The sequence below is a fragment of the Xiphophorus hellerii genome, chromosome 18 (assembly GCF_003331165.1).
Source record: "Xiphophorus hellerii strain 12219 chromosome 18, Xiphophorus_hellerii-4.1, whole genome shotgun sequence".
Lineage (NCBI taxonomy): Eukaryota > Metazoa > Chordata > Actinopteri > Cyprinodontiformes > Poeciliidae > Xiphophorus > Xiphophorus hellerii.
In genome coordinates this window covers 19575678-19703127 of record NC_045689.1, presented here as the reverse complement: position 1 = coordinate 19703127, position 127450 = coordinate 19575678, and the positions used below count along the sequence as shown (strand labels likewise).

General features: G+C 36.8%; 1 protein-coding gene across 2 annotated transcripts; it reads left to right on the top strand.

Annotated features, from left to right (window-relative positions):
* The first annotated feature begins 47234 nt into the window (after positions 1–47234).
* On the top strand, positions 47235–118094 carry pdgfd (platelet derived growth factor d). Of its 2 annotated transcripts, none has more exons than XM_032546076.1 (7): positions 47235–47355; positions 87855–88044; positions 92012–92189; positions 99029–99067; positions 100974–101181; positions 109100–109317; positions 113831–118094. In XM_032546076.1, exons 1-7 carry the CDS (start codon positions 47250–47252, stop codon positions 113963–113965), a joined length of 1074 nt encoding a protein of 357 aa, XP_032401967.1. In that variant the 5' UTR covers positions 47235–47249; the 3' UTR covers positions 113966–118094. The 2 variants fall into 2 exon arrangements, with proteins under 2 accessions (XP_032401967.1, XP_032401965.1); XM_032546074.1 differs by lacking the exon at positions 47235–47355 and adding an exon at positions 50799–51394.
* The last annotated feature ends 9356 nt before the right edge of the window (positions 118095–127450 follow it).

Here is a 127450-nt window from a genome sequence, read left to right as displayed (position 1 = left end):
GAAAACATCTGGGCACTGATGGGGGGACAAAATGGGAGAGAGCTCCACATGAAAAATCACACAATCATTTAATGAAAGCATGAAATAATGAGATGTTCTGAACATCCACAAATAAGCAATAAAAGGACCTAGCCAGCTGTATGTTGTTACAGCACATTATGTTACAGCCATGTCCCATTCAGGGTTGTTTTAATCTAGTCTGTTGGTAACAGGTTGGTAAAGCTGACAGACGGTCTGAGATCGAGTAGTTACACGGTGGAGAGCACAGTTTCATTCTTCCAGATGGCAAGACGAAAGGGATGCTTCACGGATTGTCCCGGTGAAAGATGCGGTCTGTGCTTCTCTGAAGGGTTTCCCCAGCCGGCGGCAGAGCAGACGAGTATATCAACAAAGCTCCAAAAATCGCCAATTTAACATTTTGCCACGCTATTCTTAGAGTCCTGACTTATTGAAAAGATACATTTTTTCAGACCATTCTTAGTTGAAAAATGATGGCTCCTAATTAACAGTGTCATTTCTTAATGCTACATGGGGCTTCGTGTGTTGCATAAACATGACATGAATTATACAATAAATGCATGCTCTAAATTAGCATAAACTCAAAATGTGTATAGAGAGCACAGCATCAAGTACCCCCAATTAGCAATGAGACTCTGTCCATGGTGCTGAAGTCAGGCTGCAGACTCAGAGATGTAATGGTAACATATGGTAATATGTATACCCACTGCAAGAATTAGGTTTACATTTTAAAAAGTGTTTATTCTGCCTGAATGAACACTTTTGTAATTGAATTTTGTATTTTGTAATTGTGTTTTTTACTTGTATTTGTTTTCATCTTGTTCTTCAAAACAAATGTATGATGACCATCAGTAAAATATTAAATTAGATGTTCTATCCTGTTTTCCTCTAGTTTTACTTGAGCAATTTATTGGATGGCTACGTTTTTGCTTTTACTGGAAAATAAATGAGTTGGAGTGGTGCTACTCTTACTTGAGGACAATTGTTTGGGTACTCTACCAATTTCTGTCTGGCAGTACTCAGGTCAAAAAGGTGGAATGAAAATGAACTCATCTTTTCAAAAACAGATGATTATCCTATTATTATAGGATAATTTAGGACTTAAGGGATTTTTTTTTTTTACACAAAGCCAGGTTGGTTTGGATAACTTCTTTCATCCTAATAGATTATATCATGATTGGAAAGCTTTTTGTAACTTTTGCAATGGTTGAATAATATTAAAATTAGTCTGTTGATCTGAAACTTCATTGTGTGACAAAATAGCAAAAACAGAGGAAAACTGTGAAGAACTAATAAAGCAGTGCATGCTGACAACGGTATATCCCCTACAAGAAACACTAAACACTTTTGAGAGTATACTTCATCTCATATTTAATATACAGAATCCTAAATATATGTCTCAAATACAGATTTTATTAAATAGTTGCTTCTTCACTGGGAAAACATGCAGCACTATCATGAGTAGATTATTCATGATTTTTTTTCATAAAGTTGGAAACTCACCTCAAGTATAGCATGTAAGTAGTAGTGAGACCTGTGGCATACTTACACACTGTCCGTTCATTTTCCTGGTAGATTAAATGAGGATAATGAATAAGACCAGCAGTGTAAGTACATCTTTACTTACAGTCTGTTTGCATAATGAGATTCACACATGTAGTCACACATATCCAGACACTTGCATTAAGCTTTCCCATGAGCCAATAGTTCTCATGGAAATACATTTATGTTATTGTTGGCAGACTCATAGGGAGTGTAAAGATGGTTTTGGAGAATGTGTCTCCCATCCTCCAGAAATTCTTAAACCAGACAATATAGTAACTGCAATGATTAAGCTCCCTTGAGCTCCCTTTAGCAATGATCCTTTAGAAAAAAAAAAAAAACTTTTTTATTTTAAGAACAGCAACCTGCAGTAAGCAAAGAGTTACAATGGGGCATTGAAGAGCTGACTGTAGAAGTCAAGTTAAGTTTATTTGTATATACAGGCAGTTTATGTGATTATTGTGATTATAATTCAACAGACTATAAAAAACTCTAGAGGCTAGAAATGAATTACAGAACAATAGATTAATGTAAAACAGAAATGAACTCTCTTAATGTGCTTATCAGTTAAAAAAATAATAATAAAAACATGTTCATGTTTTCAAACTTGAACACAAACAAAATGAACTTGGGGTTCATTCAGATACACCTTTGCAAACATCATGCTGCCACATTCTTTTTCAGTTTACTTGGGTTTTTGCAATTTCTGTAGAACAGCCTAAGCCTAGAAGGCTGGCAACCATTTTCAATGTTGTTAATTTAATTTTTTGGAAGTTGACTTTGGAAGTCATCTATAAAACCTAAATGAAGAGGTTGGAATAATTGCCTTTGTAAAATTGTTGCTCATGTCTTTCTTTGTTTGATATTGTGCTACCGATTAATAAAATTTGGTTAGCAACACCTAGCAACTACTGTAGTTTTCCTCTTAGGCCCCATGGACACAGCAAAGCATACCTAGTTTTATTTGGTCTTACTCTATTTAAAATCACCGAGGGATCTTTTCGTGGTGATTTCTTTTTTATTTCAATAGACTTGAAGGACCAAAAGCCAAAATATTTTCACAAAAAAATAAGAATAAAGATTATGCTCTATGAAGTTTACAAAAACATTGTTTGCTAAAAGTCTTAACCTAGATATATCCTTAAACTCAGAACTTAGAAAAATATGAAGAAATTCTGAATGTACTTCACATTTAAGATACACTTGAAGGGCAGCAGACATCAAAATGCTGCAGGGCTGAAGACTACAGACAATTAGCATGTAGACATAGGTGAAGATTTATTGTGTTATTGGAATCAACGTAAACATAATTGTTTAACTTTATATTATATTGCCTTCATTTATAGAATAATATGGAAGGCAGCAATCTAAAGATGCTTATTAAGGGCTTATTTGCAGAAGTGAAGAACTCTGTTTCTGTAAATCTATTTAACTTTGAAAAGTTTTTATTTCTTCAAATTAAAATGGTGATGCAACAAAATAAGAAAACCAAATTCAAGTAATCAGTTATACAACCGCAAACCAAATACTCACTGTTTAAAAATCCAACATCATGAGTCAGAGTTTATGCACTTTAAATAAAGTGATTGTATTTTTTTAACCCTAGCTGAAATTTTGCGTCTTTAATATTAATCATTCTGTACCTCAAACATTTTTCTACTCTATAAATACAGTGACGGATCAGATTACGTCTCTGTAGAACCTCATCTCTTTTTTCTTTTTTATAAACAAACAGAATATGAAAGTGTTGGCTAATCCTTAAGGCATTTTAGTGACAAATAAATAGTTTCAATGATTCAAGGAGAAAATCAGTTTGCAATGCTGCAAAAAAACAATCATACGGATGATATTTTATTGTGCTTTCAAATAGCATTTAAATATAGTATTTGATACCCTGCACTAAAACCAAAATCTCGAATCAAAGCAGCATTTAGTTTAATAAACCCTTTCGATACAGAAAGATAGCTCTTTTGCTCTATGTGGTAAGGTTGTCATAACAGAAAATATGTCCCAGCCTCCCACATCTAGCAACATTTATAATCTAGATATTTATGCCAGTATTGAAATCTGCTGCCCTCAGGGCAATCTCTTTTGTCTGATGAATTAGTTACTTAGTTAACAGTCAATACACCATCTTTGTAATAAAGACCTATTAAGAGTAGGTCCCACTGGCGTGATGAACAATGGGAACTATAATTAGAGATAATTTTTTTCTGTAACAATAACAAGAGCCCTTTTTATCTAGTGTTTTATCTATTTTTATATCAAGTGTGTAGCTGTAAAGTTAAAAGGAAAAGGATATGGTTGAAATCTAAAAAAATAAAAGGCTTTGATTTAAATGGTTCCACTGCAGTTCTGGCTGTTTTGTCCTAAAGGGAAATTTCAGCCTCCTGGTGATGGTCAGAGAATGGCAGCCTTGTTTCTGTCATACTGGAGCAGTCTGACAGAAGTTGATAAGCTTTTACATTATAGTACCACATACTGCATTGGAGTAGCTTACCACCACCAGTGAATGACTGAATGTGGAGCAAAGTGCTTTAAGCATGACTTTGTACAATAATTAAACTATGAATGGTTTGAGCTCATTACAGTACTAGGTGTCGTTTGCATCTAATCACAGATCTTGGGCAATTGGTTACTCGAGATATTATTTAGAGGACTAAATGCATATGCACACACTGTTCAGATTAATCATTTATCAGTTTTTCCTGCATTTTATAATTATGTGTTCCTTCCCATTGGTCTATCACATAAAATCCTAATAAAATAAACAGATTTGTATGGTTGTACTGTGACAAAAGTGGAAAAAAAATCTATGTGTGGGTGTTGTGGTGTTGCAGGGGTAACGCGTGTGACTACTATATTGGTCCTTGGTCCTCGACGCGGCCGCCATGGGTTCAAGTCCCAGACTGATGACCTTTGCCACATGTCTTTCCTCTCTCTCATAACCCATTTTCCTGCCTGACTATTCAAAACAGACCTATAGAGCTGGGAAAAAAATGCATGTTCCTGACTTTCTATTGATCTAACTTATATTTGTTGCTGCACGTTTTTTTTATCCATCTTTCTAATTATATTTTTTCTCCATACTGAGCATGTGTCATCAATCTACAAGTCCTCTTCCTCATCACCTCTTCTTTCCTGAATGCTCTTTAACTCTTTTTTCTCTCTGCTCTTCCTTCTTATCCTCCACATTCACTGTGTGGCCTATAATTTATCCTCTTAGCTATATTCCTTCACTTTTTCCACCTTCCATTGACCCTAGCACATTTTATTGCAACCAGTCATTAGGGTTTTATCAGAACCTACTGGCTCTCTCAGCAGTCTCGCTGTATTATTGCAAATCTTCACATAATGCTTTTGCACTCAAATCTCTTTCCCTCTAATGTGCCATATGGCACTAGGTCAGGTCATCTCATTTCTGCTTGTTTTGCTAAGAACAATCTATTTTTGACATATCTAGCCACTCCCACCAAACAGCTTGTATCCTATTAAAAACTGACAAATGATGCTTCCCTCCACTGAGTCCAGCTCCTCTGATTTCAGACAATATACTACGTTGAAAACATGAAAGTTCAAAATGAACAACAGCAGGAAATGTTGGCTTACTCTTCAGCCCACAATCACACGCACTTCAGCTTTTTTTAAGTACATAAACACAATGGTACAAATGTGCAACCATTACTAACATTATCCATAAACATAAACAACCTCACTGCAGTGAAGTGGGATCTTACATTTTTGAAAGTGAAAGATTAAAAGCAGTTTTAGACAAAAATTTAAAGATGCATTCATGGCTCCAGGTTCAGCTGTCTGAATCAAGATCCCACACAACATTTCACAGACATTTGAGGGTCTGTGAAGGTCTTTTTTCAGAATAGTGAAGATTGACTAAAGTAACAAGCTCATTCTGTTTACAGAGTGTACTCAGTCTCTCTTAGAGCTGTGAAATTAGGTTTCTCTGTGCCAGTATACAGTGACTTGGATACAAGTGTTGTCATGGTTTGATTTAGTAACAGAGAGGCAATGTGTGGTGTCAATGTGATTGACACTGCGCTCTCCTCACATGTGGTTTGGATTTTTGTTTACATTAAGAGATTTATAAGTATTGAATGACCTAAATGAAGAATAATATTGGATGTGGTCAGTAATCACATATTACTGTGATTACTGACAACTGATGTGGACAGTAATTATTATTTTATATATATATATATATATAGAAAAGAACAGCTGCTGAGCTTTTGCATAAAACTCTTCTCAATGCATACAGTGATCACATCATATATTGCTGCCCTTGTTGATATGTATTTTAAAAAAGCCTTGAAATATATTCAGTTTTCTTGTAGTGACATTTAAATTCATGTTAGGTGATTTCTTTCTGTCAAATTGCTGATGTCACAATTATTAGTGTGTTTCAGACAGGAACATGCCTGCCTGAAACAGGTAGGTATGTTGGCCTGAAACAGCCAACACTCTTACAAAACAGTGACTTTTGTAAGAGTCACTCTTTTGGAAGAGTACAAAAGAGTACAAAAGTCGTTCACAGCCAACACTCTTACAAAAGAGTGTTGGCTGTGGACGACCCAAGTGAAGGCAAAGGAAAGCAAAAGTGAAGCAAAAATAAAGGTGTTTATTAAAATAAAAGACACCTTACAGAAACAAAATCCAAAGTTCAAAATCCAAAAATGTGAACTGGAAGGTAATGCAACTGAGAAAGTCCAAAACCAACCTAAGAGCGGTAACAGTATGAAGTGTTTTCTTAATATAATTATCATTCATGTAATGACAAAGTAACCCAAAGTGTTTGCTGCTAAAAAGCTCAACTTACATTTCATCTGACCAACCCACATGGTTATTTTAATAGACCACCCACATTTATGTTTGTGATGGTCAGAACAAAGCCATTTTCCTCACCAATAGACACTGCTAGTGTCTAAAATGTATGTAAGCTTGGTTTAGTGCCACTAAGTCCTAAAGTGAAGTTTGAATTTAACTTTCATTCCTTTCTATCTTAGTGACTTTATCTTGGTGGGTAGAGGGTAACTTAGACCCTCATGGAGGTAATCACTTCATAGTCCATTTTCTACACAGCTTACTACATTAGTTGACATCTGACAGAAAGTTGATGATTCACTTTTGTTTTTTTGTTGCTATTCAATATATTGTCTTCAAGATATTGTGTTGTCTCTCACTGTATTCGAAATTTAAATTAACAAATCCCACCAAGGTACTTGGGAATATGTGCATTTGCCACTCTTGAATCTGCATGCTTGTTAAGTTGCCCTCATCACCTCATTTTGGAGAATCCTATTCAAGTTAGAGGGGAGCTGGTGAGGCAAATGACTTAGTCGGGCCAGTTGCCAACACCATTAAATGCCATCCCTGGGTGCCTGTCAGAAAATGATTACTCTCTTGTGTGATGGTCCTGAACCTTGTCTAAATGCTCTGCCTGGGTTCTGGCAAGGTAGGATAAACTCAAACTGTTTGACAGACCGTAGACAGCAGTGTCCCAAAGGCTGGCAGGTCGTTCAATCTACAAATCTGTACTAGCACGTGACTGAGTGGTGTTACTTTCTGTGCACAAAAATGCAAACCCAGTCATATTCCTACGAATTGGAACATACAGAAAGAAGAATGATAATGAATAGATTTTTGGCATATTTTGTCGAGGCTATACATAAATCTTTTCTAACACAGTTTTTACTGAATGGCTACACACAAAATTCCCCACTGTATTTCACAGTTAGTTCTTCTTTTCAAATCTGTGCCAACTCTTTTCTACTCCTATAATCCTGCCATGGGCCAACATAAAACATCTGGGAGTTCACACTGTGTGCGACTATGTTCAGTTCACTCACTTCACTGCAGCCCATGTGTCTCAGTGTGTGTTGGCTTCTCAACAAGCCTGCCAGGCTAAGAGACCAACATCTGTGAGTTCAGATGTTTTCTAATGATATGCTAATGGTGCTGGAGGGAGACAAGCATAGAGGCTAATGTAGCGGTCACAAACCTCTGCTTTCATCTCTATACCTGCTTGTATGACGTGCCCAGCTTTATTTGTCTTTTCTCCAGCAGATTCTTTAAATTCTACACGTTATATCAGTGTATATACTGAATTAAAATGACCATTAACTAAAAATATGAAGGCATTCTCAAAAATAATTTACCTTTTGTGTGACTTCTTTTTGTCTGATGTGTAATGCAAGATTCTAGCAAAGAGTTTTGGTTCAACTGAAAGTAAAATTAGCTATTTTGAAATAAAAAGTGATTGAAAATGGAGGAATGGGTGATAATTACGTCATCCTTATATAGTCAACTTTATGTATTCACATTGAGTGTTTTAAGTGTAACAAAAATAAATAAGTGGTGTACAGAATGTAAAGGGTATAGCCAACTAATATCTTGGTTGGTATTTTTAGTGAGCATGAACACTAAAAGTACCAAGATGACCTTTCATTTACTCCAGCCGCATTCTACGTCACTTCAAAATATTATTATTGGACATCACATAATCACTTATCCATGCTGATGCTATTGAAATGTCCAAAAACATAGTAAATGAACTCAGGATTGTTATCCTCTAAACTGAATGTTGCAGTTCCTTGTAAATGGCATTAGTTTACGTTATGTTGAGTTGGTTTATTTGTTTAGGGTGTATTCACACCTGATTAGTGATGGTTATTTCAGCTCTTTTCAGGGAACCGCCTCTTATGGCTTGGCTCCCAAAAGGTGCAAATCAGGTGTTGCTCTGTCTGGCTGTTCACAGATTTTTGTACTGACTTCAGGGGTAATAAAATCCGTACTGAGCAGGGTATGCCACCAAAGTGATCTGATTGACTGCTGATCATATTCATTCATTGGCTCGTGCATACATTACTGAAAACTACAAACAACATTATAGTTTAGCTGTGGACTGAAGACATGCGTTCTTCTATCAGAGAGCTGCTCAGTACAGACTAATCATGAGCAGCACCAGGAACACATGCGGCAAGTTTTGCATTGCAATTTAGCAGAGCTGCTAGTAGCAGCCTGTCGCTTGGAAGAACAGACAGCTATAAAGAAAAGAGAAACGGTTCAGCTGTGGTCAGCTTTCTGATTGGTCTGTCGATCTGCCCTGACAGTGTGACACATCGGAATTAAATAATATTAACTTGTGATGTGAATTTTATTTTTTCTCTAGTCCTCTTTAAGCAGACCAAAGTTCATTTCCGCTGTTGGCGAAGGTGTGAACTCAAGCAAACTCTAGTTCAGACCAAATAACCGGACTGAGACCAAGATTTTTTAGGTCAGCTTCCAAATGAACTCTGGTGCAGTTCACTTCTGGAGTGGACACAGACCGGCCATAGAGTTCATGAGACCATTGCGGAGGTTATAGCTCACAACCTTCAAGTGGTCCAGGTCATTGTTCTTGATCATGCCACTGGTCTCTGCCTCTAAAAATGACCAGTGGCTGTCATTTTCTGCTCCCTGCCTACACTGTGAGTTACTTTGAATCTTGGTTCACGTACCTGGACCCTGATTACTGCCTCATAGATTCTGAATCTGTTCCGACAGTTCTGCTTGCCCTATTGCTGTCCTAACCAGTTTCCCCAACCTCAGAGAATTGGACTGAGGACAATGAAACTCCTACCTTTTCCATGGTGAGCTATGAGAAGTGGATCATTACTAGAGTTCCCTCTAGTGATGTCATCATTTCTGGTTTCCAGTGTATAGTCATCCCCTTTGTACGGTCCTGCTAGTAATAATTACATTACTAGTTTATTAACACCAACGTCAGTATTTATTCTTTTTTCAAAACTGAAAAAGCCAACTAAAGTCTAAGACAGTCTGTTTCATTGTGTTGGTGTCTTAGCTGTTCCAGCTACAGTTAAAAATAAAAAGGAAAATCCACCTCTCTTCTGGCATTTCATTTGTAAGCACGGTTGGCTTCAGCATGGAAAACATGGTTTAGCCAGAATTGTTTACAGCCATTGCAACAATGCAGGGAAGGGGTTTCTTTGTGCCTGTAATACTGCATTCATTCAAACACAAAGGTTATTTTTTTCACTGTTTGGAATCAGACAGGTTCTATTTAAACTTCACAGTAACTTAGGGTGAGCATTTTGATTTCCAAAAAATAAGGACATTTGGCCCAGTCTTGAAACTGACTGACGGATGCACAAACTTTAATATGACCTGGAAAATAACTTTTCAACAACTGTGATCTGCCACTGTTAATGTCAAACAAGTCGGCAGAAACGGAGAACATTTATTAAAAAAAACACAAATTTCTGAAAAAATAGTATTTTTCATATTTTGCAAAAATATGCTATTTTAAATCATGAAGAAACCAATCCATGCTTTAAATAGCAGTTTTGGAGGTTTTTAAATGGCAAGTTTTGTGTTCGAAATCAGCTCATTTACAAAGTAAGTCTGAGGTTTGGGCCAATAAGTTGAAGGTTGAAGTAAACACATGGCTTATTAACATCTCCAACACATCACTCAAGTCATGCCAGTAATGGGCATTAGAAACAGATACTTCAGAGATGACAACATCCACCAGAGAGCGGTCATGAACTCAGGATTCCCTCACTCATGCTTACCCACAGACGTCATCACAGTCACTGTTGCACAACCTGCTGCATTACAGCCCAAGGTTAAAGATATCTACCTGCACACACAAGTTTCTGTTGGGAAACTGAAGTCGCCTGCCTCTGTTTGTTCCCTGCAGCGGCGCGTTTAATGGGACAGAATCTGATCCCATTTCATTATCCTCCTTCATTAAAAACACTTATTGTGTTTTTACACTTCTGTGTTGATGCTGAACGTCTGGGTCCTCTCAGTGGGTCGTTACAGTTCATACTTAATGTAGAGTAGAGCTGAGAATAATTTGAGTTCAGAAATTTCAATTGGGTAGTTGTACAGCATGTTTTTCACTTGTTTCCTGTCTTTTCTCTGTCCAATGTGGTGGTCAGGTTTGAGAAAATGATGAAAAAAGATTGCTTCCTATTTAGTATGGTTTCCTGACATGATGCAAAATGAAAGTCTATTATAAAATAAAACTTTACACCATGAGTTGAGACATCTTAATGGCCATATTTCAGTTTTCCAAAGTAAGAGTGCTATAAATGACTGGATGAATGCCAAATATTTAATGACATCTCACATTTTTGTAGATGACTGCTTAATTGTATTAATCAATTTAAACCTGCAGACATCATCTAAAGTATTACTAAATAAGTTTTACAAGAATCTCACACCAGTCTCCTTCCATTAAACAAATTAAATGACATTAGACCTCACTCCTTTTAAGTGTACATATACACCGTGTTCCAAATTATTATGCAAATTGGATTTAAGTGTCATAAAGATTACATTTTTTGTCGTGCTATTAAACTCATAGATGGTATTGTGTGTCAGGGCTCTTCAAATCACTATAATTAATTTCAGAGAGCTGGGTTGATTAGTTTGTCTGCTGAGCTCAATTAAAGGAAATCTACTTAAGAAGGATGTTCCACATTATTAAGCAGGCCACAGGTTTCAAGCAATATGGAAACGAGAAAGGATCTTTGCAGACGAAAGTCATCAGATAATGTAGTGCCGTATGACAAGGTATGAAAACATTAGATATTTAACGAAAACTGAAGCGTTATCATCGTACTGTGAAGAGATTTGTGGCTGATTCAGAACAAAGATGGGTTTGTATAGATAAAGGCAAAATGAGGAAGGTTTCTGTTAGACAAATTCATCAGATTAAGAGAGCATCTGATAAAATGCCCTTAAAAAGCAGCAAATAGTTATTTGTAGCTGCTGGTGCCTCTGGAACCTCAAGGTGGAGGATCCTCCAGAGGCTTGCGATGCATGAACCTACTATTCGGCCACCCCTAACCACCCCCTAACCATGAAGGTCCACCTAACTTTGCCAGCGTCCTTGCTGTCTTTTTTGGGTCATATTCTGTCTTCAATCTGGAGTATCAGGAGTCAGCATCCACCACGCTGGAGATGATACAATGGCAAGTACTCTACACCAAGCCATTTATGAATTAAATTTAATGACAGTTTGACTGATGATGAAGAACCATAGCTGATTGCTGTATTGTACGTCTTCATTAAAAATTACAATTAATATATTTTATTTCTGTTAAAAGATTCTTTGTGAGGATCAATCCAGATGTTGGTACCAAATGCACAGCCAAAGTCGGTACAAGCCGCAAGACGGGAAGTCTTGTCAAGAAGAAAGTAGTCAGTGTCAACTCCCAGATCACCACCTTCTTCCAACAACTTGCTGAATTTGAATGGAGGACTTCCAACTAGGTAAGTATTTTACCAAATGTAAATGTTTATTATTTTGTTGTCTTTTCCTCCTATCTTGCATGCTCTGACTTTACTTTAGCCTTTTTAATATGATTTTAATGATTATTTATAAATGCCATGTGATTCCTACACAATAGCCCTTTAGAGTAGCCTACATCTTTTCTGTGTCCGTGGTAAAAAGTGGATGTCGCTGCATCTCTTAATAAATCACAGAAATGTATAAGTGTGTAGTCGTTTAAGTGTGGTGTATTTTTATACTATGCAGTTTTCAGTTTATTAGGCACACCTTTGCAGTAATCCGTCAGCACCAACAAAATGACTAAAAAGATTGTTGTACTTCATCGTCCCCTTGGGGACATTTGTAGTACGTAATCTTTTGAATTACTGAAGACTGACTGACTGACTGCTTTTGCCATAAACAATCCCAAAACCTGAAGTGAAGCCAGTCCTGCTCATTCTTTATGCAGCTTCTATTATCACTTCAGTCCAATTGATTTTTTTTTAAAACAAATTATCAACTTAATGCTGCTTTATGACAAAGATTTTATGCATGTGAACATTGTCACTTCAGCTTAATTTGTCAACTTCCTGTCGATTTGAAAATGTAGATAACTTCCTGACCATCTCATGACCTCCCACATTGTCTGTCTTATTCTTTACAGTTCAGCTTCCACAAGATGGATCCCACTGATTTTGTTTGACGAATGGAATAAAAGTTCTTCTGATGTAGGAAATGTGTTCTATGGTTTTGTTGTTTTACAGCACATTATATTGTATTGTGACATTGTTTTTTATGACATTGCGAATATGTAAATGGATTTTATTTCTACAAATCTGCTGAAAATAAATACCTGTTATTCACAGTACTTGGACTAAAATTTCTTTTATGAAATTTTTCGGTTTATGGTAAAATATTCTTATCTTAAAGAAATGTAAACTTTAATTTACAGTAAAACTCTGACATTATGTTGTGAAACAAGTTTACAGTAGACCAGCTTTACTATAAAATACAATTACTGTATTATACTAGAAACTACATTTACAGTAATGCAGTTATAACTGTAAAGCACACTCACAGTAAAAATTAACTGTGAAATATCATAACAGTAAAGGTACTGTAGAATGGTAATTACAGTAACTTACTGGCAACACTGTTGCCAGTAAGGGTACTGTTGCCTTACTGGCAACAGTGTTGCCAGTAAGAGTACTGTAGAATGGTAATTACAGTAACTTACTGGCAACAGTGTTGCCAGTAAGAGTACTGTAGAATGGTAATTACAGTAACTTACTGGCAACACTGTTGCCAGTAAAGGTACTGTAGAATGGTAATTACAGTAACTTGCTGGCAACAGTGTTGCCAGTAAGTTACTGTAAAATTACAATAAAAGGTCTAACAGTGTATGTTAACATGTAACTCGGTCTGTTAACATGTTTTTGACTGAAATAGCTTTTGATTTTAGTACATGTGACCACTTAATGCTGCACATTCATAGAATGACCGTTTGTAGTTCTTTATAATCCATAAAATGTTTAGAAAATCTGCTGTGTATAATAATTTGGAACAGTGCATTTTGAGTTTTTTTATTTTTGAAAAAAATACTGTTCTCATGGGGAGATTTGTTCAGTCAAATTTGATTTATACTGTAATAGTTCATGACTTGAAAATTATACTGACCATCATTTGAATTGACCATTTAAGAAAATCTGAGAAAATATCACTTTAATAATAATTTGAAACACAGTGTAGAGCTGTACTAGAAACACGGTGAACAGTCCAGTTATAGCCAACCAAATTTAAGTGTGGCGTATAACTTGTAAATGTGATGTCTTCACACATCAGATAAAATCATTTATTCTCCCTTCACGCTTCCCGGATGTCCTCAAGCAGAAGCACATCTGCCCACACAGACACACTCACTCTCACATCAGGCCATGTTTAATGAGGTATTTCCGTTGGTAGTGGGGAGCTAAATGCCAACCATCCGTCAGTGGCCTGCCATGTGTGACTTACTCTTTGCCATCTCTAAACATCACACTGATACTATCCTCACACTCCTAAGCTCCTATCTTTGATTGCCTTACTTCCTTTTGTATTTTTTTAATTTGGTCTATGCTCCTGCTTTTCTCTTCTATCATCAATTCTCTCTCACTTACATCATCAAACCCCTTTGGTGTATCTATCTGAGAACTGAACTCTTGCTGTTAGCAGTAGGAGAAGACACTAACCTTTTATGACCTTTATCTGCAGTGCAATCAACGTTCTCTCTCTAGGAAGATATTTTTTTGTGTGTTGAATAAATAATACCACTTTTTAATCTGAAAGATAAACAGGATTTAGATTTTTAAATCTCAATTAGGTCTTACTGCAAATAAGAAAGAAATGACAAATGATGCTATTGCTATAACTTTCAACTGCAGTATTTGATCCTGATCATTGCACATTTAGTCCAAAACTGAAACACAGACATGTGACAAAGTAAAAAAGAAAGAAAGAAAAAAACAGAGAACCATAGAAAATGCAGCCCACTGCAGATAAATAACAATGGTAATCAGAAATGTATAGGACATTCTTAGACTTTGTGATGAAATAGTTTTATACTGTATAGATTATTCATTTCTATCCCGTCTCTTGATATGGATTTCATACACAAGGATCTCATCAGCTGTGTATCAGGAAACGTGCATGAGAAATCTGTAAGGATATATTCACACCAGACACACTTGGTCCACTTTAAACGGAGCAGAGTTTGTTTCTGAAACAAGAAAAATGACAAGTAGAAAAATGACAAGTAGATAAAGGAGAGGAGGCAAAGACAAAACAAAATATCTACTTTTCCCCATGTTTATGGGAAATGAAAAAGAAAATATATACATTTCTTGATGGAAACTTATGTGTAACGACAAGAAAAAACTAAATATATATTTATGCTTTTATTTCTTATTATGTCAGTTTTGGACCTTCATACACCTCACCTTCACAACATCAACGGCCAAAAAGACTTTATGACATTAACTTATCTTCACGTGGTTGTTGCAGAGATGGAGCTCAGGGACACTAAGTGAGTTCAAATCCCCACAGTGGGAAGATCAAAAGTAGCTCAGGGCTTAGTGGAGTCATGCTTAAGAAAATCAACTTTATTCAAATACTCACTGGATGTTACAAAAAGGCTGAATGCATGGTGAGTGAATTTTATGATGACACTTGGGCACTAGAGTGCATGATGAAACATGTTTCATTGAAATACCTACTCACATAAAACTGAACATAAAGCTACTTCTCATATTTTAATTATTTTTACTGTCCTTGCGGTGAGAAATTATTGTATAAAAGTACTTTTCCTGAACTGCTGATATCTTTCTTTACACAGGAATTTATAGCAGTGCTTTCACAAAGTGTTTCCAACAACAGGGGCATGTTTAAAGCGCCTGTCTTTTCCTCCTTTAGGTAAATCCTGTGCTCCCTGCCACTTCACAATACCTGAAAGAGAACTTATATCATTTTCTCCCATCAGATGCCTGTTCACACCACAGTGCAGCCTCTAGGTCCTTACCTCACTTCAAACTTTATGTCTGAAAATGCCAGATATTCTTTTAGATTCAGGGCAATTCCTTTTCAATTCACACCAAGTAGAGCTAAAAGACACTACCTTACTTGTGTGACATACATAAATGTAGTGCCTTTTCCCCTGAACTCCAGTAAAGAGTTTATGCATGTGTTACCTATGTGTTATGTGGAGCTGTGGTGCTTTAAGAAATACAGGTCAAAAGAACACTTTAACATAGTACTATGGTCATACCTGGGTTAGTATGACCTGGTAACCAATAATTTGTGAAAATAAGGGTTTTTCTGTATTGTTCCCTGCCACAGCAACTAAGCCCACTCCAAGAAAGGGGAAATGTGCAGAATGCAGTCAAAGAGATAAATGATTTTTATTCTTTAAAGGAGTCAAGCCTATCGCATCACATTCCTTTGCTATTTTTTGTCTAGTTTAATTAAGAAAGCAATCCCTCCTTCCCCTGAGCTGCTGCGCTTTAAGTCTCACTTGTTTAGGGAGAAACAACAATTAATAAATTATCATGATGCTAATGGTTAATGCTATAATGCTACAGCCATTTTTTTCCCCTAACCACAAACGCTTTGTGGTGCCCCCATACCCTGAAAAATTACAGTAATTCTGAATTTGTGAGTGCATTTCTCTTTAATTGATTATGGAACATTAAGGCTCAGAAAGAGGGCAAACTTTAAGTGAGATTAAAATGAGGACACAAAGTCCAGTGATTGAAACGTAACAACGGGGAGCGTGAAACAGAACTACTCCTTCTATAAAGTGATAGATAGATATGAGTGTATGTGTGCGTTATGCAATTGGATATTTACCTAAAAACACTTGATAAAAAAGCATTTAAAAGTTATTCTCTTCCCAGTACATGGTCCAGAAATATAGTTAGTATGGCATGTTAAACTGCATACAACAGTCAAATACTTAGAACGTGTCACATATACGATATTTAGTACATCATTTTAGTTTTTATACCCTTTTATACCCTTGTTGCTATTTTGTTTGTTTTGAAGGGTATTAAGTTAAACATATTTTTAAGCCAAAAAGAAAGACGTGTGTGAACATCAGGAAGTGCATATTTGATAAAATCCAAAATGCATCGCACCTTCAGCATAGCAAAATAGTTTGTTCTATTTGTCTGTCATGCCTGTGTCAGTTATGCAAGCCTATTTCATGGTGGAAACTGCTTGGGTGAGATTAAAACTAAACAACAGAACAGACAAGAACTGCAGATGGGAACATCAGGTACTCAAAGACAAGAAACAAAACTGTCACAGGACCACATTTTACTTCATGGCAGGGTGTCAGAATTAGTGTTTGAGGATGTTCAGAAGTGTGTTTGAGCATTAGCATTCATACCAGCTGCGTAGTGAGACGGATGTTTCCCCTGCTCTCGCCCCTCTTTCGCCCGGTGATGCTGACGTTGCAACGCCGTGATCTAGCCTCCAGATCCTCGCACCGGGACCAGGGTAAGTTCTTTTTTTCATCCCAAACAAGTCACACTCCACTGCCTCAATAGAGCTGGCGTTAGCAGTCACTCCATTTTCCAACTCAGACGTGTGACTCTTAAGTTTGTCCAGTCTTTTATCGAGTTTATCAGTGCCGTTGCGCAGCGTCTGTAGACTTTTCGTCCATTTTCTTCAACAATTCTTGCCTCATTGGCTGTAATTCCTCCATAATGGCATTCTGGTTGCTCGTTGCAGTTTGTAATTGTTGCGTTTGAGCAAGCTAGGTTAGCTTAGCTGGCTCCCGCTTCAGAGGCCCTTGTGTCCTTTCCCAACTTGTTGGCTTGAGATTTTTTTAGGCATGGTTGTTTGTTGTCTAATATGTACACAAGAGCCCGTGTGGGTCTACATGGCATAATTTTTATACGAGAAGTAACATAAATGTAATGGTTCGTGAGCTCACAAACCCATGGCATTGCCTCAACCGGAAGTCTTGTTAATAAACATATGAGAAAAGTTGATTATTCCAGACACATGTGTACCATCTTGTTCAGATATTGCCAGTGTGGGACTTATTCCTTCATCTGTTATATTACAACCAAGGCATTTTCAGCTATTTATAAATAACTGAGACTGAACTATTTGACTATTTTCTTGACAATCAAGAAGTGCCCTAACTTAGTCATTTTTATCTAAATTACTAGTTTTCTTAATTACCCTGAGCAGTCATTGTATTTGTACATAACCAAAACTAAACAAACTTCTAGCACAACAAAAGCAAACGTACTGCAAAGTGCTTTTACACTGCAAGCCACCTTCACCCATCTCCAGACACATACTAGGTTGACCATAAATGTCCAACAAAGTGATTTTGACGATTTTGCATATTGTCTATAAAGCTTCACTTGTGCTTTTAGATCTTGTAAACATCAGCAGCAGTGCTGCATTGCAGCCAGTTGTCTGTTTCGTCTATGAACGGATCAGAACCACCAATTAGGAAGCAGCTCAGGGAAGACATCACATAAAAAAAGACTGCTGTATTCCATGAATTGCACAGTCAATTTAAGTATGCCTATTGGTCCCCTGATAATCAATGAAAACTGAGATATTTCATCAGTCAATGAATGCCCCCTGGATGGCCTGAACAGAATGTGAAAAGCGGACATGTCCAGGGAAAAAGAGGACATTTGTTCACTCTGCCATATGTATTGGATGGCAGGTAGAGATTTACAGTCATGTGTGGAGACACTTAGCCATGTAGCTAGGGGGAAACTTGAATCATATACACAAACTCTTGATTGTTAGACTAAAACTCTTTCTATTGAGCCACAGGCACATCACACAACACTTGTGTTTTTGAAATTGAGTGGTGCATTTTATTAGCTTATTTTTTCTGTGCTTGAAATATGGAGATATATATGGAGAAGGTGCCTTAATGTGCATTTGTATGCAGTCAGTTGCTTTAGCAATGTTCAACCACCCGTTCAGTCCATTCTCCAGATTGGTATTGAGCTTTGCAGCAGTGGTATTATTCACACACACCCACAGAACTCCTGAAGCTTGCACCTTTAGTGATTAAAGGAAAAGACAACAAGAGTAAAAACAATGGCGAAAAACTGTCAGTAACAAATTATCATTTAAAAAGCATGCTGTTACACTAAAAACATGTTAGAAATCAAAGGATATGAATTATATTTTTCCGTTAGAGCCTGAGGGACAAAACCACTGAGAATAATAAGGTCACCCACTACAGAATGGTCAAGAGTTTTGCTCATTACATGCCATTTCAGTTCTTGACTGAATTGTTGTTGCAGTCACATATTGCATTGCTCTTCTTTTTGTCAAATCTGGATAAAAAAGCCAATTATTTCTGGAATTAATTGTGGAATTGTGACATTGCAAAGAAAGACAAGTTAATTCAATCAATTAAGTTCAATGAAACCTTATTTGTCCCCAAGGGGCAATTTAAGAGGACAGTACAGCAATACCAACATAAGATATATACAAAAACATAAACATGCTTTATGTTACATAAAGCATATGTTATATAAAAACTGTTATATGAGAAAAATAAAAATGTTTCTTGAAATTAAAAGATACATGCATTTATACATGATGGACAAAGGAGGATTAGTTAAGAGTTGAGAAATGTGCAGCCTTTAAAACAAAGGTATGGGAGGCAAGAATGCACAATATAGTGGATGTGAGGAGTTTTTAATTTCACGTGCTAAGCTGCTTGTTTACTTGTCACATAAAGAAAAGTTCCTTAAAGGTAGTCCAATGATCCTAGAGCTCACAGTGACAATTCTCTTTAGGTGGTTTCTGTGCTGAAGCTGGTGGAATGGAATCAGCACATAATGGAGAATGTGATGATACAGAACACCATTAAGATGCTTTTTCTGACTCCAAAAGAAATTAACTTGATAAAGGCGGTACTAGCTTTGCTGCCATTTCCTTCCGATAAGCTTTGTGTTGGAAGAGAACTTCAATAATGGTCGACAATTGTCTCCAGAACATTTTCCACATGCTCTTTCACTGACGGTGGAAATGACGGTAACTTGGTTTCTTTATTTTCAACATTCTGTTGCAGACATAAAGTGTTGCACCCGTTCACAAACTCCTGTAGGACCTGACAGAGAAAAAAAAAATTGTGTCACTCAGCAGACTTCACCAGTTGACCATTGGGCTAAGTAGTTATGCAGTAACCAGTACATATAATTAATAGTAAAGGCGATAGCGTTGGGTAAAGCCAGTGCAACGGATGTTGGAAATGATATTGGCTGCCACTTTCTGTAATCTGTTTGTTAAAAAGTCCAATATCCACAAGATAATCTTGTCATCCAAGTGAAAAAGGGAGGAACGTTTGGTGGGCAGTATGTGAGGCTGCATGGTGTTAAATGCTGAGGAGAAATCAGTAAACAGAAGTATGGCTGAAGAGTTGGAATCTCCCAGATGTTTATGGGTAGTATTCATGATGTATGTTTTGCATTGCCAACACCTCTCTCAACTCAATATGCCAGCTGAAGTGGGTCCATTTGAGAGTGTGTGACATCATTAATGACATAAGAGCCACAGGACAAAGGTCTCTGAAAGCTTTGACTGGGTTTCTTGGAGGAATGGAGACAACTGTGAGATGTTTCCAATGTGGGACTGTACATGTCAATAGAGTTCTGGAAAAGGTATTGAAACACAAAATCCCTGTTGTTATGCACAGGTTTTGAGGACCCTGCCACTGATGTGATCTGGGCCAGGTGAGCTAATCGCGTTAGTCCTTTGAAGTGTTTTCACTACATCCTGAATGCTGAAGGGTAAATGCAGAGTTGCCAGTGTGGATCTTATACTCTAAAGATGGGCAGTATTATCTGATTTAAACCCGATTAGAGAAGACGCACACAGAATACAGTGAATGAGGAGATGACTTTGTAAAAACAGGGCAAACAAAATGCTAACTTTTCTTCTGTTTTTAACATTCTCTCACTGAGATCAAATCCAAAAATGTAATGGACTGTATCGCGTTGTTTTAGAGGGCAAAGTGCAGGAAGGATAGTTTGAACACGAGAAATGTCTTACAAGACGGAAGCTGTGAGAAACCTTTGAATATGTGAAGTTTGTTTATCAGTGATAGAATTTCAATTAATACCAAATTTATTCTGATGTTTTAACCTTAAACCATTATCTCACCTGCCTCTTGTTGAAAACTAAATATCTCAATATACTGAAGAGCCAATGTAAAGGATTAACTGTCTTGTACTGGGATGTAAATTCATGCAGTATTCCAATGACTCAGAAGAGATGACGTAGATTTTTTTCGGCCAGTGAACACACAGCTGTGCACTGTGCTCAGAGCCACTTGATCCAAAAAAAAAGACTTGCTCAATTACTTACAAAAACAACTGAACCGAAATGAAAGATTCTCTCATTTCACTGAAAGAGCTTGAAAGAACCATTTCCCTAGAGGCAAACCAATCACCCCGCAGACTCTTGGCAACTATTTACTGACCAACATTAGGGCCAATGTGGCAGAGGAGGACAACAGACTGTCTGTGAAACAGAGACTGGAGTAAAATTTGCTTTTAATTGAATTTATCAGTCAACTACGTGGAAACTGAGGATGAACAAGGGTTGTGGGTTTAGGGCTTTAGTTCGAATGAGGCCAAGTGTCATATTTGGCAGCAGTTTAGTGGTAATGGGGCCTCTGAAGCAGTCCAGTAAATGTATATCAGTCTGTCATTACTCTTACTTTTCTTTGCTTATTAGTGGCTATGTAAACAGGTAAAGAAAAGAATATAAGTGTACCAGTTGCAAACTGAAAATTAACCTCAAGAAGCTTAAAGCAATCCATAACTCAAGTGAATAATTCAAGCCTCTGGTGATGTCTATGTCCCCACCTCTCTCCCTGACTGTGGCACAATGGTGCCCTGTGGGTTTCCTGTGCTGACAGGAAGAGAGCGGCCTTTCACAGCCGGCCAAGACACACAGCTGAGCGGAAGAGGGGCCCCCTTTCTGTGCTTATCTCTGCCTGCTGTGCCCCCCCACCAGTACTTTCTGGATCACACTTTTGCTCAGACTTTTTTCTCCCTCCTCTCCTTTGACCATCTTCTCTATCTTTAATTTTCTTCAAAATAATTTTTCCTATTTCCTCTTTTCCCTTTTACCCTTCTCTCTCTTAAAGCTATAGACACATTTCATGTTATTGTTTACGTTTGGAAATTTTGCGCATGCACCCCATGTTGGAAAGCAAAAAGATTATTCTTTTACCAGCCATCCATGGCCATGCTGCTGCGGTAGAACAATTTCCTTGATAAAATGAAACCTCGAGATGTAGATATTAGTAATTTAGTCAGTGCGCCACAACAAAGGGAAAATCATTTAGAAAAAACCACTCAAAAACCACTCATTGTTTTTTTTTCGCTTTCTGTTTCAGCTATGCTTCACACAGACTTGTTGCCAGCAACTGACAACAATGCTACCAATGTATGAGGATTCAACCTCAAAAAACACACAAACATTTGCCACACGAAAATCAGAACATTCAGTCCATTACGATTTTGAAGTTTATTTTGCAATTATTAAGTGACTGCTATGGTAGCTAATCTGTGGCAGGAATAGCTAATTTACCACAGATGTGGTATATTATTTCATTTAAACACCTGCACTTCTGTGCCAAAGTTGGTGTGTAGGTTCCCTTTATTTTCTTTTAACTGGACTGAAACACACCAAATTTGGGTGCACATGTTCACATTAAGGTTGTCGAATTCAAGCTATTATCTAATTCCCTGTGCCTCACTATTTGTTTTTAATTAAAACTTTTTAACTTTTTCCTGACTTTGTTATGTCGAAGTATTGAGAATTAGTAGCAAAGCACTCTGTCCTTTTTCTTTTATACATCACACATACGTTTAAGATTTAGCGCATAATGTTGACATCTTGACAGCTAAAACCAATGACAGTAAGTCAGTGAGCCGTTTTTTGCCCTCCAGCAAAAGAGATTCATAGCGGGGTCATGCGCGCATGCCGTCACGCTGCAACGTGTTTACAGTTTTCCAACAATATTTTTCCAGACTTCTTTTCTTTTCTTCTTTATTGAAACTCCAAGGTGCTATTTCCCGGACTTTCATTACATTTTCCAAGCTACTTCTTTGCAATGATTTCCTTTAGACTTGTTCATCTTTCTGATCTCCGTCTTGTTGGCTGTCATCTTCCTCTTTTTGTCCTTCTCTTTTTTATATCTTTCCATGTTCCTTTTGCTTTATATGTACACTCAACTCTTTATCATCACAAGCAATTTTATTTCCTTACCACACAGTCCAGCTTCCATTGTCCACATGCAGCAGTGATAATGTTGGTTCACTATTGTTTCTTTGTTGGACCTATTTGTTTGATACTGACTACTGTAGACTGGGAAAACCCCTCAAGAGCTGCAGTTTTGGAGATGCTCGGAAATGTCTGTCAAATTCTTCTTTTTTGTTTCTAACTCATCAACTTTGAGAGCACAATGTTCATCTGATTCCAAATATATATTACATTCACTAATAGGTACCTTCACACCCATCAATGATTATAATACTGTATTATGTCTGATCAGTGTAAAAGTGCAATTTTTTTTCCTCTAACTGTAACATTACATTTTACAAAATGTTTTGTGTTTTTGGTCAGTGAGAATTACCATAATTATTTATTTTGCTAAATACTAGAATAACAAAATATATCTGTATTTATTATATTAGTTAAAAAGAATAAACAAAGCTCCAAAACTCACATGAAATTTGAATCCATTCTCAAATATTTGAAGATTTCAGCTATTTGCAGTGTACTTTTATCGCCAGTTGTTTATGGGGTTAGAAGCCTAATACCTCCAGCACTGGATTCATACTGAGTATGACTCACTCAGCCATAAGTGATTCATACTAACACTAAAGAATAACTACACCTAGAAACCTAATTGAACTAGAGTAACAAAGAATAACTAGACACAAGAAATAAACACAGTAAAGTAGAATCACAAAGGAAAGACTGAACTAAAGAGAAACAAGATTGATCTAATGAAAAGAGACTAAGATCCTAACAACATCAAATGGATTTTTTCAATTTTAAATCTTCCAACAGTCACAAAGATTTTATTTCATATGAGGTATCACATCCTAAATAGTGTTATGGTGGTACTGCAGTGGATTTCAGTCTGATTTTGTCATTTCATCTAGATCCCATTTAGTAGTCATTCAGGTTGCTTTCGTTGTAAGCCTCCTCGCAGAAGTGTTAGTTGACATACTGTTGGTGGTAAAATCTTGCCTTGCCAAGTGGATGAATTTCTCCCAAGGCTAAAATAAGTTTTTTTTGTTTTTCCTCCCTATGTTCAGACCCACTGCAGCCCGAAGAGCCGCACATGACAAAGTTTTGTCATGTGGTTTAACCACACCTGAGTAAACAAAACCTCCTTGCGCTCAGCAATCAGACCGCAGCCATTGGGCACCGTTCTCCTTCAGCTACATCATGCAAACCACATGTTTTTTCTATAACAAGAACTTTCTGGTTGATTCAACACTTTAAAATATTTGCTAGCTAATTGGAGACCAAATACAGCAACCAGATTGGCCTCAGAAAATATTGTTATACAATTTAAAAGGACCTTAAATATACACTTTAAGTATTTTGCATGCAGTACCAGTGATGCCAGTTTTTCCCTTGTAGAAAGGGCTAGGATTAATCTTTGCTGTTTTCTTATACAGGACAAATAATGGTCATACACTCCCATGAAATAGAATAGTCTAGCTTTATGAAATATTAATACAGTGTGATGTGAAATTTCCCTTTCAAGCTTTTTCTCAGGTTTATTTTGTTGTTTCTCCCCCTTCATTCTACAATGTGGCTTTGAAGTCACTTTAGATTAACTACAGCTCAGTTCAGGTAGTCGAGCAGTAACCTTACGTTCACACTTTCAAGAGACATTGAGCGAGCCTAAAAATAAAGTTGCTAGAGATGGGAGGCAGCAGGTGCTCTGCATAACAACTAACCCAACATAAGTGTGAAACATATATGAAACCTGCCATATTTTCCTGTTCAAGTATCTAGGCAGCTGCCTAGCTCATTGGCTTACTATGTTACAGACTAGACCAGTTAGTGAAAAAAATCTGTTTAATCAGCTGTGTGTTCAAACAGAAGAAAATAGTTAAAATTTTCACAATGGCAATGGGTTCTCATCATGTAGATAACTACTTAGGCCGTTGCACCATCTCCCCTCAAAACATGCAAGTCTTTCCTCCTTTTATATTTAATCTTGTTATCTGTTTAGTTGGTTTGGTGTCTGTATGGAAACTTTATCATGGCACATGTGAAATTTATTTCTCTATAACCTAATAAGTTGCCCCACAAAACCATCGGAAAACAAATGGGACTTACATAGAACATCAAATTTGCATCACAACTGTGGTAGAATAAATCATTGAATAAACCCACTAGTGTGTGCAGGCTTCTGTGGTTTAGTTTACTTTTTAGTTAACCTAATATTCTTTAGTCTTATATCCATATTCAAGCATTTCTTTTAAATGTTGTGCTATTTTTATGGCCGATTTCTTCTCAGCTTTCATCTCTGTTTTTCTATATTTTATTCATGTCCTAAGTGACTTGTGTGCCCTATGTGCTTTGTACGTTCCCTTCGCCAGATGTGTTCCATGCATGTCATTTATTTGAAATTATTACAGATTTAGATCGTGGAGCTTCTAGTTTTTCATATATAAACTCTCATTTGACTCTTTTTCCACAAACACACACACACATAAACAAACTACATAACCCCAACATCAATATGTCAACAGTTGTGCTGACTGATTGTCAAGATCAATAGACACCTTGTGTATTATGCTAGGACATCGCTCAATATAAGCTGATCAGCACTTTCGGCAGAGCTGTTTTGATGCACCTGTGCCATTCTGGGAAATTGTGCTTCCCTGGCCCTGTCTTTCTTGAAGTATAACATGTCACAATGTTAAACTGAGTTTAATAGGTGACACAAGAAGTTAATATAACAACTCAACAGCAATAGAGTCAAGCTTTTGAATCTATTTGCTTCAAGATTGTATTTTATCCCAGTACATGCATGTTTTTTTCTGGGTGCATTGGATTTTTCCTAAAGTTGAAAACCATGTATGCGTTCATACACCTGCATCCATCCAGAAAATATTATTGAACTTCAGGTTTACTTGTGAAAGGAAGGAACATTGAGTTACCCTGCAGTTTTCAACTTCTCATTACATGATGGGGATTAATTGAATTAATTTAATTTGAAAAAGACAGAAATCAAGAACCTCCAGAATGAAACATTTACTTTATGGGTTACAATGGGATTTATTATAAGGAATTAATATCATGAATTATATATTAATCCCAATGACTTTCTCATTGTGTCATGAAATTATTTTGTTTAATGTAAGTCATTTTTGGAGTCAGTTCTGGTGGCGATGGGAGTGGTGGTAATATACCAGCTGCAAAGTTTTGCATATACTAAAGCCTCTGCAGGCTCTTGCACTAAGACAGTTCAGTCTGCAGGACTGGACTATGTCTGACGTTATTGGAGTAAAACTATGACTATACCTCTGTATGGGACTTTGAATATTGTTGTGTTTTATTAAAGACCATGCGGGAGAATTGTTGGGGCAGAGCTTTTTATTTTTTTATTTATTGACACCGCCAGTCAGTTCTGACATTTCAACAATGTCAGAACTGACATTTAGCCACAGTAAATTGACATTTATTATAAAGCGGGTGAATTTCATCTGCTGTTTGCAGGTGAATCTGAGACAATAAACAGCTGCCAGTTGGTTAATTATATTGTTTGACAGTCAACATGTAACTGCACAGTCTCATGGTTCAGAGTCCTGGATTAAACTTCAGGTAATGCTTCAAGCTGTATCAAGTAATTACACTGCTCATACATATCTATTGCTCTATTTCTAACAATATAAACTAGTGTAGCTGTATGCAAGTAGTAAGAAGTGCCTAGAGATTTTTATTAAATATTAATAAAGATCTTCAAGTCTAAGGATGAAATCTGCCTTTAGTGTGTGTTGGTCTAATCAGTTGCATCTTTAAAATGATTAAAACAGTGTGATGTAAAATCAGTTATGCTAAACCTAATAAACATGGATGTCTATTGTCCACCATTTGATTTGTGATATGCACAGTTGCCAATGGTTACCTTAATGTAAGCATGTGTATACAGTATAGAATATACCGTTATATTAAATGAATCAGAATATTATTGAATGTGACTCCTTGTGACAAAAACTGCAATTTGGAATCCTAAAATAATGGGAGAATTCATCCTGACATTCCAATTTCTGTTCCGGTTCTGACCATCTTTGTTACTCTAAAACGCACAGTTATGTCAGCCCTAATATTTCTCCAAGGAAGTCTGTCATTAGAGTAGTCTGTGTTAAGGAGTCATGTGATGTTCGAAGTCTCACTTTCCATCACATAATCAGTATGTTTTGCTTATGAGGTTTAACCAACATACAATATATTGCCAAACACATTCCCTCCAGCATCTCCTGGAATATTATTTCCAAGGATTAACCAGATTTGTGGAGCTCCACAATTCTCTTTCTGATATACTGGTTGATTTCTTTTGTCTTTCCCATCATGTCAAACAAGGAAGCAGTGAGTTTGAGCTTTGAAGTTAAATACATCCCCAAGTGTGCCTCCAATTAACTCAAATGTGTCAGTTAACCTATCAGAAATTTCCAAAGCCATAACATCATCGTCATCTTGGCTTTCCCTTGTTCAAAGAGGTATTTATCATTCTTTTTATAAACTTTTGATTTTGAATAAATTAATAAATCAATCTCTTACATATACTGTTTCAATGTTGTGTGATTTAGCAGTAGGTTATTTTAACTGACCTTAAACAAGAGCGATTTGGTTGGAGTTAACTTCAGACAATGAAAAAAGGGTGTTCTGTTTCTTTTCAGCATATGTAAATTTCTGGCTTCAGTTGTATAAAAGACGGGTCTTTTGTGGCACAAAAATACTTTAAGCCTTTTATAAAAACATCTCTGTACTTCTAAACATAGACATTGCCAGGACTCCCACACAAACTCCCACTAATGCATTAACCATGTCCTTTTTATCTGAAGGTAATTCTTGTATATTTGACTCAGAATTGTTGACAGATGAAACATTTTCCACTGAAAGATTGTCTTTCAGAGACAGCCATCTAAATGCATTTTGAATGAGATCATAGGTGGATGTGACAAGAGAGAATAGCCCTTTTTACTCGCAATATGCTTGATATTAACTACTGTGTCATTCTCTTACAGCACGAGCACACAAACATTTAAACCTTGCACCTTTTGGTACAAAGGTTTCTTGTTGCTTCTTTTAGAATGTTAATATATGGTCAAGAGGATGTGTGTACTGTAGGTGCATTGTTAATTTTGGCAGTAGATGTGAAAAAAGGGGCTCTCAGGCTATATCCACCTTATTCCTAGCCTCTATAAGGCTTTGTGTGATTTAAGAGGTGCAACTTCCACTGCCAACTGGAACAGGCATTTGTTTACATGCTCGCAATGTGCTAACCGTCTTTTATCAGAGGTTTTAGGCTATAAAATATGTGGGAACACCAGGTATCACAGCTCAAATGTGGCAGTATTGTTTTACCGCCACATAACCTTTGATGCATCCCTACAATTTTAACCTTCCCTTCTCCATCCTCCTTTCCAGACTCCATCCTTCCATCAGTCAAGACCCATCTTATGAACTGTCACCAGATTTGGAAACAGACCAGAGCTGTTCTCAACCGCACATCCACCCAAAAATGAAAAGATGGTTGATTGCAAATGGATCCCTGCTCCCATTTACTCTGCCAGCCAACAAGTTTGGCTTTCTTCCAGGAATTTTCCTCTTAAAGGATACTCAAGAAAACTTTCACCCACATTCTTGGAACCTTTTACCATTCGATCAGTTATCAGTCTCTACACCATCTGTCTCAAAGTTAAACCTGTTCTTTCTAGCACTTTGTGCCCTCCAGCCAAAGGGTGGAGAGCATCTTATACCAGATGCTCTCTAACAGTGAATCTCACTTCCCAAGCTGCAGACAGGACCGCACCCGGTCACGCTGCCTTCACAGTCCTTTGGATCGTAGAGATCTGTCCCCTGGCTCTTGGACACCAGTTCTTGTTGGACTGGGAGGGATGAGGTCCAGAGGAGCGGCACAGGGTTACACGTTCCTTCATCCTGGTTCCCTTTCTCAATTCGGACATTGATAGACTCTGAACTTCTTTTTCATCTGGCGGTGTCCATTGAGGGGGGTACTGTTTTTTCCCCAGGGTTGTGTACTGGACTGTGAGCATGTGAGTGTCTTTATTTTCTTACCTTCTTTCATATGCAGGGTCTGACTGGCAGGTGCAGCTTTCAAATGGTGTTCATCAGCAGCAATCATGGCAGCAGTATTTAGATTAGCAGCTTCCCTGAAATAGATGTCAGATGGTTAACCTAGGCCCAGTGGTAACTGGTCTTTAAGTTGTTCTGATCCTCAAGTTCAAATTGCTATTTCTTGAAACTGCATGTGTTCTCCTCAGCCAGTCTTCTGCTGAAGATCTGTTCCTGGTTCTTCCCTCCGCTGTTGCTTGCTGGGTGTCATTCGGAGTCTCCTGGTCGCTCCTCCATTGCTCCCCTGGATCCTCAGTTGTAGTGTGGAGGGCAGAGATAAGTTAGCAATCTGGCTTATAAAAGACTGAAAAAGATCAGAGTGGGGCTATTTAAATTTTTTTTTAGATCAGTTTAGTCTTTCAGAAAGAGTTATCTATTGCAGATAAATGTATTTAGGATTACATAAAAATTATGAGAAAAGACAAGTTAAAGGAATGTAAAAAAAATACTAATCAGAAAGAAAAGTGGTAGACTAAGTTAGTTTTACATCATCTGAACTAGAGAAAAACATTGACTTATTTAAGAGTATTAACCCTAACCACCATAGCCATCTGTCACAAAAGACCCAGGACTCTCGTATTATCACCAATTGCCTGAATAACTGTGGCACTCTTGACATAGTGAAGTAGTTTTGAACAAAATACAGCTTATACCAGATGCTCTCTAACAGTGAATCTCACTTCCGAAGCTGCAGACAGGAGATACCGTAATTGAACAGGAGTGGTTACGAGAACTTTGTAGAAACCTGCAGCAACTGTATGGCTTCTACAATTAGGTACTACAACAAGGAGAGGTTTCCAAGCAGTGCCTGAGCAGAGAAATGTGTCTGTGGTGTTGCCAGAGAATCCGGATAGATGTGAGGGAGCAGGGATTTATTTGAGACACCAGCTGCCTTGTGGTCACAGATTCCACAAGTTCTTTATTCTTGACTGGTGAATCATGAATTAGCAGCAGAAGTGTTGATGCTGCTGAGAGAGACTCAACCTAAGGAGGAGCATATATAACCTCTGGGAAAACCATTATTCACAATCATTGGTGACAGAATAAAGTTTTCTCTAGGCCTTAAATTGATCCCTGTGGAATGGCACCTCAAAATTGTCTGGATTCAGCTGTACATTGTTTTAGGCCACATATATTTCCATTACAGCTGCCAACATGTTAACATTGGCAGCCATAATCTGAAAATTAATATTACATGATATAAATTAACTGAACTACCTATTTTGACCAAAGAGCCTTCCTTCTTCGGAGGATTGTTCACAGCAGCGAGTTAAGAGCTCTTCACACGGAGAGCGCCGAACTAAGCAGCAGCTTCAACAATAGTTGAAAAAACTCAACTTTTTTGAATTTGTGTATATACTGTATAAACTTCAGGTACACATTGATTTCAACACCTGGGAAGGTTCACCTCTGTTCCATACTTTATTTATGGATATTGATGAAGACAGAGACGGAAAACAGCCGGGCAAGGCAGCAGGCTAACAGGTTAAGGAAGGGAGAAGGAAACAAAGCTGAGACACAGGAAAACGTTAAATGAAAGGAAAAACCTAAAACTACCAAAAACAATAAACAAAAAGAAACTTGAATCTAAGGAGAGAAGTCTTAGCAAAATTGAGAATAAGTGAGCTTGCACAAGGAAAAAACTAAAATGGTGAGATGTAAGCAGATAAACAATAGAGAGGTGATCAAAACCGAAACATAGATGAAAACCAAAGTTCACACTGAAAACCATCCACTAACAGGCCTCTGTTATCGTTACCTAACACTTATTGTAGACTGCTGACATTACAATAGCTGTGTCCAAATGACTGGCTGCTCCTAGAACTTGTTTTATTCTGTTAAGCTTGCTTGAAAAGGTTTACTTGAAATGTGATTTTTACTTTGATGTGGAACTTCATCTGAGTTAATTTCAGAAGTAGCCTACTTAGTTGTTGGCTGGTTTAAAATCCAAAAAGGCATGTATACTTTAATGAGTGTGAATTCTTATGTCATAACAAAAAAAACTTATGTCAGATGGTAAATTGGTGAAACTCCTTATAACTTTTTATAAATAATCATAAAACATTATGAATGTATGAGAGACAACAGGGATCCATGGCATAGTTAATAACTGCATAAAATATTCTTAAAACAGATATGTATCTTTTGACCAATAAAGTTAGTGGTAATGGTAGATCACAGATAATTAAGACATTTAAAGTACTTTGAGAGCAAATCTGACAGATCACTGCAGTTTATGTCAAAAGAGCTGTTCACAAAGTTATGAGACCTGAAACCTTAAGTACACAGAGAGTAATGTTTCTTTTAGGTGTCCAGGCTGTAATTGTCACTGTGGTAATTACAAAAGAAGACCACTTATCTAAGGAAAAGATCATAAATTCTATATAAATATGTAATTATTTATAAGGCTTTCCAGTCTTGTACTTTTAATTCTGTCCAGGTAAATTTCCACTGGTTATCTTCATATGTTAAATAAGGATATTCTTTATGATATATACTATGTATTATGCACAACCCTTCCTGTAGGCATTTTATCTATAGGTAGGGTTGCTCATGTATTTCCCCCCTACAGCTCATGCAGATATAATGGCTAATTAAAATGTTGGAAGACCTTTGCCTCTCTGATGGTATTTTTCACTGGGCTCCTTGAATTTTATTGAATCCTCACCTCAAAGCACAGAGGGAGGGAAGGAGAAAAGGGAGAACTGTGGGCAAGGAAGTGTGAGGGAAACAGAGGAAGTAGAAAAAGGTAGAAAGAGCAGCACTGCAATGCAGGAGAAAGGGGGGAAAAGAGAGAGATTAATGAGTCAGGGAGCAGAACAGAGGAAATGTGACACAGGCAGAAGAAAAAAATACACATTTTGTGTTGTAATCTTTTAGTATTGTTAGGAAATCATGAAAAGTGTAAAGTATTATATGTTTTAATGTTGATATTTTTATTTTAACATCAAATGAAACATGAGAAAATAGACAAAGGACATGAACTTAATTTGCGGCTTAACGGCTGGATTGCACACTCCCAATACTGGCAGGAAATGCATTTTGGAAATGTGCATCAAACATCCTGCAACCAGTTTGACCTGTTGAGATGATTATAACGAAAATGATGACGTGCATAAAAAAAGTGGAATTGGGAATGTGGCTTTATCCGGGGTTTCAAACAGACTGCAGAACCACTTAATGGGGGTGGGGAAGCAGGTGGCACAACGTCAAAAGACGGATAGTTCAATTACTGTGGCATTCTACTAAAGATCAGTGTTTGAATGAGACAGCAAACTGACAGTGCTTGGGCCTTCATTGCTGCATATTTTCAATTTTATTTTCTAACAAAAGTTATCACCTTTTGTTTGGTGTTAAATTACAAAAGTGTACAGGAGAAAATTCCTTTATTTTATACATTTTTTTTAAATGTACCTTTATAAATACTCCCAGTTCTGTCTGTGTGGAAGTGTTTGCAGCTACAGCCCATCCCCTGACTTTTGTATAGTTGTTGGCATTAAAATATAGAACCTTAAGAACCACTTACTGACCTTCCTACTTCCTTCTTTCTTTGGGAATATTTACCCACAGTAAACTTGTAAGTTGCTGTTTGCGCAGGTCTCTGGCATTTGAAAAAGTGCCAGAAACAGAGCTGTGGTTGGTACAATTGTCAGCTCTGTCCACATTGAGTCTGGCTTCAGTGTAGGGGTTTCCTCAATCTCAAGGATATGAAAAGCTCTCTTGACAAGAGCTAACGCACTTAGTGTTGACATTTGTTCTCCTAATGGGGTTTACAGGACATCAACGGGGTAAAGTTGGCAAGGGTGAGTTCCAGCTCTGGAGTATTGGCTGGCACACTTATTCTTTGGTGAAGCACAGCTTGTTTTGGGTAGGGTTGGGACTGACCTTGGCCATAGCTGTGTCAAAGACTTTTGTTGGTGCTGTGGTGAGATCTTTGGCATTCACAGGCACAGCAGTCACATGCCTAAGGTGCAGTCACTGTGGTGAAATGGCATACATCTGAAAATGATAAGAGATAGCTGCAGCAAAGTTGGATGTGACACTTTGTTAAAAATCACAGCCACTGTGAATTTTCTCCTGTGCCAAGGCCTCTGCTACACCATGCAGTGCATGATTCACAATAAGCAACACTGGAGGACCCAAACACAGGAACGCAACTTGAGGATAAGAAGAGAGTCAACTATCAAATCTTTAATAGCATGCCCAAAATGCTATCAAGGCAAAAGGATAAGATTGGGGCAGCAGTACAAACTATGAAACAATGAGGCAATCAAAATCTAGATTTTATAGAAGTAATTGCTTTGAACTACTACAAAACATGTTGACAAAAACTATGGAAATCACAACTATATAAACATATAACACCATCTCTTATGTGCCACACTTTTTCATGAAGTGACATTTCTCTAATTAGTCTGAAAAAGGACTTTGCTATGATAATGACAAGGTTTTTAAAATGTGTACTTTTTTTTGTTCAAGCCAGACAATTCTTTGCCACTATGCAGTTGGGTGCATACAGACAGACCACATTTATCATTTTGACAGTTGTGGCAGTATCTCAGAGGAAAGTTTTTCTCAACAAACAAAAGAAGTCATTTCATTGAGAAGTGCTCGGAGATTGATGAATGGCATTTTTTTTTACACTCAAGGAAATGTGATTTGTGTGCACAAAACTTTTATTGTGTGAAAGAGTAGGACAAAGGCTTCGTGGACAACACTGTGGTGATGCCAAAGTGCAACATTTTAATGTTAACATACTAAAGTCTTTCAGTGTAAAACAGACTTTCCTGGAAAAATGTTTCTACTAACAGCATGTGCAACTTGTGTGATACTTTAGTAACAAAAAAAATCATACAAAGTTTGGAACATTTGTTTCAATTCACCACAAATTTGGAATATTCTACAACAAACTGGCACCATGTGTCTCACTTGGCAGTCATTAGTCTTTCACTGTTTTTCATTTGTTTTGTGTGTGTGCTGTTTTATTAGCTGTGTTTTAATGCAACAGATGCACCTCAATATCATGAGGGTCTCAATCAAAAGGGTTCCTATTGTTTCAATAATAATAAATCCATCAATTAAACTTTATTTGCAGAGTCAAGTCCTACACAGAGTGCTATTTTAAAAATTGTAGGACCAAAATAACCAATTTAGACTCACAAAACACTTTGATAAAATACTTGTGTTGATGATAAAACAATGATGAATAAAAAGTGAGAGAAATAAAATATATGGAATGAGAAATTATGTAGGTAAGTAAGAAAACAAAGATTTAGATTTTTCGAAAGAACAAATTTTAAATAAAATAAGTAAAATGTATAAAGCACTAAAGCAACAGTGACCTAAACAACATACAGAAACATTAACAGCAAACAATAAAATCTAGATTAGTATGTGAGAATGTCATCACAACAGCATTTTGAGCACTAACATCCTAAACAGTATTAGCATGATTAAAGATAGTTATCAAAGTTGCTTACATTTTTAAGAACAAAGATTTAAATAAAAATAAACTGTAATAATAAGAGGTTATAAACTTTAAAAAACAAACTGAGTAGAAGTGTCTCAAATTTGCTTCTTAAAGTATTCAAACACTCAACTGCCTTCAGGTCTTCAGGAACGGTGTTCCAAAGCTGAGCTCAATAATTGCCTTACCGTGTCTTAGCTCTCACTCTAGCACCTTTCCAAAAGACCTGAGGGGATTGGAGGGCCTGAACGATGGAAGCAAGTATGACAAACAGGGTAAACAAAGTCGATGAAGAGGTTTAAATACCAGTGAGTGCACATTAAATTGCTTTTAAAATGGACAGGTAGCAAATGCTGCTACTATAAAATTGGTGTTATGTGAGCTCATTGTCTGATTCTTGTCAGCATTTTTGCTGCTGGATTCTGAAGTAGTGCTGTGGTTCTGTAGTTCCATAGGGAAGACCAGAACGTATATGTTTACAGTAATCTACTTTTGGCATGAATTGAAGGGCTTATTGCCAGTGTTTGAAGTTGAGCTGTGAGTTGGCTCCTCTGAATGTTTGTGACAATAACTAAAGCATCGGTTTTGTCCTGATTGAGCTGAAGAAAATAATTTGCCATTCAAGAATTAATATGTAAAATATAGTTAAAAGTGCATCAATGGCGTCTTCAGGAGATACGGCGAAATTGAGCTTGGTGTCATCATTGAGAGTATTAACATTAATGCAATGTCTCCTGATGACACCATCCAATGTCAGTAGATATAGAATATGAATATCAAAAAGACTGAAACCTAAAATGGATCTGTATGGAATATCAAAGTTTAAAGTTTAACATTCTGATGAATGTTAAATGTTGAATGTTTTTGCATTGCAAAAACACAAACTCTTACAAAGTATTTTTGTCTATTCTCATTTACTATAGTTTCAAGCGCAAATATCTTAGAATACTTGAAATAGGGCAAAACCAACATAAGATATAGGAGCTAGTTTTAAGTTAAGAATTTTTTAGTATTGATGAGAAATTACTAATTCCACTGGCATATTATTTCACTTCTTACAAGACAAGTATTTTTTTGGCAATGCTGTTAGACATTGAATCACAGTTCAGGTGATTAAAAACAGGTTTATATAAAATGTGACTTTCAGGTAAGAAAAAATTATTTGAAACTGCAAAATGTTGTGGCATCAAGATTTTTTTTTTTTGAAAAGGATTGAATATTTAAAGAAATGCACATTTTCTGTTTGAATAAAGAAATAGCTTCACTTAGCATTTTTCAGTCAATCAGGACAAAACTCACAAGTGTAATCTTATTAGCCAACAATGACTAGTAATTTTTGTCAAGTATAGATAAAGTTTTATCTATCTTTATCTTTGCCCTGGTGTAAAATGTGGGAGGTTGTTTAGCTAAGCCCCTTTTCCACAGGAGTGGCTTTAAACACTTCTACAGGCCATGAATCTTTGGCACAGACAATTCAGGTTCTGGAAAGTGAACCCCTTTTGTGTACAATGAAGGGTTCCTAGGTTTCTCTGGGAGGCAGCCATTGGTTTTTCACCCAGGTGCATCATGACTCACATGCAGAACAGCTATTTTATCACACTATTGTCTTATGGAAATCTTTGGACCTCATTTGAACAAATCTCTCCCTCTTTTTCTAGAGTACAATGTGTTAGAAAAGCATAGGTCTTGAAATGATCCTTAAGTGGTAAATAAAATACTTGTACAAAAAAAAAAACACACGCTAACTTGGAAGAAAACTTTTGTCTCTCTCCCCACCTTAACACAGACATGTTCCTCTTGGTATATTTAATGGTTCAACATGCATCTCATAATTCAGCAATTGTTTTAGTATTGATTCAAATTATTGCTTGAAATGTAAACGTGGTCTTTTTTTTGTTTATATTTGTTTTGAAAACAGTACCTGAGAATATCACCTTTAAAATACTGTTGGAGATAGGTCAGTGATTCCAAGTATGCCTATTATTTATTTTCCCCTTAGGCTTTCATTTCATTACCTTAATATTTCTTAACTATATTCATTTGTATTAATTTTTGTTGTGTCAGGCTCTTCTCCAAACACCCTCAACTTTACTGTCTGTTAATCTCCTTCCCATTTTCTATGGATTATTTTTTTTAATCTTTCTGTAGGCTCTCCATTACATTTTTCACACCTCCCACTACTTTGAAATGCTCCCTTTGATCTTGTCTGTGTCATTTCTTCTCTTTTTGCCCTAACAGCATGTCTTCTGTTAATCGTTTCAGCTTATCTGTAGCTTTGTGATCTTCAGGATAGTCACTTGGTGTCACAGCTTCCTGCTTCAGCTGGCAATCAAATCAAGCTTTGTTAACATTGAATATGATGCATCCAATATCAGTGTAGATCAAATTACCGTACCGCTTAAACTACATATAAAGAAAATTTACATTGGTTTTTTCCTTTAAAATTTTAAACTTATTCTTTAGAAGATGAAGCCCTATTAACATAGCATTTTTTTGCCATTAAAGGTAACAAAAATGTTCTTTGTTAGTTTATTTAATTAGACATTCCATAGAATTAACAGATAACAGTCGCATGATGATTTAAAAATGACAACACAATCAACTTGGTCTTAGGGATTTAAAGTCAACCTAGACCCTCCATGTCTTACTACTTTCTAAGAAAAATTAGTAAGCTAATCTTATGGGCTGCTTTGTTGCAAGGTTTTAAAGCCAAGGAGTTTTTGTTGTACTAAAATTCCTTTTGCCAAAAAAGATTATTCAAACCATGTTAAGTACCTGACCTCCCACCAGATCTTTGAGAACATGATTTTGCACCGTTGACCAGTCTAAGCAAAGCTACACTTTGAAGAGTCTGTTTATTTGAAAAGTCCCCTCCTCGCCTGCTGTTACTGTACCACATCTGTTCATCCTCTTTGCATAATGAAGCAGTTGGCAGTGAGTTGCATGGCACTAATAATGTTAAATAAGTTGTTGTGGTACATTTATATGCTTGAAGCTGTACAATGAGGCTGTGGATAAGGATCTCTGTGTCCGTGCTTTCAAAATGATCCATTTACTAATGAACTAAAATGTAGATAAATCTAATTTGGGTCTTTGGAATATGTTTGCACTGTGCCAAAAAAAGTGTATACTTTGTCTTCCAGCTCATCTGTCAGAAAAAAAGATAAAGCACCAAACACCAGCCATGAGACCTAGAAGTCTAGAATGGACAGGTGAGAATACTCATTTAGTGACTATAATTAGACTTTGTATAAGTCTAATTATAGTCTTAGTATGGTGTAGAACTGCGTTCTATAAAAAGTGCCCTGAGATCCTTGCCTCTTTTTAGAGGAAGTGATTTTTTCATTTTCATCTATCCTTTTCATGTTAGTAATACCTTCAGCCAGGATTAATGATATGCAAAGTGAGCGGGACGACATCAGGTTTTACTAGATGTTCACTACAGCAGACACAAGGAAAAGTAAGTAGCAATGCCAAAAATATTCACAGCACCCAGTTTCAACACTAAGCAGCTAAATAATACATGTAATGATAAGCATAAATATATGCTAAACCTGTGTAACCAAAACAACATACAGCAACGCTTGTGGAATACCGTCTCAGCCACACAATCAACCTTTAAAGTTAAGGAGCAAACTCTGCTCTTTTCAACGCTATCAGCATAATCTCTCTAAAGTTATTAGAGGCTGACTGCCAGGTGATGCGACAAAGGAAGGGCATAATACACTTCAATGAAGAGCAGCCTTTGTTAATGGCTTCAGCGACAGAGGCATTGTCACACAAGGCGGCAACACGTTTCCGTTTCCAGAGCCAATTCCAAAGGCAGCAGGATACAGCGATGGGGGTGATTTTATAGAATGTGGAGAACTTGTCGAGAAAGAAGGAGAGGGTCATACATCTGCAAACCATTTCCCCTGCAAAAACCCCCAAAACCAGAGGATGGGGCTGAATCCATGTAAAGGGAGTTGGCTGAATGAATAGCATCACAGCAAAAAAATAAAAATTCTGTTCCAGAAAGCCAAATCAGAGCAGCAGCCTTTGTCAAGCAGGGTAACTGGGTCAAGCAGGGAAGGAACAGAATTGGCAAGATCAAGCAAGTGGGAAAGAAAGAGCGACCTTATGGACTAATGCACATAGCAAAGTTCAGATGGCCCAGAAGAGACAGAAGTTGACTTTTGGAAAGGACCGAGGAAGAGACGTGGGACTGGGAAATTTCACGGGTGCGGGATAATTTATCAGCTGGAAGCGAAGCAACCATAGATTCAGAATCCAGAGTGATGCCTAAGAACTTGAGCTGTTTGGCTCGCCCAATAGTTTTCTCTGACAGAGGGATGCAGATACGGCAAAATAGTTGCAGTGGCAACAAAGAGCCATGGGGGGGCAGATAATTGTCTTTAAAATGCTTTGGGCTAATAAGGGAAATTGTGTTCACTTTAATCCTTTAAGTGAGCGTAAATCTCCGTGGTGGGTCATATCTTCACTCATACTGTATTTGTTTTATGGATAAAAATACTGGAAGCAATATTTCCCTTCTTTATGTTTTAGCCATGTTACTTTGCAGAGTCTCAAAGACATAATTTAAAGCAACACTTTGAAAAAAATAACAAAAAATAAAGTGTTGAATTAGTAGTTCAGTGCTGTTTCAGAGTCTTTTCAGCTGTACACTACACTGTGACCTGCAAGTGGCTTATTTTCTGCCCATATTCTTTTTCGCAGAGTTAACAAGCAAGATGATTTTAGATACAAAATGAGCTGCAGACTCAGCTGGTGTTGATTGCTGTTTGTGCTAAACCACAAACAGCTCATGGACCAAAGCAGCTCCCAAGAAAAGAAACAGTCATGAGCTACCGCTCAGACATATTTTGAAACATTTGAGTTACAGATAGCAAATGTTTTTTTCTCCCCCAAAGCAAATTTTTCACACATAGGACTCAGAATACCTACATACTCAGCAGACTGATTCAGGTCGGTTTGTTCCTGCTTAACTATACAGTAGATATTTACTGGGGCTAAATATCTACTTTCACCTGTTCCAGCTGTAGATGATGGATCCAGTTGTGGTTTGCTGAAGTCCCAAAGCCTTAGAAATGACTTTTTAATCTTTTTGAGACTGGTGGATATAATTTACTTTATTTCTTATTTGTTTTAAATTTATTTTAGTTCAAGCTTTTACATGTTGCTCTCTGAGAACATTAGCCAACTTTTTGTTTACATATATGTGCTATTTAAACAATTCCTTCATTCTACAAGGTACCCTAATAATATAAAACACCACTTTCTGCAGCTAAGATAAAACTTTGAGTGTGTGTGTCCAGGGCCTTAGTTAGCTTACACAAGTGAGTGTAAGAGTTTCTGGCTTTTGTGTTTTAGATTGTTATCAAGGCAGCAGTTAGTTTTTAGTATGAGTTTGTGCCAGAGTCACGAGACTCCATGATGGGATCCTGGCAACTTGTCATAAATTCAGGGTTTTATTTGTACCTCATATTCTTTTACACCCCCACCCAAAGTAGCATTATGGTTGGTTCAGTTTAAAATGTGTAAAACCTTTATACTGGGTAAAGAACTGACCTTTTTACCCTGATTTTACTAATTTCAAGAAGTTCCTGCTCTTTTCGACACTCTGCCTTCGGGACATCATCACAACAATACCTATCCATTATGCAGTTTACAATTGTCCTTAGGAAAGGGTGCTTTGTGAGAGAAAAGATTGGCTGGGGACTACAGTTTCAAGGAGGAGCTTTGGGGAAACGGGATGTGCTTTGTGGGAGCAACCATTACTCACCCTCAAATGGCTGCCATGAGAGATTCAAGGATTTTTCAGACATGCATGAAAGAATACTCCAGGTATGTTTTAATGAGAGAATAACATAACAATATAGCATGAAGCTAAAAAAAGAGAGCCATGTTTACACATACCACCTCCCCCTTTAATAATCAGCAAATAACACAGATTTGTAAAAATGTTTCATTCCAATAACACACACATGAAAAATCTGAAAAGTATTCCTTGTGTCAATGTTGCTATTCTCTTATAAGGTCATTATGTTAATTAGGCATGAGTTTGTACATGCATGGATAAACTGGTGTCCTGTCCAGAATGTACCCTGTCTCTCGCCTAATGCAGCGAATGTGGAAAATGGATAGATGGATGTTACATAAAAGCATTTCTTATTCCTTTTTGTACCTCCAATAAATTTGGTTCTATAACACTACTGGTCAAATTTATGAGACATGGTGGTGGGTCTACAAAGCTACATGAAGATCCAGAGCCTTCAGTTGTAGGTTAAGGTCTGCAATATTTGACTAGTTCTTTAAAGAAAAACTACCCTTCAGTTTCTACATTTTAGAAACCTATGAAGGACAATAACTACTGCTACTTTTTAAGATATGACTAAATAGAACTTTTGTTGTTATATACTTCCAGTCAGGTAAGGATTTTACATAAAAAGAAGAAAAAAACCTTTAGTGGTGTATTTTGTATTTAGATATTGCAGACACTGAATAGTGAAAATAGAAAGATTTATGCAGTTAAGCATTCAAGCAGGAAGAAAGATTACTAATGGACAAATCATGTTGCTGTTTTGAATACAAGTGCATTTGGCTCTCATTCGTCTTACTAATGCATCTAATATGTCATAATGAATTTCTTGGAAGAAGGGTGGATCTAGAGAGCTAGACATGGTAAAGGGATTTGATGTCTGAGAATAAAATGTATGAGGCAGATGGTACAAAAATTCCAAGGTGACAGCAAAAAATGCAGTCCAAGATAAAATGCTTAAAAAAAAAACATTCCTCTCATCCAGCAAGGCTAAATGTAGGCTCATTAAAAATCTAGACATTGCAGTGGGGCAGAAGGGGTGTGATGATGTACACTGGGGAATGGGACAGAAGGGCAAGATGGACAGGAAAAAGATTTAAGAGGAAGCAAGAATGAGAAGAGGTAATAAGGAGTGTTATATGGAATAAAAAACTGAATCACAGAGGAAGCACTGTAGGGCATTCTGCTTTGTGCCACAATGCCGAGGGGTGCAACCTGCCTTCATCTCATAACAGCCACCAGCTTACCCGGTCTTTTTCTATTCTCTGAATGTTCTCACCCAGAATTCAATAGTCTGCACCTTTTCAGCCAACAGAAATAGCTAAATGCCTCATTGTGTTTAACTTCCATTTAATCTTTAATTAAAAACTGAAGCGCAGGAGTGATAGGGTATGCTTAAGATGCAAAGGAAAGACAGGGAACTAATGAAACATCAAATCAAAGGATTAATTTCTTACATGCCAAATTTCAATCAATTACCATTGAAGAAAAAAATTAGAAACTGACAATGTAGTTATAAGTTTGCAAAGCAACCAGTTCAGGTTGGTATACGAAACAGAAACAAAACAGGACATTAAGAAAGATTATTGGCCTTTTCAATCTCAAAGCAGTAGTTTTACAATTTGTTTTTCTATGAATCTTTAACCATAACTGGATTTTTTGTTGCAGCAGAAACAAGTGAGCTTGGAGGTTAATCATAATTAGCTTCAGTATCTGGTTCTTGCATGTTGGAAAATTCATTGGTGAAGCAGCAGAAACAATGACCTGATGAAATGTGCGTGGTGTGTTTTTAAAAAAATACCACAACATTGCAGACCTCAATAAGAAGAACAGTACACAATGGCACCCAGAACAATAAGAACAATACCAAACTAATAGAAAATAATATGTTCCTCTGTTTTTCCTAATGCTTTGGACGTTAATTGATAACTGGATCATTCTGGCATCAACAACACATGTAATGTTGTGGATGCCATTAGGATGGGCAATGCTCTCCATCATGTTTTTCTCTACTTCACAGTCCATTGTAGAGCCTTTACGTGAAACAAAACAAGACATAGAAGCTTCAAGGCTTCTGTTATATACTTGACTCGTGTCCAAGTATATAGCATACTATATACTGTGCTATATATAGCATAGTATATATGCATAGTATAGCATAGTATATACTATATATATACATATATAGTATATATTGTTGCACTCTCCAATGAGTGGGTCAGTAGCACCTTAAAGGGATATATCACCATCAATCAGTGTTCATTCTGCAGACATGGGTGGACTACTTCAGCCTTTGCTCGTTGATTTGTAGTGAAATGTGTGGTTGTTGGTCTCATTGTTCTTGAATGGTGTTACTGGTGATTCAGTCTTGTTGAGAGACTTCAACAAACTGGTATTGCTGGATGTCGTATTCCCACATTTTACAGCATAGAACTGACGGTTAGTAGGTTCAAATGTAAAGGATGTAATGGAATTTGAATCTATCGACAATGGATGCTTAGGTATCCCCTAAGCTGTATTTAAAATATTTTAGATATGCTCTATGAAAAATTCTACCAGTAGTTACAATCTATAGAAAAAAATGTGTATCCAGTTACTCTTGTTTATTCTTAGAGGAGTCAAGACTACCTGAACATAGAAGATACAGTCTTCTACATTATACAGACCTGTGTAAACTATCAAGAATAACATAATAAACAAGGGTTAAGTTTGTAAGTATGGAAAGGTTTGTTTTTGAGAACTAAATTAAATGAGGTCCAGTGCACCCCTATCTATTCATGAATCAGTATTTGCGGATTCACTTAAATGCTGGCAATATTTAAATATAGGAATATTTCTCAATTATTTCAAGAACAGCACAACTCAGTAGAAGATGTAAAAGTTTACTAGTTTGATACAGCCTGAATTCTTCAGGTTTCTGTCGACTTGTTTATGGAATATTTGCAAGCATTTCAGCGAGAACCGATAGGCAAGGTGAAATTAGCTGTACGAAAAGAGGAAAGTAAAAAAGATAGAAACAATGACTTGAGAGGAATGCAAGCAACAGACGAGAAAAAGCCTTGAAGGAGAGAGCAGCTGTTCAGAAGATAAGCCACAGGGCAGAATTCAAAATCCATGACAAGGGAAACCTCTGAGGCCTGAGTGCATTCACTGGCACACAAACATCTGAAGAGTAGGATGATCCCAATGGATAATATATACATGCATGTGTACAGACACATGTTCATCTGTCATTCTGGGTAGATGAGTGCAATATAGGTTGGTAATATTCCGCAGTAAACACACCCCTACATGCACACGCCCACACACACAGTTATTTGTACTACATACATATTTGGAAAAACAGATATGTTTATATGCAGTCTAGAAAATTGAATGTTATTGAAAAGCTTCTTTGTTTCACTCAGTTTTACAAAAAACTAATGTTTTTAAGCTATGGTGACTTTTTGTTTACAGGTAATGACAATACAACATTTAAGATTAGAAGATTAAATCACACAAAAATAAAAATGATTTCAGAAATGTGAGAATAATGGAAATACATTTAGTATCTGCTTATTATTATTTTTTTTTTAAAAAAGGTGCTTTTATTCTGGCAAACAAGCCTCATTGGAAAACATATTCTAACTTACTGAATGTGAATGTATGTAAGCGCCTAAACATTGCCATGTTATATCATATCAATTAGAAGTTAACTACTTAGTATTTGTAGCTAACTATTAAGAAAATGTTTACCAATTTAAGCAAAATTTGATAAATTATATTTCATATGTGTATGTTAGAGGTTGATTTTGACATCTTGGTTTGATAGCACTTTAAGAGACATCTTCAGAACCTTACACATTAAATCTTGAACTATTGATCTGAGAGGGAAAGAAGAGGAAAAAAACAACATTTTGGCTCTTTCACAAAGACATTAGTTCAACATAATGTCTTCTATGAGGTTAAATATTAAAATTTGTAACCTTCTTTTTGAGAAAGTTTGTTTTTAAACTATTCTTAGTTGAAAAAAAATCTGTATAGGACTCTACACTACAAGTCTGCAACTTGCTTGGTAAATAATTAATATAATTGATCAGTTTTGGTTTTGGATATGGGTATCATGGGTTTCTGCCCAGGGTGGCAAAACTTGTGCAACACCCAAGGCAAAAAAAAAAAGAAAGAAATTAGTCAGATCTTCCCTAAATTTTGTATGTCCATGTCCAGTCACCTGCCACATTTATATATATACACATATGAATGTTCCAGCCCCACTATCTTGCAAATATCCAATACTTTGGAAGCAGACACATTCATTACATCAATCATAGGGCAAGTTAATTCAACAGTCATATTAGCAGCAATCCACTCTATTATATAATGCCAAGAGTATACATGTATCTGCCTTCACATAGAACTGCAGTGTGTTTACCTCTTCTTGGACCTGTCCTTGTTCTCCTAACCATAAGCTACAAATCTCCAGTAAAGTTTGCTTATATGCATCTGCTTTTTTCAGGATCCAATTAACTTCCATTTTTAGTTTCTTGTGTAAATAAATGTTTTAAACCTTTTCCCAGTCTCAGTGTCGTGACTGCCCGCGCTAGTCTTTGTCTGGCATTATGACAAAGACTAACATAATGAAAGACAAACGTTTTGCTTTAAATGAGTGATTACTCATTCAGTCACAGAGAAGCTGTCTGGTTACCAAAATGTCCCAACAGAAGATACACTAGATCCAAAACACCAATGTACTGCATGGTATCACTTGTGAAAACAATTCTGATGCATCTAATCACTGCAGTGCACAGACTGTATAATAGTTATTTATGTGAATTGACCTGAGTCTAAAAGCTAGGATGTGGCTGCTTTGATACAAAAATTGTGCAAAGTGAAATATGTCGCAAATGAAGGGACAAGGGTGTAAGAAAATGGATGGACGAATATCAATCATTGCAAAGCTGAAAATTGAGAATATGTTGGCTTTTCACACTGTCCTGCAATGCCCCTCACTTTACGCTTTATATTCTATTCTATTCTATTCTATTATATTATATTATATTACTTTATTGTGTCATCTATCGTAAGGAAAATAAAGCACATTTCCACATTCCCTGAAGGATGAGAGTAGAGATAACTTGAGACAAATATATCCTATCTGATTGCCTGTTTTGATGTCAGTACTATGACAATTTCAGACATTGTAATGTAACATTTTTTTGGTGATTATTGATTAGATTGTTCCCTGGTGTAGAGATACTTTTATTTTTTTCCCTGATGATGCTTTCAAGGTTGTCATTTGGCCTCTTTTATATCTTGCTCTCTTTGGATTACTATTTTTAATAAATGGAATGCATGTTCTGGCAAGTGAAGGATGCCATGAGCTCACTGAAATACGCAAAATTGTAACAACCTTTTAAGTACTCCATTACGCAATGCTGGAATGAAAACAGACATTTATGTGCTAGTGCCAGTAGTAGCTGGTAGCTCAGACAAAATATAGAGCACCTAGGTACAAGTAAACTAAATGTGCATAGCTCTTTCTGAAGTAATTTTGTAAAATAATCAATTTATAGGAGATGTTTGATAAATCACAGGAGATCAATTTGGAAGAAAGAAATAGAAGAAAGCTGAGGTTTCCTGACAGTGGAAGGCAGAGGGCAGAGTATTTGGGGAAAGTGTGAGTGTGTGGTTTGAAGAAAAACATTATTTTGTTTTATATGTCCTATTTCTTCATAAGGAATAATTAGTACATTTTATTCTTTCCAGAATAATGTAGAAAAAGTCATAATTTTTATGGGCATTGAGATTCTTTCTTTCTCAAAGATGATTAGGCTACTATGAAACTTGAAATTATGGGTATATTCACATAAGAAAAGTTTGTTGATCCACTTGCAAATGGACTATAAATTTTAGACAAAGACCCGCGAGTGACGATCATTATACCCAATCGACAGAAGTGACGAGGGTGGGACAGATATAAAAGACCAGGGAAAAAACCCAGAAAAAACAATGGAAGTCCCACATTCTTCATAATTGTTGTGCTATTATTAAAACTGCAATAGAATGTTGAATGTCAAGAGCAGCTCACACAGTTCAATTTAGAAGCTCAAAAATAATTTTATTGAATTTAACTAAAACTTCCATTTACGTAGTTTACATCCACAGAATAAGTTCCTCAGCACATAGATGACAAATTCACATGTATTCACACCACATTCAGGACTGATTGTAAGATAATGTTTGCACAAATACACAATTGAAAGAAGAAAATCTGTATGCAAGCAAAATGAAATCACTGTGATTAAGATAAGCTAATTTGGATGTTTGGAAAAGCAAACGAGTGAGACTAGAAAGTCAAGATGTTAAAAGGCTCAACCATAAACCTATCCACTATCAAACACAAATGCCTCCTGTTTGCAACGCTGTGCTTATATCCTGTTAGGCGCTGCGCGTAGTTTAATCTACTCCGGAGAGGGTTTTATCACAACGCTGCTGTTGCTGTGGAAGAAAGGTACCATTTGATTGCATAGAGAGAGAACCATCTTATCAGCTATGATAATCCCTTTGATTCAAGTTGGATTAGTTGTCAGAGTTTTAGTGACAGCACAGTGAGTGTTTTTAACCAACCAAATCTGCTATTACATCAGATATGCATAAATTATTTTCATGTCTGTAATCATTTTGACTTTATGACACTGTAGTAGGGTTCCAATTTTTTAAACTGCTGAAATCATTGCTAGATATAATGAGTTGTGTATTCATTGTCAAGAAATATAAACATCTAACTACAACCCCAATTCCAAGGAAGGTGGAACATTGTGTAAAACAAGCAGAACTCCTTTTCAACTTATATTCAATCGAATACACTACAATGACAACATATGAAATGTTCAAGTGGAAAACTTTATTGTAGTTTTGTAAATAGTCACTCATTTGGAATTTGATGCCTGCAGTACTTCCAAAAACGTTGGGACATTGACAACGAAAGACTGGGAAAGCTGAGGAATGCTAATGAAAAAAAACACAAAAACACTTGTTTGGAACATTTCACAGCTGAAAATGCTAATTGGAAACAGGTGAGTGTCATGACTGAGAATAAAGAGAGCATCCCTGAATTCACAGTCGTTCACAAGCAAGGATGGGGCAAGGTTCACCACTTTCTGAACAACTGCATGAACAAATAGTCCAACATTTTAGGAACAATGTTTCTCTTCGGACAATTCCAAGTTATTTATGGATTTTATCATCTACAGTCCATAATATCAACCAAAGATTCAGGGAATCTGGAGAAATCTCAGCAAGTAAGCGGTAAGGTCAAAAACCAACATTGAATGCCTGTAATCTTTGTTCCCTCAGATGAACATCAGGTCTGAACATTCGCTTTCCAGCTGGGGTAAAGTAATCATTGAAATCTGACGTGCCACAGCAGGGGATACGTCTCAAAATTAGGTTGTGGGGAGGTGGGATGGGTACTACTGCCTTAAGGAATTCAACTGTCTTAGAGAGCTGACATGAAATTGTTAAGCATAAATGCACTGACTCCCATTTCTAATTCCAAGAGATACATCCTTGTCAAAGTTAAACATACGGTCTAAAAGATTTGTGCTTAAAGTGATAATACTTCCTTAACCTTTTTGTTTTACAAAAAGGAACTGCATGTCTTTTGTCCTGGGTACTTACTCTATGAGAGATTAATATCCTCTTACAAATAACTAAGGAGTCATCTAAATCTATACAGTGATGGGGGAATAATAAATAAGTTTAATTTTAAATAAAAATAAAACAATAAAATTGTTCTAAAAAAACAATAATTAATTTGAGTCTCTTTAAGAAGTCTGTGGATCTAACTTTCAAACTTGTTTCTCTCACTCTCACTGGTGCAAAAATGCACATACTTTACAAAGTTCTTGTCCAAACATACTGAACAAAAACACTGAACATGTTCTGAGAGAGCAGGATGTTGGTCTGTAAACGTAGGTTTTAAGAAGAAACTGGTGAACAAAGTGTCTTGTTTTTAACTGTGCGGGTGTGCATGTGGATATAGAGCTGAATGTGAGTGGGCATTGCATGTGTGTCCACCATTAGCCGGGTAGAGAGTGTCCTTCCTAATCTGCTTTCCCCTAATTAAAAGCCTGTGACTAAAAGGAGCAGCATTGGAGCTGTCTGCCAGGGAAATAAAAAAAAAAACGAGAGATGATTAGGGGACAGAAAGACGGGAGGTGGCATGAAGCAATGAAGAGGAAAGGATGAAAAGTGCAGAGAATGGGTTGTTGCAGGGTAGAGGAGGGATAAGGAGGTGAGGAATGTTGGTAGTGAAAGTCACAGCAGAAATAAGTCATAAGAGGCATAGAAAGACAAATTAGAGAACATGAAAAGAGGATAGAGACAGTAACTGGAGGGTAAGGACATGAAGGGACCACAAAAGAGTTAGATGAAGACAAATAGTGACTAGGCTCTAGTATATGCTCCACAGTAGTTTTCAGTGATATCTTAAACTCTACATCCTTATGGTTTAGTACAGTTTTATACTGCCCTCCACACACCCAGTCAAACAGAGCAATGTTTGGGTTTGGGGAACCTGGACAGTTGCATCATGGATTCACAGTTGCAAAAATGTGCAGCAACTGCATGATGCTATTATGTCAATATGAACCAAAATTTCTGAGCCCAATACAGGAATATTGTAACTAACAAATTGGATAGTGAGTGAATATTTCCACCACTTTCCTTTTTTGTGATCAAAATATTTTAGGTTTCCGAAAAAATATACATTCAAAGGGTTTGAGGAATCACCTGTGATAGACAATAGACATATGAGAAATACTGGCAATAGATGCAGGAGAATCAAATCTCTGTTTTGTTACAGCAGGTTTACAATCATCAGATTACATTCAAGGCTTATTGAAAGAGCTGTGGCTGCTGTGGACTTCCTGGTAAACCAAGAGTGAAATTGTTTCCATTTTTAGACCACTGAAATGTATCAGATTAATAAATCTTCAGTTTCTCAGACTGAAATGGCTTTCATAAAAACGTGTACTTCCAAGTCAATGTTATTCACTGGATTTGAAATAGTGCCTGAAATGTTCAAAGCTTAATCTTGAACCATACTGCTTTGCTCAAGGGCACCCAATTAATTCCACCATTTCAGTTTGTGAGGTGGACTGAACAAACACATAGCGAGAAGGAAGCCTGTCTACATGCATGCAAACAAACGCGCATTAGACATAAGCTTCAGGGAAGAGGAGACAAATGCCAGATCATTCAAGCACACACATGCTGTGGACACATACTAAGTAGAGAGGGAGTGGGAGATATGGTAAAAGACAGATTATGTGCATGTCTGCTACTGTAAACCCACTGCAATATAATCCACTAATGAATACCGTAAGCCTCTCTTTATAGAAGAATGGTATTGTAAAATTATAGTAACAGTAACTGATGTGCATTAACATGATTATGCTATTTTTTACATAAATGTTTCCCTTGGATGCTGTTGCACAGTCATATTTTAAGTGTGGTAAAAAATGTGTTCTAAGTTGTCTTTATCAGTGTGTACATTTATATGAGGTGTGATACTTTTTGTGCCCTCCACCGATCTTTATGTGCATGTGCAGTTCCCTCCCTGAGTGCATATGCCTTTGAAGCTCAGCAGAGTGGTTTAATAGCCTTTAATTTTAATTAATTTCTTCTCTCTATTAATAACCTATATAATTCCCTAAGTGATTCCAACTTTTAGGTGCTGCATTAGTCATTAGCCAATTGCAGGCTAAGGGGAAGTCTTTGTGCTGAATAAGCTGAAACGGCAAGTTGGCAAGTTCATCCTATAAAGAAGAAATATCTCTTGAAATTAAATGTGACTGGAAGTTAAAAAAACTAAGGAGGAGTCACATATTTGAAGCCCCCTGGCACTGGCTGTGACTGAGTGACAAAAACAAAAGCTGATCTTTAAAAAGATCACATGAGCTGAAGCCAGTATTATTGTACCTATAAAAAGAAAGCCTGGTTGGCAAGCCTTGATTCTAAAAAAAAAAAAATCATGAATTCCACAGTCTACCTGTAGCATCACGTTCAGCCTTTAGCAAGTTACAGAAGCTTTAGCAAGGTGTCATCATGGAGCACTTCCACTGAGCAGCACGTTTTATACAGATTGAACAACATTGTTTGGTGTATGTGCAAAAAAAAGAGCAAAATATCTTGGCCCAATTCTGGGAACATATGCTGTTATTTAAATGTACAATAAAGGTGGTTAAGTGTAATTTAGTTCAGAGAAGCTAATAACAGATGTTAAAATACATTGTCTTAAAAATAAATTACTAAGAAAAAAAGAAGGATATCACTTCCATTATGTAGCTTTGGGTGTGATAATAAATCCAGCTCAAAAGATTACTTACAACAGCTGGTTCAAGAGAACAAGGTATTTTGTGATTTTAATAATTTTTGGGAGAGCAGGGAGAAACAGATGACCCTCCTGGTCACTTAGAGCAGTTCCTCTGGAGAATCCCCATATTATAACAGTAATAATAAAAATATGTTGGTAAAGTTTGTATTGTAACTTATATTTTAATCTAATATGCCCCTCACTTTACGCTTTATATATATAATATGTGTGTGTGGGTGGATGATTGGCTACATAGAGTTTATTTGTGACTTTAAATGTTTTGTAAAAATAAATAAATAACTTTTGACCGCCTGTGCCAACATCTGTTATTGTAACACACCCCACAAATACACACGCGCGCGCTCGTGAATGGAGAGCGCGCGCCGCTCTGTTGGCAAACTTTGACGCGCCCTGAGTTTCACAGTGTAGATGCGTTAGATAGAAACTATTTGTCAGCGACTGACTTGAATTTTTTTTTTAACGGTGATAAGACGTCCGACGCCTCTAATCTCATTGTCTGACCGTGAGCGGAGCTATATTATCCTCCACCTGCTCTTCCTTGTTTCGGAGTTTGCCCTCGGTTTCAACAGGAGTCTAACTTTCACAGCAAGGCAACTTCTTCCACACTTTGGTACTTTGGCACAAGCCGAGGCATTGTGTCCGCACCTCATAAGCTACTGGAAGGCAGCACTTTTATTTCCTTCATCTAAAGAGTAAACATATTGGCAGACACAAGAGCTGTTGAAAGAGAAGCGGTCAAAGCGTCTTGCTCGCTGGGAATTATAAGTTAATCGTTGATTTGGAAGGTGAAGAGGACAGTTTGTTAAAGAGGGCAAGAGTTTAACAGCACCATGAATGGAGCGATGGTTTTCCAGATGTGGATAATTTTATTGTTGGCCACTTTAAGCAAAGTTGGGAAGGCTCAGGTCGCCAATGCCAAAGTGTTAAGGGGCAACAGCAGAAGAGACGGTGAGATGTCTTTTTTTTCTCTCCACTATATAAGGTCGCAGCCTTCTTGTTTGTATGGAAGATGTGAATAATTTTAGACAACAAAGGAAAAAAAGTTTTGGGTGTTATTTTTGTAACAAATAAATGATGCAGTTTGTAAATGTTCAATGAACAGAGGAGAAATGAGCAACGGAAATAACTAAATAAATGTTTAACTATCCCAACGAGCATCAACCAGTGGAGAAAGCAGAGAAAAAAATAGTAGTTTGTGGCAGACTGTCATCTGGGTGCTTAGATCCTGTCATTGGTTCTACAACTTCCCTAATCCAATCGCATACTTTCTGGAAGTGTGCCACACTTACTTTTTACTTACCCTTGAGGCTGAAGTCATGCAGCAGTGCCTATGATTGTACACCTTCACTCAACTGCAGGGTTGCTTTTAGCTGGAAAACTTGAAAATATGTGAGTGCATTATATTCTGTCCAGCAAAGCTGCTCTTTCAGGACTGCATTAACTAAAATCATTTTGTGTCTTTGTTGATGATGAGCAAAGCATGATGCATAAACATGAAGGACTTGAACTTTAAATGTGAATGTATTAAATGACCTCTGTTGCACAATCCAAAATACAGTGTCTTGAAAAAGCATTGATGCTGGTTGAACATTTAGTCATGTCACAGTCATAAACTTCAATGTGTTCTATTAGGATGTTATGTGATTAACCTGCACAGAGTAATGCATCGCTGTGAAGTTCAAGGAAAAATATTGCAGGGCTCTAAACATTGTTTTTCTTGAATGAATATCTGAATGCAGCACAATCAAATGCCTGTTTGTATCAAAAATTACTAAACAGAGTCCACAAGTCTATATACAGTAAGCACAGCTGTTTTGTAAAAGCCTCACAGATTTGCTAGCGAGCATTAGTGAACAAATATTTGGATTTTGAATATCCGTTAGCACTGCTCAACCCATCATCAGGAAATGAAAAGAGTATGGAACAATTGCAAACTTACAAAGTTGACTCAACAAAGATAAGGTAGTTTAATATAAATGCCCACCACACATCTCAGATTTTTAATTGTAAAATGTTTGGAGAGCTTTTGATATTTGCTTTCTATTTCACAGCTATGTGGTTTATGACATAAAATTCTAATAAAATGCATTGCAGTTTGTAAAGTGACACATTTAACACAAACAGAAAAGCTTAAAGTAGGACCGATGCTTTTAGCTGGAAAACAGGACAATATGTGAGTGCATTACCACATCAAACTATATTGGCTTAACTTGAGATCCATTTTAATTCTGCATGTATCTGTTAAAAATATAAACACTTACATGTATACATGCTACTTGTTGCAGTATCAAGAAAATGCTAGTTTGAGTGATAGCAAGTGCACTGTCAAATATACTCTTTCTGCTTGTCAAATGATTGTGTGTAAACTGAATTATCTCACACAAACAGTCACAGCTGTACTAGAGTGGCACTGTGAGAAAAAGCTGACAGGATAGAAAAAAGTATCTGAATGTAAAAAGTTAAGGTTTTTAGATGATATCAGATGAACCAGTTGCTGACAACTTATGTTCCCAGCTTCACATAAAAATTACATAGAAAAGGGCAAGAAGACATCATGAAGCTGGAAGATCACTAGGATACATTATTAACATAATAATTTGCTTTTGAAGTAATTATTTGTTATAACTGTTTCTATCCAAAGCTGACGAAAGGAGTTTTAACTTATTCTCAAAACAGATATAACACAGTTAACATGATAAAAAATATTGTCAAGACTGTTTTCAATTTAAGAAAATGTAATCTTTAAAATTTATTTAGAAACATCCAAGTCCTAAGGGAAATGTTTAAAAGGATCCTTTTACTTACAACTAGTAAATTTCTGAGTAGTTCTTCACAGACATCTGACAGCTAGTTATTTTACTTTCCATGCTGACCTTTTTCGTCTTTTTCAAACTAATGGGTTTGTTAGTGCCACACAGTCCCTACATGCTTAGTGTTACTCTAATAGTGTCCTGTGTAGATCATTCTGTACCTGAGGAAGCTTTGCTACATTGCCAGCTATGCTTTTTAAATATGTTTGTTTTCATTCCTTTGAGAAGTTAGTTGGAGTAGGAGGTGTTACAAGTTAAAGTCACAACTGGCAATAGACTTCACTCAGTTTCAGCATGCCCCTCCAAGATACTTGTGGCTGAGAACATCCCTATTTTGGTTATCTAGATTGCTAAGTGTTGTGAGAACTTTTGTTGTACACTTTTTCACTTGGAAATTACTACAACTCAAGACAAATCTGTAGGTCATAATATGAGCTATACCACAGCTCAAAGTGATTTGATATTGCAATAAATTTCATTTATATTTTAGACTTTTTATTACCTTTCATATGTATTGCTATTAGTCCCATCACACTATTGTGTATCTCCTTAGTGTCTCAGTGATGTTGGAAAAATGTGCAGCCTTTGGTAAATAAGTCTTAAGTATGTGACACTACAGAACACACAGCTTGTTGTGCTACTAAGCCAGACTACCACCAGTTGTACTTGACATGTTGGGATATTCAGTTGTGATGCTAACAATACATATGTGCCATTGTGACACAATTTGCATAATTGCATTTGCTTTTGAAATGTTTCAGCAATTACCTATTTATAATAATATTATTATTAACAACTAAACTCATCCTATGCTATGCAATCACTTTCGTTGCACCAGCAAAGTTCACTCACCTTGACATGGTAAATGCTTGGATTGGCTTTGACACCAGGGTTGTGTGACCAACTTTCTGACTTATTTAGCTAATAATTATTTGACTGTGGACAATCAAAGACTTTGTAAACATCACTAAACATTCATCAAGTTTAGAACAAAATGAAAAAAGAAGGCGACATGAGAGCAAAAGTAACCTTCTGTCCTGAATATTGTAACATTTTTTTCCAATCAATTCAACACTTGGAGTTCATCTTATAACTGATGGGTTGCCGGTTTGAGCCCCAACTCTATCTGCCTTACTAGTTGTGTCCTTGGGCAAGACACTTTCTCCGCCTTGCCTGCTGGTGTTCTTCAGAAGGCCCAGTGGTGCCGTTGCATTACTGCCTCGCTTCTGTCAGACTGCCGCAGGGCAGCTGTGGGCAGCTTACAATATGTAGTGTGTGAAGTGTAGTGTGAAGTGGTCTGGGGTCCTGATAAAGCATTACACAAGTATTGGCCATTTACCTTTTACTATATGCCTACTTTATAACATATGTCATTGACATGACAAATCTCAAAGTTATTTTCTCAAAATGCTAATTTCTTCATGCTTAGACCCAAGTCACACATGTTTTTAGGTAAAGTAAAGTAACAGTATTTTAAGGATTATGAAGTAAGATACAAAAAAAAAGACTGCTTTACATACACGAATAGAGACCTGAGTGAATTTATTCCTTCATATCTTTGTTTTGCTCTAACAAAAACTATGCCAAATGACTGCGCTATACATTAAGGATGATTGGTGCTACAGAATGTTGTTTGAGCTTGTTATGCCTTTTAAGAATATTAACTAAATCTTATTTTAGCACATGACCAAGCAAAAAATTGTTTCAATTAATTGTTAGTGTTCTGCTATATTCATTTTGCTCATCCATAACTCACAGTAAAGCAGTGCCATTATAAGCTGAATGTGGACAAAACAATACTTAACTGCTAAGAACTAGTGGTGTACCTTTGATGACCTCTGTAAACTTGCATTATCTTCAGAATAATAGCTCTAATGCAGCCCCACTTTTACCAAAAGTAAATTATGTGGGGGCTAATTTCATTTAAGTCTAGTAAGATGGTTGTAGAAAGTTCAACTTGAGATTTTAAATGCCTAACAAATTCAGCAAAAGAAAAATTAACAGTCCAGTAAAGTGTTCTTCAGATTTCTGTCAGTTTTGATTTTGCTACATGTGCTTTACGGTGTTTTTTTATTATTATTATTTCGATATGAGTACATACAATATTTCTAAGTAGTAAAATTATTTGTGTAGGAAATCTTGTAGAAAATATTATTTTACTCAGCTGAACTGCTTTGCTACAAGTGAGCAAAGAATCAACAATTATGCAAATTATCTCAATTTTCTAAAGTCAACACACTTATAAAATATTTTTATGCCACAGAGTGTAATGGTCAAAATACCACTGAATAAAGCAGCACAGTTCTCAATTGCTCTGTCAATTTTTGTAGATGGGATTCTAGCTTTATTTTAATATGTCACTTGGTATGAAGTAGAGAGTGCAAATCCTAAACAACTTCATGCTTAGACCCAAGTCTAAGCATGAAGCTCAAAATGCTAATTTCTTCATGCTTAGACCCAAGTCGCACGTGCTTTTAGGTAAAGTAACAGTATTTTAAGGATTATGAAGTAATCCTTAAAATACAATTTTAAAGTATTAGTAGGATAACATAAAATTAGACTGATGTGATCAAAGTTTTTCAATGGTTGATCAGATGCAGAATTTGAAGCAATTCTGTTCTTAAAGTAGACTGATTGATTTAAAGGGGGGGCAGCTATGTAACATTGACTTGTTGGAGGTTTATTTCATGTTATAATATTATTCCCTCATCAAAAACATACCTGGAATGTTGCTTGGATTCTTTGGTGCATGTTTACAAAATCCTTGAATCTCCTGTGGCAGCTGTTGGTGCCACCTATTGCCACAATTATACTGTTAGTAATAATTGTTAATTGGAGCTGCAGTTTCCAGAAAAACTTCTGTCTCACAGAGCGAGCATCCCTCCCTCATATGTGCCCCACCCAGCTCGTCCAGACTAGTGGCAGCATTACCTAGCAAACACCTTTCTGAGCTTATCATATGAAATAGTTCTCAGTCCAACGCTTCTGAGAACAGTTCTAAATGGATTAATGGATACACATTGTTGTGTTGATGTGTCAAAGTCGGAGAGTCGGAAAGAGTAGGCACTTCTTAAAGAGACAGAGGCCCATTTTAAAGGTGTCAAATTGCAGAGTCAAATTTCTTTTATACACAGAATGCTACAAATTAAAGTAGCATTCTGTGATTGTGCTGTAAAATGTCACTATGTGCCTGGAAAGTGCATAATACTGCCTCTTTAAGAGCTCTTTAATCCACAACAGTCTTTCTATACATCACTCTCTAGAAGCTCTCATAGCCAACATATATTTATAAGTGTGTGTTTGTTTTCCTCAGCTGACAGGTGGAACTTGAGAGCTTAGTTCCGGTATTTGATTGACTGGTTCTGATTAGAGTTGCTTCCATGTGCATAACCTCATGCTGATAGGGACTCCCAGGCATTCACTTGTCCGCTGACTACTGTGAATGAGCCTGTGTGTCCCAGAGCATATTTATTAAAGGAGGCTTCATAGATATTCTGACAGAAAGTTATAGTCCTTCAATTAATCCTGCCTCACTAGGTTCCCTTATTTCCCTCTTAAGCATTTTTGGCACTTTGCTAATTTTTTTTTTCACCTTTTCTAATGTCTGTATATTACCAGTCTGGTGAGATTTAGATCAACCCCCAATCTTTTCCCCTCTTTAATTTCATGACCCAATTTCTAAAATAACCCATGAATAAACACAATGAATGCAGCAAAAAATAAAATTCAAGCAGATGTTTTGCTGAAGTCCAATTTTTGTTCTTTTTTTTTTGCTTGGTTGCTCATATTACTAATGAATTTGACTGCAATCAGTGTTCAAAATGACCCACTTTCAAAGAAGAAGAATGTAGATATGCAGAAGTAATAGTGGATGCCACCGTTATTGGGTCGATTTTAAAGGTATTCAGCAGTGGGAGCCAAAAACATTCTTACAAAATCTTAACAAGACAAAGAAAGCTAATAAATAGACAGCACAACTAATAGCAATGGCCTTTTGTGGAGGATTGGTGGCAACTTCTGTAGAAAAGTCTATTTAGATGTATAGTCAGACCAGGAGTGGTGTGATTGTGACGTGATATTCTTCACTGAAATGGATGTTTTTTCATAATTTCATGATAATAATTTTCAGCCACTGTTTAGTTCCCAGGTTAACTGCATCTGGTCTCTTCTGATGCAGAATTATTATTCATATCTCACATTAATAATGTAAAAGTTAGACGAAATGTGATATGCTTGTTCAGATTGCAGATGCTTTAAATACTATCAGATGTGCATTAGTACATACGCTGTAAAAAAAAAAAGAAAGAAAAAAGTCTCTAATTTACGGTGGTTACCAGAATTTTACCATATTTATACTGTAAATTAGAGATGTTCTTTCTACAGTGTAGTACAACGTAAGGAAGTGGCAAAATTAGATTTTCTTTTGGGCTGAAAATATCAGAATTGGTAGATTCACACTGCACTGAAAAAGTTGGATATAGGCTGCATTTAGGGTCAAAACAATTAATCATGATTAATTGATTATTGAAATAATCATCAGCTAATTTAGTCATCAAATAATTGTTAATTGGAGTATACAGACTCTGAACAATATAATTTGCTTAAGTAACTACACACTCTGAACAGAAATAAAGACAAAACTGTATAATAAATATATAGATAATTTTTCCCAGAGCTCCTGAAGTGGAATTTATGTAGCTTCACCTGATTCAAAATCTTATAAAATAGAATCTCCTATTAGACACTTTTTGCTGTCTGATTAATTGGTTTATCAAAACAAAAAACAAAAAATAGTCAACATATTAGCCTTACACTATGTTTATATTTACTCACACAAAGTGCTGAGTTTTTCTCATGTTGATGTTGGAATTTCTTTTAGCTGCACATACTACAAATGATTAAGCGTACACAAAAGTAATGCTATGTTATTGTAATATAAAATATGTATTTTTCTTTCAGGAATTGGATTATTTACTTACTTTATTTTGTACCTGGCCCAAAATACACCCCTTTTACATTGATTTATTATCTCTTTAGAGATCTTGCCACTTCCTATCTAAAGCAAACTTCTTAGATTAATAAATATAATTTTAAATCTAAATCTTTTATGAGTATAAATATGTTCAAGAGCATACGAAATGCTTTAAATGAAATTTTAATTTTCACTAATGCTAGCCTCTTTAACATTCCCTTTTGTCTTGGTGAGGTTTAACCGTGATTTTACAAACATTGTTTTGTGTTAATTCATTATTGTTTTTTGTGGTTAACAGTAATGTTACATATTTTCTACAGCTACAAAATTTGTTTTTTTTTTTCTTTCATGTTGATGGTGATAAGGGAAAACAGATAAGGAGCTACTGGCTGGGTGCATTGCTAGCTACTCCTGGCCCCTTTCCACTTTCCCTTCATCAATTTTCCTAATTTATTCACTGAAATATTCCGAAAGGAGAGATGTTTCCAAGTTTCAGATTAAGTTTATTGTCACAGTGGTTATTACAGTTGATGCATCATTGGTTTCCAGATTCATGGCAAAAAGTTTCCACACCAAAGACATTTGTAAGTTCTTGTGGTTGCCTCTGCCACTTTGTTTAGGACTTGCTTGCTTTGATTATTTTAATCCTGATCCTGTGGTCACAGCACATAGCTTATCAAATGGACAGTCTGATTTTATTCACTAGCCAAACAATCAGTTTATCCCCAGTCAACATAAATTTGACCAGTTGTTAGAAGAGGACACAAATATGGATCATGCATTACATGTTTGCTTAAACCTTTTCACATTTTGTCACGTTATTACTAGAAGCCTTGTTTATTTATGTGTGTTCAGCACCCCTGAGTGAATTTGGTGTACCATCTTTTGCTGCAAGTGTGTTATGATACTACTAACAGTGCCGATTTGTAACCTTGAACTCTTAACCTATTTGTATGGCAACCCAGCCCAACGTCAATCAGATTAGATATAGATTTTGGAATATCAGTTTGCCAGATTCACAGGTTAGACTTAGAACAGAACTGCTAACTGTGCCATCTTAACTGAAGCATGCTAAACCAAACCATCCTCTTGTAATTTTCTAGGTTTAGGTACGGCCAGCTAGAAAGGGTCCTTTTGCCCCTGTCTAAAGTCTTTTACTTCATCTGGCAGGATTTCTTTTTAGCTCCATTCATATAACCACATCACATCATGAGGACTCCACCATAATGTTTCACAGTGGGAATAGCAAATTTTAGGTGAATTTTAGGCACAGCAGTGCACAGTTGTGGAGAACAAAACTTTTCAATTACACACTGAGGGGCTCATTTAATAAATAGGTGACTTTTGCAGAAGATTGATTGGTTTGACTGGATTTTGCTTTGGGGTATGGGAGTTAAAAAGGACTAAATACAAATCAGAACAAAACATTTCAGATTTTTATTCCTTCCAAAAATTGAAAACCATGTATCACTTCACAAATATGTACCGTTTTGAGATTTTTGGTTGTAACATAACAAGCTGTGGAAATTTTCCAAGGAATTAACACTTTTTCCAAGGTGCTGCATAGGTCAAAGAACTGTATTACACATATATCAGTCTAGCACTGAATATGACAAACGGATGGCAATACAAATGCTAATGCCCTTCTTTCTAGAGTATAATGGTTAAAAGCGATACAGGCGGGCGAGGATCAAGAGGTAGCTCTGGAAGCTCTTATGTGAGCAGGAGACGACACTCATCAAACATCTGTTTCAGCAGCAGTCACTCTTAAATTTTCCAAGAACATTTCTGATGCTGCTTTGTATTGTAGTACATTGTTGAAGGTCATCTCTGTTCGTGGGAGTTCTCATTTGGCAGTCGTTGCGAGTATGAAACTATCTTTATATATATTATTACTAAGATGGAAAATACACCAAACCCCATATTATCTCACTATTGTTACGCTGGACACATTTCTAAGATCCTTTGATTCATATAGAAAGGCATAAAAACTATGTATGAAATATATTTCTGGGTTTGCTTATCCTAATGTACCTTTAAGCAGTAATTCAAAAAAGTTTTGAGGGCAAAGTTTGAATAAGACATTTGTGGGCAATGATAAAATCTTTCTCTTTAAGGCCTGAAGTTGGAGAGCAGCTTAGGCGCTGTAGGTGGTTATAATGTGACAAAATGTAAAAAAGGCACTTCTTTTGATATATCTGATATCTGTTCCTACGAATAAGGAAGTCACAAAAACCATGATCTAGAACAAGACTCAAACGATGTTTGTGATTGACTTATGTTGACTTGCGTATTATTGTGTACACACAATACCTTTTATTTACTGCGTTGTTTCTTAAAAACATTCATAATACCGAGCAGAATTCTTTGATTTACAACTTATATTCATTGTTTAATTTTCAAAAGAGTTTTGACACCAACAAAGTGTGAAAAGCTCACATATTCACTTGTAAACTATGAAACATACCATGAAAAGTTCTGCCTCTTTTTATTGGTAATGTTTGTTGTACAGCAGCATTTCTCATAATGAGGTTCTGTGGTAGACGTACAACTGAAGCAATAATAAATGAAGTGCTCTAAGGATTTAGGAAATTTCTTTCTACCATGTTACTACACAGCAGATATGTGGACAAACATGCTCCAAACAGGTGCAGTTGAAGTGTTACATGGGAAAAGCAGTCATGCTTACAACCAGTGTCATGGTTAACTTCCCATACAGAAACAGGTTTGACTTACTGGTTTAAACATTTAATGTCAAGAAGCCATTATTTAGTCAAAGAGGAACTGAGCTTAACAGAGAATATAACGTCTGTTCTTGGTCAGGCCAAAGCTTCACCATGTTTTGTTAAAGGGCACTGGCATAGCAGTCTGAATCCTTTTCTTCTAATAACGCCCTTCTTATCTTTTGCCTTCCTCTCTCAGGCCCGTCTTATCATTCTGTGCCTCTACATATCACTCAATCTCTCCAGTTCCTTCTCTTTTAATCTCTCTCTGTCTTATTTCTGATTTTATCTTCTCATCTTTTTCCTTCTGTTTCAGCTGTTTTTAATCAAAAACTGCAGTTCTGTTAGCAAATGTTGCAAAATAGCATTGCTCGTATTCACTTTGGCATCAGACAAAACTGTTACATAAGCAAGGTTAAGGCATTAAAGTCAAATGCAGTTTGTAAACCTTTAGAAATTTACATAAAGCATAAATCTATAATGTGATTGACAGGGCAAAAACTGCATATCTGCTTTAAAGTTTCACTCATAATGATTCACAATGAGAAAAAACTTACAAAGTGTAATCTCAAGTGTAGTGGCTGTGGACCCAAAATGTTTATAATGTTTATAGTCAAGTTTATTTGTAAAGGACATTTTTAGCAACGAGGCAGTTCAAATTGCTTTAACTCATAAAAACATCATATAGTCACCAATTATAAAACAGCAAACAAACATTACATTTTGTCAAATACTATAATTAAAATCAAGTAAATGCACAATAAACACGATCAATGTTCTACTTACTACTAATCAAATGCAGCTTGAAACAGGTGGGTTTTAGCCTGGATTTAATGGAAGTCAGTGTTTGGTCTGTTTGCAGTTTTCTGGAAGTTTATTTGAGATTTGCAGTGCTTTAAGACTGAATGCTGCTTCTCCATGTTTAGTTCTTGGGATGCAGCGCAGACTACAGCCAGAAGACCTGAATGGTCTGGAGCGTTGATACAGTAACAATAAATCTTTAATGTATTTTGGTGCTAACCCATTCATTCAACCCAAGATGAGAAGATAAACTCACAGAAGTATTTTAAAGACTGTTCTCTGAGGTACAGGGAGTCAGTGTAAAGACTTTAAAACTGGGATGATGTGCTCTATCTTCCTGGGTTTAGTATAGAAAACTAAATGCACAAAGGTGGTCATATAGGTGTTTGCACTCAAAAAAAATACAGAGAGGGGCAAAATAAATATGTAATCATTGAATATATGGAGTTCATGAGTGGAAAATCATATACCCTGCATGTAAGCACACCCATGCGTGTGTAACGCTCTCGTAAAGGAAATTTTACAAAAGTCCTTATTGGAATTAAAACACAGTTGTGACTAATGAAACAGACTACACACTTTGACAGGGCAACACATTTATATATTATTCTTAATATAAATAATACATTCTACTCCTCACTCCTGAGCAACTGAGAGAATGGCTTGTAACATATTAAACTGATGTTTGATACTCATTTACCTTTTATTTATCTTTGGCAATGTTAATGTATCTTATCAGCCCCAAGCAAGGATATCCAAGCATAGTGTCCCAATGACAGGTTCTCACCAAAAAAAAAAAAAAAAAAAACATTTCTGAAGCCCAGCAAACACTCTGCTGCTTTAAATGGTGTGCAGGAATTGAACATGTCATGACATTGTCTACTATCACATTGCACAATGGAAGGTGCCAAAACGTTTTCTTTTTTCTTTTTTCTTTTTTTATTGCAGCAGAATCCCATCAGAAAGGGTCAAACTGACATTTTAGTCCAGCAATGAATCGTCGTCAGTCTCAATTTAATGCGCTTATGATGTGAAGCCGATGCTAACAAGAGACAATGGACATTCGTCTGGACAAATGAAAACAAAAATCAGACATTGGTTGCCGCAGGAGTGACGCTAAAAAGGTTTTCCCAGAAAAATATGTAACACTATTTGATATTTGTTGTAAATGATTACTGGTCAGGAGAGAACTACATTGGAAATTGGTGTGCCTGCATGCCAAATGTACACAGACCACCAGTTCAAGCTCACCAGAGACATTTTCTATCTTTCATACAATAGACAATAATCTCAAAGTGTTTATGTAGTTGATTTATTTCCTGCATTTTATAGACTTCTTATGTCTAAAGGTAATTAGATTGACTATTAGATATTTCTTCTCCTGAAATGTGTTTTCCCAGAACCTCCTATTTTACTGTGGCCATTTGTTGTGTGTGTTTCTATTGCAGGCTCCAAAGCAGTTCAATTTTTATAAATAACATACCATGCCACTGAGCAGATCACTTCTCCTGTTGTGAAAGCGATTACACTTATCAACTTACATAGAGTCACAACAAATGCTACAGAAACCTGTAACTGCCATAAATGTTCCTGTTTTGTCACCTTTAATACAAGAGGAGCAGAAACAGACGTCCAATTTGGATTAGAAGTGTTACATTTCTGAAACATAACTGAAGTCAGACAAAAGGTTGTGACACTCACAGATTTTAATAATTAAATTCAGAGATATACTTCCTGGAAACAATAACCTGACACACATGCATCGCTGTGTTTTGTGTCTTTCTTTAAAATCAGGAGAGGTTACTCCTTCGTCCTCCATAGACATCGATGATTTAGATTCTGTTTTTGTTAAAATTAACAGAAATCATGAGTTTTACACACGTTTTAGCTGAAATGGCTGAATTATTTTACTTTAAAAAAATGCCAAATAGAAGGGTTTAGCATTCTCCATGTGTTCAAGTTTGTAGTAAATGAAAAGTAGGTAGTAGTCCTCACAAAAGCCCTTTTCTGGGAAAAAAAATTTCCCTGGTAATATGTTTGTATCATGGGAATTGCAGTGAGTAGTAAGAGGAGTAATAATGACTGGCAAACCTTCCTGGGTTCTTGAAAAAGCTTTGACAGTCAAAATAGACCTTGAAGTTGGTGACATTAAGTTACTTACCAAACAAAAAGGTCACGTCACTTTCTGGAATGAAAGTCAGGGAAATTTAAAAATAACTAAATTAAGCTTGAAGAAACATTGCTAAAGAATTGGAACTAAAAATATATAGAGCAGACTTGCTCAGTCAGAACATTTAAGTGCATTCTTGTTATTTATTTTTGTTTTAAAAGTAGTGTTTACTTGACTTTATCTCCAATAAATTACAGCTCTGTGAGAATTATGTGGGATCAAAAGATTGTTTTCATTTTTTTTATTAACTGGTTTTGACTTCTTGATTAAATCATATTTAAAATGAGATCCTCCAAATCATAAAACACTGTGTATTCATTTGGCATGAAACAGGAAAATCCAGTCTCCTCTTTTTGGGCACTGATGTTAGCGAGCTTGTTTACCCAATCTTGTCATATTAAACAGCAGGATTGAAAGAGGGAAGCAGAGTCGCTGAAGTTATTTGGAATTCATGAGTCACATTGAGTCCCATCCCAGTGTGCTAAACTGCCCACCCACCTCAGCTCGCTCACATCCAAACACAATTGCAGAACCTCCCTTTCAAGGGAATCCCCCAATAAATAGCTGTCATCATGAAATATAAACATCCACAGTCCGCCCGAGCCAAAGTCACCACACCTCTAAATGTTTGGCAGACACTATTGTCATCTCCTGCTCACAAATATTAGGGTGTTCACCAGTGAGACATTGTGATGTGGGGAGGGGTAGGAGTTTAAATTCATTTCTTTCTATTACAAAAACAAAAACAGAACAATTAGTGTAAATTATGTCTTGCAAAAGGATGCATATGCTCATCCATAAAGTGATACTTGGATTTTCATATTTAGTGTGGGCAGCTGATGAACAAATCCAGAAAGAACCTGAAGGGCACAGAAAAGGAGGAGGGAAAAGGTGTTTGGAAAAAGATATGCCTAGTTCAAAGACCGGTCTCTCCACTTTTCTGCTTCGTCAGCTTCCAAAGAGATAGAGAGGACCAATGGCAGGCCAAATTGATGGAGTATAAAAGAAGAGATGGATGAAAGCAGGAATGATTGAGGAGTGGAGAGGAGAGATAAGACATTTCTGGAAAGGGAGAGCAGAGCCAAGTATAGTATCAAACATAAGCAGATTATCTGATCTCAACATCTGATCAGAATCGAAGCCAAATGAGATAAAAATACAGGATCATGACTTTTTTTAAAATTCATTCTGTGTGCTCAGGGAAGTCAATGTAATTTAGCTTCTTAATCTCATACCTTCAATATGATTCTTAAAATATAGAAAATACAAAAGAAAATCCGTTGCTTTGACCAGATGTATACCAAAGATTATACCTATGAAGACAAACAAGATTTACATATACAGATTTTTGTACTTACTTAATGTCTAAAGGTTATGCTTTGCAACCTGAGAAAATCTTGAAATAATAAGTCAATATACAACCTTTATTTATTTTATTTTTTTTACAGAAATCCAGCCTCGGAAGTTATGCGGGAATCTTTTACAGCTAGTGTTCATTTGAACAATTGGGCATTAATTGAAACAATACTAGAAATTCTCTCAAACAAAATACTTCAGTCCATACAAGCAAATCCCAACACAAATGTTTAAATGATAATCATAGCGGAAAAAATGCCAACTTGCACTTTTGAGCTGCTGACATTTTGTTTTTTGGACTTATTGTTCCTAATGACTTGTCTGATGTAATAAATTACCTGAGAAAAGCTGGATAGGGGTCAAAATTACAGCCATTAACTTCTTCTGTGGGTCGTTAGGTATGTGAACCATATTGCAAAAAAAGAAAAAAAAAACAAATACAACATTTAATGGGGATAAGAGACAGTGCAAAGGTTTTGTATTCAGCTGAAAATTACTATTATGGACCTAATAGAGGGCATTAGCTAGTATGAGTGTGCAATGGCTTAATAACCTTCAGCAAAATACAAGTATTATACAAAACAGTGCTACATGAAAAGTGTGATGGTGGTTCTGTGGCCTCCAAGCCATGACTATCTTCAGTTTTCACTATTTGACAAATATCTGAATAGCTGTATTTCTAAGAGAAGGCTTTTCATAATCTTCCAGAAATAGAAAATGTTTTTCTGAAGAAAAAAAAAAGGCATTCGGGCAACATAAATAAATGCTCCGAAACATCTCCATATCTATATTTTTTGTCTATAAAGAACTATAATGCCCTGTGACAGACTGGCGACCTGTCCAGGGTGACCCCGCCTCTCGCTCGGAACGTTAGCTGGAGATAGACACCAGCACCTCCCGACCCCAGTAGGGACAAGGGTGTAAGAAAATGGATGTATGGATGGATAGATGGAAATAACTATAATGCTTGCCATTTAAACAATATTATCTGCACTTATGCAGTCCTGTAGCATCATCGGTGCTGAAAAAATGTCAGATTTTTTTTTTTAGCCTGGAGGCACAGAATTCACAATTTCCAAAGAAAATAGTTTGTTTGCAAAGTTGTGAATTGTGCAGACTCATTTATCTCTTCTAATGTGTATTGTCTTCCTTTGGCAATAATACCTCAATTTACCATCCAATAAAGCACTTCTGAAAATGAGCTGAGTTGGGGACACAGTGAAGGAGAATTAGGAAGCAGGCTAGAGGGTGTTAGAAAGACAGATGTTTAGTTTTTGTGGAGCACAGTAAGCCTTGGCAGCGGAAGCATCTGAGTTTTAGTGGATGTAGTTAAAAAAAGGAAAATATGACATAGAAAGCAAGCAGTATTTGCATAAAACAAACATTGTCAAGAGAAGGACGAAGCGAAATCGTTAGAAATTAGAAATGAGTGTGCAAGGGGAGAATTAAGAGAACAAGAAGACTAAACAAGGACAAGGTCTTGAGTGGAAGATTAGGACAAGCAGCTTGCAGCCAAGAAGAAAAGGCAAAGAAAATGAAGGGGAAATTCTGCAGCCTGCCTATATGTGAGTTTCACAGAAAACAGCTGACAAGTGCATGAACAAAAGAGCTGATGAAAGATGGAGACGGGAAAGGGATGAAATGAGACAACAGAAATAGAGCATGATGGATATGAAAGAGACACAGTAGAGGTGTGAAAAAAGCAGTGATGTGGGAGAGAGTGCATGTTATCACAAAAGAGAAACATGAGAACCAGGGTTGTGCTGCATAAGCAGAGACGGGAAAAAAATTAACCAGATTGTGATAAGACAAGTACAGAGGGAGAGACGGCTTTAGGAGGGATTCAGAGGTTTCCTAAAACTTAAATAAAACACTGATGAATGAGAAATGAAGTATAACACATGGGAGTAAAACAGCATGCACAAGGCAGCATGTGCTTTGAAAGCATGTAGATTAAGTGCATAGTGATCTTCTCTAAGTGTTGGCTCTGTCCCAGTCCTTAAAAAACAAAGCTTATGTGCGTAAACAGCAAAGAGATGAAAAACCTGCTGATGTGCTGGTGGGAGTGTGTTAAAGATTCAAAGATGAGGGAAAGGCTGCTTGTTCATGTGTTTGAGAATAGATTTTGGATGACATTATTCCCCAAACTATAGAATGTAGCAGCTCAAATATTACTCACAATGTAATTGCCACTAAAACGCATATAATGCTGGTGAGAAGTTTAAATATTCTCATCAAATATTCAGCATCAATTTTTAAGTAATTTGGGGATTTTACTGATACAGTTGAACATTTTCCTTTTCCAGAATATAGGGACTATATAACAGAAAACTGCTATGAGCAGAAAAACAAGAATTGTGTGCAAAACGTACATGTAGCTTTAAATATATGCATACACTATTAACAATATTTGGTTGAACATCCCTTAGGAAATTGCAGACTGCTGACATTTCATTGCCGTCAACAACTTTTGATCTATCTAGATATTTAACTTGTCTTCCCATTGAACTTATAAAAATTAATTAACTTCCCAGTAAGGTTCGGTTTATAAACCTAGTCTGTTACTCTTCAAAAGAGTGAGAAGTCAGAAGCTATTTTCTAAGATTGATATTAGCACCCTCCAAAAACTAGCCTTGATGTGTCTTTGAGATCACTGTCCATTTTGTGACACACAGTTATGTCAAGGTTTCACTCTACTGACCAAAACTGTCTCCTCAAATGAAAAGAAATGTATTGTGTTTGTTTAGGAGGAACTCAGGCTCACCCCATCACACCCTAAAAGGTGCTAAACACTTGTATAACTGCCTACAGTGAAGTGATTGACTAAGAGGCTGCTGACCAAAAAGGTGCCTACTTTAATATTATCTTCCAGTATGACTGAAAATTACAACTACTCACATGGACAAACCAACTACCTTGAGAAAGGTTTTGTGGTTAGAAGAGATAAAAATTGAGCTGTTAAATTGACTACTCTTAAAAGCCAGGTCTGTTGCAGGCAACAAGTCATTTTAAAGGAGCTCTAACATTTCTGACTGGTTCAAATACCCTGAACCAGTCCAGAAGCCAAATAACAAGCATGTGGTTCTTTTTTCACTTCTGAATGGACATTCATCCAAGTATGATCATGGATGTACACATTGCTTTGACCCTGTATCTATAATGTTGTTTGTGAGATTTAAATAAATAAGTTCAAACTTTTTCCTTTGACTGAAGGTTGCGTATTTTAAAACAAATACTGCCCAGGAGAAAGGAAAATAATATTTGAAGTTCAAAACTAACATGGCATTTATTCTCATAATTTCTGTACATGAACTTGTGCTTGGCTATGTATGTACATTGCTTATAGAGTTCCTTAGACTGGTACATCAAGCACAGACATCCCCAATGCCAATGTCGGCATCCACAGTCTACATTTATAAAGAAATATTTTTTTCAGAGATGTTACATGAATGAGCAGAGTCCTGAAACACTTGACAGCTGAATGAGTGGAAGCACTTTGCACCAATCTGACAGTTGAAAAGAATATAATAAAAGGTTAAAAACAACAAATAAAGCACTAATATATATATATATATATATATATATATATATATATATAACAATTCAAGCTGCTGATTGTACGCCTATAAGGATCCTTAGGAATTAGACTTGCTTTATGTTTTCAGCAGCACAGATGGTTGGCTTGACCTGCAGGTTTGTCCTCTTAGGCTTCAGTCTTTTATGTTTATCTCCCCAATGCAGTATGTTTATGCATTCAGCTCTAGCTCCCTCTGCGCTTATGGGAGCTGCTGCTTAAAAATTGTTCACATCCACAGACAAATTCTCCAGTTATTCTGAAAAACACTGAATATCAGCTCTGTTTGCATCATATAGTAAATGTGCAGTGGGGGAACGGATTATCAGCCTCAAGAGTATGGCAGATGTTTTCACTCTGTGAAGTTGTTATTATTATAGCAAATAGTCTTCATAGAGACACATAATGAGGCAGCGACTACCACAGAGGCGGCTCTTGCACGTCTTTTTTGACAGATTTTATCAGCACAATAACACAGCAACTGTACAATACATATAAACAATGTGTGGCTAGGATCAGACTGAAGACCTGGCTAAAATAAAGTCTTTGTCCAAATAACCAGAATGGTTCTATAAGTATTGCATTAATAAATGAAATCATCTGTTGAAAACTGAATTTGTTTACCTTTGCTATGTTTCTTTGGCTTTCTCTGGAATTTTACAAATTGGTTCTTTAGGGTCACTCTGGCTTTCTCTGAGGGCTCAAAAACATGCATATTAGGTTAATTGGTCCATCTAGCAGATGCCTTTTGGTGTGATTGTGTGTGCATGGCTATTTGCTTTGTGTCTCTCTATGTTGCCATGTGATGGAATGGCATCCTTTTCAGGGTATGCCTCACAATCTGACTGAGGTTAATAGGGTAAACAAAATGGAAAGATGAACTTTTAGAAAAAAGGGTTTTTCATTGAGTTTGTTAAACTGTCTTGGCTCCCACTTGACAGCAATCCAGTAATGCAGGAGGTTGGAGTGTTTTATCAAGAAAAAAATCAGAAAAGAGTCAAGCGTTTTAAATGTTTTCACTTCCTCCTAAAACACTAGAGACACACACCCCTCCCCACTAAAAGAACCTTGAAATGAGCAAAATAGTGTTTGCAGGACTATGCAATAGTAAGAACATGACAAGTGTCAAAAGTGACACTACAGAAAGATGAGAGCAGAAGCTGCTTTCACCCCCAGGAGAGGCACCCCAGCTGAAGAAAAGAGATAAACAGTGTATGTTTTATACTGCGTGTGTGCGTTGAAAAAAGTCTGCGTTTGAGACATCCTCTAGTGCACTGAGAGAGCTACGTCTTTGTTACTCTGACAATGCTGCCCTGACACATTTGAAAAAGACTTTTTCCCCCCCTCCTCTGTCAAACACTTTTATCTTTCCTTCTCTAACTGTCAGCGTTTCGTCCCCCTCCTCTCTGATTCTTTATTTGTACATCTCAGCATTTCTTCTGCTGCCCCCATACCCCCAATCTCTGAGTTGTCTTCATTAGTTTTCTCTTCTGGTTCTCAACAAATAGTCAACTCTTTGTTGAGTCTTAGTTTTTTTTGTTGTTTTTTTTTTGGTATCTTGGAAGCACAGAGTGAGGAAGAGTTAGATGCAAACATGGGGAGAAAAGCAGAGAATATGCAGTGTGGAGAAGAGAGGATTGGGGATAGGGGACACTGACATGAGAAAAGGCGTTTTTAGAGTGCTATCAGAATAATGAAATGATAGGCAGAAAGCTTGAAGCTAAAAGAGAAAAATGGTTACAAAGAGGAATAAAAAACAGCAGAAGGATGAAGTTATGTGCTACTGCAGCGCCTGCAGCAGGATAAGTGATCCCTGCGGTAGATAGAAGGTCAGACACACACTTGACAGTCAGATCGCAGCTTAACCCTGCATCATAACTACACACATGCAGGCAACGCTGCACTTGGGCACATGCTCCCTGACACAAACGTATACAAATGTACACTCACAGACACATCCAGATGATGCAAGGCAGACGGCCTGGGAGCAGGATGGCTGTCAAAACAACAGCATCTGCTCAGCATCAAACACAACGCTCCAAGCAAACACACACAAGCATATATCCAGCAAACAGCGCCCAAGCAGTCCTTAGAGGGATCAACTCTGATTTTTGATAAACTAATGCAAGCCCAGCTGGGGCCTGGCAAACACACTCAAACTCACACACTTTAAGAGTGCAAGGTGCACATAGCTCTAACCATTTCACACTAATTTTTCTGTTTTAAATGTAATCGTTACTGTTATTTTTAAATGAAGAACTGCAAATATCGGTTTACAGAAACCTTTTATTTTTTGTTTTCTTATTTTGTGGTGTTATGCAGAAATATTTAAGCCACTTTGCCCTTTTCACATTTTGCTAAGTTCCTATCACAGACATCAGTGCATTTTATTGGACGTTTATGTGATAGAGCATCACAAATGATGGCTTAATTGCATACAGGGAAGAAAAGGATACATAGTTTTCAGTTTGTTTTTCTAATAAAAATCTTAGAATTTTGGTGTGCATGTGTACTTAGTCCATGTGTATATTGCCCAATACGAATGCAATTTCCATCATCTAGAGACTGATATTTTTGTCAACTTTTCTTTGCAAAAATAAACTCAAGCTCAGTCAGATTGGCTGGAGAGCATCAGTGGCCTAAACATGTTTAGGTCTAGCCTTGATTTCTCAATTGGATTTAGGCCTAATTTTCAACTGTTTCAATCTGTCACATGAACGTGTTCCTCTAAACCCTTTCACTGTACCTCTGGTTGTATGTTTAGGCTCCTTGTCCTGTTGGAAGGTCGACCTCTGTCCTCTGAAGTATTTTGCAGACTCCAATGTATTAAACTCAATCACCTCTACCCAACCATCTCCAATCTAAACATGATGATCCTCACAGGCTGCTGCCAGTATTATGTATCACTGTGAGAATTTTATTTGTGTAAAAACTCAAAACCAAAAGTTGTCCCCTTTACATATTTTTCCACCTGAGCTGCTGATATTGCCAACTCCTCCAGACTTAGTCTTCACTTATTAATGCTCTCTGTAGTCAGTTGGTAAGTTTCTCCTAAGTTGTTAAATGTGCTGTACTTTTTGTTATAACATGAAGGATTAAACAAGTGATGTTATGGTTGTAATGTGACAAAAACAAATGTATTAGTAGTTGCAAGTCAGTGTATCATTGCAAACACTGGTGCCTCAAAATTTCTGAATAGATCCAGATAAAGGTAGACGTAAAAGTTAAATAAAATTTAAATAATCTCTTAATTGCTTGTAATCCAGAAAACACATAATGTAGTCGAGGTATTTATACTTTTTGCGATTGTGACCTCATTCAACTTTCATTAATTGTTAAAAAGTTAGCACATTAACATTGCCATTCAAGGAGCATTTATCATCAACGATAGATACATCAAAGACACAAGCCAAAAGTTAGTATCACCAAGTTCTATTTTATTTTATTTTTTGCTTCATTGGGTCTACAATATTGATGCAATTTTTAAATCTTCAATCTTATCTAATTTGTCCTAAAATAGATGAATTAGTGCCCTTTATTTCTCTTCAGCAACTATAGAGAGACATTTTATTGTTTTTGGACAGCAGTGCTTTGTCCTTGAGGCCCGATTTGTCACAAAATGCTTTAAAAATGCACAAAGTCAGTAATCTGACCACAGTGGGGAGATACTGTTAGTCAGCAGGTCCTGTGGTTTACTCACAGAGGGAGAGAGAGCTGCTTGGTCAGGGAAAGAGGAAAACATGACCAAAGACACACATTTATTAATAAAAAGAGATTGATGTAGTCAAAATAATCTGGAAATAATACTTCAAAAAGGCAGAGATCAAAAGTGGCAAGAATTAAGACATGCAATGAAACATTGTCAATGGTGAGGTTTTGAAAGGAGATAAGAATAAAACCTTTTTTTTTTAAATCAAGAAACCTTTCAGTGACTTTACTGAACTGACCTGATCTCTCAGTTGTGTTCCTCGATCAATAAACACTAACGTGATTGTCACCTCATTAGCCAAAAAGACCTAGCTTCACCTTCCAGTTAATGTCCAGTTCTGGCGGGTGTAGCACCGGTGTAGTTTGCTGAGTTTGCTCAGCAAGCAAGGACTTTGTCTTTTATTTAATTCAGTTGGGTAAAAATTTTCCACTGTATTCTTTAAACTGACATAGGTAATCTAAAGGGTCCCAAAACCTTTAGAAACCACTGCATTTTGTAAAGGCAACATCTGTTTGTCTGCTTTAGTGTAAATCAGGGCTAATTGATTGTCCTCGTCAGCCCTGCTGTTCAGACTGCGGTAGCTGTCAACAGGGGCCGAGTGTTTCTCTAACAAGCTGCATGAACACACACACCTTCACAATCTCCTAAGCTCATACACTATTATGTCAACTCCTAATGTGAAGATAGGCTCAGTAAAATTTAGCTACGAACCTTCATAGAAGCACATATTCACACCTACAAAAGGTCGGCAAAATGCAGGTGGCATGATCTTGTCCCAAGTGGTTTCCATGACATTTGCCAGTTTGACAGATGTTGAAGATTTCTGAAGAGAATCCCCCTGCCTTGATTGATATGTATTTATACAGCAGCCACACTTTAGGCCTAAGTAATAGAAAATAAAAATAACACTATCTCGATTCTTTTGCAAAAACAGTCAGTAACACTTATTAATGTAGAATAATGCAAAGGCAACAGTCTTCATCAAGCTCAACTGCAAAGACATATTTGTTCACACAGGGAAGATGTAGTTCATGAGGTCTCAGCAAAGGAGTTCCACCGTGGGAGGCTACAAAGGGAGAAGATTCTCTCATCCCTCATCCTTTCCTTCTTTCTGTCTAGCCCTTCTCTCAACCTCAACTCTCTTCCCACACCCACAGACTTCCCCCTCTTTGCTTTCTTCCTTGCAATGATGGATTTCTGCCCTATCCGTCATCCTGTGCTTCCTTTTCTCTCTTTCTCCTCCTATTTTCTGCATGTCTTCTTCTCTTTATCTTGCTATTTGTCTTCCAATTTCTTCTCTTTTTTTATGGTAATGCTTTTATTTTTGTTCATGTTAAAACATGCACAGTGGGTATCAAAAGTATTCCATCCCGTTTTAATGTAAAGTTTTCATCATACAAAGAAACCATAATACATTCTTCTAATGACTTTCCTACATATTTTGTGTCTCTTAATGTGTATATTTTATAACTGACAAAATTATTTAGCAAGAAAAAATGAGAAAGACTCAATTAAGTGTGTTGACATAAATTTAAAGTGCTATGAATGTCTCAGACAATGGAAACTTGACGAGACGGAGTTGAAGGAACCATCATGGGAGGAAAAACCCCTGCATGGGATATACCATGGATAGATAAATGCAAAAGCCTGGCATTTTAAGTACAAATTTACTGTAGTTTTGCATATCATGCAGAATATCCCTTTAACCAAATTGTTCTTTCTGCTGAGTTGTTTCCTTTTTTCAGCAGTTTTGTGTGTAAAACATGATGTAGTACAGTGCTAGTGTTTTTTTTTTAAATTTTGGATTATTTATTTTTTTTTTTTTCATAAATTGCATAGTATGCAGATTTGCCGTTAAAACTTTGTAGATTATGTTTGAAGTTGCTGCCATAATGTACAGGATGCTGTTGCTAACTGGTCAGCTAAAATATATTCCAGTTCAGGGAAGGGATTTGACCTTAAAACAAGCTATAATCCATATTATTTACACATTCCAACATAGTCTCTTTGGTTTGCACAGAGATGCATTCTGCTATTTGTGTGTGGAGGAAACAATATTTGTGTGTGCATGTGGTGTGTGTGAGAAGTGTGTGTACTGCTTCTGCATTCATGTGACAAGGCTGCCAGAGTCGTTCAAACGCAGTGTCTCCACTGACCTGTCCTCAGTGCTGACTCAGCCAATGCTGCTCTTTCCTGCATTATTCAGCAAGCTCAGCCAAGGTGTTAAACAGGAGCGCATCAGAGCAGAGGATGGGTGCCTGCTAAGTGGACTGCCAGCAGATAAGGAGAATGGAAACATGTTAGTTTTGTGCATTGCAAAGGTTGGGGAAAGGTGGACATTTTTAGATAAATTACATTTCAGCTTTGTTTTAGAAACATTCAAATGAGTAGCAAATCATATTTTATTATCATTATTATTTTTTCTTATTTTAGTGAACTCAAATCATAAAAGATCTGACATGGTATAACAGTATTATCAAGCTGTTAAAAAAAACAAGGCCCTTGTAGTTTAACCCCTAACCTACAAATATTTTTGTACTAGGTTTCCATGCATTTTTCCAGTCTTGCAGATCAACAGCACAATTAAAGTGTAACTAACTCCCCTGTGAAAGTATCACCCTCATACCATTCGGCTGTGCAAAATTCGTGGGTGGACATAATGCCGCCTTCGAGACACAGCTCCACCTTGGAGCTGCAGTTTTCAAGCTTTCAAGCTTCCACCTCACAGAGCACCTCTCCCCTGCGACGTCCTCCCTCAGCTCCTTCAGACTAGCCAGCAGCAATTAGGAAAACACCTGTTCAAACTGTGCGCCTGCTAAGCTCATTGTATGAGCCACTTCTCAGTGTGACCCTGGTAAAAACGTTGTTAGAGGGTTAATAGAGGAGTGATGTTGCAATGACTTCTTGAAGGCAGAGTTTTAGAAAGAGCTTAGCCATTAAATTATGAAGTCAAATTTCTTTTAAGTCATATTTCATATATATAACATTTTTATTACAACTGAAGTTAACATAGTTACTCGACTGTGCTACAAAATGGCACTTTGTGCCTGGAAAATGCATAAGACCGCCCCTTTCAACCACTGTTATGTTCTGAAGAACATTGCGCTCCCTAATCATTCTTTAGTCTCAGGTTGTGTTCTAATCAAGGGAAGGAAAAAAAAATCTGACCCACTTATACCTAAGTAACAGTTTGAGCAAAATGAAGGCAGGGCAGTAATTCATTAGCAGACGCCTGTAAAACCTGAATAGGACGAAGTTGGTCCAGCTAATGGACAGGTGTTTCTACCAAAGCATATTCAGCAACACTAAAGCATTTTTTTTACAAAGGCTGACTTTGTTTTTGGGCATATTTCTTCATTAAAATGCTGTGCTTAGAGGCTATCTGAAATTATCTAAAAATATTCCCTTTTTGATCTTTAGAACCACCCTTTCTAGCAGAGAGCAGACCATCCCCCTCTTTTCTGCCCATTAGACTAATTTGCCCTCTCAGAAGGTGTTGAGTCACAGATGTCTAAGAGGCCCTTGTGGAAGTTAAGTGGATGCTAATGCTAATCAACAGGCCCAAAAGGACCATTGAAACCTGCTGGCAAATATGTAAGAACCAGCAAAAAAGATGCTGCAGTGGAATATTGTAAATGCATTGTGATTTGCTGATAGATATCTTGAGGTGTTCCGCATAATTTGACAAAAATAAAAATAAGAAATGAAGTTGTACGCATGGCAACAAAACACTAGAGACATTGAGCCAAACATAGATGGTATTTCGAGGATAGATCTGCAACAGTTAATGCCCTGCCTTCTTTATGAGTCAACCTTAGACATGCTCTTTGGTGTAGCCTTCACAGCATTTGAAGCGTTGAGGCCCCTTGGGGTCTGACTTGTTCTTTCCCTTGTCTCTACTCCTTTCATTTTTCTATGCTACATGCATTTTCATGTTTCTTTTTTCTTCATCTTTGTCCTTCTCTATCTCATTCAATCACCTTCTCCTCTTGTGTTTTTTTTTTTTTTTTTTTTGTCTCCAGTAGGTGACTGCCCTTCGTCTTTGCTCTGTTCTGGTCTTGTTTATCATCCCCAATCTACCTTTTTTTGTCATTCTGACTCCATTTAGGCTGATGTTTCCGTCCTGTGAGGATGTCTGCTCTGTCATATGTGGTCCTTATGCTGAGCAAACAGGCTCTGGTCATGCCCACGTTTGTTTGTCTAACCTTGCCTGTCGGTGTCACAGGGCATGCCTTTGTTTTGACTTCAAAGGTATATTCACACTTTCTCACACAAATTCACACACTCAGCTGCTCTTAGACAAAAATCTTTTAAATCTTTGCACAGAAGTATGTGATCACAACGAACCCTTTTTGCATGCTGATGCTGTCACACTGAAAACATCCACCCACACAGATGCACACGGATGTTACCCCCTTCATAACTAGAGACTGCAGAGACAAACACCCCACAGTGTTTCTGACTGAATCAAAATTGTCCTCAGGCAGGGGGGCTCTAAGGACAACTGTTCAGTTTTAACTTTTTTTTTGCAAAGACTGAGGAAAAGACAGCTAAATTAAGAAAAAGATAATAGTGATAGTACAAAAAGGAAAGTGATTGATGTACAATTATGCAAATCATAAATAAGTTTATTAATTGTAGGAACAATACTCATTCAACAGTCTGAAGGTTGAGCAGAATGCACTGTTGTACATTTTTACTAAACAAGCTACAGTATATTGTTCCTTTTATGTAAGAATAATCAGAAGTGAATGCTTCATGTGAGATAGCCTGAGAATTACAACATTTGGAAGTCATATCCGATTGAGCTTTATTCACCAAGTCTGTGCACACAAACAATGACTTCAGTTCTACTTTGCCCTCATTGAAGACGTTTGAAACATAATAAAAATGATTTGTTTTAGTAAATTTGAGTATATATATGCAGTGCTTTTTTTTCCAAAAACGAAACACAAGGTTGAATTAGCTCAAATATGAGCTGTATTAATCTGAGCATTGTTACTCACCAAGGAGATGGTCTGGGTTAAGAAATTGTCTCTATGGCGGCTGTTTTTTGTAAACAATTTGTGTCCAGAATGTGTGGGGTTTTCAGACAGTTAAGCTGCCTTTTTTTCTGACTCTAGACATGTTAAAGTCTTGGATGGAGAGAAGGTCAGCCTCAGTGTTCCTTTCTGCAGACTTAATTGTTTCTTGTAGTTTCTGGATGAGCCAAGCAATAGTGATGGGCAAAGACAGAACAGACTGAATAATGGTAATGTAGAAGATGACCAGCAGCTCATGTCAAAGGTTCTACTTTTTGAGTTACTGAAGAAAATGCTCTGTCTCTTGCTCAAACCTTCTTCCAAATGGTATTTGTGTGAGGCCCATTTTAGGCCTCCAGAAAGTTGTTGGAGACAGTGAGTGGTGGAAGTGTGCTGAGTGCTCTGTAGAAGTCCACCATAATCTCCACTGTCATAAGCAGGTGAACCTCCAGGGTTCTGATAGTGGACCCACTGATCTTCCTCCTGTATGTATGCAGGCTTGTCATTGTCCTGACAAATTTCAGGATAAGTGTTATCATTTGTGTAAGGAGAAAAAATGTGTGGAGAGTGGAAAAAAGGTGTGGGGAGTGAACACATCCTTCAGGAGCACCAGTGCTGATGGTTCTTGTATGGGAGAAGATGCTCACCTGGTGATGATCCACTGACAGATGGCGGCTAGCACTCTGAGTTGGGTAAGCTGAAGTTTGTCTAAGTTGTTGGTGTTGAAGTCCAGGATCTGTGGAAGAACAGGATCTTGGTGCACTGCCCTGGGTGCAGAATGAAGTCGCTTACAGACTTTCAAGGGCAGCAGGCCCCATGATAATGTGTTTCTTGGGGACCAGGGTGATGATGGAGAGTTTTGAGCCTGAGGGAACTTCACGCAGCTTCAGAGACTTGTTGAACATCTGGGTGAAGATAGGGGCCAGTTGGTCAGTGGATGTTCTCAGGCATGGGAGGAAGACTTCTTTCTGGAGCTTTCTCAATCTTCTGACTCTAAACAAAAGCATATTTACATATTTACTTCTTCAGTGATCATAAGTCTAGAGAGGAGGTCAGAGGAGAGGAGGATGGAGGATACATGGGGAGCTTTTGGGTCAGAGTGTGATGCAGCTGAGTTGGTGGGAAGTGTGAATGGCTACTTTTCACACCTGCAGTAGAAGCTTTTAAGGCCGCCTGCAGGAGGAGGATTTTGTTGAGATTGGGGGAATGAGCTCCTATAATTTGTGATATTTTTGGACATTTCCAAACTGAAGTTGGGTCTTCTACTGCAAAACTGTCCTTTGCTGTCAGTAAAAGCCCTGTTTGCTGCTCCATAGCAGGGCTGATGTTGGACATGGTGAAGCCTCCCATATTCATATGGAAATTCACGGATTTATATAAAATTCACTTGCAGATTGTTGGGAAACATCCTAGTGCGTCTCAGTCCCAACACTTTTAACATAATTGCAACACTAATACTACACATTTACAACATTTAGCATCTTGGCCTTAAGAATGATATTCAAAGTTCACTATAGGCTAATAATCTGAATAAGAAATAAGTGTTGAACAACATACGGCATGCTCTTTTAAAGTACTTCATATTTTAAAGTACTTTGAAATATGAATGCAAAGTACTCTTAACCCTTAATGCATGAGGGTCAGAATTGATGTGGTTAGGTTGTTTCTTTGCTTTATCTTTTTAACAATAAAGGTTATCTGATACCTTCACACATTACCTTCAGTTTTTTACCTCAGTTGTGTGTATTTGTATTGTGTGAAATAGTTAATTAAGATAGCTAATTTTATCCAGTTCAATTCCATTCAGTTTAGCACCGATTTAAAACATATGTCATGAGGCACTTCTAGACTCTTACTTTAAATTGTGCACTATCTTAGGTGATTAGCTCGAACAAAAACAAAAATAAATGTTTTCTAATAATTTAGCAAAATGTTACAGTAGCACCACACAGTCCTTAATACATTTTCTGTTGTGGAAATGTAAAACTATGACATTTGAGCAATAGCTTAGACTCTGTGGAAGGATGTTAACACTAAATTATTATGTCCCTTGGCACCCATTTGTCAAGAATGACATCAAAGGAAATGGACCATGCAGCACTGCTTTCAATAGAGATTACTCCTAACTTGGTCAGGCCTGTATTCATCTCTGCTAAGTCACATGGTCAAATGGGTATTTTTAATAGTTTTAAGCAAATAACAGATGTTGCTAATGCACTTTTAAAGAATAAATATTTAATATTGTGTCACTTGGGATTATGTCACTGTTCCTAGTCTTCCACTTAATATTACATCGACCTGTTGCTTTCATCTGTCCTAATTCTTTCTCTGTCTTATTTCTGTCCATCCTCACAGCTGAGAGATATGAACTTTGTGTAAAGTATGTTAAAAATATGCAGCAATTAACCACATAAAAACATGACACTTTAAATTAGATTTGTTTTAGATTACACACTGCATCTGATCAGACTTATTAGGTCCATCACAACTATGAAGTATCTTGCAGTGTTAAATTGAGTGACAACATTTAAACTCAAGTTTATCACTTCAAATACCAACATGTGTTTTATGATTCATCATCTAGTTAAACAAATGATTACAAGAACCACAAATAAACCACTTTATTTTTCTTGTCGTGATCATATAGCAAATACAGGACACAGATGCAGGGCAACAGGGACTTTTCACTTTTCTATTAGTAACTAATGCCAACCTGTGTGGCTTATACAGTAACCTGTAACCAGTAACTACTGTTTGTCAACCACTTTGAAAAGCTTTTTTAAAATTTCCTATGATATATTTATCTTTTTCCCTGTTGTGTTTTTGTGCCCATGAGAGCTTTCTTTTCTGCTTCTCCATCTCTAGCTCTGTCATCTAATGACAACACGATTCAAATGAAAAAAAAATTGCACCACAGTGTGTTCTCAAAGGGTTGCACACTTGCGTGTGTTGGTGTGTGTATGTGAGGAAATGACAGGAGGGAAGGAGGGGAAGGAGCAGGGAGGCACCTAATCCATGCCATATCTCTGATATCGATCATATCATTTACACTTGCACAAACAGCTCTTAAATACAGAAAATGCTGACTAGAAATATTTTTTCCTCCTTTGCTTTGTTGCTATTCATCACCCCTATGTTCACCAGCTAGCTCACATAACCCTATTTATAATGTGTGTCAGTATGTCATTCATGAATATTGTGTGAAAGAAGATCTCAGTAGTTATAATCATTTATCATTAATTTAGCCTATTTAATAACTTTATACATTTGCTAAACTAGCAAGCTGCCATTAGCCTACTGTGTGCATTGTTCTAGTGTTTCTCTGTGTGTTGTCTCTTGCATGTGTGCTTGCATATTGATAATTATTTTAACTTATAATTCAAAAATATTGTATGTTTTCTCAGCCAATATATGGCTGCAAGATATACAGCTGAAATGGTCCTACACACAGACTCTTGCACTCCCCCCCCCACACACACAAAATAGATATTGATATTGTTCTATTGCTGTTGTGCAGTTTTTCTTCCAACTTTCAGAATGTCTCAAGTGTTTTAAAAATGTTAAATATGTTAAAAATACAATTATTTATATAAAACCTTGAAATCATTAAATGAACTCAAATATTATACAAAATATATTACAAATGAATGACCGAAACCAAAATGACAAAAGTAACCGCGAAACATATTGATTCTAAAATGGATCATTCTTGTCACACTTATGGAAGAGTGTAGTGTCCTGTGACTCAGGCATAAGGGTTAAGTAAACTATAGGGGAAAATGCAGTGAAAATGGAGCAGGATGGAGACACTGAAGAACCAAAGGAAAAGTAGTTGCAAGCACATTTGGGGCGATATTTGATGCTGACCAAAGCTGACACCCCTCGGTATGCAGAGCACACTCCTGAACTGTGTGCATGTCTGTGTGTCTTTTTCTTCCTTTTTACATGCCTCTATGCTTTGTGAGCGTGACTGAAAAACATACAAGAAAATTTAAAGCTGATTTGTCATGAGAGAGTGGCAAAACAGTGGAGCCCGCATCAGCTCTGATAAGCAGCACAGCGATGCACATAGGCACACACACTTGAGATCCACTCACACATGCATTGAGCTAACATTTAGCCAGATGGAAAGGGCTTTGGTTATTTCTCATGGGTGGAAATACGCTGAGGGAGGAAGTAAAGACTCTCACATCTACAGCCAATGCACATTTACAACACGGAGCATATATAACACTGAACAGATGCTAATAGGGGTGTAACGATGCTTAAAAGTCACGAGACGAGACAAGGCACTATATTCAGTTCACAAGAATGAGACCGGACAAGATTTTAAAATAACTTTCAAGAAATGTCTTTGGCCTTTATTCTGCTTTTTATTGATTTTTGTCAAACTCACAAGCTGTCTTTCTTTTTTTGATCTCTTTTTATATTTTCAGACCTTAGCAGTCTTTCAACTATGCATAGTCTGCAGCACAACAGTTACCATTTCCAAGTTGCTATTGATATGATGTGCTGTGATTGTGATGTTGCTCAATGTACCCCAGAAACTTTGCCATTGGTTGTTATGGCTAACTCAGTGACACCAATCCTGTGTGGCGGAATGGAGCAAAACTATTGTGGAAAGCTTGTGAACCCAGGGCACTTTGACACAAATCACATAGTATACAAGTACATTTTTCCAAATAGTAAGGAAATATATGTGAAATATTGTCAAATGGTAATAAAAAAGTACTACAAAAAATGGTTTGTGGTTATCCTCACTGACCTAAATTATAAAAGGTTTAGTGTAATTTATATGTTAGACAGTGAGAAAGAAAAGGTTATCTGTCTTACAATAATGTTTATGTAAATGTCAGTGTTTAACTCTATGTGGTGAATTAAAAACTACTGTAATAGCAACTTAGGCTCCATTTGTCATTGAAACTGAAATAGCTTTCTGATTTATGGGTGTAATAACCTTGTCATACAAAATCTTGCAATATTGACAATTCATAATATTTCTTGATGAGGTGAGTTCTACCTCACTAGCAATTTGTGATCATCATGGCTTCGCCTGAGGAAATTGCAACAGAAGATCCCCCAACCACACTGAAATCATTTCTAAGAACATTGAACATTGCCTCGCAAACAACAGATGACTGGATGTATAGGCTGTGATTGTGAGGTACGTCACATCACAGTGCACATTATCGACAGAAGCAGAGAAATGTTAAATATTATGCTGCAGATAAGCATTATTGAAGCACTGTCCTAAGGTCTAAAGAGGTAAAAAGAAATCTAAAAAAAACAACAGTTTGTGAAGTCTGTTGAAAAAGTTATAAAAATGCCGACTATTGGCCGTCTTGTAGCATAAATTTAGTCTTCAAAGTTTTCTTGAAATCGATAAAATCTTGTCCTGTCTCTTTCTCAAGAACTAGACATGTACTGTATATTTTTTATTTCACATATTTTTCACTGTTCTGACCTGTTTCATCGGCATGAATGTCATGAAGAATGCAAACATCAAGATTCCACTATTTACCTATGGCGTTATTCACAATTGAAAGATGGGATTTTAAAAGCACTGTTGGCTTGTTTTTGGTTCAGAAAAGTTTAGTTTAAGAAGATGAAAGACAGACTGGATATGTTAGAAGATGAGAGACAGAAGAAATTGGGTTGCCTTGTTTTAGGCATTATCTTGTGGGAGTTTGTTCCTGAGTGGAAATGTATCAACTGTCAGTCAAGAAATAAAAATGTGTTTGGTCTGCACAGAACAGACACTTTTATTAAAAATGGCTGATGTTTAATATTGGGTAAATGTTTGCACCACTGTGACTTCAGCAAGTTCAACTCGTATTTCAACTAAATCAGAGTCTTGAGAGATTAATATCCTTTGTTATCAACTCCTTCAGTGTGACTTGCTGTACTCCAGCGTGAGAGCTATTTTTCAGCCTCTGATGCATCATGTTGCTGGGTGATTAGAGTGTGATTGGCACTTGGATCAGAAATAGATCTTGAAGCCACGGAGAACATCACACCCTGGCACTGGAGGTGGGAGAGCCAAGTTTAATTAGTGAGAAAATACCCACATAAAACCAACCTGACAAGCCTACATGCAAATCTGCACAAAGTATCATGAACTTTTCTCCTGAAACCTGGCACATCCACTCTTTCGTCTGCCCACCACACATACGGGTTTACCACACAGTCACGCATCATCATTGTCACAGTTACTTAAGTGTCAGATCAGGAGTCTTAAAGTCTAATTGCTGAAGTCAGATAATGTGTGTCGGTACATGTGAAAGAAAAACAAGAGAGAGTTGGTGTGCTTATATGTATTTAAGGTGTGAGTCAGACTCTAAGGAATAGAACAACACCAGATTTTCTGCAGCAGCAAACAAATTAACCTTTAGATAAGTTTTGAAGATATTAACTTTGTTTAGTTGAAGAACTGTGGTGTTTTCAAGTGTGGTTTAATGGAACTGATTTTCAAGTGTAGTTGCTTTACAAAAACTTGAGTATCTGTCTTTTTTACATTTTATCCTGCTACAAACATAAATTGCACGTTTTTAAGATTGTATGGGATAGAAAACACAAAGTGGTGCAGAAATGTCAAGTGGGAGTAAAATAAAACAGGTTTTTAAAGTTTTATTTTTTCAAACAGATCATCATCTGTATTTCTTTATGTTGTTATTTAATTTCAACTAGCACATCCTCACAATGAAACATGATGGTGGCAGCATGATGCTATGGGGGTGATTTTGTCTTCAGCTTGAAGTGGAAGAGGTTGATTAGAGGTCATGGGAACATGGATGGAGTTAAAGTGTAACTAACACCGCAGTGAAAGCATAACCTCGTCCCTGACAAACTTTGAAACATTCAAGCAAAGGCGGCGAAGCCAAGAGACAGTGAGGGGCATGGCTGAGTGAAGGGATGAGCAGAGGGGGTAAGCAGGGCTGTGGTCAGGACTTTTGCTTACTTTGTTACTATATTTAGAAACCTTAATATATACCAATAAGTGATAAATTAAGCTTCTTTTTCCTGTGTTGATAAGAGACTTATTACACAGAAATATATAGATGGAACATAAAGATAGAACTCTAAATAGCCTATTTAGATGGTTTATCAGCAAAGAATTGATTTGGAGGTTAGTTACACTTTAAATACTGGATGGTTATGGAAGAAAACCTGTAAGAGGCAGCTAAAGTGAAAAGAGACTCACCTTCAAGCAGGACAACAACTTGAAACATGCAGCCAGAGATAGAAAGGAATGGTTTAAATCAAAGTATAAATATGCTAGAAGGACCTTGTCAAAGCCCAGACGCAAATCCATTTAAAATTTGTGAAAAGAATTAAAAATCCATCTTCAAATATTATTATCTAATGTGACTGAGCTTGAATTTGTCTGCAAGGAAAAATTATGGCGTCACATTCCTGCCAAAAACCCTGAGGATTGTATTAAGCAATCACAATATTAATTAAGAGAGCACATAGCTCTTATCGTGGCCACATTTATTAACTGAGAGCACATAGCTCTGGCCAAGTCCAGTCCTGGCTGTCACCGCATTTGAGCGTAAAATCCAGCCAATCAGATCAATCAGAAGAATCACTGCCTGCAGATGACAAATACGACCACTAAACAGAGAGTGCAATTTTCTGGCAAGAGCGAACAGATGGTTGGAGGGAGCATATTTTACTGCTCGATGATTATGTCCAAAATTAATGGGACCATTCCTTATTTTCATTCATAATATGATTAAAAGATCAGGTATTAGCATCTGGAATAATGACGAAAGGCCCAAAATCCAAAGACATACATTTAAAAAAAATTATTTTCTCTTATGAAAGTAAGCTATTATCATTTTTATTGCAAAAAAAAATCATAATAAAATCATAATAAAAAATCTTCCTGTAAAGACTAGACATCTTTACAGGAAGATGTCTAGTCATGTGAGGAACGAGACATTAAGGCAGAATGTTAACAAGAACTATGCTTCTCAGGGTTTTAGGCAGGGAAGTGATGCCATATTCCAGTCTTTAAATGTTCAAAGTTGGCAGCAATATAACCAAAGATTTAGGATAAACTGCTCAAGGCAACAAAACCACATCAAAATACAAGCAATAACCAATAAACTTTAAAATATTTACAGTGTAAAATTGTTGGCATTATGTATCCGTCCGTCCGTTCGTCAGTCTGTCCATCCTCACGGATTTCATTAGACTTTCCTTACTGATTGCATTTTGCTTTTTCCCTGTCATTTATAAAATAACATGATATATTGAAGGTGCCAAAGCATACCATATGTGGATTTTTCTTTGTAGCATTAACCAAGTAACAAGGAATTACACGCATGAGTAAGCCAAGTAATGGGTTACTTTCTGTTTGACACTAATGCTTTCTTGTCTTCCCCTATTTTTTGAATTGGTTTTGTACATCACCTCTCTGAAGCCAACTGGTTTTACGCTAAACTGGAACTAAATAGTTTTTATTAAAGTATTTTCCAATAAAACCAACAAAGGCAGTCTGAAAACCAAATTTGGGAATATAAAATAATATATACTTTAATTTCTTATTTATCCAAGGGTCAATAATACGACTTTGTAGCAGCAGCCGAAAGGTGCCGTATGAATTGCTTTGCACAGTTTTTCGTCTTGAACTATTTGTCTTCTTTTTAATATGCTCATAAATAAATTCATACCACTGATGGTTAAAGTCACTAGGAACACACAGAGAAACTGCAGTTGTAGTTTTACAAGGATTACATGTTTACCTTTTATGATGCCCTCTATAATATCACAATGCTAACAATTGTGATATTACTGACAATGCTGGTTGCAATTGATGCATCTCACTCTTTTCTTTCTGGTTTGTCATATCACTCTTGAGAAGGCTTTGAATCCTGGCCAATGCCATCTACAACAGGGGTGATCATCAAGAGAAATGAGAGTACCCAACTGGCTAATATAACAACAGTACGCAGAAAGTGAACGCATTATATTTAGATAGTACCAAAAAATTAGTGGATTATACATATAGCATCTAAGCTATGTACTATGTATGTTTTTAAATATGTACACATACACTGCGGTCTTGATTGAAGTTCTATATGTTGTGCAGCTCTAGCTTATGACCTGAACAATACCCAAGCAGTCCTTGCATGACACAGATTATGTGGAGCATAAAATAACCTTTCTGCTTGCAACAGCAACGTGTGTGTTAACCATAATGACTTTTGTAAGCTGTGCTGAATTCCCTTTAGACATTAGTGAGTGAAATTCTCTGATACATAAGCACTTTCATGACTGAAGGGAGCCTCACAGTGAAGCGTCTGATCAACAGAGTGTAAAAATTCTTTTACAAACAAATTCATCTTCATCACGCATGCTCACATACACTGACACGTCCACACACACACACACACACACACCCCGATGCACACACCCACACACCCCGTCAGAAGGTCAGGATTTGTGCTGAACTGGGCTGACAGGGCGATATTTTCTGACTGCTGTGTGGGGTTTTTTCTGCAGGAGAGCTGAATCCGTAATCAAGGTGCCGCAGCATGCACCCCTGAGAGATGATGATGAAGCTTCAGCCTTCTCATCTACCTCTTTGCTGCAAACTTTGCCTAAATTTTACTCCTGTCCCACCACTCAAGTTCCTCTCTTAGTGTATTTTTCTACTCATCGTAGCTATTCTGGTTATCTTCTGATTCTCTGATATGTTGATCCAAAACATAAGCACCTAAAGTTGCAGTTCATTGGAGAAACAACATGTCATACTATAGTTATATAGCTGTGTGCTGGGGTGGGTGGGTGCATGTGAAAGTTTTGTGTATAAGAACACAGTTTTGTGGGCAATTGATTTTTGAAGAATGAAGTACTGTATATGTGTATCAGAAAACACATGACAGATAATAATCTTCTTAAAGCTCCTAACAAGTCTTTTTACAAGACACACTGTTCATTGAGGTTAAATTAAAACTTATTTTTTACTTGTTTTCTGGTTTCTATGGAAGATTAGCATACATAGAGTAAGTGTAATGTTTAAGTTATGAAATCACTTAAAAGCTCTGACACAGTCATTATTGTATTCATGTATCATATATTCTTCGTCACATTATTCTTTTCTCTTTTTTTGCATGTTTTAGCTTTCTCTGCTGATGTTTGCTAAAATCCAATATTTTGTTTCTGTTTGTGTGACTATTTGCTCTGAATGCGGATGTGTCTGTAAAATGGATAAACTTACTCATCAGTTGTAACCACTAACAGACAGCAATCACCCTACCACAGACTTGTACCACAAGGACGAAAACATCACGGTGACTCCAGCGGGTGGCGTCATCTTCAGCCCAAACTACCCCAAAGCTTATCCCCGCAACCTGTGTCTGTCATGGAAACTGCTAGCACCACCTGGGAGCCTCATCCACCTTCAGTTTGATGAACAGTTCCACCTGGAGGAGCCTGTGAATGGAAAGTGCAGGTAAAACACAAGATTAAAGAAGACAGAGAGAACAGATGGAGATGGTGGGGATGGAATTCAGATTATATGATTACGACAGATAATATGGAAAGACAAAGAGTAAGACATAATGTACCCTTAAAGAGAAAAGGAGAGAAAGACAAAGGAAGATTGAGATACTGAGGACAAACAGGAGGGAGCACTGATGCATCACGAGCATGTGTAATGGAGAAAAGTTGTCTGAAAGACAAAAGTGATTAAAAAGTTTGAGGCTGAGTAATGGAGAGAATGGCTTAAAGTAACACATCAAGGACAAGTAAAAATCTACTCTGTATAAAATGTCAATCTAAAAATTGAAACTCTTTCACATTTGGATTATTTCCTTGTGTAATTGTAATACCACTCCAATGACAGTTCTTTGTTGATAGGATGTGACAAATGTTTAGAGGGAAATTTTCCTTTTTTGGCAAAACCTTAAAGAGTTTGATGGTTGAACAAAAATATGCTTAATCCCAAAATGTAACTCAGCTGTCAGTGTAAGCGCCATAATGAAAGACAATCTTGCAGTCATAATAAAAGAGGAGGAGAAAATATCTGAGGCTCAGAAAAGGAGAAAAACTGTGTTGCTGAGTACTTTGGATTTTGATTTAACATTAGATATAACTACTGTGTACATAGAAGCGAGTGAGTTTTAATTACTTTTCATCATTTTGTGTTTTAGCTTGATGGCTTGAAAAATGGCTGTGAAATTGTCAGATTAGTGTAAAATTTAGGATGTACAGTACAGACCAAAAGTTTGGACACAACTGTGTGTCCAAACTTTTGGTCTGTACTCAGTTCAGACCAAAAGTCTGAACTGAGTACTTTTGGTACAGACCAAAAGTACAACTTTTGGTCTGTACTGTATATTTTTAATGTTCATGTGTTTGATTTCCTGATATTTGCTTAAAACAACAAACTCAAATTGGATACTCATATGATTCAGTTTGACTTTGACTTCTAATCTAAAACAGACAGAAGATTTTACTATTGGCTAAAGATGTCTCCTCAGAACTTTGGTCCATTACACAAAACAATTTGAAGAACATATAAAAGCTACAGTGCATTTTAGTCCACTGGCTAAAGAAACAATATATACAGTATATATTTGTAGATTTGTGGCCAAATGCTGCAGTGGACAAACATAATCTAGAGATGTGTCCACAGCAGGAGCAGCAGTCCAGTAATTAAGACTAGAGCTTTAAGTCCAATATACTTGTGATTTATTTCTATCTACTTGGCTACTTTCCAGCTTATCTGTAAAAAGTGCCTTGAAAAAAGTATTTATATTCCTTGAACTTTAATTTTTGAAATACCTTAGCCCACTAAACAGTATTTTTTAATGCAAATGTTTTAAGTAGATGTTGTGGGCTGAGCTTCCAAATAAAAAAGGAAAATGTTCACCTTACCAGTAATAACAGCATTTTTTATCTAATAGAGGTAAAAACATTGTGTGTTTCTCTGTCAACAGCAAGGAGTTCTCCATGTTGAACTACAGCAGCTTTAGTTTAATCTAAAACCAATTGTAATTTTTACTTTTTCTCATGGAAGGGTCTCCATAGTTCCTTTCATTGTTTGCCACTCAGGATGGCCGACAGGTTCTGATTGTGACGTCGTTGCAAACTCCCTTTTTAGAACGAATCACATTAATTAAACTTTGGTTGGCTTTAGTTTTCTGCAGAGTTCCTGCTTGATGTCAATTGCACCAGTGACAACAATGTGAAATGATGTGCTGGACTTCCTTATCCAAACGCAGCAGTTTCTTTACTAACACAATATTTCAACAAGTGTTTATGGAGCTTTGAGAGCACAATAAGATTGGCCCTGTAGTTTCATACCAATATTTTCAATAGCTTTTCTCACACTTATGATATGGTACTTCAGTCAAAACACCACGTGGTACATTGACTTATAAGAACTGACATTACAACACACAAACACAGCATGTATAAAAACAACCAACCAGTTAAAATGGGAAATACTTGACCACTTATATTTAAGTGGTCAAGTGTTATAATATATCTACATTTCCTTTAAGTGATGAATGAATAAAATCCTTAACATAATCATAGCTATAATCTTGGTGATAGATTTTATAATGTCTGTTGTGTGTTGCAGCATTTTTGGTCAAGGTCTGGTCTTTCACTAATATCTCTATGGACTGTATTTTATCCACTCGGATCTAGATTTGTTTGGTTTAGGTCATTATCCTTTTGTATCACAAAGTTGTAGTTGTCATTTGCATTTGTTTAAAATCAGCTTATTTGTGACTTAATGACTGCAAGGAATTTGTCCTCTCACTAAAGGAAAAGCAAATAAAATTAAAGCTTTACTAGTTTTCAGAAAGAGACTTTCCCAGAATATTACACGTTTTAATCTTTCAGCAAACCTGAAAGGGAATTCCTTCATACAAAAAAGAAATAACAATGGTCCACTTCGTACTCATAATTAAAAACTATCTTACTGTCATTTGTATAGTGACAGGCAGGAGCATTTCTATCCAAAACCAACAATTGCTTTTTCCAATTTTGCAATTTATTACCATATCTGAATGCTCCAAATAGTCACACTGCTAAAATACATACTTTATACTAAAGAGGAGGTTGCACTTACTTATGATCAATCCACAGAGTCAGGGTTTGGGGTACAGAAGTAGGTTAAAAATGAACTTTTTTTCATTTTGAGTTTTAAGATTTTGTTCTAGTGATGCAAATGCAATGTTGTTATTATTTATGGTTTTTCTGACACTTTGCTTATCTCCTGTTATGATTTAGTTAGGGTTAAAAATGAATTCCTGTTAGATCTATTTGACACAGAATTAACTTTCACTTTACAGTGCAAATAGGGAGCTATATTGTTGTTTGGATCGCACGTGCAATTACAGTCCGTCAGTACTCGTTTTTTTAAAGAAACTTCAGAATAAGAAAATTTGTTGTTTATTCTATTCTATTCAAATGGTTAAGTCAAATTAAATTAAATGACTATTTCTGTAGTTTTAAAAGTGCAAGAAAATATTGACTAGACACATCTTTCCTCATCGGTAATTATGAGACTTATAGTTGTAATGCAGTAGTAAGAACACTGTTTCTATCAGGCATGATCAGGCATAACATTGTGACCACCTGGCCCCCGAATGTTTGCTTTGGTATCTTGATGTTAGCAACACACCCTTAAAGCCCATAAAGTTGTGTTTTGGGACCCTCATGGATCAGACCTTAACTGGATTAAGATTTGCCGAATTTTGAGGCTAATCTAACTAATTTATTTCTGAACCAGTTTTGCTTTATGTCACGCCACGTTATCCTTCCTGGAAAAGCCCACAATTATAGTGGAATATCATTCCCATGAAAAGGGAATGATATCCCTTAGCGCTGTTCTGCAACACCGCTAGGGTATGTGGTATGTGTCAAGATAGCATCCTCCTGTGCTATCTTGAACTGGATGACATAAAGTTTCCTGGCAGAACATTGCCCAAAGCATAACTCTGCCTTTCTTCCCAAGTAAATCTTGGTGCCATTTGTTCTCCGGGTCAGCAATGCACAACCCTCCGGCCGTCCACATGATGTGAAAGAAATGGTGATTCATCAGACCAAGCCACCTTTTCCCATTGCTTTGGGCTCCAGTTTTGACTGAGATGCACCGTGCTTTATGGGACTTTTCCAGCAGAATCATCTTAGTGTTGTTAAGACAGTGTCTTAATGTAATGCCATGGAGGTCTCTATATATTTATGAATGCATCACTTCAGGATTAATTATCACATCTTGTACTATTTTTTTAGTCAAACAATATAAAATTTTATACAATATCAAAATTAATGAAGTAAATCATCATTCTATGCATAAACACAGCTATTGGTCTTTTTTGTGTTTATCCCATAACTTTTTTCCATCTGCTGCCATGAATTGATCTGTTTATACATTTTTATCTTTCCTTTTTTTGTTATTTCAGTTATGACTTTGTTGAAGTGGAGGAAAAATCACAGACCAGCATTATAAAGTGGGGTCGTTGGTGTGGGCAGAAGGCACCCTCCAGTCTGACTTCAAAATCCAACTCACTCAGAATCATCTTCAATTCAGACGATTACTTTGTGGCGAAGCCAGGATTCAAAATCTACTACTCACTGCTGGTAAGGAAGCCTCACATGTTGCAGTTGCAATTATTAGAGACACACAAATATGTTTTTAATTTAACATGTTTGTCTTTAAGCACTTACGACTGAATTTGACAGTAAACAAAACGATGAAATGAAGTGCAATAAGATATGGTACCACAGTGGTCATAGCAAAGCTTTCTGTAAAATACAAAGCTGTAACATGTAGCTAAGCCTTTCCTATCCATCCATTTGACAGAAGAGGAGAAATCGAGAGAAATAGGACAGGACATTGGGAGGATGCAAAACTGTTCTCTTAGAGGCTGTCAAATGAATGGATAAGGTGATTTGCTTTGTCATTTTGTCAGAAAGCCCAAAGAACAAAGAGAGAGGCTCTGAATTTAAGATGTTACTCTGCTCTGTAATCAACGGGCTAAAGGGGAAGAGCGAACAGCAGAAAGTCAAAGAGGCATTAAAGAAGGTTCCTAGTAAAAGCTAAAAAAGAGGAAGAGATGAAGAGCTCCTGGCTCTGTCGATTATCTGAGAAGAAAGAGTCATGAGAAGAAATAAAAGTCAAGACAAACCAAAAAGAAAGAGAAAGCATTTTTATTTGTTCATGAACCTTCATTTGTGGTGTCATTTTTGTACTTTACTGAGTGAATATGAAATTTAATAAAAACCCTTCGATGTTGCTCTTGCAACAATTTGTCCTTTTAGGAAACAGATATAAGATAAATATTTAAGCTACATGCATTCAAATTGACTACAATCACTTTTAACAATTCCTAAAAGTAAATTATATATATATATATATATCATGTACACAAACACACACTAAATGAATTTTATAATATAGAAAATATTATGATGTACAGATCTGTATTTATGGTATTCTTATCATAAACCTAGTACATCTACAAAGAATTTAACTCCTCCAGGTTACAGTTTGGTTGATGTTTTCACTGGTTTATGAGAATGATATAATTTTTTCTTTTAACATAACAGTTTGCTAAGCCTGCTTTCTGAAACAGGGCCATGGTCTGTCTATTTGCCCCTTCATCTATAACAACAAAAGGTAAACAATTGGCTTTCTGTGGCCCACATCTCGTTTTACCAAAAAATATCCAAACAGTAAAAGTTCAAATTGCCAAGCAGCCTCTGAAGTCTAGCCCCCTGCTGCAGCTACCTGAATGAACTGCTGACATGCCTCTGGTTTCATTTTAAAATGCTTCTTCTAACTTTCCTGTTTTCTCTGGCTTCATTTTTTAACACCTCTTTGATCCCAATACTTTGAGTCCTCTTTCCTCAACAGCGGCTTTGATACAGAGGAGTGTTGTTGTCAGTGCAGCCTGTTAGTGTTCAGGTATGGTGCGCTCTCACTCTCACTGAAAGAATGTCAGAATTTTATTTTCCAACCAGTCTGTCACCAGTCAGGTCCAGTCAAACTGAAAACTCTTTGAGTCTGGTCACCACCCAATTTCACTGCGCTTAATATTCATGATTAAGCTGCAGTGCAGTTCAGCACACACTGAAATTATAACACATGTCTTTTAGATTAACATTGAGGACAAAATATTATATCAAAATGAAATTTTAGAGCAGATATAAAACATGTCATAACAGACAATTATTTTATTCCTCTATTTTTCCAGAATAATCTAAAGTATTAGGATGTTTTACAGCAGCTTAGGACTACTGATGACATTTAGCTTTTGTGTCATTGTATATTTCCATTAGAGCATAATGCAGATGTGTTAATACACACCATTCTAAATAAAGACCCTCACTTAAATTTAAAGTTGCTTCCTAAACAACAGCTACTCTAACTTTATCCTGAAACTACTGAAGTGTGTGGATTTTACCACACTTCACTTGCTTTGTAGTGGTGCTACATAGTATTTTTTGCTGTGTGGAAGGACTATTTGGAAGGATCTGGTCTGTCTGAAGCTTTATAGTAACAAGAAAAAGATATTTTAAGCTGTCTGACTCTGTAGACCTTTGCTAACTTTAAACCAGTCAGCATTTTTCTCATAAATATTTTACTAACAAGCTACAAAAAAACAAACTTTGTTTAGTTTGCTTTTTAATGAGTTTATAGGAATTCCTATATTTTCTGAATTACCATAGTTCTTAACTTTCCGGATGGTAAGGTGGATGCACCTCGGTACAGTCATGTCCCAGGCCTGTCCCAGCTGGTAGTTGGTGAGAAGCAGATTATATGTTGGAAACTAACTTGTGAATCACAGGACTAATGCTGAGAGTCAGACAACGACTCAGGCTCGCTTTCTAATCTGCAGTCACCAATTAACTGCGTCACTTATGAATCTGGACTGTGGGAAGAACCACCTGGAGAAGACCACCTGCAGAAATTCAAAGTCTAAAATAGACTCCAGTCAACCAGCTGGGTATACCCTCAACTATCTTGCGCTGAGTGCTACCTTTCAGTCTGTAATGATGACAGGGAAATGTGAAAGCCTCCCATGATGAAGTTCTGACCTAAATATACCTACTTACTTCCTCTGCCACTGTGTAAACCACAAATAACTTTCTTATCTACCCCTCTCAGAGTCTTACAGCTTTTTTCCCCCTTCCTCCCTCATTTTTTGCAATCTCTCCTCTGGTCAAATAATCACAACCCTTTGCATTACGAACAGAAACCAATTCTTGAGGCCCTTCTCATTAGATTAGTTTTACCCAATTTTTAAAGAGCTCCTGCGTTTGAGTGTGAGTGTTGCATCTTTCTATCTTTAACAGACATGCACGCACTCACACACATAAATCCCCTCAAGCTAGACTGGAGCTCTGCGTGTGGCTTAATTTAGTAGGTCTAATTTGTTCTCTTCAGACCTGTCGAACAGATAAGGAGAAGGAGAGGAGGCACAAAAAAAAGTGTGAAGGAAGGAGAGTTAGAGGGAGAGAATGAGGAGACGCAGTACTGGAAGGGGAGAACAGGTGTCTGAGATGCTATCAGGATGTCAGCTAATGACTAAAACAAGCCAAACTGCGAGAGACAATGAGAAAACTGGCAAGAAAGCCAGTCGTGAGGTACTGGGCTATGTGGAATAAATTGGTGTGGACCTGATAAAACAAACATCCATATAGGAAACTAAAACAAAGACACCATATAGAGAGGAATGAAGGCAAAAATGGAGATCCAGAAAGAAACTTAAGATCAGTCCTATCATTAAACTACAGCTATTCCGATTGGGAAGATTTTCCTTCGCTGCTGCTTACCCATTGCTCCTCACTGACCTCCAGCTTTCTGAAAGAAGACTTAAACCCTTTTCTTTTACTAAAAAATGACAAAATTGACTGTTCAGAAGCACTTTTGTCACAATAAACATGTACAGCTTTGATTTGGAAACTAAACGTGTATTACTTTAGTAAGGCAACAATGTTTTAAATTTAGTTAGACAAGCTGCAAGCACCATGTCTGGTCAAGCAACCAAAAGCAGGTTACTAAGTACTAATTAACTCAGTAAATAACCAGCTACATTGCTTTTCTTGGAGCAGTTTCCTATTTTTCTCATAATTTTTCAATATTTATGAAAGACTGCTCTGATAATACTCATTTACGTGTAATATGTCCCGTTTGATCTAGTAGTTCACCACACAAGCATTTATTGTGTCACAACAATACATGCATAACATTTCTTTAGATAAATCTCTTAAGGGATGTGCTGTGGTGGCGCAGGGGTTAAGCACAACCCACATATAGAGGCCTTAGTCCTCGACGCGGCTGTCGCAGGTTCGATTCCCGGCCTGGCGACCTTTGCCGCATGTCTTCCCCCTTCTGTCATTACCCTCTTTCCTGTCAATTCACTGTCAAATAAAGGTCACTAGAGCCAATAAAACCTTTAAAAAAAAAGATAAATCTCTTAAGAAAAATACTAAAACTGTTAGGTAGAAGTGTGCAAGTTCAGAAGTGTGACACTAAATCTAAAGGAAAGATGTATTGCTGCATGAGAATATTCTTTAGGTTATAACCTGAGAATAAGCTTCAGCTCAGGCATAGATGAAACAGCAGAGATGTGGTCAGTGTAATTTATCCTCTAACTTGAATGTCCTTCCAGCTGCTCATGCGTTGTAAAAGCTGATGGGGAAACGCATTCGCTTTCCTCGCTGTCTACCACATGCTTGATTCTCTGCTGTTTGAGTGTCCAATTGTACAAAATGGAGTTGAAAGGGGCACCTCCCTTACGTCCTTTCCACTAGGCTGCTACTGTAAATAAGAATCCATTCCCTCACCACCAGTGAATATGCCAAGGTACATTTTTTCTTTCAGTGAACCAAAGTATTAAAAGCAAAATTGAAAGCAGGACTGTCTGTTTCTCCCAGCAACAGTAATACATCATATAAAACAAAAGCGTGTTAAAATAACACAGGCTTTATGTTAACTCTCTAAGGGAATAATACGATGCTTCAGGTAGTTCCACAGGAAATCAGTAAGTTTGTTAACATCTGATCATGATAAAAAAGAAAACATTTTCTTTTAATTCAAGGGTGTCAACATAGAAATGGTCCCGTCTTTACCAGTATGTATATTTTTTTCTTCTAAATTTAACCTCAAGTTGAAGACATCCTGACATGTCGTTGTTTATGAAGTAAAGAAACATGAATAAGTAATTGCACCCTCAAAATGCTAGATACATACAAACTATGTAGAAATTTGTAGAATTTTAAGAGACTGTCTATTCTTACTAACGTCTACAATTAGAGTTACATTGAGCTACATCTTTTAGCTACTGCAGCTCAGAACAGTCTAATTGTGATTGTTTGGGAATTGCTGCATCTATAACATATCCAAGAGACATCCCTGTTAAATTGAAAAAACAAAACATAAATTTAATAAATTATCACTGAAGTTTTTTTTTTTTGCACTATCTGCTACAACTGAAAGAATATTTTTGTTTTTTTGATTAAAATAATGATAGCTTCCAGTGCTATATGGAATTTAAGATGTGTTGATATGGAGGAAGATCAGCATAGCCAGCTGCTGAAGAGGCGATTAAACCATAATAATTTTAACATAGATTTTTTTATCTTAAAATTGCATTCAGTAGGACCTATATTTACATAGGGAACAAAGATTTCTTTCTTTGTAATATTACCAGTGTGGTTGATTGAACCAGAAAATTGATCCAGAATTTGGTTCACATTCAGCATTTGGTTTTTGAAAAAAAAAAAAAAAAAAATAGACAAGAATGCTGTAAACATCTTCTTGAGTTAGTCGACTTCCCTGACCTTAGTGGTTCTTACATTGACTCAGATGTATTTCCTTTAGACTCATCCAAGAAATATTTTCTAATTGCCCATCCTTTGCTAAGTTTAGTTCTCCTTGATTGTAACTTTTAAGTAGATTTAGGCCATAAATTTAGAGATCCAAGTCACCGCAGAGTGAATAATAGTAGTGCTGACAATCTTATAGGAAACACTCTAACCTCAGTCACAACTACTTTGTACATCTATGTTTGTGAGTGCATTTCAAGCCACATACAAGAGTCTTTTAAAACAACCTCTGCACACTGACCACCTTTGATCTCAGCCCTATTACATCTACAGCTCACCCCAACACATGCAGCAGAACAAAGTGAGTGCGGGGTGTTCATTGGAGTGCATGGAGACAGATTTACTGTTCCACATTTATCAGTAAGGACATTTAGGACTTTATAAAGGAGACAGATCTAATAGCCAGTGCAACTTGATGTGCTTTGTGATTCCTTAAAGATGTCTATAAATGCAAGTATGCGAATGGGAATATTCAAAACAAACTTGGTCAACCGTGTCCAGAACAACACACTGTGACTGGAGTCTGATTTGTTTCTCCAACAATTGCACATATCTGCATAGATGTGCTATGACTAGGTTCTTTGGAAACCCTCTGCTGGCAGCCAGTCAGGCAGACACCTGGTTTTCCTGGAAAACATGTGAATGCTCCACCCAGTTCTTTGCAAGTTCTTTTTAAGGTCAAGTATGTAATAAAAAAAATAGAAAAGTAGAGGAGCACTGAACTGTTAGGTGGGAGGTCACTTCTTAAACAATCTGACTTTTCATTTTCTTTGATGTTAAAGACCTTCGGCTGACCTTTTGCTTTATGTATTTCAGCATGACTTACAGTAGCTTTAGTCCAGCTTACATGTGGACACTGAATAGTTAAGATGATTTGATTTAATGGGAAACTTAAGAAGAATGACTGACACATCTTTAAAACAAATGTGGTGGTGAACTGTCTATTTAAACTTCTGTTGATTTTTATCTTTTTAAGTCAGCCGCCAGTCAATGTTTTGACTTGTATTGAATATGCTGCTAGTTGGCATCAAAGTAAAAGAAATCATTGGAAAGTACAGCATTTTGATGGTGATTAGCTCAACAAAAAGCAAATCCCCTAGTCTTTCCTATGTCCAATTTGGAACTACAGCTAAGTTGGGTGTCATGTCATTCCTGGATAGATGTTTTGACATCTGGGTTAAATTAAACTTTGCGAAGCTGCTACTAGGATTTGTTCCTGGTCCTAGTCCTCCACTTAATTATTTTCTGGAGGTTTTCAAAATATTGTGCACCTCGCTTTTCTTTCTGATTAAAGAAAGACCATACACGTCTAAATGACGTGTATGGTCTGATGTTCTTAAAACTGTTATTTTCTTTGTATTTACTTTGGAAATGTTAACACCAAATTTATTTGCATACCACTAAAGCCAGCCCAAGTACCACCAGTCTTCCTTGATCCACTGTTTGAACTTTATATTGTACTAAAGCCAGAAAACATCAAAACAATCAATACACTAAGTGGGTCAGGCCTTTACAAATAATCCTCCAAATAATTATTTTAACTGACATTACATTTACTTTATCTTGTTCTGTTTTACATTTTCTAGGGTGACACCAATTGGGAAGCTGTCACTGAACTCATGTCGGTGAGTTATTACACTAGCAAATAGAAAGCTAAATAGAAAGGCTTGATTTTCCATTCATCCATCCATTTTCTAACACTCTTGTCCCTCTTGGGGTTGGGAGGGGTGCTGGTGTCTACCTCCAGCTAACGTTCCGGGCGAGAGGCGGGGTCACCCTGGACAGGTCGCCAGTCTGTCGCAGGGCAACACATAAGGCTTGATTTTGTTATAGTGATTTATGAAAAGACTAAATGCGTACTTTTGTATTTGTATTTTTAGTGGAAATTTTGAAGTTAGAAATTTATTTTATATATTCTGTTTTATGCTAGACTGATATTGCAATAAAAAAAATTATTTCCATAAAATGCTTTTGTATTTCACATAGTAAATGCATGCAGCTCAGCTACTTCCCAGGTACTTCACGCTGAGCCATTACCAAAAAAAGAAAGAAATTCATTAGACTTGCATTTATGTCATATTTTGTGACTAACACACACTCACACATTAAACATGGGGCATATACCATATTTATTATATTAGTGGTTTGAAATGTAGAGCCACGCTTACTTATTCTAAATTAACAGTGGGATATTTTTATGGATACATTACTTTCATTTATTGGTTCATGATGTTTTTTACTTGCATCTGTTTGCTTTGTAGACCTCTTAATAATTTCAATAATACAGCCATGCTAAAATTTGATTACACTCTCATTCAATTTTAAGGTGTTGCATCAAAAAATAATGCCTAATCTTCTAGTCTTTGTTAGGTTTTAAAAGAATTTGAAGAAACTTCAAATCAAAAACAGTTAATGGCCTGTTACACAGTGTTATGTATTTATTAAAAAATGAAATCACTGCAGGGACCATGTGTAAAACGCTACACCCTGGAAATGAATTTCTTGTAGAACCTCAGTCAGCAGCTATAACTTGCAGTAATTATCTTTTTCTTGACCTTTTCACTGCCTTGCCTCTTTGAGGAGGATTGTTTTTTGTGTTAATGAAAGCTACTACTTCTTCAAGATCAGTGGTAATGTATGTCCTTCTTAGCATTCTATTAAGTTGGACCTTAATTTTCCAGATCAGCAAACTGATAGAATTCCTTATTTTACAGAAGTGGGAACACTTGTTGATATTCAGTAAATTACCTGCAATGGATTGGCAAAACTAGCTGCATGCATTCACTTTTTAATTATTTTGTATTTACTAAAGCATTCAGACATTTATTAGATAAATAAGTAGATGCTAACAATAACCAGTGAAAGTCAAATAATTAGGTTTTTGCTATCTCTTGATTTATAAAACCTGATAAATGTATAAAGCTACCGTGCATCTCCTCCTAAGTCCATTTATGTAGCTGCTGCCAACTAAGCAGCAGATGTAAAATGTGGTCCATCCATTATAGCTATTTGTCCTTTTAAATTGATTATGCAAAGGCAGACATTTTTCAGGTGTTAGCCTCACATTCATAAAGTGCTACATCTTGATATAGTGGCTTTTAAAATTCCCTTTATAGTATTATCTTGAGTTGGGCGGATCTATTTCACATTTTAGAGAAAAAAATGGAGGAAGGCATAAGGTAGTGTGATTGATTTATGCCCACAAGGCCACTTAATTTAAGCTCTTACAGTAAATATTAACAAATGTTAAGTCCCAATGGAGTACTTCTGTTTTATTGTCATCTTTAATCAGGCCAACTCTCCCATATAACCTTTATAAATCATTTCATTACTTACCTTAGTCCTTTGAAACATGACTGCTTATGTCTCAGTCCCAGTCTACGTGAGCGTTTTACTGCCTTCTGTGGGTATTTCTTTGCTAATACTTAGTCCAAAAAATACCTTTTACTGAAAAGCATTTTAATTATGTTAGCTTTTTATTTTTAAATTTGAAAATTTTAGTTTTAATCTTTCCCCCTTTATTTATTGCAGGACATGAGTGCAAACGAGATGCCAGCCACAGAGGCTCCTCAGACACTGGAGGACTTGGATAGAACCATAGCTGCCTTTGACACTGTAGAGCAGCTTCTTCAGTCTTTGAGCCCAGATACTTGGAGACAAGATCTGGACAATATCTACACTCAAACATACATATATTATAGATCCAAGTCCTATCATCTGGCAAGCCGACAGAATAAAGGTAACAGTAACAACTCTGTGTTTTCCAAAATTTGTGAGACTTTAACTTTTAAGAGAAAAAAATTCAGAACCCGGTAATATGCAGAGGGAAAACTGTGTGATGTGCCGCGACATGTTCTACTCACCAGAGCAGAAACAGAGAAAAAAAGTTTAAAACATCAATTTCAATAGAAATACTTGAGTTCATGAAGAAACCACCCTCTCTTTTTAACAGTTGATAAACATATTCCCACTTTTTTGTCATTGGTTTCAGCCAAGAACATGAACGTTTGAAAGAAACACATGGTTACTTAACATTGCCATCACAGTGCAGTATTTTTATAGCACTTATCGACTACAGTACCTCTGACCCAGAGCCACAGTCTAGATCCACTGCGTAAAAAAAGACCTCAGCTCAGGTTTCTTTATGCAGCAAGAATGAATTTTAAAAAATCTGTGTTTGCTGTGCCCAGCTGGAGTACATTCATTTTACCTTAATGCAGTGTTTCTCAATTCCGGTCCTCAGGCCCCCCTGCCCTGCATGTTTTAGATGTTTCCCTTCTGCCACACACCTGGATTGAATCCGTGGGTGATTAACAGGCTTCTGCAGTACTTGATGCTGCAGAAGAGGTCATGCAATCATTTGGATCAGCTGTTCTAGAATAGAGACACATATAAAACATGCAGAGAAGGGGGGGCTGAGGACTGGAATTGAGAAGCACTGCTAATGTCAGATTTAGATTTTTTTCATTCTTACTGATCTGGAGATTAAAGTCTACTGTCCTAACTACAGGAAACTGCACAGGTGTCAAACTCCAGTCCTCAAGGGCCGGTGTCTTGCAGTTTTTAGATGTGCCACAGGTACAAAACACTGGAATGAAATGGCTTAATTACCTCCTCCTTGTGTAGATCAGTTCTCCAGAGCCTTGCTAATGACCGAATTCTTCTATTCAGGTGTGGTGCAGCAGAGACACATCTAAAAGTGTGCCTCTGCACCTAATAATTATTAGGTGAATAAATTGGATAGTCAGGAGGAGTATGTCAGTCATAGACACTTCAAGCATTCTGTATCGTGTGGTGAGTAGATCACCATCCTTGCAGACAGAGCATCTGAATTGAATAGTATGTGATAAGGTAATGTTTTTACTGAACCATTGCTGCTCCAGTTGAGTAACATTTGCATTGATTATGTGGCCTTAGTACATATCTGTGGCATACAGTACAGACCAAAAGTTTGGACACACTTTCTCATTGAATTCAATGAGAAGGTGTGTCCAAACTTTTGGTTTGTACTGTATGTGGCAATTTAGAGACGCAACATTAAACTGGTATAGCTGATGATTATGTTTGCGAGATAATTTTGTGGCCATTATTAGATGGCTACAGCTAACATGAATAAAATGTTAAAAAAAAGAAAATCTTTAATAGTTCCCAATCTGAGAAACCTCAAACAGAAGAATGTGCACATCTCTTTCAGAGGTTTGTGATTTACTTACTATAAAGCTTTGCTTGACGAAAACATTAAATAAAACTAGAAGCACTTGGAAGCTGCCTTTAGCTTTTTTTTCTGGAATGTAATGTTAAGAAAGATTACTAAGAAGCCAAATGTTGTGAGTGTAATGTAACCATGGCAATCAGGCATTTTTAGCTGAAAGCTGACAAAGTTTATTTGATCACTCAAATGATCTACACCTACACTCACGTTTACCCTGACTACATGAAATAAAGATTCAAGTCCTAGACCTTGAGATTGAGTTGAGTCTTGAGTATTTAAATCAAATCCAAGTCAGTTCTATGCCACTGTTTTTGCATTATTAATGTAAGAGTTAATATGATAACTTATGTACACATTTGCAGCAGTGTTTATGTGAAAATACCAGTGTATAACCCTAGTGCTTTAGACTCCATCTCTTCCAGCTGTGCCTTTATATATTTCTCTATTGCTGTATGTCTATCTGAGTGATGTTCTGTTCCTTTGTAAATATTTGCACCTGACAGCAAATCTATTTCTATTTAATAGTAGATGTGTGTGCTCTGTTGGCATGGGAAGGATTTCTGTGCGAGGAGTATTTGCATTTTACTGTGAAGTTTTAAGCTGGGTTGGCACCATGGGTCCTTAATACACCAATGTTGTGCTCCCTAATTGGAAGTTCAACATGTACAGCAGCACACAATCTGCCACATTCAGCAACTTAACTTTGCTTTTATTAAGGCACACAAAAATGTAGACCCATCTTTGTTTTTGCAGAGAAAGTTTGCATGATGATAATATTAATTGGTATGCATTTGGAACACACTATTAGCTGCGTTCCTAAATTCAAATCAAACCTACACAATACATATATAAGTACACAACACTATGCACATGGATGGCAGCACAAAATTGCTAGTATTTCCTACAGTAATGTAGGGGGCAGCTTTTTCTTCATGTTGTTGCCTTTATGTATGACAGTCTTTCCAGCCACCTTTCTTTTTTCTTTTTTTTTTAGTTCTTTTCCCTCCTACACACTTTGACGGGGTTCCACACCACTGCTCTTCTGAGATTACACTGCTTTAAACAGGCACAGCTTTAGCTCTGCCTAAGCAAGGAAGCACACATGTAGACACCTATGTACAACTCTTGCAGCATCTGTCACTTCTGAAAAGATTGAACTAAACATAATAGAGGCTTAAACAAAAACTAAGAGTTTAGGAGTAACAAACACTTATTTTCATTCTGCGCTTTCTTTCACCACCTTTGTTATGATCATCCAAAAATTTTTATACAATTTGAAAACTTGAATTTTTGTTTGGAAAATTTTTTTTAAGGTCCTATGTTAAGTGTTGTAAGTAAACAAAAAATATATATTTTTATTAATTAGAAAAGGATTTCACTATATCAATAAAACATGAACTTGTGATATTGTTGAAATTTGGGTTGACAATATTGATAGCAAAAACTCAAATTTTTCTTACTCCTCTCTTTTTTTTCCATCAAAAGGTTTCCATCTTTGAAATGTAGAATCTCACCCATTAAATTATACAGACGTGTTGGCATCAAGTGCAACAAAACATTTTTCGAATGGCCAAATATAGTACTGGTATGCATAGTGTGAAAATATAACACTCTGGTATTATAGTATTTTTAAATATATTTCAATGTACCTCAGCATTGCTGCTGACCATGTCCATCACATTATGACCACTGGGTTCCCATCTGCTGATGGATACGTCCAGCAGGATGAATCACCCATGTAGCAAAATTTAAATCAACTCAAGCAGGGATAAATTTATCTTAAAAACTATTGTCTTCTAATAGGTTGTGAAATAAATTAATCCCCAAAAGTTTTATAATCTCCAAGTAAAATTATCTTTTAAATGCTAGACTTTTCCTCTTTTGTAAATATGTGAAGTTCTTCAGCCAGAGAGCTCTTCAGAACAAGCAATAAATATTCTTACCTTACGCAAACTACAGACAAGGCCAACATATACAAACTTGCATTCGACTTCCTTTCAGTCAGCTTATAGTGTAATGGACTCTAGCTGGATCATTGGGGAGTTTGATTGTCACTATAGAGGCTGATGCTCTCAAGAAAATCAATTTAAGAAAAGTTCAGTGAGCACATGCCTGCATTCAAATAGCCCCTCGTTGTTTGATCCCTGAACAGCTTCAAACTTCCCCCCTGTGGTGAAGAAGGTTCCACTTCAAAAGGATTGGTCAATTACTATGGCCTGAATGGTTGAATGTGGGGTGGGAGTGCTTGATGCACCATTGTTGACTGTTGATGATTTTAGAACTTTTACTTTTACTATTGTCTCTTTTTTCTTTTTTTTTTACCGTTATGTTCTACTTCAGAGATAAATGCATCAAGAGTTTCTTCTTTCTCCTTCTCACGTTCCCTATTAAGCTTCTCTGTCATCATATTACCTGCAAAGTCATAATGTTGCCTCTCAGTTGGCGTCTCCATTGGTGATCAAAGATAAGACAATGAACTTTGGTAGGTCATGGCAGGAGGAATCATATTTCAGCCCTTTTTCCACATAGAATGAAACCCCTGAAGCAGGAATGTGCATTCTTTGTAGTTGAGATTTCACCTGCTATCCTCTGCTTCAGTGTTTTTACATAAGTATTGGGAATGTTTTCTATAACACACAGACAAATAAGGAAAAAAATATGACTGAGCATGCATTCCAAGTAGGGCTTGCCTTTCTTCTGCTTTTTCACTAAGGGTTTCTGCTTGAGCCAAAACAATACTAAAAATGTAATACATTACCGCCTTAAAAACAAAGATTTATTTATTTTTTCTGACAAAGCAGCTGTAGACAGATTAGGGAAGTACAAATATCCAAACATTGCAATACCGCAAACCGCACTAGTTATCTTGAACTGAACCAAGACGTAGGTTTGTAGATGGACCAGAGCTTGCGTTTTTGGTCCGCATTAGAGTTCGATTGGAAAGAGAACTAGAGTTCCATTAAAGTAGACTGAACTGGAATAGAGTGAATGCTCCCTAAAGCACAATCCTGGAAAAGATATTTTAATCCCAACTGAAAGACTCCATCAATGTACTGTACATAGCATTGTGGGCATATATTAGTCTGGTTTTAAAGCATTTCACAGCGCAGAAACTGCTCTCTTGAGGGTTTTATTGATATTTTTCTGTAACTAATTCTGTTAACACTGTACTTATGTTTTTCTGAAGTTTAGTCTTTATACTCAAGTTTATTTTAACAAAACTGCCTCCATCATGGTGAAGTGTAACTTGTGATGTAATTGCTGCCTTTGCTATGAAGTGTGTTGATTACCCTGCTCACTATAATCACAGACCACTCAGCTCTGTGCTGATTGTTCTTCTCAGGTTTCTTTTTTTTCTGTTCCATTCGTCCTTCAAAAGTTACATTAGATTATCCTTAAGAATATTTTCACATTTTATTTGACTGATAATATGTAGTTTTTTAAGGAAAACAAAACCAACTGTTGCACATTAGTCAGTTTAGACATTTTAACTGTAGTAATGCAGTGATAAAGACATGTTTTATCAAACTTGATGCTTTGGAGTTCTCCCTTTTCTGACCTATCTTTTCAAATTCTCAAAATATATAATTTCCATCATTGTGTCTGATCCTTTTCACCTCCCTGAAATGAGGCATGGCAGAGGGTCTTATGTAGACAAATGAGGCAATTTTGCAGCAGACTGATGACAAGAAGAAAGACCAGAATCATTAGATTGATCTTTGATGAATTAGGGCCTCCCTGCTCTGCTTCGTTTTCTGTCCAATAGTGTGTTGTCTTTCATCTACTCTTCTAACCATCCCTGCCATCCATGGTTATAGCGTTATGGCATTTTTCCTCATAACAATAAGAAGGACTTTACCTCCCAGCCATTTCATCTTATCGATTCCAGTGTACAGTATGCCTTCACAATGTTGGAACAGTAAGCATTTGCTTGTAGTTGCTTGTAGTTGTTGCTGTTGTACAAAGTACCACTATATATATATACTGTTTATACAGTATATATACACTGCCTGGCCAAAAAAAAAGTCGCCACCTGGATTTAACTAAGCAAATAGGTACAAGCCTCCTATTGGATAAGTACTGCATAGGCGATTATCTTTCAGCTGGCAACAAGTTATTTAACCCCAGCTGATGCAATGAGTAACTCCTCATTTCTTAAACAACCATGGCAAAAGACACATCCTGTGGTTGTGGAAAAGACGTTAGTCTGTTTAAGAAGGGTCAAATCATTGGCATGCATCAAGCAGAGAAAACATCTAAGGAGATTGCAGAAACTACTAGAATTGGGTTAAGAACTGTCCAACGCATCATTAAAAACTGGAAGGATGGTGGGGAACCATCGTCTTCCAGGAAGAAATGTGGTCAGAAAAAAATCCTGAATGATTGTGATCGGCGATTACTTAAACGTTTGGTCAAATCAAATCGAAGAAAAACAACAGCAGAACTCAGGAGTATGTTTAATTGTGAACGCAAAAGCATTTCCTCACGCACAATACGAAGGGAACTCAAGGGGTTGGGATTGAACAGCTGTGTAGCCGTAAGAAAACCTCTAATCAGTAAGGCTAACCAGAAAAACAGGCTTCAGTTTGCTAGGGAGCATAAAGATTGGACTCTGGAGGAATGGAAGAGGGTCATGTGGTCTGATGAGTCCAGATTTACCCTGTTCCAGAGTGATGGGCGCATCAGGGTAAGAAGAGAGGCAGGTGAAGTGATGCACCCATCATGCCTAGTGCCTACTGTACAAGCCTGTGGGGGCAGTGCTATGATCTGGGGTTGCTGCAGTTGGCCAGGTCTAGGTTCAGCAACATTGTGTGACCAAAGAATGAGGTCAGCTGACTACCTGAATATACTGAATGACCAGGTTATTCCATCAATGGATTTTGTCTTCCCAAATGGAACGGGCATATTCCAAGATGACAATGCCAGGATTCATCGGGCTCACATTGTGAAAGAGTGGTTCAGGGAGCATGAGACATCTTTTTCACACATGGATTGGCCACCACAGAGTCCAGACCTTAACCCCATTGAGAATCTTTGGGATGTGCTGGAGAAGGCTTTGCGCAGTGGTCAGACTCTCCCATCATCAATACAAGATCTTAGTGAAAGATTAATGCAACACTGGATGGAAATAAATCTTGTGACACTGCAGAAGCTTATTGAAACAATGCCACAGCGAATGCGGGCTGTAATCAAAGCTAAAGGCGGTCCAACAAAATATTAGAGAGTGTGACCATTTTTTGGTGGCGACTTTTTTTTTGGCCAGGCAGTGTATATATATATATATATATATATATATATATACAGTATATACTGTATATATGCTGTTGACTGTTTTTTGTGATTATGTATATTTATCAACTTATGTCAACTGAAATAGATAAATGTTCTCATGAATGTTCTCTTTACACCAGGGGTGCCCAAACTTTTTGAGACCAAGATCTACTTTTTCTGTCACCAGCCGGCTGAGATCTACCTCATAACACGAAGATATAAAAATTGTAAATGAAACTCTATTGACTTATTTCATATGCAAATATTCATTAGTTATAGCAGCAATATTAAAGTGATAGAAAACCTATTGCAGTTTCTTCCTCAGTGAGATTCTGACACTGGGAGGAGGCCAGCAGGTATTATTCAGTTATGGTAGATCTGAACTTTGGTTTGATGACCTCAATATGAAATTTCAGACTAATAGGAGGAACCACAGAGCACTGTTAAGATAAAAACACATCTTATGATGTTGGAATATTTTTCCTCCAACAGAATCCAGAGGAATGTAAAGTTTACACACTGAAAACATTTTATTTATTTTTCAACACTTTATAAAATAATTCATATCAGACTCACTGACCTCCAACACACCAAACAAAATTGCTTTTGAGCAAGGATTTAGTAACAGTAGGAAGGAATGAAACTCTCTTTAGACAAGAAGAACCAACAGAGCCAGACTCCATGAAGAGATGGAAAAATTAAAGAGTAGCATCATAATAAAATGCTCTGCCTCTCAAACAGTACTATAAACAAAACATAAGTAAGTCTACACTGGAAGCAAAGTGAATAACATGGCACTGTGACCTATTTAAGATATGACAGACTTCTTTGAGATGATTGCACAGTATTTAGAAGATGGTGCTTAAATTATTTTCTGGGTTTCACAGAGAACAGACAAAAGGAGGGTAAAATCTTTCTTTGACTGCAGGAGGTTTGTGGGTTGACACTGGTAGTAAAATTGTAACAGAACAGAATAGAATATATTTTAGTGATTCCACAGGGGAAATTGCTTATTTGATGGCAAGCTACTCCATCTATCAGCGATATAGAATTTATATTTTTTTTATATATATATATACATACTGTATATATAAAACATATGAGGGTCACAAGTTGTCTTGCAGAAAATAATTAGAAACTATTTTTTTCTCTGTTTTCTCTTTTAAATACCCAGTTGATCTGAATCGTCTCCATGACGATGTCAAGCGGTATAGCTGCACACCTCGGAATTACTCTGTGAACCTTCGGGAGGAGCTGAAGACCACCAACGCTGTCTTCTTCCCTCGATGTCTGCTGGTGAAACGCTGCGGAGGCAACTGTGGCTGCGGGACCAATAACTGGAACACCGGCTGTACCTGTCAGCCCTCGAAAACCACTACAAAACTACACGAGGCAGGTTCTTTAAAGGTGTAAAGGTGTTAGTTGGATGCACAACTCAAAGGACATAAATGTTAAATACATTTGGGGCTTTTAATTGATTTTTTTTTTTTTTTTCAAACTGCTCTTTTCCAGAGTGGAGTGATTGTACAGCTAACATCTGTAGCTAATTTTACAACAACAAATCGAAACACAAGCTTTATAACATAGTGGATTATCCATTATCAAAAGTCAGCATGATTTGTACAAGTTCAAATGCAGTACAGTACATACACACTCACTTATATTTGGTCTAATGACCCCTACCGAGTTTCACCTAGACCAGGTGCTTCTTGTTGAAACCAACCACCTTCTTCCACAATTCTTGTTTGATAAAACACCACTATTCATATCATAAATGGTGGAATTTGGCTAAATTGTACGGTTTTCTCAGATAGATCTGGCTTTTAAATATACGTCATAAATGTTCAACATGGTTCAGATTGGAGCTTTGGGAAGGGTAATAGAAGGGCTTGGTGTTAGCCAATTTTAACCAAATTCTAGTGAGTGTGTATACATATATTTGAGCCTGTATATAAAATTTAATCGCATAGATTAGATAAACCACCAATAAAACTTCAGATGTGCACCTAAGTCTTCTTTTTACAATATATATTTTTTTGTCTACTGATTCCATCATGAAGAAAGACTGGCTCAAATATACAACTTATGCATGTGATCAGTGCTTATAAACTTCCAATAGAAATTGTTAACTCCACAATCTCCAAAAATGCCAAATCCTGAATACAAAGGAATTTCCCTGAAACCTGAGTGAAATGATGACTGATGGCTTTATCCTGCTCAACAAAAAGACTGCAGAATAAATGTATTTTGAACTTGATGCCAGCAGTGTGTTTGAAAAAAGTTGGGACAAGGTCAAAGAGAATCCCATAGAGGATGATCTGTTCTGAAGTAACGGATTCACTGCTCCATCAAACACTCACTATTTTAACCAGCAGAAACTTCTATTTTTAGATGAAAGATGGCAGACTTTAAGGAGTTAATTATCTTCAAAATATAAAATTACTAGAACAGTGGAGCAATCCAGATACATTGCTAAATTCATGGAACACGACTGAAAAGCATTGCTGAGTAGTTGTGCTCTATGGGTCTTCAGGCCATGCAGCTTTAAAAACAAACATGACTCTGAAGTGGAAATGGCCACAGGGCCCCAGGAACGCCTCTGAAAATTATTGTTAGTGAGCAGAGTTCATACGGAGCACATCCCAGCTGTCACAGGCATACAGCGTGCACATCGGACAGGTCGGCAGCGGAGATTTAAAATTCTTTTTGAAATCGAGAAGGCATCATGCTTGCTAATGAGCACGGGGACTAACAGGCCTGTTATCACAGCACAGTGAGACGTGAACATCTGTTGTGATATATATTAAGTTACAGCAGTCCATGTGGCTTGGCTAACTTTGACATCTCCATTAACAATGAATGGGTGAGTCTCCCAGCAACATATATTGCTATCAACATGGTTCCTGTTTCAGATGAGACCCTGCTGATTTAATAAGACTACTAAATTATAATTGGTACAAATATCATACAATCCACTGAAGATGGATTTCTGCTGTCCAACTTAATAAAAAGAAGATTGGAAAATGTAAATCATTTGAAACTACATCTTTTTATCTCCTTTTTGTGCTTAAATTGATTTAGCTATAAATAGCAGGTTTTTGTCTGAACTTTCAAAATGCTGCTGTTTTACAAACTTATCTCCATAAATTAGAAGACCTTTGAAAAGTTAATGTGTTTCCACAATTTGATTCAAAACACTCAGATATTTTAAACATTCCTTACACATACATACATAAAGTGATTGGTTGTTTCTAGTTAACACCGGAAGAAGGCAAAGGAGCAAGATTTTATTTTTTCACAAATTATCTGCCTCATATCATACTGCCACAGCATACTGACAATTTTAACAAATATGTAAATACCAAAATTTTGTAAGAGTTGCATACTGCAGCTGTAATATTAATTAACTAAAAATAATATTCATTTAAAATATATTAATTGGCTTGTTGTTGAATTTGATCACTTAATTGTTTTGACACAACTGAGACATAATTTTAAAATATTCATATCTGAAAATACACCACTGTTTATGGAAAATTGCTATATGACTCACTTTTTGAGTGATCACTAAAATAAATTCATTCTTCTACGATATTTTAATTTGTTGAGCTGATTTTTTATATGTAAGGATTGTAGGAATGTAAAGTATAACAATATGAGTAAAAGTGTTAAACTTTTGCCTTGTTAGTAAAAAAAAACAACAAAAAGACAAGCAAATACCCAAACTCAATACCTGTAAATGTGTCAGTGCCCATCAAACACCTAAACAAGATCTGCTGGTGAACATTCATCAGGATTTTCAAACATGTGCTTCTATTTAACTTTTATTCACACTTGAGTGAATTTCTCAGAGCATCTTAAAAAGATGGCGAGAGAGTAAGAGACCATGTAAAAGAAGAAATATATTGAGACGCTCAATGTGGGAGGAGAAGGAAGAAGGCCGGCGCTGCATCAACAGCAAAAGCAACAGTGCACCAGTCTGGCTCTTTCTCTCTGCTTCTCATTTCCTTCCAGTCACTCCATCTTCTGAGCATTCTATCTTCCATCCCCTTCTCCCTCTCCTTTCATTCTTCCCAATTCCCATTTTCAATTTGTCCCTTTGCAATGCACCATTCTTGCTTTTTAAGCCTGTCATTCATTTCTTTTCTCTCGCTTCCCTCCATTTCTTTGTGCCTTTGTTCTCCTATAGCTTCATTATTGAAACGTGGTCCACAGGGCTCTTTTTCTGCCTTAGGCTCTTCTCAGAGTTAAAAACCACACAATAGGAATTTAGACAAAAGTGGGATTTGGGATTGTAATTGTTCTCTGTCTGTGTGTGTTAGCATGTAAATGTGTGGAATACAGTCAAAAAATGTGCAAGCATGAAAGAAGAGCATTTGCCTGGATGAACAGTCAGATTTCGTATCTTCATGAATATTTTTCTGCTATGAATTTTTTGTGTGTCTGATGGGCAGCTTCTTCTGGATTTCTTGGTCTCATCGTGGATCTGTTACTGCTTCCTTTAGCAGCTACTACCAAAGGAAACAGCAACTGCGACACACAAGTATTACTGACACTGCAGCTTCTGTGCTGGGAAATCACACACACACACACCCCCACCAATTCCTTCATCCAGCCGAGTTAAATAAATTCACTGCATCACTTATGGACGCAGCAGCAACAATCGTTGGGAGTTGTTGCTGCTGTTGCCTCGCAGCCAGACGGTACTGGATTCAAACCTTTGGACAGGGACTTTCTTTGATGAGTTGCATGTTCTCCCTGTTCATACATGGGTTTTTTCCAGTCTCATACCTCCTATTCAAAAACCTTTCATTCTAACCTACCTTAACGTGTGCGCATGCAGGGTTGTCTGTCTGCCATGTGTCCGAGTTGACCTTATGATGGAGCAGCATCTGACCAGTTTTTTGTTTTATAGAGTAATCTCTAAGCACATTTATGTTTCTTTGTAGCTTCAGGGTTTCCTTTCTGTGCCATGTATTTATTGGAAATATTCATTTTTTATTGAGATCCCTTGGGACCTTCTCCTGTTTTCCAACAAAAACAAAATAACAAAAACACAACCTGGAAATAAGAAGAAACGAACGAGTGATAAAATACAGGATTTGCAGCATAGCTTGTTATTTTCAGCTGTCGGGGTGGTTGTTGTACCCCACATTTGTCCATCCTTATCTGTTTAACTCTTTTTAAAGTAGAACAGCTGCAGCACATTCTGTAACACACAATTACTGAACATATCACCAGATCACTCTAAGACGTTTTCTTATATGTGATAGTATTTTTAATACACCAAATCCCTTTTGAAACCTCTTACAGGTGTCCAAGTTAAAGGTTGTCAGCATTGCTCCCATCCTCTGGAGTAAAATTATTTCCTCCCCTACACTGCTTGGTCAGTGGTGTTTGATGGATCCTTGCCCACACTGCAGATAAATCTGGTGTCTCAGAGCACAACTGTAACAGTGTCCTAATGTCATTTCTGATGAGTAAGAGAGAGAAAACTTCTCTGTCCACCGTGGGTAGCTGTCTGTCTGAGAGAGGAGTGTGATGCACATAGAGGGGTTGGGACCAACCACTCTGTCCCTCTGACCACAAGAGTGATAGACAAGCCCACCTGGCACAAAGTCTGTAAGGACTCTGTTGAATGCAGCCAGCCAGACTCTTCACTTATAGATCAGCCTACTAACTTTACATTATATAAGTAGAAAATATATCCATTCTCCTGCACGATGTGTCAAAATCTAACTTTTTAGAAACTTGCTCCTTTATTTGAGTCTTTTGCTGAAAAAATTCACAGGCATTCTTTCTAATTAAATAATTTAAGACATTTAGTTTCATAGTCATAGTGCTTTCTGTTTGGCTCAGTTGTTAAGTTTTCATCCATTTCTATCTCTTCCTTTGTCTCCTGTAGGTGCTGAAGTATGCCCCAGAGACCACTCCGTACCAGCACCAGCAGAGGCAGCGGGTGCGCTGGGTTATTGATGAAATTTTCCTCTCGCATCATGAAATGTGCGAATGTGCGTGTCCGCTGCAGCCTCCTCGCTGAGACACTGATTCCGGCTCTTGCATCTAGAACTGATGGATGAATTATTTTCCCTGTTTTGCAATAGACTCTATATCCCAAACAACACCGCTGACAAACATGCAGCAGAAAAGAGGGCAACAATCTGACTGATGCACTGCAGCTTGCATTGTACAAAATGACATTTGCTTCAGAAAGTAAATGACTTTCTCTGAGCATAGATTGCTTTCTTCCTTTAGAAGTGGACAAAAGTTTCCGATGAGACAATTTCTCATGTTTCTTCAAGCCTTCTCTGTTCATGCCAAATCTTAACTCAATGTACTGTGTCTTACAGGAGTATTAAAACCCTTCAACCTTTGTCACATTTTTGTCATATTAGAACCAGGAATTTCAATTTGTTTTTGGAGATTTTATGTGATAAATCAAGACAAATTATAATTCTACAGTAAAAGGAAAAGGACACATACGTTTCTATTTTATACTTAATAATCAGAAAAATTCCTACTGAGTCTGATGAAACCTGAACAGCACCCCCACAGTATGATGTTGCCACCGCCATGTATCTCTATGGGTTTTTAGGGTAATGTGTTTTACTCTTTTTATAATTACCAAAGTTTTTTCTTCCAAATAGTTGCCTTGTCCCAAACATACATTGGATGAGCTACAAACGGGGCATCTTGTGACTTTGTTTTTCAACAATGGCTTTTTTCTTGCAATTCTACGATAAGGGTCAGATTTGAGATTGTTTAACTAATTGTTGTCCTGTTGACAGATTATCCCAACTAAAGTGTGGCTCTCTTCTCTACTCCAGGCTTACCATGAGCCTCTTTCCTTCTCTGGTTATTGCTCTCCATTCCCCGCCTTTCAGCTTTGATGGACAGTCATGTCTTGGTAGGTTTATGGTTGTCTAACATCATTTTGAAATGATGAGTTAAACAGTTCTCCATGGAACGTTGCTTGGAGTATTGTACCTGACAATTAAAAAGGGATATATTTATCTATGACACAGATTTTATCTCCTTCCTATTCTTTAATTTCCCTTCCTCCCCAAACTACACAGTACCTTTTGTGGGTGTAGTGGTTGTGGAAAGACAAAATGTGTAAAAGAAAATTAAGGGGTGTGAATATGTCGGTTTAAACTGAATAATGTTTTTCTTTAAAAGGAAACAGAAAAAAACACATTTGAAAGAAATTAACTGTGTTGAAAGTTACTTTAGGTTTCAAACGGCGTTACTAGATGCCAATCTGACTTAAGTAAAACTAAATTTACCCAGTGCACTCTTTACGCTTTCTGGGTTTTCCTTTGTTTCATGTTTATGCATTCGCAGGGTTTTGTGTTTAATGACTGTTTCGAGAAACTTCATGCAAATCCTTTGCCAGGAGGAGGCTGAAATGAGTGAATGAGAGGAAGAAGGAGGGAGGGAGAAAGTTTACACCAAAATAGCACATTGCTAGTTGTGAAATTAGGCAAACTAGAACCCTTCAGGTCTGAATTTTACAAATTTCACACAAACATGAAGTACAAAAACATTCACTCTAGGGAATTTTAGGCTCAAAACCAATACATATGTGCAAAGTGTGGCTTTATTTTGCTCAAATTTAATTCAAATGTTCCCCTTGACTTTGTGTGTCGGTCAGTTCATTCACCTTAGAACACACATTCCCTTCATCACTCACCTTATAAGACATCAAAGAAAGCATCAGATCACGCTGCAGGGCCAAGCCCATTTTCATTCCTGAGCTTTCCTGGCATTCCGGCTGCTAAGCGAAATCCTGCTGCAGCGGATAAAGCCGTGAACCTCGGACCCCAAACACATTGCAGAGGAAAGAGAGCTGGAAACTCAGGAAGAGCGACAGAGAGGAAGTTTTTTTGGAAAGGGGTCTGAACAGTCAGAGCGTCTATTTGTAGATTAGCAGTATTTCAGGGTGAGACACTTTCTGCACAAATAAGAGCAAGCCTCCTGTGAAAATACAATTAATACTTGAATGTGTGCGTGTGTCAGTCTAATAGCTCAGGAAGAGACCCTTTTGTTTTAAAAGGTGGAGGGTTATGAACAGTCTGTGAGAGTTGGCAGCAGCTGCGGAAATGTGAATGGTCAGCGTGTGCAAGGTGTGTGCATGATCTCAAACCAGTCAGTAGCAGCAAAACAGTATACTGTTTGCAAAACCGAGCAAATGTCTATAAATGTGTTAAACTGTTCATCTGTCACTTTTCTTCTAACCTCTCCCATTCCACCTTCCTAACACACAGGCTCATGTGCAGGCTGGATTTCAACAGAGAAAATTAGATTTCACATTCTACCTCACCTCTAAAAGCTGAAAAACATAAGAGCTTGACATAGAAATGGTTCTGCAGTCAGACTGTAACCCAATCAGTGCAGGGGTTTTGCATGCATGTGTGTGATGCAAGACACGGCTGTTAAGTTCCTGGACATTTAATACTCTAATGTTGCCAGTTGGCCAGTAGTCACGTTTTTAGGTAATTTATACCAGGCAACACTGATAAACAAGTGTGGGTTAATTTATTGGCTCCCCTTATAGGGATGTGTGTAAATCCTCTCTGTGTTTCATTTTATTCTGATGGTGAAAAGTTTAAACAACTACAACTTTTAAAATGAGTACAATTATTCTGTTGATTATAAGAAAACAAGCACAGGTGGTTGATACAAATGGAAATTTTCTTTTAAAAAAAGTTCTAAACTTTCACAGTTGTCAAATTAAAAATGGAAAATATTTGATAAAACGCTATTTCTCTTATTTTCTTTTCTTATGTTTACTTTTTCTTTCATTTAAATTTCATAGTAAATAGGACCAGAGACATCCAGTAAGGGTAACTCAGTAAGTGTTTGAACGCATTTTTTTGTTCGGGGGGTTTTTAATTTTTTTCTTTCCTAAAAAGCTTAAACTTAGTGTCATTTGATCAAAGCACACAGTCCAAGTTACAGTCCAACTAGAATTTAAATTTATGAAGTTTGGACAGGTGAGCGTTATTCTGCTGCGTCTCCCATCAGAAATCATCTAATGGCTGTTATGGAGACTTTGTGACCCCAAGGTGACACTTCATGCTGCTAACAGGAAGCTTTGAAGATTGAAGATTGAAGATTTGTACCTCCCTCACCATCCTGCTCGATGTGTAGTGACAAGATAAATACGGTTCCTGGTCCAGCTTATTGCCAACTGGCTTGAAGAAACTGGCCTCTATGTCACCTCACATTTCAACTTGAGGGAATCAGGAAGTGAGGAACTCTTAGCAAACAGTTTAAAGAAAAAAAAATCTGACTACTATATTTATTACAAACAAAATATAACGATGGTAAATATATGTGCAAGAATTATTTGTATTCAAATTAAAAGTTGTATTACTTGCCTTTTTTTCAATTTGAGATTATGGTGCTAGAATAATCGTAATTTTTCTAAGAGGCGGCAACAAATGTGTCTATATCTGAATACACGCGTGTTGCATTTAAAAATGAAGGGGAAACTCAACGTTTATGAAAGGGACCAAACATTCCCCTGTATGCAGCAAATTGTTTATGCATGACTTTGCTTTTAACTCTAGAAGGAAAAAGAAAGACTGATTGGGGTTAATTAGTGTATCAATGTCAATAAAATATCTGGACATTTTATTGATGACACTAAAAAGAAATATTTTACACAACCTAAAGAGTAAATGAACGCAATCAATTGCAAATGTATGCATTGTAAAAATATGTGAGTGGATGTGTGTGTGCATCCTGTGTCTGCCACTTTCTTTGTGTTAACAGCACATTCCATTGTTAGCTCCAAAGTGACGCTTTTCTTTTAACAGATAAGAGGTTTTGTTTTCTCACACAGTTCCTTACAGAAACCTTCACACATTCATTTGGTTCACTTACGACAAGTAACGGAATCAGTGCCACACAGTTTTACTTTTTAAACAGATTTATTCCAATATTATTTTACTTATGTGCAATCAGATGACTGTGCTGTTGTCAACTCAGAGAAAGTTTCTGATGTCAGATTGGCAAAACAAAATAGTCAATGTCCTTGGTTGCATTGTGAGAAATAATGACCAAACTCTATGCTTCACTTCAGTAATTTATTGTTTCTTTCTGTTTTGTTTTATTAAAATATCAGCTGGCTAGTTTTGATAAATAAAATATTTGAGACAGCACCGTGTCCAGCTCTTTGTTTTATTTCTAAAAACTGTTTTTGCAAACAAAATTGGAGAAGCTCCAAGTTTAAACATGAGCACAGGGAGAAAGTAAGAAGATATAGAGCAACAGATGTGGCGTAATGACACAGAGACTCGTCTGTTGCTTAGGTGTCAAAGACCTTCTCACACACAGTCGACAGAGAACAAAGATCACCACGGTTATCCAAAAATTTACTCTTATGTGTTATCTACCAGCTTCTGGTTTAGGAAGGGTGGAATAATGAAGATGTTTACACTTTGTATTCTGAGAAAGGGAGTTTATTGCAAGTGTTGTGACTGATTGGATCCTTTGAGCTGCTACCAGTTCAGTCAGAACCCACATTAGATCTGGGTTCAGATAAGATTGTGAAATTACAGTATATCAAAAAAACTTATGTTTTATAAACAACAATTAAGTTGGTGTTAAATTAGCATTTTGTTCTGGTAACAAACTGCCACAAAGTATAAATCAGGTTTTTACTTTAGTGTTGAATGTCTGTTTTAGAATACATTCACCACCAATGACAAAAAGCATTTTCACTTTTCTGCAAAATTCAGCAACTGCACATGTAGCTAGATAAGGTTTTGTAAACAGAGAGTATGAGCAGAGACTAAGTCTGAGCGGGAGGAGAGGTTTTGAGAACAAGCATTACGAGTTTTGAGAAGAAAGATGAGGTTCTGCTTTCAAAATAAAAAGTGAGCAAAAGTATTAAATGTTTTGAGAACAAAAGATATGAAATTTTGCTTTCAGACTGAAAATGTGTGCTCTTGGATTATGGCAGAAAAATACCTCCATAGCCCTGCCTGTGTTGCACTGAAGGTAAAACGAAATCTGAGGGTTTTGGCCAGAGATTAAGGAGGCAAAAATGAAAGGTCAAGGTCCCAAGATAGTCCCCTTTTCAAATATGAGGTGAAACAAGCAGCATGTGCTTATTGTCAAGAATGCACAATTGTTTGTTTTTTTTGTTTGTTTTTTTTATTCTGACAGTACATAACCATGTATTATGGTCCCTTTGTGGGAAGAACATTCAGTCAGCTTATACGAATTTGCTGGTTTCAGTTGGCTGTGTTTGCATAGAAATGCAAACACAGTCAATCTGCGTTTTGAATCAGATGTTGAAATAAAGCATGAAGTGCATACAAAATGCTCCAAACATCAATATTTATCTGATTTCACTATAGATTATTGTGTCAAAGACTGATTTAAATAAATGTCCTATGTTACCAGATTAATGGACTGCTTATGGTGTCTCTTGAAGTGTGTGGATGTTGTGCTACTTAGACACTGAAAATTCAGCCAAAAACATCTGCATTTCGTCATTTTTTAGATTCAGTTCTTTTTGCCAATTTGTTGCCATTTTTCAGACAAAATCCCTTTTCATTACGAATAGTTATCAGAACTCCTAATATAGACAACACCTGTAGTTTCTGAAGAGTGTTTTGTTTTTAGTAAGCAGCTAATTTAACAAGACTGTCCAACTGAAGAACATGACACAATGTGTACTGCTGCAAAAGTTAGCAGATCTTCAAGTTGATCCACAATCCTTGTGCAATTTTAAGGATAAATGAAGGTTCATATTTACCCCAGTTTATGCAAATTGTGTTCAGTGGGTTAGAACATCTGCCTCACTGGCAACCAATTTGAAACGGCACACTGAATTGAAGCCTGTCGAGAGCCTTGGAAAATACCTGCAAGCAACAGATAAAAACAACACACCATTATAAAAGTGTACCTTGGGAGAGCAGCTGTGACATTAACTCAGAATTACATTTGTAATGCTCTGGTTAAGAAGGCCTCCTCTAAAAAAATAAAAGAACCAAGAGATAAATGGTAGACTATGAGGTCCCCCTTGAAAACAAAGAAGGATCAAAAAATAAAAGAGTAGTCTACAGCAAAATAAATAAAACCATCTCTAATTTCCTAATCTTTTCCAAAAAGATAGTTTCTAGTAAACTTTTAAGAGGCAATGATCAGCAGTTTTTCTTTCTGGGATTTTGAAGGTTTCTCAGAGACTTTGGGCACAATACTTTTACTTAGGTGTTGACAGCATAATGTATAGAATGCCATATATAAAAAATTTTTAAAAATGGACAAGTGTTCTGCCATAGTAGGTACAGTTTATCCCTTATCTTCAACCCACTCCAAAGATCCCCTATCAAATTCAAGTCAGAACTCTGACTGGGTCACTCAAAAACATGAATGTTACTTTCAGTCAGAAGAAACATTTTGGTCAAATTAAAAGATTACTTTGGGATTGGCAGGTGGTGTAGCAGTAGAGCAGGCGACACCAAACAGAGGCTAGAACTTGATGTCACTAGTGTTCAGCTTCTAACTTGGGACATTTGCTGTCTGTCTTTTCCCTCTTCTCTCTGCCCATTTCCTGTCTGATTACTGGAAATAAAGGTCGTCATTTTACAAAGTCTTAAAATAGATTAGTTTGGAACACATATCTGTCTAACTTCTTTTGCTTGAAGATTGACGTCTACATTTGTGTCTACATGTTTTGTTTTTCGTTTAAAATATGAACCGATATTTTCTGAAAATATTATTTAAACCTAAATCTCCTCAGGGTATTAATACTTTTGGCCTTTACTATATCTGAAGTAGGTGGGCTTTAGATGAAAAAAGAATAAACCCAGGTTTTGAAAAGAAGGGGCCATATATTTAAAACAGCTCTCACTTTTTAAAATGCCAACACTCCCAGCCTTAGCATTGTACCCATGCATTTTTCTACATTTCTCAAGGCTGTTTCCTGTCTTTTTTGTTGCTGTGACAACCCTTCCTGTGCTGTTATCATGACGCAGCAGTCTCCCACATACAGCCAGACAGCCACATCCCACAGTCTACCAACAAGCTAGACATTTGTCCATCTGACACCCATCACTGAGCTTTTTTTTTTTTTTTTCCCCCACAGAACAGAAATTCAACAAAGCAAAGTAGACTCTTTAGTCTAGAGGGAGCAGAGCAAGACTGAATACAAAACACACATGGAGGCAAACAGGAGTGATCAGCATGAAGATTGAGGTTTAAAAGTGGAGCAAACAAAGAACAAGACAGTAGGGAAAGGGAGATCAATCAGAAAAAAAGGTCAGCAAGAGTTGGGTTATGTTGTTTATTTGAACTCATCATTCAGAAGGGCTTGTACTATGTCTGTTGGCAGCTTCTTATCTTTTCCTTGTAGTCCAGAAAATATACTTTAAATACCACTCATTTGTCCTGCAGAATATCCTGCCCTCAGGTTGGGATCTTATTCTTCCTAAACTTGCACACACTTTTGTACGTAGTCATTGAAGCTCCCCTGGTCTTCATTACTGAATAATCTCACCGATGCACTCAGCCTTTCCTGCACTTCATGCTGGTATCCTGCTGTTATTTCCATCCATGACTTACTTCAGAATGAAGTCTTTAAGTATCTTTTCCGTCTCAGGCTCAAAATACTCTTGGCTTTTCTAATCAGTAAACTGAGGTTACCTGGGCAACAAAGAAATGAAAACATGAAGAGCACGAGAACTTAGTGTTTCTCAACCAGCATATATTATTTTAAATGTCCTCTGTTGCATTTGTCATTTCCTCTAAAAACATCTTTGATACTCAGACCTAGAACCTTAAAAATATAGTAACAAATCAACCATGAATCAATTCCAGAGACATTCTCATATTCACAGACAGCACTGCATATTTATTACATGTTGACATAATCTGTGCAGGTACAAATCACAATTATAAATCATGAAGACAGAAATGCATTTTTGACTAACACGTCAGTACTGTCAAAAACTTCTAGCGCTGAAAGCGTATAAATATTTCAGTTAGGTGCAGTTGCCTCTTAAAATACAGATATTTATTCTTGCACAGCCTCAACAGCACATATAAATTATTTTAATTTATTGAAATTAAGTGGATTGCATATAAACTGTGCAATTTAGTTCAATTCAGCTTGTTGTCAGTCAGAACTGAGGTATATTTGTTGTGAAAAATGGGTGGTTGAAAAAAGTTTTGCCAAAAGCATGAGATAATGTAGGGTGGAGAGGTTTTTGTGTTTAATTAGCATGGACAACATTTGAAACGAGAAGAAAAGAAAAATCTGAATGGATGATGGATCCAACGAGTTGGGAGTTATTCCTGACTTGAGTTGAAGAAAAGCAAAGAAAGAAGTTTTTGGAGAAGAGAAGACAGAGTAAAACAGAGAAAAGGCTCAAAAAAAATAAAAAAAATAAAAATTCAGACACAGAGAGAAAAGGCGACACATGGACAGATGATGAGGAGGCGGAGGAGAGCCGATGAAGTCACTGAGGCGTGTAGAAAAGAGTGGTGAGAATATGACCCTCAACTGAGACACGATGTAGCAAGACAGCAATGGCCTACATCACCAACACGGGAGGGTTGCTGTCAATCTGGCAGGCTGTTTTTTCCCCAATCAGAGGCTGATTTCCATCAAGAGAGATAGCATTCATCTCTATGACAGCTTAATGTTGCACAATTTCCACCAAACAATAGCAATGGCAACAAAATTGCTTTTTCCCCCTTTATTGGGATGTTTCCATGGATAAGAAGCACAGACTACAGATGCAGATTTCACTCAGATGATTTTGACCTCACTTCTGTCAGAAGTCCTTCGTATGTCTGAGTCTAACATTTCAACCCGTCATCATTTAAACTTCTCACATTTTGTCACTTTACTGCCACAAACATCAATTCGACTACTACTGTGTACTTTGAATATTAATGCACATCATAATTTTATAAACATGCATCACTTTATTTCTTCTTCACACTTAAGCACTTCTTTGTCAGTCAGTCACATAAAATCAAAATTAAATTCACTGGCATCTGTGGTTCTAGTGAGGAAAAAAAATATGTAGAGGCTCAAGAAAACCAAACACTTTTGCAAAGCACTATATTTTATAACCACTGAACCACACACAGATATAAGCAGTCACCCATCTACAACACCCACACCATTATTCTTGTGTTCGCCACAAACCTCAGGTCCTTCATCCCTGTCCCTCGCTCCCATCCTACCCTTCTTTCACCCTACATTATAGAACAGCTTTCATTTAGGTATGAATATTAGATATTTCTCCTGAATTATAGAAAACGACCGTAAGTGAGGAATATGCAGAGATGGTGATAAAAAGGAGCGCTGTACTTGTCGGTCTTCACCCGCACTTTCAAAATAGTCCAATAAAAATGACATTCTCAGATCCAAACTGTTCCATTAAATAAATGATTAATATAAAGTGCAAGCAAAGAGGTGAGATATCTGTCTCTCTCTCTGAGCTGTTTTGCATCAAAGACAATAAAACTGAAGGATTTCTTCATATTTTCTTTTTCCGACTGATAGTCTACAGAGGCAGGTTAGTGTGTACTCAGAGCGAAAATATGTTATAGCTGTTCTCTTGTTTGGGATATTTCACCCAATTTGGCTTTGGGATGCATTCGCTGATGAATTATACCTGGAATGAAGACAAGCAACAGCTTATTCCTTAAAAGTGCCTGGTGTTAGAAACAAAATTTATGGCAGGATCATATTGGCAACTGAACAGAGCAAGGAGACCTCTGAAAGACAATAAGGAGGAGAGTCCAGGAAGAAACAACAACAAAAGCCCAGAGGCACCAGACTTACTTTAATTTGATGAAAGTGGTTCAGCTTACGCCGTGTGTGTGATCTTGTATTTGATACATTGTATCATTTTCCTAATACATACTACATGGTAGGGACCAACCGTTCCTTATGGGACCCAAAGCCAGTGTCCCATAAGAAGATGTGCTGTGTTTGTGTTAGGGGCTAGGTATAGGACTAATGTATGAATTGAGCTTAAGTTAGGTTTAGGATTAGGCATGCAGTGGTAATGGTTAAGTTTAGGATAAGTGTCACAGTTGGGCTATAGAAATGAATGAAAAATGAATGGAAGAGTAAGTCCTTGTGGAAGTAGTTGTGTGTGTGTGTGGGGGGGGGGGTGTGCGGGTGTGTGTGTGTGTGTGTGTGTGGCCTTGTTTTTGATACAATCTAGGGATTCTTCCTTTATTTACTTGAAGTACCTGGTGCATAGGTGGAATGAGTTTTTCCTTGTACTTTTATTATTATTCCGGTGACTTTTGCAGTCAAAGAAATGTATTCCAACAAAAGCAGTAATAAAAAAAAAATCATAGACAAACAAATGTGCATAGAGAAATACAGTAGACACTGTCAGTAGATTACACCATTTAACCTAACTTGCATTGTTTTAAACTGCTAGTACAAGTCAGAATGGCCTGCACAATTAGCAATAATAGTGAATTGTTTTACAAGCAGTTGGAGCATCGAGGCAGTTACATATTAAAGGAATCTAACGTAAGCACTGAGCTGAAAGGTATTTTGTCTGCAGCAGAGATTATACACAGATGAAACCACACACGGCTAAGAGACAACAAGGAATTAATGACTGGGTGACCTGAAATGCACTTTTCCTCTTAGGTTTGACTAATTGGAGTTCCTGTCTGACTCTGTATTGGCTTTGCACAGGGATTCCCGAGAGCTGCTCAGTAATTCATTTGTTCATACTATTGCCTTGAAGCAAAAAGGTCTTGGGTTCAACTGGTGAATGAAAACTTCTGAATCTACAGACAGCAATGAAAATATCCTCAAAAACATTCCGTCTTACTCTGACCTTTAACAAATAGAAATATGTTTATAATTCTAACTGAAGTAGAATATGAAACATTTAGTCTAATTTGATGTCAGACAGTGATAGAAAATAAGTTGTGTTTACAAGTTTACCTTATAATCCGATTTTAACTGTACCCACTAAAGGTTTTGACTCTTAGTCTAAATCGTATTACACAACATAAATATCTAAGCCTCTGAAAGGATTTGCATGTTTCTTACTGTGAGAAAAATGAGATAAACTTCCAGGCACCAGTCTGTAAGACCAGTGCACCAGGAGCAGGAAGAGAGGTTGCCAGTCATCCTGCATTCACTGTACGAATGCAGGTGAGTCAGGACACCTGTCTCTAGTGATGGATCAGTCTGCAGGAAGCAACATGAGTGTGACACTCATCATCAAGTATCTGAGTAGACAAACTGTGGTCAGCTCTCTGTACTGGATGACAAGCACCAGCCTTGACACAAACTACATAGACAATTTAAAAAAAGACATGTTATCTTGTTCTACATGGTTGGAGTATCGACTGTTGGATTCGTCCTATGAAGTGAACCCAGCATCTAAAGTTTATTTTATGCACAAATAGGACGTATTGATGGAAAAACACAACCTAAGGACAGATGAACATAGACTGTTAGGTAGGATACAGAATGTAATAACACTGATCTTAACTACAGAGAACACAAATGTTTTTCAGGTAGCTACAATCCTTTCAGCCAAATATGAGAAATTCAATATTTACTTAGAAAAATCTATTGGATCATTTTCCTCAATAAAATACGGTTAACTCCGTGTCTCGCCTAAATAACTGGGATATATTTATTTATAACTAGGATTTTATGGAAATGTAAGAACTTCAAAGCACAACAACGTCATGGTGATGTGTATTAAAGAAAATTTAGCTCAGTTCAAGTGCAGATTACATCTCTGTAAGGAGTAAAGTCATATCAATTTACATTGTCTAGGAACGTTATTCCATTCAGAACTGCTTATGTTTCTTTTTGAGATGGATCCATTTAGGTGTCAGAAATATTTTTCCGATATTTTGGTTTGCATTGACCCAGCTCCTGCACATTCATGATGCTGATCTCCTGTTTTACCAAATACAAAAGGAGAGCCAATTGTCTGTGATCTAATTACTGGATCACAAACTAGCTTGAGATTATTTAAGTTATAAAGAAACAATCCTCATCTAGAGTAAAACGTTACTCAACTGGAACTAAAGGACCAAAAGTGAATCAAGAAAATGCCCAGACTATACAACCAGAAGCACTAGGATGGATCCATACTTTCATGTTGCTTACTTCAAATCATCTGAGTGATACTTATTTTACCAGTTAATGTATTTTTAGTATATTGTCTAACTGTCTAGTTCTGGTGAGCCTGCATGAATTTTAGCCTCAGTTTCCTGAATTTAACTGTTATTAGTAGGACCCAGCTTGGTCTTCTGCTGCTCCCCATCTGCTTCCAGGATCAACATGTTGTCTATTTACACCAGGAATTGTTCCACATGCCTTTATGGAAATCAGTTGTTCAATGATAGCGAGGCTGTTTCCTCTTTTATGGGCCATTCTCTATAAGCCTGGGAGATGGTTGCCATAAAAATCCCATTTGAACATCAGTTTATAGAATATTCACTCCAGCCTTGCTTGTTTATCTATTGTTCAGAAATGTAAATAAGAATAACCCAAAATTTTCCAAAGTGACTAGTCATGAGGTTACGTCTATTATAATGAAAACTTGAGGATGCAGCTGACTTGTACACACTAACCTTACATAAGAACAGCATTTAGCCTTAAATGAAACTGTTTTTACTGATCAGTTACTTGTGTGACTAAAGGCTAAGGTATAATCTACCTCTGAGGTGAAGATTAATGGTCTTAAATGCCACTATGTAGAAACTATGTACAGCTAAATAACAAATAACACATTGAAAACTATTATTTTTCAATAACAGAGGAAATAGCATTACTTATTTCCTCTGAACTTGTAGAAGGACTTTTTTAGCAACTAAAAAAAAACCCCAAAATAAAATCATCATCCCAGTTGCAGCTGGGGAGATCTGCCTGTGGTCTCAGCAAGAGTAAACACATCATAGTCCTTCTGCAAACACCTTGAGAGAATCTGAGCATTCCAGGGTTGCTTTCCAGGCTGGATTGATAAACACATCCTCACTTGGTTATAGAAAAGGTAACCACTATGGAGTCCCTGTTTACTTTATGCTTTCACTATTGGTCTATAAACAGCTGCATTAAAAAGTGCCCTGGGACTTATGAGGCTCTATTATCATAATAAAACTGAGTTTACTCTTCATGTGTATAATATTTCCTTCTGTTTCCTCTGTAGATAAATCAAATTGGTCTTGTATGAGCACATCAATGGTTTGGGGATTATTCTCACTCTTACATTGTCTCTAACTCACCAGCCAAAAAATCCCAAAGTGTGTCTGGAAGCACAATAATGATTAACTTACCAACACTGCCTGAAGCTTTGCATATCTCAGCTACAACCTCTGCCTCAGAAAATACTTCAGACCTTTCTTTATGCTTCAGGGCCACGCTGCTCCATCAGATTCTTATTTTATTGTTTTTAATAAACATGACTTTTGTTCCCTGTTCAACTTTGTGGTTCCTTAATGGTTCATGCGCAGGTGTCAAAATGCATGACAGTCAAACATAAACTAGAAAGAA

What these genes read in the sequence shown, in the direction of transcription:
- pdgfd (XM_032546074.1), top strand. Translation starts at nt 51,277, where the DNA reads ATGAATGGAGCGATGGTTTTCCAGATGTGGATAATTTTATTGTTGGCC. An exon ending in CTGTCACTGAACTCATGTCG is followed by an intron (nt 99,068 to 100,973) that starts GTGAGTTATTAC and finishes TATTTATTGCAG; the next exon opens with GACATGAGTGCAAACGAGAT. An exon ending in GGCAAGCCGACAGAATAAAG is followed by an intron (nt 101,182 to 109,099) that starts GTAACAGTAACA and finishes TTAAATACCCAG; the next exon opens with TTGATCTGAATCGTCTCCAT.